At 42.2% G+C, this 120,483-nt stretch overlaps 4 protein-coding genes and 1 long non-coding RNA gene across 8 annotated transcripts; 3 read left to right on the top strand and 2 right to left on the bottom strand.

The window, feature by feature from the left end:
• Positions 1-31,895: 31,895 nt before the first annotated feature.
• Positions 31,896-60,408, top strand: zfr (zinc finger RNA binding protein). 2 transcript variants are annotated; one of them, XM_063896950.1, is made up of 20 exons: positions 31,896-32,017; positions 32,201-32,282; positions 33,752-34,031; positions 37,145-37,283; positions 37,752-37,970; positions 38,354-38,619; positions 39,139-39,342; positions 40,036-40,345; positions 48,299-48,474; positions 48,567-48,686; positions 49,605-49,750; positions 50,721-50,883; positions 51,950-52,158; positions 53,411-53,561; positions 54,057-54,198; positions 56,891-56,988; positions 57,834-57,929; positions 59,032-59,143; positions 59,264-59,361; positions 59,447-60,408. In XM_063896950.1, the coding sequence occupies exons 1-20, from the start codon at positions 31,981-31,983 to the stop codon at positions 59,627-59,629; spliced, it is 3,231 nt and encodes a 1,076-aa protein (XP_063753020.1). In that variant the 5' UTR covers positions 31,896-31,980; the 3' UTR covers positions 59,630-60,408. The 2 variants fall into 2 exon arrangements, 1 of the variants encoding a protein (XP_063753020.1); XR_010166955.1 differs by lacking the exons at positions 56,891-56,988; positions 59,264-59,361; positions 59,447-60,408 and having other exon boundaries at positions 59,032-59,145.
• Positions 43,276-45,726, top strand: LOC134873394 (uncharacterized). The gene is made up of 3 exons (XM_063896951.1): positions 43,276-43,479; positions 44,164-44,745; positions 44,968-45,726. Exons 1-3 carry the CDS (start codon positions 43,330-43,332, stop codon positions 45,124-45,126), a joined length of 891 nt encoding a protein of 296 aa, XP_063753021.1. The 5' UTR covers positions 43,276-43,329; the 3' UTR covers positions 45,127-45,726.
• A 1,294-nt stretch (positions 60,409-61,702) lies between the features above and the next one.
• On the bottom strand, positions 61,703-84,313 carry LOC134873892 (retinitis pigmentosa 1-like 1 protein). Its single transcript, XM_063897794.1, is given in 12 exon segments — positions 61,703-67,080; positions 67,082-70,126; positions 70,210-70,273; positions 70,520-70,625; positions 70,978-71,008; positions 71,104-71,237; positions 71,775-71,897; positions 72,013-72,192; positions 73,344-73,515; positions 75,114-75,299; positions 78,758-78,894; positions 84,214-84,313. Coding segments are annotated over 11 exon segments (5,970 nt in total). The 5' UTR covers positions 78,893-78,894; positions 84,214-84,313; the 3' UTR covers positions 61,703-65,286.
• Positions 84,314-104,575: 20,262 nt separating this feature from the next.
• On the bottom strand, positions 104,576-110,644 carry gcnt4a (glucosaminyl (N-acetyl) transferase 4a). Of its 3 annotated transcripts, none has more exons than XM_063896391.1 (3): positions 110,593-110,644; positions 107,799-107,869; positions 104,576-107,467 (listed from the first exon to the last, which is right to left on the bottom strand). In XM_063896391.1, exon 3 carries the CDS (start codon positions 107,464-107,466, stop codon positions 106,189-106,191), a length of 1,278 nt encoding a protein of 425 aa, XP_063752461.1. In that variant the 5' UTR covers position 107,467; positions 107,799-107,869; positions 110,593-110,644; the 3' UTR covers positions 104,576-106,188. The 3 variants fall into 3 exon arrangements, with proteins under 3 accessions (XP_063752461.1, XP_063752459.1, XP_063752460.1); XM_063896389.1 differs by having other exon boundaries at positions 110,359-110,619; XM_063896390.1 differs by lacking the exon at positions 110,593-110,644 and adding an exon at positions 110,245-110,370 and having other exon boundaries at positions 104,576-107,869.
• A 5,578-nt stretch (positions 110,645-116,222) lies between these two features.
• Positions 116,223-118,473, top strand: LOC134874246 (uncharacterized). The gene is made up of 3 exons (XR_010167038.1): positions 116,223-116,548; positions 117,796-117,869; positions 117,981-118,473. It is a non-coding gene; the product is annotated as an uncharacterized LOC134874246 (long non-coding RNA).
• The last annotated feature ends 2,010 nt before the right edge of the window (positions 118,474-120,483 follow it).

Genomic DNA, 120,483 nt, shown 5'->3' with positions numbered 1-120,483 from the left:
TGGTCCCTTTGCAGAAAAACAGCCCCAAAGCATGATGTTTCCACCCCCATGCTTCACAGTAGGTATGGTGTTCTTTGGATGCAACCCTGCATTCTTTCTCCTCCAAACACGACGAGTTGAGTTTTTACCAAAAAGTTCTATTTTGGTTTCATCTGACCATATGACATTCTCCCAATCCTCTTCTGGATCATCCAAATGCCCTCTAGCAAACTTCAGAAGGCCTGGACATGTACTGGCTTAAGCAGCGGGACACGTCTGGAACTGCAGGATTTAAGTCCCTGGCGGCGTAGTGTGTTACTGATGGTAGCCTCTGTTACTTTGGTCCCAGCTCTCTGCAGGTCATTCACTAGGTCCCCCCGTGTGGTTCTGGGATTTTTGCTCACCGTTCTTGTGATCATTTTGACCCCACGGGGTGAGATCTTGCGTGGAGCCCCAGATGGAGGGAGATTAGCAGTGGTCTTGTATGTCTTCCATTTTCTAATAATTGCTCCCACAGTTGATTTCTTCACACCAAGCTGCTTACCTATTGCAGATTCAGTTTTCCCAGCCTGGTGCAGGTCTACAATGTTGTCTCTGGTCTCCTTTGACAGCTCTTTGGTCTTGGCCATAGTGGAGTTTGGAGTATGACTGTTTGAGGTTGTGGACAGGTGTCTTTTATACTGATAACGAGTTCAAAAAGGTGCCATTAATACAGGTAACGAGTGGAGGACAGAGGAGCCTCTTAAAGAAGAAGTTACAGGTCTGTGAGAGCCAGAAATCTTGCTTGTTTGTAGGTGACCAAATACTTATTTTACCGAGGAATTTACCAATTAATTCATTAAAAATCCTACAATGTGATTTCCTGGATTTTTTTTTCTCATTCTGTCTCTCATAGTTGAGGTATACCTATGATAAAAATTACAGGCCTCTCTCATCTTTTTAAATGGGAGAACTTGCACAATTGGTGGCTGACTAAATACTTTTTTGCCCCACTGTATATGGTTTCTCTCCAGTGTGAGTGCGTTCGTGGACTTTGAGGTTATTACTCTGAGAAACCTTTTTTCCACAGTACTCACACCAGTAGGCCTACGGGTTCTCTCCAGTGTGAGTGCGTTGATGACTCTGCAGTTGAGCTAATGTAGCAAAACGTTTTCCCACATTGGTCACAGCTGGAGGGTTTCTCTCTAGTGTGAATGCTTTGATGAATCTTTAAATAATTCAAGCTTGAGACGGGTTTTTCACACTGATCACAGCTGACACGATTGGGTTCCTTGCTTCTTCCTTGTTTCTAAAACAGATAGACAGAGAGATAAAGAGTCAGTGACATGCCGTGGTACAGAGATATCTCTAATATATCATTTAAAACAAGTCTGTTGAACCAGACACATATTCAAGTTTCACTAATCCAATACCATCTGCAGAGCCTCATCAATCACCAGGATTACCTCTTGAAATGTCTTACTGTCAACTAGGGCAGGGCGATATATCGAGCACACTTGACTAAATATAAAAAATATATATAACATGTCTCGTACTTTTTTTAAGCTGCCGCTTTGACGTTTTTCTCCTCCCGCCGCTACCTCTTACAGAAAAAGCCCCTCCTGTAAGGGCAGTGTTGGAAAGTAACGAAGTGCTTTTACTCTTGCGCAGGACTGAAGTACACATTTGAGCAGGCTGACCAAAAAATATACATTGTATTTTTTTTAAATATATATTTTTTGGTCAGCTTGCGGGGGGGGGGGGGGGGGGGGGGGTTGGGGCATGTTCATTTAATTCAATGAGGGTTTTACATCCCATGCTTTAAAAAAAAAAAAAATGTGTTAATCAATGTTGTTAAAACAAAGATGTGTGCTTAAGGGCGCCACTAGGGGACTCTCTGCAAGCATTTCGCTGGTACATTAAGTCTTTTTCCAGACACATGGCAGAAACAATGGGCGAGATCATCGTGTCAAACAGAAAACAACACAGCGACATTACCTAGAGCCTCTCCATTACAGAAATATAGTGTGAAACTTAGATGCCAAACTTTTGCTGTGGATCCGATATCTCAGGACATTAGAGCATAACACACAAAACACACAGCTGTGGATGAATGTAAATATTATATTGCTGTACAGCAATATAAGAGAAAATCTACCTTGCATCAAGTTAGCAAAGAGCATGTGTCCTGAGAACGAAACCAAATTGTGGTGGCAATTTATGTATCAAATGTGGATAAACAATCAAACCATTCAGCTGTGTTTTAGGTATTTTATTTCTTGCAAGAAAGTTCAGTCAGTCATACAGAGAGCAGACTGTCTGCAGAGTGAAAGACGAAGAATAGGGTTTGGGTTGCATATTTAAACACAGAGAGGAGAACGGGGGGTCAAGCTTGGTGATAATGAAAGGAGCATTCAGTAAGTTTTAGGGAGGCAGGGAGGCCGTATCAGGATGTCCTCAACAGAAGTAGAAGGTCAAACTGTTGGTGCACACAGAGTGTAAATAACAACATTGCAAAAAATATTCTTAATAACGAATTTCCCCAAGCTTAGCAAAGAAGTGAAAGCCAATAAATAGAAATAAACATTACAAAAAATAAGAATCACACAATGATATTAATAAAGTAAGTAAGTGAGTATAATATGTTTCCATTACAATTCCACTCTTTTGATCATCTACTGATCACATAAGTAAAAATCTAAATATTTCACCAGATCATGAATACATTTCATCTGAGTTATCATTATGTAAAATATGAGAAAGCATTTAGCTGTTTTTGTAGAACATAGAAATTGTTGTTGTTTCAGCAAGCTGAAAGAATAAAGTGATTATTTACACAGGAAACTCCTCATCAGAGGAGCCATCAGGGGGGGTTACAGTCAGGAGTCAGCTGAGTTGAACAGGATATTTTGGAATCAGAATAGGTGTGTCTGGATTAAAACAACAACACCACGGATCACAGTTCGTTACCAGAGGTTATCAATTGCATCAGTAAGGGTGATGTTAGCGAGTGGGTCATGGTTATCTCTTGATTGGGAAAGGCAACATTTGTGTGTCATGTGTGAGGGGAAAACATTACTGGTAGTAGAAAACATATGATTGGTGGAGTGATTATGCAGCCTTTCTTTAGTGGGCTGCTTTTGGTGGATTGTGGGGCAGGTCGTTCTCCGGCTCTTCCATCCCTCGTGGGTGACACAGAGAAATGCCCTGTGTCACTTAGTTGGAGCTTGGCATGCTACTGGTGGAGAGGAGTGCTTATTTCACTTCATTCTCTTTGGGGTGTTGTCTGCCATAGCCTCCGCAGACAGTTTCAGCGTCTCTGGTTTTGATGATGGAATCATTGTTTGAGTAGTCATTTCTTGTTCATCTGTTGGTACATACATAAACCCTAAGAATAAAAAGGTAATAGATGAATGCTGCTAGAGCTATGACACACATAGTGTCTGTGAGACCACATTAACCTGGCTATTTGAAAGGATTATATGGTTTTGGTCCATGTCTTTACGTTGGCGTCATCCTGCCGGACTAACGCAGTGTTTTCCACCAAAACCACCTCCTTCACACCCTTTCAGTTGTTAGGTTCCAAGGCTTGGAGGGCGCTCCCTCCGACCCAATTCCCTGGGTGTTTAGGGTTAGGTTATGATTCAAACACTGGTAGCTTACAGATGCATTCTTTTGGAGCCTGGTGTGCTGCTGCTGGTGCGGAGTGATGCCTTCACCTCGCGCTCTTTGGTCCTCCAGTCTTGGAACTGTTTGGATCTCCAGCTCTTTCTCCCTCGGTCCTTCACCACTCCCCAGGTCTGAGGACATGGACCTCTAAGCTGGTTTGGTAAGGCCTCATTGACCTGCTTGTCGACATCAGAGAGAGCAGAAGACAACAACGTAACACCAACAACAACAAAGCATTCATCTTTTGGCAGGAACAATGCCAGTAGTTTACCAAAAAGGATTTTAAATGGACTAAGATTGAGAGCTTGATTCATTAATTAATTATTTAATTATGTATTTTTCAATGTGTAATTTTATCCTTAAGTGGGTGATAAGTTAGTATTTATTATGAAGAAATAATGTCTTTGCTCAGTGCATTAAATGTGGGTAGAACTTTGATCCAATTAGTAAACCTACCAACAATGACTACGCAATATTTTTTTATTTCGTTGAGCATTAGTTCAATGAAATCCATTTTCAGGTGATCAAATTATTTCTCTTGGCCTAAATTATTAGTTTTACAACCCTAATATTCCCCTTTTTGATGAATTGTCTAATCCATGAGTCACTTTTTCATATTGTAGAAACTTGTAATTTAGAATGGCAAAACAAGTCAGCAGGACCAAACATCAAATCATAAGGTCCTTGCAGGAGGGCACTTCCTGTAATTAGCTTCAATTTACAAATACATATACAAACATACACATATGAACATACACACCTAAATACTATTAGTCAAAAGAAACTCTTAATTGTGTTGGTCATATTACTATTTTGTGATTTAGGATCAACTAATGATATTGAGACTATGGATCAATATCTGCTCCAAAAAACAATTCCCATATTTCCACTTTTCCGATTTAAAAGTTTCCATCTAAAGTGTGTGTGTGTGTGTGTGTGTGTGTGTGTGTGTGTGTGTGTGTGTGTGTGTGTGTGTGTGTGTGTGTGTGTGTGTGTGTGTGTATTATTTCTACAGATGTGGCTCCACCGATTACTGAGGAAAATTCTGTCCTATAGGCCTTTATAGAAACGCTGTATTGTCTTAACAAATTATCCTAAGCCTCACCACTGACATATGTCTGTTTTTGCCAAAGAGATGTAAGTAACTGAATTATCTGCGTCAATAAATAAAGAGACTGAACTGTTTTGTAGTTCAGGATCGCGAGTCTCTGATGGTCCCTCTGTGGTGGACGAAATCACTCAGAGGATCCCACTTCTGACACCAATTGGTGGCAATTTATGTATCTAACATGGATAAACAATCAAACCATTCAGCTGTCTTTTAGGTATGTTATTTCTTGCAAGAAAGTTCATTCAGTCATACAGAGAGCAGACTGTCTGCAGAGTAAAAGACGAAGAATAGGGTTTGGGTTGCATATTTAAACACAGAGAGGAAAACGGGGGGTCAAGCTTGGTGATAATGAAAGGAGCATTCAGTAAGTTTTAGGGAGGCAGGGAGGCCGTATCAGGATGTCCTCAACAGAAGTAGAAGGTCAAACTGTTGGTGCACATTGTAACTAACATTGCAACAAATGTTCTTAATAAAGGAGCAGCAAAGAAATGAAAGCCAGTAAATAGAGATAAACATTAGAAAATAAGAATCACACAATGATATTAATAAGGTAAGTAAGTGAGTATAATGTGTTTCCATTACAAGGGGCAATGCACCTTTGGCCTTCTATAACCGTTGTAACTTGTTTAATTTAATGCAGGGAAATGATTAGTTTATTTGCTTACTGACATAAGCAGGAGAAATGTTGAAGCATATTGTTACCTGATTTAGGCTCAATTTACCTTTCGCTAAGCCCAAGCCAAAAAGTGAGTTGCCACATCTCTGACGATCCAGACGGAGGCTGGCACAAATGATGTCAACGAGCAACACTGTTCCTGTAAAGCTGGGTAGGTATTCATTATTATCGTTGTTATTATAAAGCAAAAGCACAAAGCACGTATAACATTGTATAGCCTTATATGCTAGCGTATCATAACCATAATAGGCAACTCTAGCAGGCTAGCTGTAATAAACGAGGTGATCGTTCGTTAGCTCCGCAGGGTTCTGCGCCCACATCATCGGGCTTATCCATACCCTGGACCTCTGTAAGACACAAAACGCCAACATGTCTGTAGGCCTAGAACTACAGTCCTCCACAAGCTTAGATAGATAGAATCGGAGGATGAAAGCCTCTTTATTAGTCACATACATGCACACAGTGAAATTGGTCCTCTGCATTTAACCCATCCTAGTACTACTGTGCAGCGCCCGGGGAGCAATGGGGAGGGGGGATTGGAAGTGTCCGGTGCATTGCTCAAGGGCACCACAGCAGGGCCTAGGAGGTGAACTGGGACCTCTCCAAGTAGCAGTCCACTTTCCATATTTTTTCAAGTCGGCGACCCTACGATTCCCAGTCCAAGCCCCTACTGACTGAGCCACTGCAGTGGCATAAACCCAAAGGTGTCAAAGTAACACCACAGCCCGAGACAGCAATCGTTGTGGCCAGGGCCAAGGCAGACAGAAAAAGCCGACCCATCTTCTGCCAATACAACAACCAGATTGAAATCACAGAATACCGAATAGTTTAACTTAACTGTAGGGTTAAAGACAAAAGTCTCACATTAGAACACACCAAAGTGTGCCGGTCGATCCTTGAAGGTTTCAGCTGAGAGTGAGGACGTCCACTAAATGTAATCCAAAGGCGACACTTGTCAGGCTTTGATTTTGGTTTGAGGAAGGTGAAAAAACGCACACCCCCCTCCAACCTCTCTGGGTAACGACTGTCAGTCTTACAAGTGCCCCAGGCATAACGTTTGACCATATCTTTCGTATAGTCCACAAACGACAGTGTTAAAAGTACGAAAATCTGAGACACAGTCAATACAGCGCTGTCATTAAAGTGTCGGAGCTTTGTCGGAGTCCGTTGTACACACGAGCCCTACACACTACCAGACGAGTGCGAAAACCAAGCAACTTATATAAACATCATATTTTAAAAATATAAGAGTTCTGCAAAAAAAGAAATGCCATTAAAGATTGTTGGAGTTTTATACAAGTTATTATTCTATTTTTTGACCAACAGATGCTGAAACCGTTGTTGCGAGAAACTACGACATTTCCTGTTTGGACCGAAGGGAGGGTAGTTTGTTCCAAAGCTTGCCGCTGTATTTTCATCCTCCACATGGATGAAGGGAGCTTCGTTCAGCTGCAAGTGAGACTAATGAGTTCACCCCATCACGGAGTGGGAGTTGGTCGGGTACGGTTTGGAATTGAGCCTCCACCACGGAGTGGGAGTCGGTAGGGTGTGGTTTGGAATTGAGCCTTAATTTTGAATTGCTTGACAGGAAATGTGTTTAACGGTGGTTGAAAAAGAATACGAGATGTCGAGCGCAGGTTTCCACTACATCCACCGTTACTTTTGTAAACTGCTGTATTCCTACAAAGTAAATGTTCAATTTGGACTAGACCTGCTTTGTTTATTATTCCATTTGCTGTGTTCTTGAATTTCTCTACGAAGCAAGGAGTCCAAACGAAGTAGTAAGGTTATAATAAAGCTGATTTATTTTCAGTTGTGATAAGGAATACAAATACTCAATTAAGGTTTCTGAAATTGGTGATCCACAGACTGAATGCAAGCTGTTTTTATGATCCAAAGGCTGCAAACAGGTAGGCTACTGTCTCTCACTTCCTTCCAGAGCCTCGAATAGCATATAGTATGATAATTTCCATTCCCTCCTTTCACACCTCTTACTGGTGAATAATACTTCTCATACTATACTCCCAGTGTAGTGACTATTTTGAGTTCTGAGGACTTAAGACTGGCTCTAACCTGCAGGGTTTCAGTAGTACATTTTATTGTCCGTCCCTTTTATTCCCTTGAACCTAACTTTAAGGGTAGTCGTCTACGTACTCCAAGTGATAGTCGGGGAGGGTTTGGAGACAGGCCAAAGCCCATGGAAGAAAGTCGGTGGAGGGGATCACTCCAATGGGTACCTGGTGTGGGTTCAAGGATTCCTCTGGCTCACTATCATTGTCCTCTACCAACAGGGGCATTTGATAAGGGGGTGGGTCACCTTGATCAGTTTGTTTGGCTATAGGTCTGTGGTTATTCATCTCTCGGTCAGGGTGCGGATGCAGGGGATGCAGCAACATCCACACATCACTAATATGACTATCGCTAGGGTCAGTGAGACACAAACTGATATTACCAGTGTTTTCCATTTTCCAAAGTATCTTGCCCACATATCTCCAAACATTTCGCCTACTCCTGCATTCTCGGCCAGTTCTATACTATGGGGAAGTCAACCCAGCTAAGGCTCTGGTTACGGACCCATCTGGGGGCGGTCAATTGAGCGGCTGTAATAGGGACAATCACAAAGACCATTACTAGCTGAGTGGGGGCGCACACTCCTGTCAGGGTCCCCGCGGGTCCTTAAAAAGTCTTAAAAGGCTTACATTTAGTTTTTGATATTCAAGGTCTAAAAATGTCTTAAAAGGTCAGGAATTTTAGGGGGGGAGGTATTACATTTTACCTGAGGCAGAATGAATGAGTGTGTCTATTTTTAGTTAGATGTGTATGTTTTATTTTACCGGTAATGTTATTTTATATCAACGTGCAATACCTATTTGTTTTGTGCGGGAAATAGGTAGGCTAGCGCACACTCGGTAGAACGCCTTGCATGACTGTGATCTGCATTTTAACGTAGCAGAAGAACGTAGTTATCCAGCTTCAGATTTGAAAGCTGCCGCGGACTAAAAGGAACACGAACAATGGGTAAATGCAAATTTAATGAGAAGTGGTTGGAGAAAGACAAGTATCGTGGCTGGCTGAAACCGTCCAGCTGCTCCTATGAGGCGCGATGCAAACTGTGTCGGAAAACTTTCAAACTTGGCACAATGGGGTGCAAAGCATTAGATTTTTACATGAGATCTGAAAAACACAAGCGCTATGCTGGTATTCAGAGGAGTACAATGCCTATAGAGTCGTTCGCTGGCGCTACTTCTAGGTTGGCTGTTACAACTAATATATCCACCCTGGCAAAATCTTCAGGGCCCACTTCCAGTCAGACACCATTCTACTCGTTTTCACCCACAGCCACGTTGAAGGCAGAAGTGCTGTGGGTTTTTCACACAGTTAGTCGTCACCGGTCATACACCTCAAACGACAACATTCACGCAGTCTTCCGTGAAATGTTTCCCAATTTCAAAAGTGCTAAAACTTTCAATTGTGGAAGGGACAAAACCGCGTACCTTGCGCAGTTTGGAAAAGCTCCTTACATAAAAAAAAGGAGCTCATCTCAAGAGTAAAAGAAGATTTGTTTGTCATTATGTTCGACGAGAGCATGAACAGGACCAGCAAGAATAAACAACTAGTCCTGCGGCAACCGATGAGACTGGCACCCACGTTTCATCCCGTTTCTTTGGGCCATTCAAATGCAATACAAAAAATGTTTGTATTGGTATTATTTTTTCCTTTTAGAGGTCTTAAAAAGGTCTTAAAAGTCATTACATTTGTACTTTAAAAATTTGCAAATACCCTGTCCTTTCCAATTGAGGGGAAGTGTGGGATATACAGTGGCTTGCAAAAGTATTCACCCCCCTTGGCATTTTTCATGTTTTGTTGCCTCACAACCTGGAAGTAAAATGGATTGCTTGAGGGTTTGCATCAAAATAACAGAAAACTTCAGCGTGCATAACTATTCATCCCCTAATGTCAGTACTTTGTAGAGCCACCTTTTGCGGCAATTACAGCTGTAAGTCACTTTTGATAAGTCTCTATGAGCTTGCCACATCTTGCCACAAGGATTTTTGCCCATTCCTAATGGCAAAACTTCTCCAGCTCCTTGATGTTGGATGATTTCTGCTTGTGAACAGCAGTCTTCAAGACAAACCAGAGATTCTCAATTGGATTGAGGTCTGGGCTTTGACAAGGCCAATCCAACACATTTAAATTCTTGCGGTTAAACCATTCGAGGGTTGCTTTAGCAGTATGCTTCGGGTCATTGTCCTGCCGGAAGGTGAACCTCCGTTCCAGTCTCAAGTCACAGGCTTGAAACGGAGGTTTTGCTCTAGAATATCCCTGTATTTAGCACCATCCATGTTTCCCTCGACTCGGACCAGTTTCCCAGTCCCTGCTGGTGAAAAACATCCCCACAGCATGATGCTGCCACCACCATGTTTCAGTGTGGGGATGGTGTTCTTGGGGTGATGGGATGTGTTTGGTTTCCGCCAGACATAGCATTTCCCTTGGTGGCCGAAAAGTTCAATTTTAGTCTCATCTGACCAGAGCACCTTCCGCCATACATTTATGGAGTCAGCCACATGACTTTTGGCAAAATCAAATCCTGCCTTCTTATTTTTAACACTAAGTAATGTTTTTTTCTGGCCACTCTTCTATAAAGCCCAGCTCTATGGCGTGTATGGCTTATTGTGGTCCTATGCACAGACACTCCAGCCTCTGCTGTGGAACTCTGCAGCTCCTTCAGGGTGACCTTTGGTCTCTCTGTTGCCTCTCTGATTAATGCCCTCCTTGCCCGGTCTGTGAGTTTTAGTGGGCGGCCCGGTCTTGCAGGCTTGTTGTGGTCCCATGCTCTTTCCATTTGAAGATTATGGATTTGATGGTGCTCCGGGGGATCATCAAAGATGTGGATATTTTTTTATAACCCAACCCTGATTTGTATGTCTCAAAAACTTTGTCCCTGACTTGTTTGGAGAGCTCCTTGATCTTCTTGGTGTGATGCCTCTTGCTTAGTGGTGTTGCAGCCTATGGGGCCTTCAGAAAAGGTGTGTTTATACTGACAGATCATGTGACACTTAGATAGCACACAGGTGGACTTCATTTCGCTAATTAAGTGGCTTCTGAAGGTAGTTGGTTGCAGCAGAACTTTTTAGGGGCTTCACAGCAAAGGGATTGAATACATATGCACATGTTTCATTCAGTTTTTTATTTAAAAAAAATATTTTTTTATATATATTTTTCTCATTTCACTTCACCAACTTAAACTATTTTGTGCAGATCCATCACATACAATTCAGTCAAAAAACATTTCAATTACATTGCCTTTGCATTTCATGACTGCTACTTCAGTGGGGAGCCTCACTGCATGCAGCAGTCTTTCCAACATGTCTCTATGTTTGACTGGGGTGTTGGCGGATGTAATGAATCCTAGTCCCATCCATTGAGGTCCGTCTACATGCACTGCTCCATGTGCATAGGCTGAGACAGTGTAGATGTTTGCTGATTTTCCTTCTGCATGTTCCAGCGCTTTGCTGAGTGCGAACACTTCTGCTAGCTGTGCCGACACTGGTTGTGGGATGACTCGTCCTTCCACTGTGATCCTTTCCTTGTAGTTCCACAACAGCATCGGAGGCAACGTTCCTGTTTCCTCCTTTGTAGCAGCATCCATCCGTGAAGATGATAATTTCTAGGTAGGTGATTGCTGTTGTTCCCAGATCTGGTCTCAGTTTTAGGTCTTCTTGTGCCATTTCTTCACAGTTGTGTGGATTGTCACTGTAGACCTTCAGGTCTTTTGCAATGTTGTTTGTCCCCGATCCGAAGGATATGTTTGGTTGTTGCAGCGTGCTTGCAATTTTTTATGTCTCCCTGCTTTCAGTGTGAATGCTGAAGTCTCGTTCAGTTTCAACAGTCCATTGCAGGTAAGCGGTTAGGTTTCTGTTACCCCCCTTCAAGAGCATGTCTCTCAATGGTTGTGTCAAACCGGTCAGGGATGAAGTTCCTGCTGTTGCCGGTTAGTCAGAGGAAAGACACCATTTCTTTAACTTTCTGTGGCTTGGCGTCAGCGAGAATGGAAATCTTCTGGTCTGGTGAGAGGGAGGATGAGTCGACTGACAACATTCTGCCCAGGAAAGAGACACTTCGTCTGGCGATTTGAGTGTTGATTCTCTTCACTTTGTAGCCCGCTTTTGATAGGCACAAGAGCAGGTGTCGGGTGGCCGTGAGGCATGACTCTGCTGTTGTCGCTGCCAGGAGGAGATCGTCTACGTACTGGATTATGACAACGTCAGTTCCCAGGGAGAGTGACGCTAGATCTTTCTTCAAACCTTTGTTGAACAAGCCTGGGCTGTCTTTGTAGCCCTGGGGCATTCTGGTGTAGGTGTACTGGTGGCCCTCGACGGTGAATGAGAACATTGAGTGTCCTGATTTTTCGGAGGGCGAGTGGAAGAAAAGAACGACACTTGTTGCGTTATATTTTCCGTTTATTTTTGTTTATGGGTGTTAATTTAATATAGTTTATCGGTGATAGTTTAATTTGCTTTACTTTTTGTGTCTTTTGGTGGTGGTTTTGGGGTGTTTTGCGGGCTTCTCCTGCCGGTGTCTTGCCGGCCGGCGTCTGACGTCATGGTAAATGGAGACTTTGCCAAACTCACGCGGAAGCACGGCATCAAAATATCGGCCGGCTTCCCATGCACTGTGGAGGACATCGGGCTGGCTGTGGGAGAGAAGGTCGGACACAGCAGCATTAAGTCCCTGGCACGGATGAACAGTGCAGTCGTGATCTTCCTGGACCAGGTGGAGAAGGTGAACCGCGTTATCGAGACAGGCATCACGGTGAGTGAAATGTTTGTGCGGGTGCAGCTGCTGACGCTCCCCGCCACCAAAGTGGTTCTGTCCAACGTCCCTCCCTTCATAACTGATGAGTTCATCAGTAGAGAGCTATCCAGACACGGGAAACTTGTTTCTCGGTGAAGAAGATGCTGTCTTGGTGTAAGTCTCAGTTACTGAAGCACGTGGTGTCTCATCGCAGACGGTCTATATGATACTTAACAATCGGAAGGCGGAGCTCAAGCTCCGTTTTTACGTTAAAGTAGATGATTATGACTACGTGATTTTTGCAACCTCGTTAGTTATGAAGTGTTTTGGTTGCGGGGAAGAGGGGCACACCGTGAGTGCCTGTCCGGGGCGCGGGGACTCAACTCGGCCTGGTCCGGATGTCACTTCTGCCTCCGCGCCAGGGCCGGCTGCGGCCGTGCCGGTTGTAGTGGAGCAGCGGGCGGCTGCTGCTGCTGAGGGAGGGGTGTCTCCAGCGGCGGTGTCCTCTAATGCGGCGGCTGTGGCGGTGGGGGGCTCCCCTCCGGAGGCGGCGGCTACTGCTGAGGGAGGGGTGACTCCAGCGGCGGTGGCCGTTAATGCGGCCGCTGTGGTGGTGGGGGGCTCCCCTCTGTTTCCGACGGGGCATGCGGGGGTGTTGCACAGGGTGTGGGTGATGGTAAAGATGTTCACGAAAGGGAGGTTGTGGTTTTGTGTAGAGGTGAAGAAAATCAGGTGGGGGGAGAAAAAGAAAAAAAAATAATAAAAATGGTGAAAAAAACACAAAAAAAAGCTGAGATAATCGAAAAAATGGTAGAGACGGGTGAAGTCTGCGAAACACAGGAGGAAAATATGGAAAACGAAACGCATATGATGAAAACAGGAGAGGAGAGGAAAACATGGGGTGAGCAGGTGGAGATTGCTGAGATGGAGGATGAAGAGGTGGCAACAGCAATAGCAACAAAAAAAAAGACCGCTAATAAACGCAGAAGCACGAGGAACAACGCACCTACTGTTAGAAAGAGCAGCAAAGTGGTGAGCGAGGGAAAGAAAGGAAGAGAGCAAGGGCAGACAGATGAGAGTGGGGATGAGTGTGTGTCGGACGGCAGTGACGTGATAGGGTTCAGTGACAGTCAAAAGGAAAAATGTACACAGCGGAAATGATTAAAAACTATCTACTCCAGACAAAGAACCAGCATGGGGTAGTTGTAGAAGAGTATTTCCCTGACTTGGTCGTTTTTTGTTCTTCGGCCAAATTCCATCTTAGTCGAAAGAGGAGTCTGTCTTCACAGAACAAGAAGCTTGGAGACTAAAAAAACTGGTGCACAAAGTACGAAAACAAATAAGCAGCAATGAAGTTAAAACCCCTTATGTGTGTTTTAGTTAACTTATTTGTTTTTATTGTTGTATGCACTACCTCACTCACAATGGACACTTTTAGAGTGGGAAGCCTGAATGTCAATGGAGCCAGAGAGCTAAGAAAGAGGGCGTTAATTTATCAAACAGCAAGTATAAAACATGTCGACGTGCTTTTTTTACAGGAGACGCACAGCGACGTTGGTAACGAGAATGACTGGAAAAAAGAGTGGGAGGGGGAAGTCATTTTAAGCCACAGCACCTCTCTCAGTGGAGGGGTGGGCTTCCTTCTCTCCTAGTCTTTTAATCCTGTCTCACTGGAGGTCGAGCAGTTTATCAAGGGGAGGTTGCTTTTAATAAAAGCAAGGTTTGACCTTTTTACGGCTGTTTTTATGAATGTGTATGCTCCAACAAACGGTGCAGAGAGGAAGCTGTTTTTACAAAAAGTTAATGATGTTTTAAACGGCTGTGCCACGGAGGACTTTTTATTCTTGGGTGGGGATTTTAATTGTACGGAGAATGCATCTTTAGATCGCAACCATGCAGAGCCGCATCCAGCATCCCAGCATGCTCTGAGGCAGCTGGTCCACTCCCACGGCCTGGTGGATGTATGGAGAAGGATGCACACAGACGAAAGGCAGTACACCTGGTCCCACATCCGAGAGAATAGGATTTCATCAGCCAGACTAGATCGCATTTATTGCTTTAAGCATCATTTTAATACTTTTAAAATGTGCAGTATACTCCCTGCTGGTTTTACAGATCACTCTTTGCTTCTATGTAATGTTTTTATTAGAAATGTTTTACCGAGAAGTGCTTATTGGCATTTTAATTCGGTTTTAACATTTGATAAACATTTTAAAGAGGCCCTCACTTATTTCTGGAGTGTTTTTAGACAGAGGAAGGGAGAGTTTAGCAGTCTTAGGCAGTGGTGGGACCATGGTAAGACTGAGATAAGAATGCTCTGTCAACAGCACACCCTCAATGTCACACAGGACAACATCAGATCTATGAAAGACCTGGAGAGTGATACAGTGGAACTAGAAACAATAAGCGAGTCCACAGGAGATCGAGGATATATTGAAATCCTCAAAGAGAAAAAGATGGCTCTAGTCAGCCTGCTGGACGTTAAAGTTCAGGGTGCACTGGTCAGGTCCCGGTTTTTAAACATAAACGAGATGGATGCTCCCACTAGTTTCTTCTTCGGCCTGGAGAAAAAGAATGGACAGAGGCGGGTAATCCACTCGCTGCTGTCAGACACAGGGCAGGAATTAACAGAGCCAAGCCAGATCAGGAGGCGAGCTGTGAGTTTTTATTCCACCCTCTACACGAGTGAATACAACGAGGACGAAACGCTCTCAGAGGAGTTTTGTGCAGAACTACCTCAGGTCTCTGAGAGGCCAACTCACAGCTCGCAGGGCCGTTGACAACGCAGGAGTTGCAGGCCGCACTGCAAGGTATGCAGGGACGGCGGGCTCCTGGTATCGACGGCCTCTCGGTTGAGTTTTTTAAAGCGTATTGGGACATCTTGTCTCATGACCTGTTAGACGTTTTTAATGAGAGTCTGGCCTCTGGCTCTATGCCAATGTCCTGCAGCAGAGCGGTGATCACGCTGCTGCCAAAAAAAGGGAACTTGCAGGACATCAAAAACTGGCGCCCTGTGTCTTTGCTGTGTGTGGATTACAAGCTTCTGTCCAAGGCTTTGGCCACCAGGTTGGGGAGAGCTATTGAGCAGGTCATCCATCGGGACCAGACCTACTGTGTGCCCGGCAGGTCCATGGTGGACAATGTTCACCTGATTCGAGATGTTTTGGAGGTCTCCAGCTCATTGGGCATTGATACTGGTCTGATTTCTCTAGATCAGGAAAAGGCTTTTGACCGCGTTGAGCACAGCTTCCTCTGGAAAGTAATGGAGAAGTTTGGGTTCAGCGCTGGTTTCATAGCTAAGATCAAAGTCTTGTACAATAAGATTGAGAGTGTGCTGAAGTTCAACGGTGGGCTGTGTGCTCCTTTTAGAGTGTGTAGAGGGGTCCGGCAGGGCTGTGCTCTGTCTGGATGCTCTATGCACTCTCCCTAGAACCCCTCCTCTGCAAAATACGCTCTAAATTGCAAGGGCTGTTTTTACCTGGTTTTAATGGAAGCACGGTTTTATCTGCGTATGCGGACGACATCGTTGTTTTTATTAGTGACCAGAGGGATGCAGACATTTTAACCAATATTGTGACAGATTTTGGTTCAGCATCGGCAGCGAGGGTCAATTGGAAGAAGAGTGAGGCCCTCGCTGTCGGTGAGTGGCGTGGCGGTCTCCCAGTTCTTCCCCAGGGAATGACATGGAAAAGAGATGGCATAAAGTACCTGGGGGTGTTTGTAGGGAACACAAATATAGTCCAGAAGAACTGGGAGAACGTCACAGAGAAGATTGAGGAAAAACTGTCCAAATGGAAGTGGCTGCTACCGCAGATGTCTTATAAAGGTAGAGTGTTGGTTTTAAACAACCTTGTGGCATCTGTGCCCGCCTACCTGTGTAGACCCTCCCTCAGGCCTACTGGCCCAAATACAAAAGAGATTGGTAGATTTCTTTTGGGATGGGCTACACTGGGTGCCACAGGGGGTGCTGTTTTTATCTAGAGAGGAGGGGGGACAGGGCCTTGTCCACCTGGCCAGCCGAACAGCCACTTTTAGAGTGCAGTTTCTGCAAAGGTATCTTACCGGCCCGGCTGATTTGGTGTGGAGAGATGTGAGCAGCTGCATTCTAAGACGCGTGAGTAACCTGGGGCTGGATGCTGCTCTGTTTTTAACTGATTTAACCATTTTAAAGTTAAGTGGGTTACCTCCCTTTTATCAAGGTGTTTTTAAGTCTTGGGCCCTTTTTAACCATAAAAGGTGTCCAAAGACTGACTCTCTGCACTGGTTGTTAAAAGAGCCTCTGATTCATGGAGCCAGGCTGGACGTTAGCTGCAGCGAGACACCAGGACTGGCGGTGGTGCTGTGCAGATCTGGGACCCTGAGCCTTCAGCAGGTGGTGGAAGCAGCGGGGCCGGAGCTGAGCGATGCCCGGGCCTTGGGCTCTCTGCTGGGTCTACACTCTGTCCGGGTGGCCCAGAGGATCCTGCAACTCTGGAGCCGGAGCCTCTGCGCTGAGGAACAGAGACTGTTAAGGAGCTACGGACAGGGCAGAGCCAAACCAGACCCAACAGACCCTTTCCCGGAGATATACCTGAGCCCAGGGCTCGGAGAGCTGACGGGCCCCCTGCTCAAGGTTGCAAACCCAGAGAAAATGACCATACACAAAGCTGACAAAAAGACTATATACATGAACATTGTCAAAAGCATAAACAAAAATGGACTGAAGGACAGGGCCTCCACTGTGTGGAGCACTAGACTGGGTGCCGGAAACGGACCAGGCCCACAGTGGAGGATTCTGTACAAACCCCCCTTAAAGAAACGTACTGCCGACCTCCAGTGGAGAATTTTACACGGCGCTATCGCCTCCAATTCTTTTATCTCCGTCATCAATCCTGCTGTCAGTAACAACTGTCCATTTTGTGGTTTTAGAGAGACTGTTTTCCATGTTTTTACAGAGTGCCAGAGACTCACGGGTTTCTTCTCTCTTTTAACATTGGTTTTTAGTCTTTTTAGTATAGCTTTTACCGAGAGAGTGTTTATCATGGGGGCTCCATACAGAAAGACAAGCAAGGAAAAGTGGCAGCTCCTAAACTACCTATCTGGTGAAGCAAAAATGGCTATCTATCTAAGTAGGAAGAACAGAGTGGAAAACAGGAAGGGACAAGAAGCAAAAGCGATCTGGCTGTGCAACATCAGAGCCAGACTCTGGCTAGAGCATCGTTTTTATAAACACATCGGGGACTTGGAAGTTTTCAAACAACGTTGGTGTTATAAAGACATTGTATGTTCTGTGGTTAACGAGGACTTGCACTTTACACAAGTTTTTAAGGCCTAGCTTTTTTATTTATTTATTCTAGGTAAATAGATTTTTATTGCACAATAAAGCACTTTATTTGATGTAAATGTACATTTGTTAAACCTGTAATAAAGTGTTTTTGTAAAAGTCAAAAAGTCTTCTTCTTCTTCGGTGGTGGTGCTGTGTTGGAAGAGGGAAGAGGGGTTTTTGAAACTTTGTTTTTGGAACGTTATTTCGTTCTTTTTCCACTGTGTTTAATTGTATGATCATTTGTTGGGTTACTTGTAGTTTTGTAAAGTAGGTTAGTTTGTTTTCACGGGTGGTTTTCCCGTGCCTCGTGGCGGGGATGACGCCCTCTGGGACGCCATCGGTGTCTCTGAGACACGGAGTGCGGTTGGTGGCTCAGGCCTCCGGCACCGTGGAGCAGGTGCTGCTGGCTGTGGGGGATCAGGTCGGTCATGAAAACATTTGTTATGCTTCCCGCATGAATAAAGCGGTCGTGGTCTTTCTAAAAGACCAGAAATACGTCACGTAACTCATCGAGAGGGATTAACCCTAGATGAGGAATTTATTTAGGTTTCACCGCTGACGACACCGTCCACGCGGATCACTGTTTCCGGCGTTCCTCCGTTTATCCCGAATGAAGCGCTGGAACGGGAGTTGAAGCAGTTTGGTAAGTTTGCCAGTAATCTCCGCACTGTTGCTCTGGGGTGTAAATACGAAAAACTGAAACATGTTCAATCTCTGCGGAGACAAGTGTTCATGTTTCTGAATTGTCCCACTCAGACACTCGATGTGTCTTTCCGTGTGAGACACGAAGATGGTTTCTACATGGTGTATGCCAGCTCTGGGAACGTTAAGTGTTTTGAGTGTGGGGAGTTGGGTCACAAACGCATTGCATGTCCACATAGACGGCACACCGCTCCACCTGGTGCGTCTGGGGCAGCTGATCCCGGGGCGGCTGAGCCCGACACGGGCCATGGTGCGGGAACCAGTGCCGCGGGTGCTGCGGCTGCACCTGCCGGGACTTAGTACAGACGAGTGTTGTGAGAGAAGAAACCTGGGACGGTGGAGAGTGTGGTGAGTGGAGCTAAAAATGTGGGTACAGGTAAAAGGGTGGAGGATACTGTAGCAGGACAGGTGAGGACTGGTGCTGTGAGACAGGTGGAGGCTGTTGACACACAGCAGGAGCTGCCGGCTGGCTCTGATCAGCAAGAAGAGCTGATACAGGCTCCAGAAAACAGTGAGGGAGCAGATATGGACACAGACGGTGAGGGGGATTCTGACAGTGTTTCTGTTGCAGATAGTGTCTCTCAGAATACGGATTTATATTCTTTGGAAGAGATTAATGTCTTTCTGAATGAGTCTTTTGGCAAGTCAGTGGAAGTGAGGGATTTTTTTCCTGACACTAATAAGTTTCTTCAGACAGTGAGCACTCTCCAGAAAATTGTAGGGATGGATCTGTTGGATGAAAAGAAACGATATCGTCTCAGAAAACATGTCACTGCCATGAAAAAAGGGGGAAGAAACTGAAAATTCCAAATAATTTCAACATGATCATGCAACACTGGGTGTCTCCTCTCTGCTGTGTGTACCGGTCGGTTCTCTTTCTCTGTGTCTTTCCTCTAATGCAGGCTTTGAGGGTTGCTTCTTTAAACATTAACGGGGGTAGAAGTGCACAGAAAAGGACTTTAGTGTCAGAGGTTTTCGATCAGAAAAAATTAGATGTGATCTTACTGCAGGAAACTCACAGTGATAGCCTGAATGAGACAGACTGGGGAATGTGGTGGGGGGGTCAGTATGTACTCAGTCATGGCTCTAACCTTAGTGCTGGGGTAGCTGTTTTATTCTCCCCCTCTTTAAATGTTAAGCTTGTTTCCAGCACGGAGATAGTGGCAGGTAGAGTCTTGATGGTGAAAGTGGAACTTCTACAGTTTATTTTCACTTTTATTAATATTTACGCACCCAATCAAGGCCCTGAACGCTTATCTTTGTTTCAGGTTCTAAAAGACAAGCTAGACACAAGTGCACAGGGGGAGTGTGTTATACTGGGGGGGGGACGGACGCTTGCACCAATGTCACTTTAGACAGAATAGGACAAGAGCCTCATCCTCAGTCTTCCCTTTTATTGTCACAGGTGATCAGAGAGGCTGACTTAGTGGATGTGTGGAGGATGAAACATCCCTCAGTTAAACAATACACCTGGGTGAGAATGCTAGATGGAGGCGTTAGTGCAGCCAGGTTAGATAGATTTTACATGTCTGCTTCTTTTATCGCTCGAGCAGTGAACTGTCACATCCAACCTGTTGGTTTCACAGATCATCATCTAATTTCCTTAGATTTGGTTTTATCCACTGCAGAAAAACCAGATCGTTCTGGCACTTTAATGTTAAAATTTTACAAGATTTCAATTTCTGTGACAATTTTTAATTGTTCTGGATTAACTGGAAATCAGAGAGAAACTCTTTTCCTTCCCTGAGTCAGTGGTGGGAGGTAGGAAAGGCTCAGATTAGACTTTTCTGCCAACAGTATACATCCTACTCCACTGCAAACATTAGAAGGGCTATAGAGCAGTTAGAGAGGGAGATCAGTGAGTTAGAGAGGGTGTCTGTTGAAAACATAGAACAGTCCCTCCTAAAAAAACAACAGCTTAACTGTTTTCTTCAGGAGAAAGCCAAAGGAGCTCTGATCAGAGCCCGTTTTACTTCCATGAGAGACATTGATGCACCAACCACCTTTTTCTTCAACCTGGAGAGGTCTGTGGGCCAAAGGAAGCAGATGGTATGTTTACGTCTTCCAGATGGACAAGTAACCTCTGAACCTGCTGAGATGAGGAGACACGCAGTGTCCTTCTACACAGACCTGTTCAAAGCCGAAGGTTGCGATGTGGAAGCTGCTGATGAACTTCTTCAGGGTCTTCCACAGTTGAGTTCAGCAGAAAGTGACACCCTGGGTTCTGACATTACTCTGGAGGAACTGACCTCTGCAGTGACACAGATGGCCTCCGGCAAAGGCTGCAGGCATAGACGGCTTACCTGCAGACTTTTTCAAACACTTCTGGAGTATTTTAGGACATGACTTGTTGGACGTGGTTAAGGAGTCCTTTGGAAAAGGGGCTCTTCCAGCTTCCTGTAGGCGTGCGGTGATTTCACTGTTACCTAAGAAAGGAGATTTAACCCTGCTGAAGAACTGGAGACCTGTGGCCCTGTTATGTACAGACTATAAGATACTGTCAAAGGTTTTAGCCAACAGGCTGAAGTGTTTTATTGAACTTCTTATTGGAACTGATCAGACATATTGCATTCCTGGCAGATCAATTGTGGACAATTTGTTTTTGATGAGAGACACTTTTGACGTCTGTGAGCTGTATAACATAAATGTTGGTATCATTTCTATTGACCAGGAGAAGGCGTTTGATCGTGTTGATCACTCCTTTCTGTTTGCCACATTGCAGGCTTTTGGTGTTGGGGAGAATTTTTTGTCCTGGGTGAAGTTGCTGTGCAGTGATGCATGTTGTATTGTGAAGGTGGGGGGAGGGCTGAGCAGACCTGTACCAGTTAAAAGGGGGATCAGGCAGGGCTGCCCTATCTCAGGCCTATTATACAGTATTGCCATCGAGCCCCTTTTGAACAGGCTTAGGAACCGGCTGAGGGGCCTGTGTATGCCAGAGTCAGCTCAGGGCCCCCCTGTGGTTGTATCAGCTTATGCTGATGATGTCAGTGTCTTTATCCAGGGTCAGCAAGACATCCAGGAGCTACAACACAATCTAGTTCTGTATGGTAAGGCTGCTTCAGCCAAAGTTACTGGGAGAAGAGCGAGGCTTGTTTGGTAGGTCAGTGGAGTGTAGAGAATAGGCCCAGTCTTCCTGGTAACCTCAGGTTGGGAAACAAGGGTTTAAAGGTCCTGGGAGTTTGGTTGGGGACTGGGGACATGGTGGCACAGAACTGGGAGGGAGTGCTGGGAAAATGCGAGCTAAATTATCCAAATGGAAATGGCTGCTACCCCAGCTGTCCTACAGGGGAAGAGTTCTCATAGCCAACAATCTGGTCGCCTCATCTCTGTGGCACAGACTCCAGGTAATAACCCCACCGCCGGACCTCATGAAACAACTGCAGCGGCTCCTTGTGGATTTCTTCTGGTCGGGACATCACTGGGTGCCAGCATCGGTCCTGTACCTACCTGTGGCAGAGGGGGGGCAGGGCCTTGTGGACATCACGGCCAGGACTGCTGCTTTTCGACTACAGGCAGCTCAGCGGCTGCTGTATGGGTCATCTCCCTGCTGGCTGGCTATGGCCCGACTGTTGCTTTGGAAGGCAGGGGTTTTTGGTTTTGATAAACACCTGTTTCTGCTCAAGGCCCCTGAGTACAAGATAACTGGACTTGCACCTTTTTACAGTTCAGTCATCAGTGCCTGGAAGATCCTGAGTTTTTCCAGACCACCTGACGCCCGTCCTGGGATGTGGCTGTTTGAGGAGCCACTGTTTGATAGGGGTTTTCTTTCTGGAACCCCCTTCTCTTCAGCCACCCTAAGGAGCGATTTCATCAAAGCAGGAGTGGTAAAACTGGGCCATTTGACAGGGATCTCTACAGAAAGACTGGCTGAAGTGACAGGTGTTCGGTCAACCCGAGTTTTACAAAACTTGGTAGATGAGGTGTGGCAGTCGCTGTCGCCATCCCACGGACTTTCGCTCGGAATACAGATCTAGCTGACCAGTGGAGAAAGGGATACGAATACATCTTCCCTCCCTTGAGTGTGGGTCCTGCGGTGGGGGAATGGAGAGAGGAGGAAGGTCTCCTGCTGTCCCTGAGGACTTTGACACTTGGAACTTTCAGCTCCTGCAGTGGGAAGCAGCTATACTCTTGCTGTGTAAAGGTGCTCAACATCAGTTCACTTGCAGGCGTCAAGGAGTCGAGGTGGACAGATGTGTTTGGCTTGGGTTTTTCCCCTCAGGGCAGCTGGCGTATCCTGTATAAGTCTCCAGTCGAGAAACGGATGGCTGACATCCAATGGAGAATTATACATGGAGCAATTGCCACAAATAAATATAGAGCACATTTTGACCCAGGCACAAGGAAGGGCTGCCCATTCTGTTTCATGGCAGAAACATTGGAACATTTGGTAGTGTCCTGTCCCCGATTGGCTGGTGTAAAACAAATGGTACAGGAGTGGGTGGAGGGGTTAGGGGAGGTTTTCTCATCAAATCTTCTCCTTCTCCTTCTCCTTCTTCCTCCTCCTCCTCCTCCTCCTCCTCCTCCTCCTCCTCCTCCTCCTCCTCCTCCTCCTCCTCCTCCAGGGTAGTTTCCACGGTATCCAGTGGAGCCCTTCCAGTTTCCTCTTTGGGATTGACTTTGCTGGTTGTTGGAAAAAGTGCCGACTATGGGGGCGGAGCAGCAATTCCTCATGACATGCCCTTGTTTCCCACAGTTACAGCAGCAGTAACTCAGAGGTGGTCCTAACCCTCGCCAAGGTGTTTGTCCCAGCCAGACAGTAGGGGCCATACCATCCATGGTTGGTGGTACTCCTGGGATGTTGCCTTTCAAGGCCTTTGCTATGGTTTCCTCAATGTAGACCAATAGGTTACCCATGGCCGCCTTAGCTGCTACTGCTGCTGACTCTTTCTCTGCCAGTTGCATTTTCAGCAAACGAAGTTCCATGGCCGCCTTCCCTTCTTCTTTTTTCTCCTGTTTCTTGTTATGGGCCTTCATGGTGAGGTTTTCTGTCCATAGATCGTGAGACATTGCTGTCAGTCCCACAACGTCTTTCAGTTTGCTTACCACTGGCTGAGGCAGTCCTTTCTGGACTGAGAACCTCCATATTGCTTGAGTAGCGGTAGTGGAGTCATGTCGTTGCCCTGTCCCTGCTTCCCAGGCTTCTGTGGCCCTCTTGAAATACGCATGTATCTCTTCACCTGGCTTTTGTTTGATATCACTCAGGCTGGACAGGTTGGGTTTGTGAGGCCATTTAGCTCTGATGGCTTGGAATACTGACTTATGCACTGTAGACATCTGCGGTTGAAAACACTCCTGGTGCTCTCTCCACTTCGGCGCATTCTATCGTTGAAGACCCCTGAGTGAGGAGCTCCCTTATATCTTCTAATGACAGGGTCTCTCCAGATGTCATTGCTGCCAGAGCCCGCAGCCACCCTGCTCCGCCTTCCTCGAGAGGGGGCAGTTTCTTTGCTAGCATGATGGTGTCTCTCAGCCCGTACGGGTGGTACATGGTTCATCCTCCTGTGGTAAGAATTGTTGCCTGTGTCTGGGGGAGCTGGTAGTTTCGGGGCGCACTACCACTTGGTCCATACCTTTCTGTGGCCTGTAAGTAGTGTTCAAGCCTCTGCTCTCTGGTTAAACACTGTCAAAACACAAATGTACACACAATTGGTTTATGCCAGGTAGGCCCTTTTTCTGAAACTATAATGAATAAAACATTATATGAAAGATAACTTAACACCAGTATAGATAAGGCTGTCATGGATTTATTCACTCACAACATGTGAGAATAAAACAGAAAGAAATCAATAAAACAAAAACACAGATATGGTTGATTAATTATTATATTTGTTGCACAACAAACACAATAATGAGAAAACTACCTTGCTCTTAAGCAGTCAATCGCGTAGTTCCCTCCAAAGACAGAAAAATGTGTACATGTTTATATCGGTTTAAACACCGCCTACAAATGGCAACAACACATTCCAATCTTAACAGTCATGTCACATCTCATACATCTGTCCTGTTGCAGCCAAACTATTACAGATGTGCAAGTCACTTTCTCATGACCCCTTAGGAGTCTTCCTAACTTAAGAGTATAAACACAAAACACAAATCTATACACACATGGTTTGGATCAGGTAGGCCCCTTACTGAACGATTTTGGAAAATAATGTAATTGCGATTGTTTTCCTCAATATTGCAATTGCGATTTAATATGCGATTATTTTTTCAAGGTCCTCTTCTCATGTATTTTTCAACAAACACAAGCAATAAATCAATCGTGATTTCAATCGTGAACCTCCTGAGGTAGCAACAGTAGCGAGGCACGTTCTGCACAATACCTGACGTTGCGCAGCATCTTCCTTTTTAAAGCCAAAATAATTCCACACAACTGACGTGCCGCCCCTCTTTGGTACCAAACTTCCAGCCGTGCACTCTTCTGACGAGCCTGAGGCCATTGTGCAACAGGTTCAAGCGCAGCCTTGACTTCTTTCCCTGCCTGCTCCGCTTCGCTCGGCTCGCTCGCAAGTCACGTGACCAGTCAAATCGCAGCCTTTGCGGTTGGAAAATCTCGTTTTGTCATATCGCGATATTATCGCAAATGCAATTAATCGTTCAGCCCTACCCCTTACCCTGCAAACTATAATGAATAAACACATTATATGAAAGATTATATTAACAGCATGCTTTTCTGTTTTTGAATTTCAAAGTTTGTTTTCTTTAAACAAAAGATAGTATATTTGCAGCTGATCTAGAAAAGCATGTACCTCCTCTATCTATTAAAAATTATATATATTTTCAATCTTTCCAATAGAGTACTTACCTATAAATTTAGGAATTGACTCTCTCTAGCATAATGATCAAGCTTTCCAAATACTCTGCATACATCTGTCCCTCTCTCTTCTCTGACTGTTCTTTGCAGCTGCTTCTGTTCACGAGCTCCTCCCATCCAATCACACGGCATGACCGCTTGTGTTTGCCACACAATGTGAGAGGGTTGAGCGAGCGTAGTCAAAGTCAAAGTCAAAGTCCACTTTATTGTCAAAGTTTCCACATGTGTTATACATACAGAAAATTGAAATACCGTTTCTGGCAGTCCCACAGTGCGAATATAAAGAAGAACATATAACATAAAAAGATAAAAGCATAGAAAAAAAGGGGGGGGGGGTAAAAAGGGGTATACAGAAAAAAAAAAAACTAAGTAATATATACAGTGGGGCAAAAAAGTATTTAGTCAGCCACCAATTGTGCAAGTTCTCCCATTTAAAAAGATGAGAGAGGTCTGTCATTTTGATCATAGGTACACTTCAACTATGAGAGACAAAATGGGGGAAACAATCCAGGAAATCACATTGAAGGATTTTTAATGAATTAATTGGTAAATTCCTCGGTAAAATAAGTATTTGGTCACCTACAAACAAGCAAGATTTCTGGCTCTCACAGACCTGTAACGTCTTCTTTAAGAGGCTCCTCTGTCCTCCACTCGTTACCTGTATTAATGGCACCTTTTTGAACTCGTTATCAGTATAAAAGACACCTGTCCACAACCTCAAACAGTCATACTTCAAATTCCACTATGTGGGGTCAAAATGATCACAAGAACGGTGAGCAAAAATCCCAGAACCACACGGGGGGACCTAGTGAATGACCTGCAGAGAGCTGGGACCAAAGTAACAGAGGCTACCATCAGTAACACACTACGCCGCCAGGGACTTAAATCCTGCAGTTCCAGACGTGTCCCCCTGCTTAAGCCAGTACATGTCCAGCCCCGTCTGAAGTTTGCTAGAGGGCATTTGGATGATCCAGAAGAGGATTGGGAAAATGTCATATGGTCAGATGAAACCAAAATAGAACTTTTTGGTAAAAACTCAACTCGTCGTGTTTGGAGGAGAAATAATGCAGAGTTGCATCCAAAGAACACCATACCTACTGTGAAGCATGGGGGTGGAAACATCAGGCTTTGGGGCTGTTTTTCTGCAAAGGGACCAGGACGACTGATCCGTGTAAAGGAAAGAATGAATGGGGCCATGTATCGTGAGATTTTGAGTGAAAACCTCCTTCCATCAGCAAAGGCACTGAAGATGAAGCGTGGCTGGGTCTTTCAGCATGACAATGATCCCAAACACACCGCCAGGGCAACGAAGGAGTGGCTTCGTAAGAAGCATTTCAAGGTCCTGGAGTGGCCTAGCCAGTCTCCAGATCTCAACCCCATAGAAAATCTTTGGAGGGAGTTGAAAGTCCGTGTTGCCCAGCGACAGCCCCGAAACATCACTGCTTTAGAGGAGATCTGCATGGAGGAATGGGCCAAAATACCAGCAACAGTGTGTGAAAGCCTTGTGAAGACTTACAGAAAACGTTTGACCTCTGTCATTGCCAACAAAGGGTATATCACAAAGTATTGAGATGAACTTTTGTTATTGACCAAATACTTATTTTCCTCAATAATTTGAAAATAAATTCTTTAAAAATCCTACAATGTGATTTCCTGGATTTCTTTTTCTCATTCTGTCTCTCATAGTTGAGGTATACCTATGATAGAAATTACAGGCCTCTCTCATCTTTTTAATGGGAGAACTTGCACAATTGGTGGCTGACTAAACTTTTTTGCCCCACTGTACATATGTTTGACACAATCAACACAGTTTGACGGTAGTGCAAGTAGTTCTTTAGTGCAAAAAAATACTTTGTGCATAGTACGTTGTCAGTAGCAGCGGAGAATTGCTCGCTTGAGCTTCCTGATGAAGTAAGCAACTCTCAGTCATACTTAAACATTACCAGCTTTCCTCCAACTGACACATTTACAAAAACATTCTTACCTTCTACTGAATCCATTTTTCCTAATAAAATAATAATAATAATACATTTGTGGTGAATGATATTAGGAAGATGTTTGGAAATTATCATGACAAAATGTTTTACATTTTAAGATTCCTATCTATTCTTCTCTCTCTTTTTACATCCATTAGGTGGAAATAAATTATAAGTTTAGCCTCTTCTAAAAAATCCACTATTATATCTATTGCACTCTATTGTACTATATATATTATCTATGTACTTCATATACTCAGTAAACCTCTTTTTCCTTTACTGTTATTGTAGTGGAGAGTTAAAAGTAACTCAGTGTTGGCACTACTTCTCTAGTTTATCCTCCACTTAAGGCCAAAGGTCCAGTGTCCAGAAATGAGGAGCTGAGATGATGCTTGACCTTCTTTATTATGTCTCTTAATGGTTGGGTGTTTGTATATGTGTGGTCTTCCTACAAAAGAAATGAACACAATATATGAATATAAAGTTAACTATACATACTTAAACAATAAACATAGAGGCAGCCGATGCTCTTTTTCTGACACCCACAGACATGCTACTTCCGGTAATCGGATTAGCAAAACAATAGGTCTAAAACTTAGCGGTAAACACTAAATATCTCACACGTAACCTCTCAAACATTCATCTACATGAGCTACATCTTAACACCTTAATAATAATTATTAAGGAACAACATAAACAGTACTGTGGACAACACTCACCGTCATTTACGCACACTAACACCACAAAACCTTCCCGCAACTACTTGTAATGGCCACCGTCTGACCTAGTGCCATGTCACACAAAACATGTGAGCTAGCCCCTCCTCTCCTCATCATCTACACCCAACAACTGAAAGTACTGAACATCAACACAACTTTGGAGCCTTTTCTACAGTTATGTATATGTGTTGCCCCTTATTAACTGTGGAATCCTCTCAAATTGAATTGACCAAATGACCTTGTTAACAAATACCATGAAATTCACAATGCAGCAATGGTAAAAATTAGTTCTCAAAACTTTTTATTACAAACCACAATGTGAAGACAAAAAATGTCTTATCTACTCCCATTTTAGAACAATCATTCATCTATTAATTTCAATGTATTCACTACGACTTCGGATCACTCATCTGATCTTTACTACTTATTTTAAACATAGAAACACAAAACAGAGAAACAGAACCATACATAGAAATACAAACCCCTTCAGACATACAGAAGGAAAGGGGTGTGAAATAGCACTTTTTCATAGACAAAGACAGACAACTTTGAGCTGTAAATCTCCCAGCTCTTTGGTCAAAAATAATGACTACCAAAATCATTCAGCGCCTTATACTGAGACTTAAACTCAGAAAAGATCCTACAAAGCATGGAACCAGCCCATCTTTGTTTGTGCATAATGAGAGCTTTGAGCCAAGCTTTTAAATGTTAACTCACCTCAGCTCCATAACACTTCAACTGAACAGACCCGGACAGGCATGGGCACAATCTCCACCCTGTATTCGTGCACTTATCAATATTACCTCTGCCAAAAATCTCTAAAGCATCAAAACAAGTCATTGGGACCTTCTCAGCCACAAACTCAAGACTATGAGGCGAACAGACATGATTCCTCCAGCAAAAACATTTAACAGACAAACCGTTACAATCAATAAACAAAAAAGAAAAGTTAAACCAGAACTGTGCATATCTTAAATTCTCCCTCTTGTTTTTAGAATCTTGAAAAGTAACTTATACAACTTCAAACGTCAATTAATTCATTATAATTAGTGTTTCTCGCTTACTGTAGTGATGTTTTCAATGGTAGCTCAAATCCTGGTTCATCAAAAATGGTTTGAGTTTACCACAGCTTGTTTTGGAGCTGCCTGGCCAGGAGGATATGACTCCCAAAAAAAACAGCATTGGCGATCTTGGTAGGACTTCCAAAATGTTGTGGATTTATTCGCTCACAACATGTGAGAATAAAACAGAAATAAATCAATAAAACAGAAACACAGATATTGTTGATTAATTAATATATTTGTTGTACAACAAACTAGGGCTGGTCATATCGCCCGATATGGACCAAAAGTCATATCCCGATATATTTAGGTTGAATATCGATATACGATATATATCCCGATATTTTTTCCGTAAAGTGAGAGCTGTGAAATGAAATGCTCTGTCAAAGTCAAAGCCAAATACGAGTTGTTTCATTGAAAACTCACTATAAAATGTAAACATAACCACTGTATAACAAAGCTCCGTAAGGTGCACATTTAAATAAATAAAACATCTTAAATAAAATGAGCCTTGTTTGGAGACAAGCTGTTTTCATCTCCCAGTCTTGTATGAAGTGAACTGTCACGCTCATATAAGGCTCACACGTCCTGCTTGACCACATATCGCTGGTCAACGCAAAATGGGTGACGTTAGCACATTTTTAACTATATCGATATATGCGATATGGTCTAATTCCATATCTTATTAAAAAATATATCGATATATCTTAAATATCGATATATCGCCCAGCCCTACAACAAACACAATAATGAGAAAACACTACCTTGCTCTTAAGGAGTCAATTGCGTAGTGCCCCCCAAGGTAGACAGATTCGTATACGTTTATAGGTTTATCCAACGCCTACAGATGGCAACAACACTCCAATCTTAACAGTCATTTCACATCTCATATGTCTTCCTGTTGCAGTCAACCTATTATGGAGGTATAGGTCACTCATGAGAGCCCCTTTTCTGTAAACCTAAATGATAAACACATTATAAAAGATTATCTTAACACCAGTGGCGGCTGGTGAAAAAAAATCTTGGTGGGGCTAGTGTGCCAACAGATTTCCCTGCCTAATCTAGCATAAGCATTCAAATGAACAGTCGGAAAATGACTACAGTTCCACAATAATAATTTAATTTCACAGTTTCCAGCTTCACAGAAAAAGTAACAATTTACAGCTATATTAGACTTTATGCTATCAAATACTATACAATACAATCAAGGGATAAATTAACAACAAGGGTATGATTTCAGCTGAATCTATACAAATCAACAGTGAGTGAGTGAATGAGTGAGTGTGGGTTGAGAAGAGAGAATGAAACAGAACTTTCCTATTAAAATGTAACATATACAAAGAATTTAGAACCAAGTTATTTTCAAAAAATTTAAAATATTGCGGTTTTTATCTACCTCTTCATTGTGCCTTCTTACAGCGATGCGGTGCCCATCATCGAGCTGCGTTGCTATGCTAATCTTTCCGAACACAGCTAGCTTTACGCAGTTTTCCATGTGAACTTTGGATCGATCGTGCTTCTTGATCCGTTCAGAGAGGTGTTTTAAGTCAGTTAGTCCAGTCTTTGTCCAAGTCGAATCACATTTGTCACTTCTGAAGAGGATACAGGGGAAACAGAAAAGTGCATTGGCTGCTCCACAACCTGCCAGCCACGTCTTACGGTTGAACCAGCTCCGACAAAAACTCTGTTTGTAAGATTTATCTTTCAGCTTGATTTGCTGGGAAATGCTGATTTCAGGCTTGTCGGGTCCCAGCTCCTTAACGAGAAGTTTTTCCTCCGTCGTCCGTCTCGCAAAAGGGTATATTATTAACGATTTCACAGAATTTGGTGGAAGCTGCTCTTGAACTCCAGTTGTCACCGCCATCGCCATCATCTCTCTTCGTCGTCGCGCGTATTTTTTCCCCACGTAGCGTAGGACAGAGTCTGGGAGTCGCACTACGAAAAAAAACTATCGCTGGCTCCTTATGTAGCTACAGCAATCCTAAACCTTCACGCATTTTACGTAGCAGTTGGGGCTAAATTTCCAGCGCCCCACCGGCGTTAAATTTGGCGACGTTGATAGGCCAATTATTCATAATTTCCCCCTAGCAACCATAACCGGATTGGCTGTTTAGCTGCCGGTCAGGGGCACTTTGCCGATCGCCCCATGAGAGAATGATACACTGTCTGTCAGTGGAAATTCACTGTTTAATGAGTGTTAGTTGGTGGAAATGTTGTTTAAATGATTTAAATTGCATGTAGGCACACACACTATTAAGTAAAACTGACATTGATTAAAAAAAAAATATGCAAAACATATTTTTTCCCCTCAACAGCTGGTGGGGCAGAGCCCCAGCGCCCCCTGGGCCAGCCGCCTCTGCTTAACACCAGAGTGTAGAATACTCTGATACAGTAAAAGTCCTGCAGTCAAAATGTTACTTAAGTAGAAGTACAAAAGTGTCAGCATCAAAATGTACTTAAAGTAGCGACAGTAAAAGTAGTCATTGTTTGATTGGTCCATTTCAGAATAATATATATGATATGGAAAAAGTTTGTTATTGAGAGATACGTGATTCTCACAGGACAGAGACCAAGCTACAAACATATGATGATTGTATAGAATATGATGCATTGCTGGAGATTAAACTACCCAACAGGATATAAAGGAGGTAAAAACATCTACAGCAGTAACATGCACCATAACTATTAATGCAACAGCAATATTAATAGAGAAACATCAGATATAACGATACAACACTGAAAGGGAACATTTTATTGCACCAGGAGTACTTTTTCATAGTCTATTTTGGGACTTTTACTGCAACAACGTTGCCTGTGAATAAAAAATAAACCATAGTGATCTACAGTGTTGTTATTCTTCTTTCAACAGCAAGATCGCTAACATCTTTTTTTAACAATCACACTCCCTGAGTTTATTTGTTAGACAATTATTTGACGTAATTAATAGATTTGAGCTACTTACCGTAATTGCCGTTCCCCACTGACGTTAACAATCGTAACTGAAAGGCTGCCTGCCAAACCACTTGACTTACAAGCTCTCGCGAGAACTTTACACAAGAAAGGTCCTTTCGAGCCATAACCCTGCACAATAGCTCCTTTCCTCTGCGCACGCGCAAAGACGACATTTCCGGGTACGACATGTAATATAAATACGCTGCTGTCCTGCACGGTCGTCGGTAGAATAATCAAATCCAATGATTCCTATATGTCCAGTAGTGTCCTTCACCTATGGTGAGTATTGTTAAAGCTGGTGTTTTTGTTTGCAAGCTAGATATGTGTAGTGTCAAGTATGTTCATAAACGAATAAGCATGTGTATGAGTTTTAGTGACGATAATGGACAGTCCTTGGGCCGCTCGGTCGAGCCCGCTGCTAACTGTTAGCTTAGCATAATACTGTATGTCTATTCTCCGCAGTGCCGGGCCGGCTTGGTGAAGATGCCAAAATGGCTACCGGCAATTACTTTGGATTCACCCATGGTGCTGCCGCCCAGTACAGGTAAGGGAACCTAAGCGTATGCTCTTCTTTCGGTAAGCACATGCTTTATCCCTCAAAGGTGAGCTGCGGTAGTGTGTAGTGCAGCTGTATGGTGCCTACTACCACCATTGTTCAGGCTGGGGGAGGGGGCGGTTATCTCTGCTGCAGCCGCATCAGACTGCGGTGATGGAGAAGATAAATATTATAGAGGAAGCCCAGTGTCTGTAATACATCTATTAGTTTATGAGATGCCCAATAAAACAAAAGACGTCTATAGTTTTATTAAGAATACAGTTATTTAGTAATTTATAATCCCCCACCTTGAATATGCGCAATGACATTTGTTTTGCTGGATAACCTTACATTGCGGCAAAAGGTGAGCCAGCAGAACTCATCTGTCAGTAGACCATTCTAGTGGAAAAGAACAAGGAAGGTGTGTCTGTTGCTCCAGTGTTATTGCAGGTCCAAACCCGCGGCTATGGTCTTAACGCTGGCTAAAAAAAGAGGTGTATATGACGTGTGTTCTGCCTACAGTATATTTACCCTTTAATGATCAAGCCAGCCGTTATGAACAAGCATGCAGGCACCTGGGACTACATCACTGTACACCACATATTCTTTTAATGCAAACTGTAATCCTTTGCACCGCTTTTTGGCACCCTTCTAAAATCAAATAGCTCCCCCACTTTTAATGCTTATTTAATTGTTTTGCAATACTTTTATTAAGTAGTTTTTTTTATATTACTATTTTTAAGATCTGCGCAAAACGGCAACACAAATGCCTTGTATGATAGTAACCAACAATAAACCAAACTCCGATTCTGCCCAAGAGTGAGGTAATGCTAGAAAAATACCTAGTTTTGGCAACGACGCATCCAACCAAAATAGTTGGTTACCAAAATTGTGATCATGAGTCCTAACGCAAATCCACAACAGCTATAACAATAACGTTAAGAGAAATGAAAACAGTCCATGTTGAAGTTAAAAGGACGGTGCAGAAGCAACAACATTCACCAACAAATGGACAGGAAACAGTGCTGCTTAAACAGATTTCCTACTAGGCTCCTTTTTGTTTCTCTTGCTATACCTGCCTCCTTTTTCTTTTTGAAATTCCTCCTCTTCTTCTTTTGGCTTAATGGCTGGCTGCAAGTAAGTTAGTTGCTAAGAGCTACCTACTTTAACAGAGTTTGGATTATGAGATAACTGGGTTATTTTATATGGTAAGGTAAACTCATTTATCTTTCGTCTTTATCCTCTGTCTCTTTCAAACACTTTTTACAATGTGTGATTTAATGGCGCCGCTATACTGTGCAATGTTGTCAAAATGTGGTGTTCGCAGATTATTTTACCAAAGGTTCTAACGCAGCTCATCCAGTCACTATTAAGGACCAGAACGGTCAATTCTATAACTCTAATTTTACAAACCCCACCACAATAGGAGTGAATGGCCAGCTAACCTTTGACATTTCTCTCCTCTGTTGCCGTACCAGTCAGCAGCCAGCTGGCGGGGTAGCATACACACACCCCACCACAGTGGCCAGTTACACCGTCCATCAAGCTCCGGTGGCTGCCCACACTGTGGCGGCGGCCTATGCTCCGACTGCAGCCACAGTGGCTGTAGCTCGGCCCGCGCCTGTCTCCGTGGCAGCGGCTACTGCTGCAGCTTATGGAGGATACCAGCCAGCCCACGCTGCCACAGACTACGGATACCCACAGCGCCAGCAGGAAGTCCCCCCCCCACCACCGCCCGTCACCTCACAAAACTACCAGGTACCTCACTAGTTCTTATTTTATTTCAAGGCTGCTACACGGCTCACACATTTATTCCTGAGGCACGGCAGGAATTCAATCAACAAAAGTACGTCTTAATGTCAATGTAGATTTTTAAAATTTCTTTTACAGAATTCATAACAATGAATGAATGGATATTCACATAATAAAAAATACATTTGTAATTTAATTACATGCATTGTATTTAAAGTCAGGTCCGTAAATATTTGGACATTGACACAATTTTCATTATTTTGGCTTTGAACCCCACAGCAATGGATTTGAAATTAAACAATAAATATGTACTTTAAGTGCAGACGTTCAGCTTTATTTTGAGGGTGTTTACATCCAGATCAGGTGAATTCTGTAGGAATTGCAATACATTTTATCCAGGGTATCCCTTTTTTAAGGGACCAAAAGTAATTGGACCATTGGCTGCTCGGCTGTTGCATGGCCTGGTGTGTTATTTCCTCATTAGTTCATTTACAAGGAGCAGAAAAAAGGTCTAGAATTAATTTCAAGTGTGTTATTTTAATTTGGAATGTGTTGCTGTCAACTATCAATGAAGTCCAAAGAGCTGTCACTGTCAGTGAAGCAAGCCATCATTAGGCTGAAACATTAAAAAACAAACATCAGAGACATACCAAACATATTAGGTGTGGCCAAATCTACTATTGGGTACATTCTTGAAAAGAAAGAATGCACTGTTGAGCTCAGCAACACCAAAAGACCATAGAAGACCTCTGTGGTGGATGACAGAATAAAAGAAAAAGCCCTACACAGCAGTTTGCCAGATCAAGAACAATCTCCAGGAGGTGGGTGTATCTGTGTCAAAGTCAAAAATCAAGAGAAGTCCTCACCAGAGTAAATACAGAGGGTTCTCCACATGATGTAAACGTTAGTGATCCTCAAAAACAGGAAGGCCAGATTAGAGCTTGCTAAATCCCATCTAAAAGAGCCTGTACAGATCTGGAAAACATCCTATGGACAGATGAGACAAAGATCAACTTGTACCAGAATGATAGGAAGAGAAGAGCATAGAGAAGGGAAGGAACTGCTCATGATCCAAAGCGTACTCCTCATCAGTGAAGCATGGTGGTGGTGGTGTTATGGCGTGGGCATGTTTGGCTGCCAATGGAACTGCCTCCCTTATATTTAATGATGATGTGACTCGTGACAAAAGCAGCAAGATGAACGCTGAAGGGTTTCAGGCAATATTATCTGCTCATATTCATCGAATGCTTCAGAACTCATTGTGCGGCACTTCAGTGCAGATGGACAATGACCTGAAACATACTGCAAAAGCAACCAAAGAGGAATTTCTGCAATGGCCAAGTCAATCACCTGACCTGAATCCAATTGAGCATGCACTTCACTTGCTGAAAACAAAACCGAAGGGAAACTGCCAAAAGAACAAGCAGGAACTGAAGACAGCCGCAGTAGAGGCCTGGCAGAGCATCAGCTGGGACGAAACCCGGTGTCTATGGGTTCAACACTTCAGGCTGTCATTGACTGGAAAAGATTTGCAACCAAATATTAAAAGTGACAATTTTATTTATGATTATGTTACTTTGTCCAATTACTTTTGGTCCCTTTTTAAAAAGGGGATACCACGTATACAATGTTTTGTTATTCCTACACCATTCATCTGATTTGGATGTAAATACCCTCAAAACAAAGCTGAAAGTCTGCACTTAAAGCACACATGGAGTTTTTGATTTCAAGTCCATTGTAGAGGTGTACAGAGCCAAAATAATGAAAATTGTGTCAATGTCCAAATATTTGTGGACCTGACTGTATTTATGCAGTTTATTATGAAAACTCAAATGCAAAAAAATAATGATTTCAAAGGCAATTTATAAAATGCAATCCTTTTCCTTAAGTCACTAGTTTAAACATTTTTATCATTGATTAAACTGAAGACCCCTGACTATTGTCAAGTGACACATGTTATGAATATGTGTGTTTGTGGGTGTCAATGTGATTTTGAATGTAGTTTTGGGTTGTTTTTCCCTTTGCTTTCACATTTCTGTAAAGGTGACATTTTGGGGCTTTGGCTGTTGAAACAATGCCCCCATGAGAGCTGTTTGTGGTTGACACAAAGCTCTGTTGTGCCCTTCAAATTTAATCATCAATTATTTGACAATTATTTATACATGTAGAGCTTTCGATAAGGGCCAGCCAAGCAGCTAAATACTTAGTCCAGCCAGATACTTTATTTTACATTTGTTATAGTTAATTAAAAGGTACAGATTGACACGTTGTTCTTTGCTACGAGAAGTTCCTGTTCTCCTACGACACGCTTTCGGTCATGCTCGTGTTTGCTGTGCAACTTTTTTTTTTTGGTCAACAGGATGAAATGCTACCATTGTGATGCTATGATTCTTTTTTTCTAATCATTAGACATTATGCTGTGTTATTGTGGACTATATGATGCACGTCTAACTTTAACCAAATCTTAAATCGCTAGAAAAGATGAATGGTGTTTGCAGAGGGGTTTACATTGCATGCCATACAACTGCAACGTCCCGGGTTTGGTTCCAGTCTTGGGATCTTTGTTGCATGTCAAACCTCTTTAAAAAATCTCTAAAAACAAGTAAATTAAAATAGGCTTGGGTCTAAAGATTTCAGTGTTTTGTATATACATTTGCAAAAAGTTCAGCTATTCCTTTTCAATATTGTGGTACTGAGTGTAGATTTATCAGAGGAATTTTATTAAAAAATAGGACTGCAACATGAGAACAAAAGTGACTGTCACTGTATTTGATCTGGGTAATTATTACATGTTAGTGTGCAAATATGAAATTGCACACTACTTCAATTTGTGTACATTTCTGTTTGAGCATCTGTACAAAGTGTTTGTTGCCCCACCTAAAAATCTGCCTGCACCTGTTTACCAAGCTTACCCTGTATATCACTTAATTCAACTACCCTGCAAACAAATACAAGTTGGGTACAACATGTTTGGTTGGTATGGAAATACCTGTTAATTTACCCTCTATGAATACGAATGCCTCAGGGGCCATTTGGCGGTTGCTGTTTTCTATGTGGAAAGAAGAGCCCAGAATGGAACCAACATCACTGTAACTCTGCTTTACTCTTTTCCTTTGCAGGAGACATATTCCTATGTCCGGTCAACAGCTCCTGCTGTAGCTTATGACAGCAAGCAGTACTACCAGCAGGCCACTGCTACAGCGGCGGTCGCTGCTGCGCAGGCCCAACCCGGCGTGGCAGAGTCCTACTACCAGACAGGTTTGCTTAATACACAATCTACAAAGTGTAGTATTCGCCACATATTTCCACTTATTAAATTGAATAGATAGCTATCTTCCTGTGCTCTCTAGGATGGACGATAATCAACTCAATGTTTACTCAGATTAACTTCCAGTCGTTGTGTTTTAAAATCACTTTTGAGCTACCCCCTCTGCAGTTCTGTATTGAAAATAATGGATTTGAGGGTGGAAAAACCCAGCACGTGGCTCTTAAATATCCATTCCTGTTGGTAAATAGAAAGAATTATGTCACTGAAACATTGAAAGCCTCCCCAGTTCTTGTATTTGCGCTTGCCATATAAGCTATTCAGCTCACCAGACTAGCATGATTAGGCTAACAGAGGACAACATTCAGCTAGAACTGTGTGCAAATCTCGTTCTCTGGGATTTCTGCTCCCAGTGTGTGAAGATTTACATTTTTTAGAATATTCCATTGTGTGTTTTCTAGCCCCCAAAGCAGGATATAGCCAGGGGGTCACGTCATACACCCAGAGCCAGCAGTCTCGACAGGTGACTGTGATAAAGCCAGCTGCTCCCAGTCCAGCCTCCTCCACCTTCTCCATCTACCCTGTGACCTCCACTGTCCAGCCTGTGGCTGGTGCCGCCTCCGTGGTCCCTTCCTACTCCCAGAGCCCGACCTACAGCACGAACGCTGTCACCTACTCTGGTAAGCTTTCAATGTTGTTCTAAAGAGCTTTCTATTGATTTTTCAACAATTCTCAAGTAGTAAAATAATTTGGATTACAACTGGCATTAACTACGTATTACTGCAACAAATTATGCCGTGCAGCATGGGATGTGTTTTTACTGCTAGTACAGGTATCAGCGTAATATGATTGCTTGTATTAAAAAACACTGATGAACACTAATCTTAACCGTTGAAAGCTGACACAATGGTAGGGAACAACTCCTATAATCTCCCGATGCTTCACAAGGCCATCTTAAATGCAAGCAAGTCGCTGATGTTGAGGAATAACCCATGCTCTTTTTTTTGTGAGCGCATGTTGTCAAAGCAGTACATCGTTTTTAAGTTATCTATCTCTGTTCCAGGAACATCGTACTCGGGCTATGAGGCAGCAGTTTACTCCGCAGCCTCCAGCTACTACCAGCAGCAGCAGCAACAGCAGCAGCAACAGCAGCAGCAGCAGCAACAGAAGCAGGCGGTAGCAGCTGTAGCAGCAACGGCAGCATGGCAAGGGAACACTTTCACCAAGAAACCCCCCTTTCAGAGCAAGCAGCTTCGACCCAAGCAGCCACCCAAACCCCCTCAGATCCACTACTGTGATGTCTGTAAGATCAGCTGTGCCGGCCCTCAGGTGAGCTCAACAACAGTTAATATTGCATTTAAAATGTGTGTATTTTGGGATGCAGTTTTGAGTGTCCATTTACCTCGTGTCCATCATGATTCACTTGTACTAATATATAAAATGCTTAAAAAGTGGACTTTCAACATGTCCAGGCAAAAGGTCTGTCCTACAAACCCCACCTTGCTGTGACTCCAGTACAAGGATTTGCACTCAATGTGATGTCTATCTCCTCATAATTACTGTGAAAGCAAAGGGGGCCAGAGCCAATCGGCATGGGGGGGGAAGCTATTTCTGTGAAAGCAGAGTTGTATACACCCTGATCTACTAAGTCAGGTGTCCGAAATGCCCCATTGTGCAGATTAGAAACACTGTTAACACATCAGTGAGTAAACCGTGTGAATGGCAGAGTCCCTTTGATACAAGGCAACATGTTAACCCTTACAATAGTTGGTTAGAGTTATAAATTAACATTTATGTCCCAAGCAAGTACTTGTCCAGCAGTGGGACTAATCTTTTTTCCAATCAAAGACCTACAAGGAACATCTTGAAGGCCAGAAGCACAAGAAGAAGGAAGCGGCGCTGAAGGTTTCCCAGAGCAGCAACAGCAGCAGTAGCGGAGGAGGATTATTGGCCCGCAACGCTCAGAACCAGCTCCGCTGCGAACTATGTGACGTTTCCTGCACAGGCGCAGACGCCTACGCTGCCCATATCCGTGGAGCCAAACACCAGAAGGTAAGGGAGATTGTTGGGCATAATATACACATTTCTTAAATCTGTATCTCTACATGTACGGCAGCCATTCCAGTGTCAAAGTCCAACACATGGAAATGTTGTCAGTAGTTAATAGAATACAATAAAAATAATGTCACTTTACTCAAACACATAGTTATAACTAGTGAAACCAGAGACTCTGATAATGCTGCAGTGGTCTCTTAATTTTTTACAGAGCTGTATGTACCTTGATCCGTCGAGTGGCGGGATGATAGATAGAAGTAACAGACAACACTGGTGCCGCCTCGTCTCTTTTGTAAATTGGGATTGAAAAGATAATTGTGGAAGACTTAATGTTTAGTACTTGATGTTCTGTGACATCCATCTGTTATCTATACCTTCTCATTCTGTGCAGTGACCGAGACAGACAGACCACCATTGCTAACTTACTTAGCCTCTTTTTGTTTTTAGACTTGTTGAGATTGAGTAATTCCACAGAGCAGATACACCTGAAGTTATTAAGGTTAACTGATATACATTTTCAGTAAAAAAGGCAAAACTTTAGGTACTTCTGTTGGTGAAGTATAGAAAAAAACTCTTCCCATGCTGAGTTCTTTCCTGCCGAGTGAAATACTCCCGTACTGAACTTCAAAACTCAGTTGAAACCTCATTACCGTCTGTATTTCCAATTGTATTCTGAATTGTTTTCTCCAGGTGGTGAAGCTTCATACCAAACTCGGTAAGCCCATTCCATCCACTGAGCCCAGCATGGTTACTCAGACATCGTCCTCCACCACAGCTGCTACCAGCAAGACCAGCACAGCCACCCTGAGCTCCTCGTCCAGCAGCAGCAACTCTCTGTGTGCCGCCTCCTCCCCCGCTTCCAGCTCCACCTACCTGAAACCTGTGAACATCGTCAGCAGCGGGATGGGGGGAGCGAAAAACACACTGAACAGCAACCTTTCCTCTGCCAACGCCACCTCAGCTGGAAAGAAAGTCAACACCCCCAAGATCAACTTTGTTGGTTAGTAGCTCACACGCAGCACTACTTTTCTGTCTCGCCTGATCATTTCATGACATTCTCCATCCATTTGAACCAATGGTTTTTGCTAGACCGTAGCAAGGCCTGATTATATAATCTCGGTTGCTCCCCAGGGAAGTTTCCCCAGCAATTGTAGTAACATCTCCATTATATTCATGCCTGTATGGAGTGGTGCAGAGATGACGTATTTTTGTAGGCCGACCCGGAAGTAAGCGGTGCATGGGTTCCCTCGAAAAATAGCAATGCGATTTCTCCATAGTGTTTTGGAATATTGTAGAAAATAAGATCTGTGGAAAACGAACCTGTTTGATAAATGCACGTTATGTTCAGCCGGATAATCTCCACATGTCTACCCTACTTTTAGATCCTTAGCATCTTAAATGTAATCGCCAGACGTTATGCTATAAACAAACTACAGACGAGTACAGCAGGGTCGCACAACTTCAACGTCACGCCAACTTATGATCCTTTCACCTGACTTTCGCTTGCATATTTTAACAAAGCTTTTCCTTTTAGCCACACTGGGTTTAACTAGAAGTCATTGCTATTTCAATTACCTGTCGGATATTGTTTTACAGGAGTGTTAACGTCAGGGGTCTCAGAGACCACTTACCTGGGGGCCGCTGAAGGTAGAGTCTGGGCAAGTCTGGGCCGCTTCAAGTATTCCACAAAAAATGTATTAAAAAATACAACATTAGCAGTCCTTTAACATCTTAACATGAACGGTTTTTCAAAACATAACTTTACAGTTGCTCTTGCCTACTCCTTGCTGGTACAGCTACCGAGTATGCACAGAAAAGTTTGGCTTTGTCACACAGCTGATCATAATTGTCACTTGATAAGTCAGAAATGTGTTAGCTGACAGCCTGATGTTGCTAAACTGATCCTTCTTTTCCGGACAGACTATGCTTGCAGCCTGCAACATGCACTTTTTGAGAAACTCGCCACCCTTAAACGGCTTTCCCACCTTGGCAATCATCTCACTCGCCAAATAGCTAGCTTCGATTGCTATATCAGCCTCATTGCTTCTTTTCTTGAAGAGATTATGTCACTTACAAAGACCTTTGTTTATTTCTGTGACCCTTCTCTCTCTCGTCTCCCATGTATTTTGCATACTCTGCATGTGTAGTTGAGCAGTGACGTTTTACGTTATACTCCTTGTATACAGCGATTTTCTCTATGCATATAAGGCACGTTGCGTTTCCCCTTTACACTCTGTGATGTATTCCACTGCGCGCATTTAATGACATGTGGCGGAGTTCCCTCGGAGGGGGAGGAAACTGCTGTGCGCGCAGCGGAATCCCTCAGAAAAAAAAATCTAAAAGCACAAATGCAAACTCGCGGGCCAGATTAACACTATGACATGATATCCATTACGGGGCCATGAGAAACTGTCGCGGGCCAGTCTGAGACACCTGGTTTACGTGTTCAGCGTATTGACGTACAACATCCTCGACAACTTCTGTTGCTATTCAGTCACTTGAATGGGACTACAGAAGTAGTAGAAGTAGGCTGTAAACTCTTGAAAAGTCTCCAGTGGGGGGGGGGGGGTCCCCTGCTAATGTCGTAGAACAAAATGTGATCCGTCTCTTAAACTTATCAACCACAGACCTTATTTCGAGCTATTTTCCAAAATCCTACAGAGAAATCCCTTTGACTCTGAGACGAGGGAACCGGAAAGGGTCAACTACTAACTGACTTCTGGGTTTTAGGACTTATTCCTGCACCACTCTATTGTTTGTCTTTCACTGCAACTCAACACATATTTAGCTCAGATCGTCCTGATTTTGGTCACTAGATTCCTATGTGATGCCTCTTGGAAGGGCATGGTGTCCAATAGGTACATTCATTTGTTGGACAGTTTCAGTTTTATTTTGTTTATTTGGAATGGACCATGTACAGATGGAACTATAAAGAGCAACATGTGATGCTCTGTACTAGATTATAGCTTTTAAGCTGATCAGTTCATTTGCAGCACAATAACACTCAGTACAGAATAAAAAGTACTCTGTGATTTAATGCTCTTCTATGCAGGGTACCCGCGAGGTCTTAAAAACGTGAAAAAGTCTTAAATTTAGTATTCGTAAATTAAGGCCTTGAAAAGGTATTGAATTTTGTTCACAGGTCTTAAATTTTGTTCAAAAAGTCTTAATTTTCATCCACCTCCTTATTTGATACGGCGCCACAACATGTATTTTTTTGTTCGTTGTTACAGCGAATCTTAGAACACCCAAACGTTGCATTTTAGTAGGTTACATCCTAAATATCAGGCAACCTGTACCGATTCATTGTAAACTGATTGAGACGCTGACACCCCCCTCTGCATTGCATTGTGTTCTCTTTGGTACAGTCTTTGAGTTCGCGCGAAGTGAAATCCGAAAAAAATGTGTTGACATTAAAGTAGGCTACTCTATTTGCTAGAGATGGGCAAATGTCGGTTCAATCCGTCGTGGGTACACGACCCTAAGTATAACTGGGTTCAGCCTGTGCCAGGGAATGTGTGGGAGGCACAGTGTACTTTATGCAGAAAAACCTTCAAACTTGGGACCATGGGGCATATAGCCTTGAACTCCCATATGAAGAGTGCTAAGCACACAAAATTGGTTGAAGTGCGTTCGAGCCAGGCACCGATAGCAACTTTCTGTGTGCCACCTTCAGTGCAGTCTACCTCCGTGGCTAGCGCTACACCACTGCAGCAGGTACCACTGTCAGGGTTACTGTGCGGGTCAACACCAACTCTGCAGGCAGAGGTAATATGGACTCTTAGGACAGTATACGAACACCACTCCTACTCCTCCAATGAGGGCATCACCGATGTATTCAAATGCATGTTCCCTGACTCTCAAATCGCGGCAACATTTTCATGCGGGAGAAACAAGACAGCGTATCTTACGAAGTTCGGTCTCGTCCCTTTTATCAGTAAGGAGCTCACCGAGCAGGTAAACCAGGCTGTTGGTTTTGTGCCAATGTTGGACGAAAGCCTCAACAAAAGCACAAAAACCAAACAGCTTGACATCCATCTCTGCTACTGGGACGGTGACCGTGTTCGATCACGATATTTTGGCTCGCAGTTCATGGGCCATGCAAAGGCGGTGGACCTTCTCAGTAATTTCAAGGTAAGTTGCTACAGATAACATTTCTGAAGAATACTTAATAAAAGATAATTCAATATGTAACCTAAAGGTAAAACAGGGATGTTTTGAAATTAAAGTCCATATAGGCAGAGCATATCCGTGCTACAGTGAGGCTCTGCACAAGAGATAAGCTAGGCTACTTTATGAAATGGTAAACAGGGCTGTACAATTATTCCCATGCTAACTTCAGAGCCCGCGCTAATGCGCTACTGCCATCTAGAGGAAATCGTTTTTGTCAATATTGAGTCATCACGTTTTCTTAGTTGCTTACCGTGCATTACCTAGATAAGAATTGCGATTCTTAAAACAACTGAGCTGAACAAGTTATTAGCAATTTGTCTAGTATAGTTTTGTTAGTAACTTTTCACACAGTCTGGCAACAAACTGCAGGAATAGCAGTACTGTGGAATAATGAATAGGCCTTCTATAATCTTATACAGTAATATGTAGTCTATTACTGTTAAGACTGACAAAATGTAAAACAAATAAAAAAATCTGTTGCCCTTTCATATGAAAATGTATATAGTGTAAACTGCTATATCAGCAACTTGTTCAATCCAATATTCCCCTACCCAAAGCATGATACAAATGGTTATAGAGCACTTTTATATTGTATGACAGAATACTGCAAAGGTGTTTGAATTTTGTTTCTGATATTTCTTGTAGGAGTGTTTACGTGACCTTGATTTGAGGAGGATGGTCTCTTTGTCCATGGACGGACCCAACGTCAATTGGCGTTTTCTTGAGATGCTGCAGACGGAGCATGCTGAGCATTTTGGGGGTGCCCAGTTGGTTGTAGTGGGAAGTTGTGGGCTACACACTCTACATAATGCTGTCAAATGTGGATTCACTGAGTGGCATATGGAGGAGTTCTTAAGAGCTCTTCATACTATTTTTCACAATGTGCCAGCAAGAAGGGAGGATTTTTGCAATCTTACAAAGTCCAAAACCTTTGCTTTGCCTTTCTGTGGTCACCGCTGGATCGAGAACCTCCCAGTAGTGCAGAGAGCCATTGAGGTCTGGCCTGACATGAAGAAATATGTTGATGCTGTTACAACCAAGAAGCTCCCAAACCCTGGAACGTCTTCTTATGACACCATCGAGGTGGCAACCAAAGACCCTCTTATTTTGGCAAAGCTGCATTTTTTCATGGCAGTTTCACGAAGTGTGACACCCTTCTTGACAAAGTATCAAACGGATGAACCTGTGCTTCCATTCTTTGCCAATGACTTGGCTGAATTACTGAAGGTAAGCTGAATCTTTTAAGTGAATCTGTGTGAATATATGTCTTTTTATTTAACATCATCTCTTTTCATTACAATAAGACTACTGCTGGTTGATTTGGGCCAATATGTGACCACAGACTACATCTATATAATCAATTTCAAATAGCTCAAGTGTATTGTGACAATGATGCTACTGTGTCCCAAAGACATTTTCATTCTCGGATATGTTTTCCCTGTTTTGTAGAATTTGCTGAGGCGATTCATCAAGCGAGAGCTACTGACTGATGTCACACCTCAGCACTTGGTACGGCTTGATGTCACTGACAAGCAGTCGAGGGTGCATCCAAAGGCAGTGGACATCGGCATTGGTGCAGAGACTGCCATAAAGGTATTCTGGAAATAATCATGGCCGACAAGTAGGCGTTTCACAAAATTGCAATTTGGTGGTTAAAGGGAAAGAGCAAGGAGAGTTGTGTTGTAAACAGTTGTGTTGTAATCAGGGACAGTTCACTTCAGCTAGTCCTTATTCATCCTTAGGAACTCCAACAGCGGAGTAAATCCTCAGAGGAACTTTCCATCCTACATTTTCAAAACCAATGCATGGAGTGTCTATCCAAAATGGTCCAGAAGATTCAGGAGAGGAGCCCTTTGAAGTTTCCGATTGTTAGACAATTAACTTGTCTGAACCCAGCCTTTATGTACAGCAACCCTGAACTGTGTCAGAAACAGATGAAGAGCATAGTCAGGAAGTTTCTACAAGACAGACAGTTGGATGGAGGAGTTGCTGCTGGTACATATTCATACATTATTTTATTGATGAGGTCTAAACATAAGCATACAATTTACTAATGTAATACCTGTACGTAAGGGATAAAGAACATCATGGTATTCTTGTATCAAAAAATACTGCATGTTCAAAGTGGTAGCACAGGCGTTACACCTCAAAGTGCATTATTTGTTTTATCTACGAATGCAGTTCGTTATCCTGATTATGCCATTGTTGTCATGCCATTATAAGTTAGAATAATGCTGTGGCAGTGCATAGCACTAAGTGTATTGTAACACTCTTTAATGTGACAGTTCATTGAAGCTTCCCAATGCGGCCGATGGTCAAAAAATAGGAACTACGTAATAAGAATCATAACATAATGCATATGCTAACACAGCACAATAGGACATTATCACAAGCAGTCCTATGAATAATAATATATTACAGATATTGTACTTCACATTTATGGACCTTTCAACCACCTCTTAGGTGATCTACTCGAGTAGCTTCACAGCAGCACGTCCTTGGTCCGCTGAAAATTTCATACCTTCCATCCATTCAGAACAAGATTGCGAGCGTTCAAGGCAAATCATCGTGTCAGGAACTTATCCCCACAACTGTAGTAACATCCTTTATTCCATGATGAGCTGTCGTGACGTTTCTTGTGGCACTACGGGCATGGTCCTTGAAATGCATGGCGATTTCTATGGTTTGGTATGTAACAAATAAGATTGTGAAAACGAACTGTTTGATAATCACGTTATGTTCACCGGTATCTCACATGTCCCACATTAGAATCTCTAGCTTAATGATCCCATCTCTCTAACCATACAGACGGTTACAGCAGGGTCCCACCTTCACGCCAGCCAACTTATGATCCTTTCACCTGACTTCGCTGCATTTAACAATGCTTTCCTTAGAGCCATGGTTAACTAGAAGTCTTCTATTCATTACTGTCGGAATGTTAAAAGAGAGTCTAAGTCAGGGTCTCAGAGACATACCTGGGGCCGCTTGAGGTAGAGTCTGGGCAAGTCTGAGAGCACGTAAGATTCCACAAGAGTTTACCAAAATACATCTTCAGGGATCTTTAAATCTGACAGAAGGTAAACATACTTTACAGTGCTCTGCTACATCGTGCGGTAAGCTACGAGTATGCACAAAAAGTTGGCTTTGTCACACAGCTGATCATAATTGTCACTTGAAAAGTCTGAACTTGTTAGCTGACGAGCCTGATTTGCTAAAGAGCCTATCTTCCGAAAAGCTATGCTTGAGCTGCATCATGCACTTTTATGAAACCGCACACCCAAACGTTCCACTGGCATCACACACAACACCAACATACACTTCGTTGCATATCAGCCTCATTGCTTTTTTTTGAAGATTATGTAATTACAAAGACTTCGTTTATTGTGACCTCTCATCTCTCGCTCATGTATTTTGCATACCTGCATGTTATTGACATGAGTTTTACGTATACTCCTTGAACAGCGATTTCTAGCAATAGGCACGATTGCGTCACCACTTAACACTCGTATGATCCACGCGCATTTAAGACATGTGCGGATTCCCTCGGAGGGAGGTAAATGGTGTCGCCAGCGAATCTCAGAAAAAAATTAATAGCGCAATCAACTCGCGGGCACAGGCATAACCACTATACATGACGATACGGCATGGCAAATGTCGCGACCATCTAAACATGTTACGAGTTCAGACGATTGACTACACATCCTCACAATTCGTTGTTTATTATATGATGGCTTAAGAAGTTAATGACTGTAAACTGAAATCTCCAGTGGTAGACGGGGCTGGGGGTGTCCTGTATGTGTAGAAAAAATTATCCTACTTAAACAGCTCAACCACAGACCTTGATTCGGCTATTTTCAAACCTACGAGCAATCCTTCTGAACAGGACCGAAGGGTCAACTATATGATTTTGGGTTTTAGGATTATTCCTGCACACACTTTTTATAAGTGTACTGCTACCTCAACAATATTAGCTATCCGATTTAAGTTCATTTGATGCTTGGAGGGCATGGTGCAATGGATTATGTTGACGTTTTCAGTTTTATTTTGTTATTGAATGACCATTACAATGGAATTAAAGAGCAACATGTGATCTCTGTATATTAATAGCTTTTAAAGCTGATAAGTTCATTTGCAGCACAATAAACCGTACAGAAAAAAATCTCTGGATTATGCCTTCTATGAAATATATAATCTATGGCATTCACTTTTCCTAAACATACATGAGAGGACACTTGTAGAAGATATGAGTGCATGCCAGTACATGAACCTGGAGACCAACTGAACCAGAAGTGTTGGTTTTTATCTAGAGTCAAGAGCACTTTCATCAGAAGTTTACTTGCCTTTGTGATAAGATGTTGAGGGGTGAACCCATGTGTCAAAAGATCAGCTGTATGACGTGACTCTGCTCTTGTAATGCGGCTTTATTTGTCAGAAGTCTAAATGTGTTAGTAGCAGAGTTAATTTCAGAAAATGAGCAACAAGCAAATTCTATGAATGTTTGAGATGAATCAGAAGAGACACTTAAGTGTAAATATGTGCTCATGAATCTAAATGTCAGCTTGATGATGAGTGTCAGTGCTATGCTGTATATTCCTGTTTTGCACTGTGCTGGAATGGGATTATTTCAAAGTGTCTTCTTGCTTATTTGTTTAATTGCATTCATTTAAGGCCCTTTAGCCAAACCAACCCTCTCTCATTGTTTCTTTATGTGGAATTATTTAGACCCAGGCTAAGCAGTGGAACTTTAGGTGGTTAACAACACTGATTTCCTCAAATGCAGGTGGAAATAAATTACAGACCACAGCGAAGATGGACGAGGCTAAAGCGGAGGCTTCTAAGCCTGCAACGCCCTCTCAAGCGGACTCCAAAAGCGACGCTTCAGATTCTCTGTCAGCGTCGGCCTTGGCTGCCCTACAGAGTGACGTCCAGCCGGTCGGTCATGACTATGTGGAGGAAGTAAGTTCTGACAAACCAAATATGAACTCGTACAACTTGAGTGAGCAGAGAAGCTTAAAATCTTGAGATAATACGTTGAATTCCTTTTTTAGGTCCGGAACGATGAAGGAAAAGTCATCCGATTCCACTGCAAGCTCTGTGAATGTAGTTTCAACGACCCAAATGCAAAGGAAATGCATCTTAAAGGTCGTCGGCATCGCCTGCAATACAAGGTTTGTGGCTGACACGTCTTCACACACTTGTAAAACACACTGGTGTATTCATTGAGTGTCTCAAGGGGTAATTAAGTTATATGGGTGCGCAAGATCTTCAGATCATTGTGAAAAGTAACTAAGTACATTTACTCAATGACCACTACATTTATTGAATACCTTTACTTTACAGATCTGGATTAATGATGGTAAATATAACCAGCCCTTAAATCAGACTGTAGTTCACCTGCAGTAAATCCAGCAGCTACCCTGCAGTATACAAAGCCATTCAAACTAGCTGCACCTTTACCAGCTCTGAGAACACTTTAATGATCAATCATTATAAAACATATCAGAGATATTATTCTGAAATGGACCAATCAAACAATGACTACTTTTACTGTCGCTACTTTAAGTACATTTAGATGAGAGTACTTTCTACTTTCACTGGAGGAACATTTAGAATACTTTTACTGTGACAGAGTATTCCTACACTCTGGTACTTCTACTTTACTCACATACAAGATCTGAGTACTTCTACTTTTACTCAAGTACAAGATCTGAGTACTTCTACTTGTACTCAAGTACAAGGTCTGAGTACTTCTACTTGTACTCAAGTACAAGGTCTGAGTACTTCTACTTTTACTCAAGTACAAGGTCTGAGTACTTCTACTTTTACTCAAGTACAAGGTCTGAGTACTTCTACTTGTACTCAAGTACAAGACCTACGAACCTTTTCCCCCTCTGGTTCTGATGTTGAGCAGATATTTTGTCAAATACAGACATGAATTACTTCTCTTGGAACAATGTTCAACAATCATAGAGGATGCTTGTTGAACATTGTTCCAAGATGATTAATTCATAGCCTAAGTACTCTTAATTGAGTATTGTATATTTGAATGAAGAAATGGCTTTTTACACATGTTTTTTTCTTTGTAGAAAAAGGTAAACCCTGATCTGCAGGTGGAGGTCAAGCCCAGCATCCGAGCCAGAAAGATTCAGGAGGAGAAGATGAGGAAGCAGATGCAGAAAGAGGAGTACTGGAGACGGAGGGAGGAGGAGGAGCGCTGGAGAATGGAGATGCGGTACGGTTATTTCTTATTCATGGTGGCCTCCTCTGTTAATGGGGCTCTAGCTTTTCCACAGTTTCCACTACCTATGGATAGATGACTTGTGTAGCTGTTTGGTTTAGATATCTGTAATAATAATAAGAAAGCAGCTTTATTTATATTGCACTTTTCATACATCACGTGCAGCTCAAAGTGCTTTACAAAAATGGCACACATCAAGAAATTCTGCTCGGGTCGGATGTTGAGACATTTTCAGACATGCAACAAAATATAACATTTTAACAGGAATGGTTCCCCGTGGAAAAACAAGATACAAAACTAAGTAAATCAATGCAATGATATAAAACTCTATCAAATAAAAGCAAACGTGTACAATAAAATGTAATAGGATGATAGTAATGAAACCTTCATAATTATAATAAAGGGTGAACATATTTAAACTTAAAATGCAATTTGCTCTTAAAACTTTTAAATAAATTGGGGCGGCAGTCAGTAGGGACTTGGTCTTGGGACCGAAGGGTCGCCGGTTCACGTCCCGATCGGACCAAAAAAAAAATATGGAGTGAGCTGGTAGCTGGAGAGGTGCCAGTTCTCCTCCTAGGCCACTGCCGAGGTGCCCTTGAGCAAGGCACCTAACCTCTATCTGCTCCCTTGGCGCCGGGTACCTGGCTGCCTCTCTGCTCTGCCACCTCTCCTCTGCATGTGGTTGTGTGTGCATGTATTTCCTCTGTGTGTGTGCATGTATATCCTCTGTGTGTTTAATGTGTGTCGACACAACAGAGTAGAGAAAGCAATTTCCCTGTAAGGGATTAATAAAAGTATGTCTTCTTCTTCTTCTTCTTCTTCAAATCATATTTATAGGAATGCACTGTGGTTTGATCTGATGCGATCTGTCGAGGGCTTTTATTGTGAAAGGGACCGGGGTTTTAAAGCAGTGGGCTTTAAACTTTAATAGAGACGATTTGTGCTTTTTTTTTATTTCCAGGCATTATGAAGAAGACATGTATTGGAGACGTATGGAGGAGGAGCACCACTGGGATGACCGCCGCCGTATGCCAGACGGGGGGTACCCTCAGGGGCCTCCGGGCCCTCCTGGTCTGCTCGGAGTTCGGCCTGGCATGCCTGGCCTGCAGCCTCAGGGGCCTGTGGTGAGCATCTACGTATATTTTTATGCAACGTAATTAGGGGGGTTGAAATGTATCGCTTCTACGATGCATCCCGATGCGGACGTGAACGTTTCTGCGTCGATGCAGTGACGGAACATAATCGACTATAGCGTAGTAACTTTGCTCCTTGATTTTCCAGTCGCCGGACAATAACGTTTCTTTTTTTTCTTTCTTTTACTTTATTGAACAATTACATCAATACATTATAACAAGGCACATTAACATCAGGGTCCATTCCCAAGCGGACGTCTGGGCAGCGTTTTCTCAAGCTGCTTCACAATGTTATGGGGAGAAAGAAACAAACTTAAATGAAATAAAAGCTACCTAAGGATCATATTTAATAAAATACATAAACAAAATTAAAAAATCAATGGAACAGAAGTTCCAGCGACACCAAACACGGAGCAGTCTGCTTTATCCACCAACAGAAGCAACACAGTCCCAGAATCAACAGGCAGAATGACCCGCTCTGAATCAGTCGGTGTCGCTGCGGCTCAGAGACACGCATGGACTTTATTAATTTTTTTAAACTCGCGTTACATCATGTCAGGTTTTTGGTGGATTTAACCGACTCTTGGATTGCAGAGTATGAACGTCTTCTCGCGATCTTCAGACGATAAATACTTGCGTAAAGTTTGTGAAGGCAGGAGGAAAACTTCCGCGATTACGGTCTCCTCTACCCCCCGTATATGTAAGGAAGTGACATTAGCTAAACATATTAGACCCACCAGAAAGCCATTTATTTAGTTTATGAAATCATTTGTAACTCATTGATTAATAGAGAATTGTGAAACTGAATTACTAATAGGCACAGAGAAAATGATGAATTGTGGGACAAAATACATATAACGTTCAGTTATCCAATATTTTAAAATAATAATTAGCATGATATTGTCAGGCATTATTGTGTTCATCCCTTTTTCGTTGTTCCGTGAATACAATAGTTTTTATTATTTAAGGAGTGTCAGTGATGGCTGTTTCTTTGAGCGGTTTCCTAATGATAACATTGTGAACTCTTTCTGATTTGATACTCTTTGGACTCTTCCAGCCCCCGCGCCGGCCTGACTCTTCAGACGACCGCTACGTCATGACCAAGCATGCAGCCATCTACCCCTCAGAGGACGAGCTCCAGTCCATCCAGAAGATTGTCTCCATCACAGAGCGTGCCCTCAAACTGGTGTCAGACATAATCACAGACCAGGACAAGGAAAAGGAGGAGGACAAGGAAAAGGAGGAGAAGGAACCCTCTAAAGACAGGTGCGATATCTGACCTACCTCTACATTTTACATTGTCTACAGACATGTCGTAGGTGTTTCATAGCGAGCTCCTTTAAGGAATAACTCGGTGAGAAGGCGTATGACGGTGGGAAAGAAGGGAAGAAGTACTTTATTGATCCCAAATTGGGAGTTTATTTTGTTGCAGCAGCATAAAACAAAACAAGGCATTGCACATAATTAGAAATAAACAAGTCTAGAAATATAAACATCTCAAAATAGAAATAAACCAGCAGTAGAGAGTAAAAAAAATATAGAGAGTTGACTGTGAATATAAGGAATCTATAACTGTCAGACAAATGAAACACTATTGAAAGGCCAATGTTCAGTCAACACAATATAAAGCAGGATATTAGTTACTTTAAGTGGACAAGGAATGGAATATTAAGGTAAATATGAATGTCAAATGTACAGTTAGAATGTTATAAGTCCAGTTAGCAATGCTGAGACCCACCTGCTGATTTAATTTGAGGGGGTGTTGGCCCAAAGCTATCAGAAGGTATGCCTAAATGTGCTCGTCTCGTGAGCTTTTCTGAGAGATTCAAGACGTTTACAGAAAGATAATTAGGATAAAAGTAGCTGACTCTTCTAGCAGTATTTGCTCTGTGTTTTGGGTTTCTTTACAGTATTTATGGAGCTGGTGCTCTCGTAGAGCACGCGTTTCAGATCTGTCTTAAACTGCCTGGGCTACACAGTCTCAGTTTCAAAGCAAAAGGTGGAAAGTTGTATTAGCAATTACAAAGTCATGATGGTAAAGATGAAAATCCCTCTCCTCCATTTCACATACACTCCAGTCGTTGGGAGTTAATTTTGACAACAGTAAGAGATAAAAAATGAATATGTTTGTACTCGTGCAGGACTCTATGCTGAATATACAGCTCCGGAAAAAATGAGGACACCACTCCACATGGTTGTTAAATCTCAGTCTCTACATGTATGGCAGCCTTACCAGTGTCTGATGCATTCCAACACAGAGAAATGTAGTCAGTAGTTTATAGAATACAAGAATAAAAATCCTTTAACTCAAAGACATAGCTATAAATAGTAAAACCAGAGAAAATGGTAATGCTGCAGTGGTCTCTTCATTTTTTCCACGGCTGTGTGTGTTGAGACTTGACCAATGTACCTAGCTATAGTTGAAGTATACATTGTTAATGTAACATGTATGTATTTGGATGTTTGGTTCTCAGAATGACATTTTAGCTGTCTGTTTTGCTTCTTTGCTTGTGTGCAGAGCCCTGAAGGGAGTGATGCGGGTGGGAGTCCTGGCCAAAGGCTTGCTGCTTCGTGGGGACAAGACCGTCAACCTGGTCCTGCTCTGCTCTGAGAAGCCCACCAAGAGCCTCCTTGCCCGCATCGTGGAGCACCTCCCCAAACAATTAACAGTACTGTCTTTACAGATATCACTCCTCAGTCAGTTTCTAGTGGCCTCTTACCTGTGTTTTGCTTAAAACAAATTCGTAGCAAGTTTGCTTTGTCACGTTGCCTGTATGATGCCCCACAGTCTCTATTAAAGGGACCCCATCATGCTTTTTCCCCCCTCCTGTAGTTTGTTAATTTTAAGTTTTTGTGCATGTGAATGGTCTGCAAAGGCTAAATGTTCCCTACAGAGGGAGCTTTTATTTATGCTCATTTTCAAATGTCAATGTATCAACAGGACTTTAGATCAGAAACGTAGAGCACATGATAACCCATTGGTATCTACCACATGACTGCACGGTTGCATAACTCGCACATCATGTTCCATCAGTATCTGAGTCCCATGATTCCAGCGAGCAGTCCACCTCTACCAACAGGCGTTGCTCCCAATCTGTTTTTGTTAACTAGTTGTACAGAGGACTTCTGAAATAATCTATTTGCCTTTAATCTATTTCTTTCAGATCGTAACACCTGAAAAATACGAGGTCAGCGCATCCAACCAGGAAGCGGCGATCATCCTGACGTCCGGTACCGAGCCAAAGATGACGGTGACAATCACACTGACGTCCCCCGTGATCCGAGAGGACCCTGGTCGGGATGGAGGTTGGGATACCCATCACAGCCTTTCCCATTGCACCTCCTTTCTTGTCTTTCTGCTATCTTTCTATGAAATCAGTTTCAACATGTTTGTCAACACCCTGAAGAGCGCTGTCCTGCTGGCACTCCACATTTCTGTTGGGCTTTGAATCAGATCCTCCTGGCAACTTGCTCTTCATACACGATTCATTTTGCATTCCAGAAATGAATGACAGGGCAGCCAACCAAGGAAGCACAACTTCATCACACTAGCTTTAGATGAGGTCTCGTTCCTTCAGGGTTTGCTGTGCAGTCTACAGCCTTCACACTCTTCATTTCTAATACCACTAAATGACTGAAACCATCACAATGGATTTAGAAGATCTGCTTTTACTGGCAGCCCATAAGAGACCCCAGACGGTAGTTATCTTTTTAAATCAATGCTCTTTCTCATCACGTGGGGCCGATAGTATAAAATGAAAACAAGATGGAGGCAAGTGCCAGCAGTGTTGCTCTTAGGCTTTTTGCTCTTACCTCTCAAAGGCTATCTTTATCCTTTAAACAAAGCATGACCAGTGTTTGCATTGTGTTAAGTCTAGTTAATCCCAGGTGAGATTCTATTTTGTTTCCTGTGTTCCAGGGGATTCTGTTTCTATCTTATCGTTGCTATATTCAATGGGAGACATACATTGCAGTATCTTTTTTCCAAATTTCCTTTGAGATGAGGAGATGAAAACAAATCCTGCTGAAGATTAGACAACAGAGGAACTTCTGTCCCTCCAAGTTTAATTTGAAATGAATATTACAACCCTTTTCTCAAATCAAGATTTGGCAGAGGAAATTGGATGTTATTTCCCACAGGAAACAAATCCTCCCTTTGTGTACTGGTGAACAGCAGCTCACCATGCTGAGGTCCCCTGTTCTGAAGTGCTCCCCTGAGTTGATCTTCCTCATAGGACTCCAAAATGAAATCCTTTGACAAGTTTTTAATTTAGCCGACAATGGAAAGATTAGGACAAATCATTTGAAGACGGCCCACATTTCCTTCTGGAATGAATTGACACAATGAAGATTTTTGTTTTTGAATTGAATTTGAAATAATTCTTAGGGGAGTATTGTTAAAAGTTCAGGTACAGAAGGCTATGACAGAGGAATCTTTGCTACACGATGATTGTTGGGGTCTTATTCCAACCTCCTGATGTTAGGTATGCATGCAGTGATATCCTAACCCCTTTTGTTTGCTGGTAGTTCTCATGTTTTTTTCTCTTCTTCAGCACCCATTGCTTCCTCCTTTCTGTATTCATAGAACTATTTACCAGCCAGTCCAGCACAAAGACCTCTTTACTCTTCCTTGAACAAAAAAAAAACAAATTTTCCAGAACATGTCTCCCATCTGAGGATACGTAGTGCCCAAGAGCTTCGGAAGGATTTTTGACCAAGGTTTTCTCACATCCCAAAAACGTTGCCACACCTACTTTTGCCTTGCCACTTTTGATCAGGTCCCCGTCTTTTAGCCCTTTCTCCTGTCCGTTCATACTAACCACCATGAGCCATGGAGCCCCTCCGTCCCAGTGCTTGAAGACATTAAAAGGATTTATTGACTTATAAAGCAAGGTAATTATTTTAGATACAATTACCGTATTTTCCGGACTATAAGTCGCACCTGCTGCTCTCATCAGAAAATGTGTCGTGAAGAAAAAAAACACATAAGGCGCTTCGCTGTAGTCACATTTCTGTTAGATTTTTGTATGTTTATTTAACTAGAAAAGCGCCACTCCCTGACAGTTTTTCACTCACTCCAAACTTTCTTTCTGCTGGTCTTTTACCGTTTTTAGCTGCATACTCTCAGTTGAGTTGGGGGGGCAAGAACAGCGTGGACATTTTTAGGCTTCTTGTACCTTAATACATGGAGTAAAGAGCGCTATCACAAAGCAAAAGTTAACAATAACAACAACCGTGATGCCTCAGCATGAAAACATCAGACTGTAGGAAAACACAGACACTCGTCACCGTGGTTACAATAGCAATCGATCTGCAGATGGATAGCCTAAAGGCTAACACAGACATCAACATAAACTATACTTCCGCTCACCAAAGCTGCAGTAGAGGGTCAACTTCTTTCATGTTCTGTTTGTATTATTTACCGCTGGTGATGTAGTCTAAGCCCTCTCGTCTCCTCTTCATAACTACACTTTTCGCACACACACTTACAGCCAATCAGCTCTGACTTATGAGGTGAGGTTTCAGTGGGGCTGCGAGCGCTTTGCTCCACTTGTGATTATTTTTTTCGCACACGCTGAATAGAAAAAGACTGAGCATGTGCAGTGTAGTTCTCACAGTGAGAGAGGGGCAGCCGGAGCTCGCCCCACATCGCACAGCCCCGCTCGATAGAAAAATTCACTATATAAGTCTTAGCATGACTTACACTCCGGAAAATACGGTATATGATAAAATGGGATCGGCTTTGAGCCACCTAGTTAAGCCAGATTGATGCTAACCAAACAGTCAGTAAATGAATCCCCCCCCTGACTTACCAATCTGTCACGTTTTCATGTCGCTAACCTTTTTTTTAAATGAAAGGAACTAAGCAACCGATTGCAGGTTGTCACGGAAACAGACATTGGTATGTGTGGCAATGTGTTTGCTCTCTGCCAGCCTCGCTGACCTGGTCAAACACCCATTCCTCATCACCATTTTGACACTTCAAATCCATTTTTAGATGTAACCTCGGGTATGGTGAAAGACCCAGCGGACGTCTTGGACAGGCAAAAATGCCTTGACGCTCTGGCTGCTCTGCGCCACGCTAAGTGGTTCCAGGTTCGGAACATCATTTTACTTTCTTATTGTAGCCTTATGAGATGCATTATTTCTTTGTTTATTCATTATTTGTGTTTACTCATTTGGTTTTCATTTTATAGTAATGACAACAACAAAAAAAGACTACTATTTTGAAGCAAAAAAATATTCAAGGATGCCACATATCATAACAACAAACATTTGGTTAATGTCCATAAGTGTTGATTATCAATCCAAGTTGAATTGAATCAAAAAACACCTGGCATCCTTGTATGCCCTTTTCAATTTCCCAAATACTGCATTAGAGCTACATGTGACTCCATAAGGCTGCACAATAACTAGCACAGAGTTGTGCCATCAAAAAGTGCTTTCATGTTCAACGTTTGTATTGTTTTTTTATTCTATATATATATACATATATATTTTGGTAGAATAGGGATTGAGAGAAAAAGGAACATCTGAGTAGTTTCCTGTGATTCTGCTACCTCAGCAAAATCACGGGCAAAGTAAAGCAGATTTCCTCTGCTCTGTCAGTCCCTATCCTCTCCTTCAGGTCAACTCTTGTACTTTGAAGTACCTGTTTGTGAGACACCTGGATAAACCTGGGGTCAGGGTTTAGAAGATGACAAGTTCTCATTTCTTGTGCATCTTGCAAACTTTGAACTCCCTTACTAACTGTGAGGTACAAGACTACTGGGAATGGCAGCTGATTGCTAGCTCTTATGGCTCATACTCACTTCAAACCATACTCCAGCTTCCATTATGCACAGTAGTGTTTGGACCTCTGAGACAGAACTGATTCAGCTGTGTGCTCCAGCTCTTGTCACTGTTGTCACTGCGTAAACCTGACTGTATTGCATCAAAAGGCTAGAGCAAACGGACTTCAGTCCTGTGTGATCGTCATCCGGATCCTGCGAGACCTCTGTCAGCGAGTCCCCACCTGGTCGCCCTTCCCTGGATGGGTGAGTGAATCCTGCGAGCCTGCCTCAGAACACTCATGAAATATTTAAAGGCTAAGCACTGTGACTTAGGAGTTGAGTTGAAAGTATTTGGGTTTAATGTAAAGGTCTCCTATTATGCTATTTTTGAACAATATATTGTAGGGCCATATCTATACAAAACATGAAACAGTGTTTTGTTCAAAATACCAAACAGATCCCCCATTGTAGCATGCCTAGAGTAGGTAGAGAGTTTTCTACCTGGAGAAACTCAGCTAAACGCTGCCGTGATTAAACCCCATATTATGTTCCAAACCACATCCAGCATTATTTCTGAAACAGTATGGAGCTCAAACGTTTCTCTCTCGGTTTACCACAAGGACAGGACCTTTATATTACACACAGTCTCTCCAGTACAGCGTTAGCGATGCTTGCTAATGTAAACACAGACCATATTACTTCCAGAACAGAGTGGATTCAGCTCGCTGTTTGTATATGGGGGACGATAGTTTGGGACGTGGGAGGGACATTGCCAGGAGTTTAATGTAAAGCCAGCTCACATTTTCCTAATTACATCACAAGAACAGCAAATCTGGATCAGCTCGTTTGTACCCCCGTTTTTAGAGATGTGGGTAAGGAGGAAGAGAGAGGGTTGTATTCTCTGACACTGTGAGTCTCCTTACACACCGGGGACACGTATGTATGAAAGACATCCTTTTGCATAATAGGTTTACATTAAATGTTATTTAGCAGAAAATGCTATTCAAAGAAACTTCCACACACTTTTAAACTACGGAGCAATTTTGTGTTTTAAGTATCTTGCCCAAGGACACTTAGACTGCTATGATTGATCCACTGACCCACCAATTGATGGATCAGCACATTAACCCCCTCCATCAAAGCTCATCCCATATTTCAGTTTGATATAAATGGCTAGCTTCACGATTAATGGATTACAAGTCAAGGTATTAGCGGGAAACACCTTTCTCCACATCAGTTTGTCAGAACCTTTCCAATGCTGCCCTGTGAGCATGATGCTAATGGAGTCAATGCCTTTTCATCATATGGATATTTAGAGCTTGTGTGTATACAGTCATCTAAGCCATGGTTTCTGTTCACTGTTCAGGCCATGGAGCTGCTGGTGGAGAAGGCCATCAGCAGCGCCTCTGCCCCCCTCAGCCCGGGCGACGCACTGAGACGCGTCTTTGAATGTATTTCCTCTGGGATTTTACTCCCCGGTAAGATTCTTTATATTTAAGCATTCAGAATCTCTAAATGGACTCAGATTCATTTATTTTTGTCCGCTATGTTGATCCAGAAATGAAACGCCACTAAATGTAGTTTAATGACTTGAACAGGTGGACCAGGACTGGTGGATCCGTGTGAAAAGAGGACTGTGGACACCCTGGCAACTATGGGCGAGCAACAGAGGGAGGACATCACCTCCAGTGCCCAGGTACAAATGCTACAGCTGATTAACAGCTAGCTTTAGCACTTCGTATGACCAGAGAGGAATATAATCTGCTTCCTCTTCCCCACAGTTTGCTCTGAGGCTCCTGGCTTTCCGTCAGATCTATAAAGTACTGGGCATGGACCCTCTGCCGCAAGTGAACCCCCGCTTCAACGTCCGCAACAGCCGCAAGCGTCGCCGCGACAACAGTGAGGGCACAGACAGCTTCGAGGGTGAAGGCAAAAAGGACAAGAAGGATTACGATAGTCTCTAAGCTTCTGTATTGTTTATTTAAAAAGTACTAACATGTGGTATGTACCGGCTGAAGCCCAGTGTTGCTGTTTTCCTTTGTAAGCTACAGACGTGTACCACACAAACACACATGTAACCTGTGTGTTGTTTTTAGTTTAGATCCTTCCAGTCCTGAGTTTTTACCTGATGACATGTGTCCGTTTGAAGTGGAGGAACCAAGCATCAGCTGAGCGTTTCTCAATGCTAAATGTACGCCTTCATTCATCTGTAAAGCTGCATTCAGAGCTGGACCGTGTTGTTGTTACGTTGTGAAACTTTCTTTTGGCCAACGAGTTTCTGTGCAGGTGACGTGATGCTGTGCTCGTGTTCTGTCTCCATGCTAAGCTACACCGAAGATAAAAGCCGGGGAGCGGCACTCAGATCCAGAAGAACGGTCGAGAGATCTTTGTTCGCCCTTAACGTGGTTTTATGTTGTTTTTTTCTTTTCTTTCCTTGGAAGTATTTGTATAATCTTTAAATAGATATAAAGGCTTCTGTTTGTGGAAATCATGACCATGTTCACATCGCGCACTGTTTGGCTTTTTAAATGTTTTCCTTGATAAAGAGGAACTTTATTGGCTTGCTTGCCTTTTAACTTGGTTAGGTCTACAATGAGTTCAATACTGGAAAATGAGAATATAACTCCTGTCTGGGAAGTGGGGGGGTGGTAATGTAAGTGTAGGTCCTGCTGTGAATGCTTGCCTGTGCTTCGCAATCTGCTTTAGAAACCCAGCAGCAGAATAAATACATTTCCAGATTGAAGGGCTGCGCCTTGGTTTATCTGCTCCTGACCTCTGACAGTGTATCACACTCCGGTTAGCAACACCTCTCCTGCAGTGTGTTCTATAGGGTTTTTCTGCATGTAAATGGTCTGCAAAGACAAATCCCTGTGTTCCCCGCCTGAAACGCCTCCATTGGACTCCTTTCATTACTTCTGAAACATCAATATGTAACATTTGCACTTCTATTGGCTAGCGCTCCAATACATTGTACGTGATTGGCTAAAGGGCGGGACATCTCAGTGGATGACCCATCACAACAGAGCCGGCCAGCTAACCAATCACAGCAGACTGGGCTCTGGTTTCAGACAGAGGGTGAAAAGAGGTCCTTGAAATATAATATAGGTAGTACAACTATGAGCAGAATAAGTCCTCTAACAGTGGCAGCCAGCCTGTATTGAGTGCACCCAAAACAGTATGGAATCTCTACCTGTACCTCAGCCGGATTGAGAACCCACCACCTGGTTCAGTTTTTACACCGCACCTACAAACAGAAGAACCAAACTGTGTTCAGGTGTCTCCCGCTCAGCCTCTGGGAGGAGTTTGAGTTTCCTCGTTTTTTTTGTTTTTTGACAATCTATCAAAGATGATTTACAGATTATTGGAAGCTGTTATAATTATTTGGAGTTCCAAAGGTAATGAACCGCACAGCAGATGGGACTGACTGAAATAGGCACCCACTGCCGGTTATAGTTGTGCCCAATCCAGCATGTACTAACAAAAACATTAAAGTTATAATTAAATAAACAATCTGACACTGCTGCTCCCGGGACCACGCCCCCACCTCTCAATGATTTTGATTCTCCACACTGCTACAGCTCTTAATGGTGACCTCATTCAGGTCGAGTAAAATAAAATGTACTAAATGATTTCAAAATCACAAACTGAAATCAACTTGCTGTACTAGAGCCAGCAGCCCTGCTTATATGAAGTGTGTGTGTGTGTGTGATCTGAAATTGAAAGCACCTGCTCAACTGATTTTATAGTATTTAAAATCCTTCACTCCTGTTTACTGACTTGCAGTCTTCCAAAGCTGCTGGCACGACACCCCCATTCAGTTTGCCAGACTGAGTTTGGAAAATGATTTTTATCTCGACTTTATTTCCAAGTTCAAGAAGAATAAAAGATATACTAGGAAACATTGTAAAAATAACACAACTAGAATATCATTTGTGAAGCAGCTCAAGTCCAAACACATCCATTACAGAGTTCCCTCCTGAACGCCATGAGAAAATTGTGTGTCGTTTCATGCTCAATAAGTACACAGCAGTTGAAAATAACCTTTAGCAACTTTTATTCAGCTCACGGAAAAATAAGTTCACAAATCATTTTAGTCCACAGGTAAATAAAAGGAGTTAATGACCTAAAATCTGCATATAAGCACACAGAGATCAGCTAAAAAAACACTATCTTCCAAATAATACAAACAACAAAAGCAACTTTTAAACTGACACGATGAATAATGATGACTAAATATTACATCAATAAAACAACATGAAGAGGACATCGATACATGTTGTCCTCGTGGTGGATAACATGTATCTCTACTTGTGAGACGTAAAGAAAAAGAAGCTCATATTAAGACCTGAGTTCTGCTGATAGCTGCAAAGCAAGAACATGTTTTGGTAATATTTTTTTTAAATCAAAATATAAACAACCTGTACAACATGGCTGCTTCCTTCGCAGAGTACTAATCCGTCTTAAAAAAGACCCGATTCCTTTTCTTTAAACATGGTGTCAGCGGTGTAAAAAATTACCAAAACATATAGTTGAGAAATTTGTTGCACAATGCAAACATTTTTACAATATAAAAATATCATTTCTCCAACTTATAAGAATTATCTTTTACAAAACAAACAAAGAAATACATTGTGTGTCTTGGAGTGTGTTCATGTCTAAGTGTGAACAGATGAAGTCTCTTTTTTTCCCATCTCGAAAATATAATCTAGGTTCCCATAATAACTGCAGAAAGGTTTGTTAAGTCTGGAAATGCAGTAACAACAGACTTCACATTCAGAGTTAACGTGGAACACACTGGTTTAGTTTGGGATGTGATGGGTAGGGTTGTCGTTTTACAGTTCTTCAAATGATGGTGGTAGACACATTACATATGATTGAGAAGATTGCAATTAGAAAATTACAACAGTTTTTGAGTTATAGACACAGTAACTTTGAAGCAAAGGTACTTTTGGCAAAGCGGCCACTGTGGTCCCACATAACAGCAGTGATGCCATACTATCTGCGTACAGGAGCAGGCTAAATGCTACAACATACTGGAACAGAGACAGTGAAAGAGTGGTGCAATGAATTTGGAATATAACAGAAAAGAAGCTCTGTGGCAAACCCTCGGTAATGATTTTTACACGTTTTGTTGAGCAGGAGAACCTCCACTGAGATATTATGATGTTTGAAGCATAAGTGAGTCAGAAGTAAAAAGCTAATGGAAGCTAAGGCCCTGTTTTACACGACAACGCTCGTTGTATCAAATCTTTACAGATGGTATTAATGAACAGAGAAGCGCATTAATAATCTCCATCAAATTGTTGATGCGCCGACTCGTCGGAGGCGAACCAGACGGCTTTGGACGAGAACTGGTAGAACCGCGTGGACTTGGTGGTGTTGTGTGACAGTGTTTCACACTACCACCTAGCGGCCTGGCTCGCATACAACATGGAATTCCACGCAGATTTCACCCCCAAAACGCTCGTCTAAACACGGAATAACAATTGAGAACGCAAACGCCACTTTTGCATTTTCCGTTCAGATCATTTCCGCGTAAACATGGCCTAAATGTGAACCCTTTTGCACCTTAATTACGTTTGTTTGTTTTCTACAACAGAAAAGCTTCAGACATTCACTACTGGTGTATTAACTGACATATTATGTCATAGAACAAGTATAAAAATCTCTTTAACTCGTGTCAACCACTGACCTTATTTCAGGCATAATAAAAGGGGAAAGGCAGAAGTAAACAGCTAACGTAATGCTATAAACAAACTTCATCATGCTAAGCTAATAGCGGCTAATCTTTAGCGTGAGAGCGCATATTTGTGTCATTAAAGGACTTATGAAACGAATTTTAATTGTTGGAATTTCACAGTTTTGGGTGCTGATTCTAAAGGTTCTAAGCCTTGCGATTAAAATGAGATATTGTCTGGATAATAATTTATCCGGGAAGTCATGTTAAAACGGGCTCAAAAGGAGCCACATTTTGTCTTTTTGTGCGAATTCATTTTTTTATGCGTGACGTCATAGGGTTGACACAGAAGTTCTAGTAGTCTAACTGTAATGGCGGCGTCTATGGCTAAGACATCAAAGCACAGTGGAAAATATTGTGTTGCTGGAGGGCCAAATGGTGTTAGTTGCAAAAATAGCAGCTTCACTGAAGGCATCTCTCTGCACATGTTTCCGAAACAAAAAAATACTGGAACTGTTTTCCGTTTTCGCCCGGTAGGGCTAACGGCTCATCCTGGTAGGCACCAACATAGTCCGACTCCACAGACTCACCATCTGTATCTGTAGGCCTACTAGAACTATCTGTCTCGCTCCTTTCACTTATTTCGGAAATTTCCAGATCTGACATTACTGGACTTGTTTTTTTAATATACATATAATAGTGTTCGCTTACTGTTCGCTTCTGAGAAAATACCCTTGAGCCTGCGTCAAAGCAAAGCATCTTCCTTGTCAACCGTTGCCATAAACAAAATGAACTAAGGTAGATGTAGCTGGTTGATCGATACATTTCGGCATAATAATGGGGATAACGCCATTGTTTATTAAGCTTACATTTATTATCACACAAGTTTTTTTTAAGTGGCTGGATTTCAAAGTGCCACTTCGTTAGGTTTCAACGTGTCAAAGACAGCGCAGCAGAATGCCATACCTGCGAAACCGGCATGTTCAAATCTTTTCCAGTTTACCACAGCAAACATACACTATTGTGTCATTTGATTGATAACATCTTAATAATAATAAGCGTGTAGTAGAAGCGATGGCTGTTTTGTGCCCGCCGATCCTGTGCCGAAAATGGTAACTTTCTTTCATTTCCATTAGCCTACCCATAGCCTACGGGAGGTGCAGAGAGCCTCTACAATATAGATATTAAATCGATTTGTGTGGCTTAAATTCAACGAAAGTTTTTCCACATAATGTTAGAGGTGTGTTCTTTCGACCTGCTGATGTTTGTATCAGAATTTTGGTTCCTTGATGAGATATAGGTCCATCAAATGTATGTTGTTTTCGCAGCCAGCCATACCAGCAAATAAGGGAGTCAACCCTATGACGTCACGGTCACATGGCCAATTTCGCACCCAAGGCCACATAATTCACACTTTTAAATGGCCGTTTTAACAAGTTATGCCCGGAAAATTTAGTTCAAGTTGGATTGATGGTTTAAGAAAAAGTCAAAATTTCATTTGAATGATAGATGAAAATTCATTTCAGTTGCACTTTAAGACAATTCTTAGCATTTGGACTTTCAGCAGTGCGGCGTTTACTGACGTATTTTATGTTGTACAACACATGAAGTTGTTGTAAGCTTGTAATAACCACGGAACTTATTTCAGGCCTCTAACCACAAACTGTAGTTGTATTAAGAGTTGACTGAACTCACGGAGCTGCTAAAATGCTATGTAATTTCCACTTTTGCACCACTCTATAACACCATGGCTTTAAATCAAGATGAAAACATACAGTGTCAGCCTGCGCACTGCAGACGCTTCAGTACAGTATGAGAGTGTGTTTTATTTATTTACCCTGTTCTGTGTGTGTGTGTGTGTGTGTGTGTGTGTGTGTGTGTGTGTGTGTGTGTGTGTGTGTGTGTGTGTGTGTGTGTGTGTGTGTGTCACACTGGGAATCCTCCTTAAATTCTGCTGAGTCGCTTGGATTTGCGAGACGGTGTAGCTTCAGTGTTCCTTCTCTTCTGAGCCGAGCGTGTCAGATGCACCTCTGCCCTCTCCACTTTAGCACTGCAGGGTCTGGATCGATACGGGGATGTGATGACGACTGAAGGGACAGACCTCCCTCTCAGAACTCTCTTTCCAGTCTCTACAGGCTCCTTCTCTTCCTCCTCACTTTCCTCTTCTTCTGAATCCAATACCAGATGGATCTTGTCTCTGCCCTCCTCTGGTTCGGTCTGATCCTTCCGCTCTGGGTTGTTCTCCCCTAGCTCTCCCCCCTCATCGTTCTCACTGTAGTCCACTCTTGGCTTCTTCCGAACGGATCTCCGCGGGGTGTCTTCTAGCTCTTGGTCTTTCTGTCTTTTGGATTTAGGAGAGGCTGAGGGAGGGGTTTTCACTTTGCTCCTGAGGGCTCTTTCTGCAGCTGGAGTTTCTTTCTCTTCCTCCACAGAATCCTCCTCCTCCTCTGCAGCAGCAGCGGATCCTTCGATGACTGTGCTCTCCTCTTCCTCAGCTGTGTTTGTCTCCTCTTCCGCAGCCTCCACACTGTCCTCTTCAAGCAATGCTGCTTCCTCCTTAGCCTGCTCTGCCTCTTCTTCCTCTTCCACATCTTTCTTTTTCTCTGTTTCAACACTCCCTCCTTTTTCCTTTACTTCCTCTGGGGCCTCCTGCTTTGCCTCTTCTTCCTCTCCTTCGGTGTCTTCAGGGGCAGAAGCTTCTTCGTCTTTCTGTTTCCGGGCTCTATTGAATGTACGGCTAAGTGCTGCAGCAGCAGACTTCCTTCCCTTTCTCAGAACACTTGTTTTTGTGACTGGTTCTTCTTCTTCTTCTGCGATTCCTCCTCCAGCTACCTCTTCCTCTCCATCTTGTTCTTCAGCATTAGGTGTGTCCTCAGCTGTTTCTTCAACAGGAGCACACTCCTCTCCCACAGTCTCTTGCTCTGCCACAGGTTCTTCTTTTTCCTTCTCAGCCTCTGCAGGTTCTTCCTGAGCTGCAGCTTCCCCTTCCTTGGTCTTCTCTTCTGTGCTAACCTCTGTGTCTCCAGCTTCCGTTTCCTCTGCTTCTGCCTCTTCAGGGGCTTCTCCCTCTGTCTGACCCTGCGTGCGTGCTTTCTTGGAGGAACGTCTCGCTGCAGCAGACTTCCGCCCACTTCTCAGAACTCTTATTGCTACTGGGGGTCCTTCTGCAATTTCGCCTCCAGCTACCTCTTCTTCTTCCTTGTCATCCTGCTTTTCTGCAGCAGGTGTGTCTTCAGCTGTCTCCTCTCCCCCCGTCTCTTGCTCTGTCAGGGATTCTTCTGCCACAGCTTCTTTCTCCATATCAGCTCCTGCCTCTGTAGGTTCTTCTTCCCGAGCTGCAGCTTCCTCTGCTTCAGTTTCGTCAGGTGGGGAGTTTTCTTCCTTTGCTCCTTCAGGTGTGGAGGTTGGCTGATCCTCCCCCACAGTCTCTGGTGTTGGGACTGCTCCCTCTGCAGCCTGTGGTCCAGCCAAAGCCTCTGTGTCCTCGCCTGCCTGTTCTTCCTCTGCAGCTACGACATCTTCCTCTGGGCCATGTTTTGCTTCTCCATCCTCTTGTTCAGTTTTTTCTCCTCCCTCCCCCTGCTCCTGATCAACCACCTGTGCCTCTCCATCTTCTGCTGCAGAAACCTCTTCCCCCTTTTCTTCTTCCTCTCCTTCTACATCTCCCACCTCCTTCTCTGTGTCTACCTCTGCAACCTCTTCCTCTCCTACCTTTTCCTCTGCCCCTTTCGCCTCTTCCTCTTCTCCTCACATCTACCGCTTTGTGTTCCTCTCCCCCCTCTTCCTTTTCTTCACCCTGAGGTTGCTTGTGGCTTGTTTTGGTTGTCTGTGCATCAGGGATACTCTTCCTTCCTCTCCTCAGATCCCTGACCTGAATGGCCGGTTCCTCCTCCTGGATTTCTGAAGCTGCCTCCTTTTCTCCATCGCCCTTTTTCTGTCTGCTTCTCGCTGCACGGGTTCTTGGCGTGGCTTCAACTGCTTGCTTCCTACTACTTCTCCTTGTTCTGGTTTCCATGACTGTGGCTTCCTGCTCATTAGTATTTTCAGCCTCTTCTACACCCTCTGTCTCCTTCTCATCTGCAGCTCGTGCTGTCGCTGCTTCCTGTTTCTCCTCTTCCACCTTCACCACCTCTGGCTGTGGAACATTCTCCTGAGCCGTTGCTTCTTCCCTGGACTCCTCTTCTGCCTCAGAAGCAGTGTCTTGGACAAGAAGTCCATCCTCTGCTGCTGATTTTGCTTCCTGGGCGTCATTTTCCAGCGTGTCTTTGAGATCAGGAAGCTGGGGGGCAGTTTCCTCACTTTGTTGCTCCTCCACTGAAGGTGTTGCCTCTTCTTCTCTAGCTAGGAGTACAGCCCTGTCAGCAACAAGGTCAGGCTCTACTGAATGATCCTCAGCAGCAGCTTCTGGGGCTTCTTTGGCCACTTCTAAGGTCCCAAGTTCTTTGTTCTCCAGCTCGATCTTATCCTCCTCTGGGGCTTTCTCCTTGACCTCTTCAGTTGGTGGCTCCTCGGTTGACCCCAGCCCTGCTTCTTCTTCTTTATTTCCATCAGTGCTCTTTTCTGCAGCTGCCTCCTCGACACCTTCCTTTGGCTCCAAACATTCCTCTCTTTCAGAGGGAGCTTTGTCCTCAACCTCTTCTTCAGCCTCTTCTTCCTCTATTCCTGTTTCCTCCACACTCTCCTCTTCTTCCTGGACTTGCTTACGGCTTCTTTTAGACTTGCCCTTCGGCGTGTAAGAGACGGCTTTCCTCCCATGTCTCAGTGTTCGTGTGGTCACTTCTTCTTCTTCGTCTTCTTCTTCTTCACTGTTTTCTGCATCCACTTCCTTCCCGCGTCTGGTTTTGCGTGTTGGTGTAGCTGCGCTTGTTTTAGTTTTGTTTCTCAGAGCTCTGGTTTCTACAACTGGTCCTTCTTCCTCTCCCAGGCTCATTGCCTCTCTTTCCTCCGCTGGTGGAATACTCTCTTCAGCATGGTGTCCTGCTGGGATGTCTGTATCTGCAGACTCCACTGGAGCTGCGACTGCTTCCTTTGCCTCAGATTCCGCCTCACCCTGCTCCTCCTCAGCGGGGTCTTTCTCTGCTTTCTCTGCCCTCTGCTCGCCAATATCCTCACCCATGGTGTCTTCCTCCTCCTGCTGGTTGCCTTCCTCTGCTGACTTTTCTTCTCCTGTTTCAATAACCATTTCTTCCTCTGCTGACTTTTCTTCTCCTGTTTCAATAACCATTTCTTCCTCTGCCACAATGGCAGATTCCTTTTCTTTTGCTTTTTCAGAATTTTCTTCTTCAATCTTGTGCTTCTCCTCAGTCTTCGCAGATTCGTCTGAAATGTTTTCATGCTTCCCTCCACCCACCTCTTTGTGTTGATCTTCTGGAGCAGCAGTCTCTCCATCCACTGCTTCATCCACCTCCCTGGCACTAAGATGATGGCATGCTGTTTTGATGTCCACCAGGATCACAGTGGCTTTCTGGAGCTTGGGGATTTCAGAGCTGATGTCCTTCTCCTGAGGCTCTCCTGTCTCACTAGGAACCTCATCAGGTGTCTCTGGAGCAGCAGCTGTGTCAGGCTCTTGAGTCACGTCCTCTGCCACACCAGTGTCACAGACCGCCTGTTCCTCTGGTTCTGTAGTCTCTTCCTCTACCTGAGCTTCTTTGCCCTCCTCCAGGTTCACCTCAGTAGAAGGAGCGACTTCCTCTGCCTTTGGAACAGCTTCTTCTTCTACAATTTGTTCCTCGGATGATATCCCTCCTTCTGATTTGTCTGCTTTCTCCTCTTCTTCTACCTGCTGGTGTTCCTCCATGGGTTGGTCTGCTGCTAGTTCTTCTACTTTCTGTTCCCCTTCCTCCTGCTTTGGAAGATCTTGGCTTGGTTTGGTAGCAACTTTATTTCTGCCTCTTAGAGCTCTTTTCTGTACAACAGGAGGCTCCTCTGCCTCGTCCTCAGAGACATTTGGTTTATCTTGAGTCATCTCCTCACCCTTTTGTTGTTTCTCACAGTCATCTGTCACTTTTTCATCCTCATGATCCTGTGTTGGTGTGGTCTCTGCTGTAGGCTCAGTGGAGCTTGCCTCCACTGCTGGTTCTTCCTGCTGTTTCTCTCTCTCCTCTTCATTTTCTTCCAGCTTGTCTTCGGCCAGTTCTTCCACCTCAACCACATCCTCTTTTACAGAGATCTTTTCCTCCTGTTCTTCTCCCTCAGTAACAGCTTCAGGTGTAGAAACTCCCTCAACCTCCTCACGTACTCTCTGACTGCGTCGTGTATATTTCCGTGTAGTTTTGGGTGTGCTCACTACAGTTCTCCCTCTCAGAGTGATCCGTCCATCCTGGGCTGTAGGTCCCTTCTTCGCCTCCTCCTGCTGCTTGTTGTGCCGTGTAGATTTGCGTCTGGGGGTTTTAGTCTGTGCAGTTTTGTTGACCTTTACAACGGTTCCTCTTGTTTCTTCAGCTTCACCGTTGTCTGCTGCTGCTTGTGTTGATAGACGGACCTCCTGCTGCTCAACTAGTTCTGCCTGTTCCACGCTGTGCAGAGTTTCTGCTTCCTTGGGAACCTCCATAATGTCTTCAGAGACCGGCAGCACTGCAGAGTCTTCCTCGTTTCCCGACGCCACATTCTCAACAGCTATCTGTGAGTCACAAGAGCGGCTATTCAGATCCTGGGGGGCATCGTCTCCGTCTTGTGGCTCATCAGAGCCCGGGGCTGATGTCACATCGTCTTCTTCTGGTTGGTCCAATATAGTTGCTTCAGTACCAACTACATCCTGTCCTTCAGGAGCAACAATGATCACGCCCTAAAAAATAAACGTAGTAAATGAAACCATGAACGAGTTTCTGTCCTGGTCAAGTAGAGTGATGAGAGTTTGCATATACACACCTCAGTCTGCAGCGACTCAGCAACGTGCTCCTCTCTGGGGGTTTCTGCTTCAATATCTTCAATTCTAAAAGATGTTAGATAGCATTTGTTAATTTCAACATTTAACAATAACATGGTAAAAGAAACACAGAGACCAGTGTTATAACCACTCCAAATGTGACTCTGACAAGATGCCACAAAGCTGTCATGACAGATCTTTAGATTCAAAACACTCACCACAAAATACAGTTCACACAAGCATTTCAAATAGAATTTCCTTATATTGCATTCATGCCTTTTCCAGGAGTGTCATGGTTTAATTCACACACACCTGATTCTTTTGTCTATCTTGTCCTCTGCATTCTTTTCAGCCATCTTCCTTCGCTTTGAACCACTGCTTCTTCCCCGGGCTGTAAGGGGCACCTCCGCCTCTGAAACTGAAACAATGAGTACAATGTTCATGAATGTATTGAAACATACATGCATTAAAGACTTTCTATGTATATGGAAATCTGAGCTTATCTATGAACAAGGGATTGCCTCCAAATGGCTTTCAACATGGAGGGTGGCTAGCAGCTAATGTAGCTAACAATGCTAACAAACCTAACAGCAAAAGTGGGAACCTGATCATTGGTAGCTATATGAGCACTGTGCAGAGACAAATACAATGTGTCTATAACAAATAGTTGTCTACGGCTATATTGATGCTCTGAATGTCTTATTAAGAACCTTAAATATGCAATCTAAGGAAACGTTTTTAACATAGATGTAAAATGCTAACGTTCTCACCTTTGGTAGCGCTCAGCACGGTCACTTCCTCCTACAAACAGAAATCACAGGGATTATTTCTACTTTAATTACTTTGTTTCTCAAACACACTTTTGTTTCAATTTGGAAGGAACAATTATTGTGTACCACAATTTCAACCGTGCATTCCATAGATTCAGCTTCTTTTATCTGAGTGCTGATTGCCTCCATCACCACATCCTTTTCAGTCACTTCAGTGAACACCAGGGATTCCTCTGTGAACGTCAGACTCTTGGATACTGCTGAGAAATACAGGTAGACAGGCTGTGTCAATGCTCAGACATCAATGGTGAAAATCATTTTGCAGTGGATTCTTTGGCGATGTAAAATAAATCATTTGAGTATACAGTGTATTTTTGTAGGAGTCACATGGGTTCCCTCAACAAAAAGCTTAGGGATTTCCCTGTGGGATTCCGGTATTTTGAAGAAAATAAGCTCTTAGGCCGCAGGATAATCTTTATGATCACTTAGTGATTTTTGAAGCGTAAATGCAATTGGCAGAAATAAAATGCTAACGTAATGCTATAACAAAACTACATCACAGTATCATGGCTGCGCTCCACCAACGCTAAGCTAAAGGCAGACTCGTGTCGGCGCGACAACGTTTTTTTTGTCGATTATTAGCAACCAGCGTCAAAAAAACAACTAAGCTTTGGACATTCACCAGTGGAGTATTTACCAGAAGTGTTAAAAGTCTGGGTTTAAGGACCCATTACTTAACCACTGTATTTCAGGATGATACAATTGTTTGAAACATACCGATTTAAGGTCTTTCTTACCAATTTGACCCATGGCCTGGATCTTGCTCGAGATGTTGGTCCTCTGGTTGGGGGCCCCGATGCTCTCCACCTCCCACAGCAGATGTGTGTCTCCTGGGTACTGGCACAGGTACTTCTCACACACTACAAACAGAGAGCAGTGTATTGAAGGGGTTTGTGCTGGTGTATGAAACACCAGCACAAACACAGCTGTCTGTAAGAAGTCACATTGTCCTTATCCATAATGTGCATCATGTACCTTTATACATGGGTTTGGTGAGCGGGTATCGCAAACCCAGACAGTCCTCTTTGGAATTGAGCACGAAGTCTTCCAGCATCTGGAGGCCAAAGCCTTGCCCACGCTGACTCTTTCTAACAAATATGGAGTCCATGACCGAGAGCTGATAGCCTCTGGTTGAATAGGGACTAGAATAGGTACCTACACAGGAAACAAAAAGGTATAATTATGTTTTTAATAAACAAGACCCATGCATAGAACTACATAAAGAGAAGAGATGATCTAGGCCAGATTTAGCTATTAGATCAGATGCATCTGCAGGTACACATACAACAATCAAAAACATTATGCAGGCTCTTGACTCTAAAACAGATAATAGTCTACACTGACAAAACTGAAACGATGACTTTGATTAAATGTATTATGTCAACAAATTTCACATAATTGTATTAGGTTAGTTCAAAGCAATGATATTAAGTTGAATCTAAAATGTCTATTTAAACTTATTATTATTATTGCTTTCAACTAACATTTAATTAAAGTCAACGTCTCAGTTGTTTCGGTGCAGATTTGTCAGAACAATTCATGAATATAACAATTTGTTTCAAATAAAATCCCAACCTACGGTAATGTTGGTAAGACTGGTTGCTCAATTTCAATATTTTGTGTAAAACGAGTGAAAGTCTGTGCAGGTTTTACGCTCAGCTGGAGGCATATTCCATGTCTTGATGGCAGCAAATGAAAAAGTGGACTGTGCTTGAATCACTAGTGAAACAGCATTGAAAAATATCTTTAATCCATCTTGAGGTTCAAAACCTAGGAGGTTTTATTTAGACAATATGTAACGATGAAAGTGATTCAAGGGAGGGATAGATACCTTCTGAAAATATTCACTTTAGCAATTACTCGTATTTGGTTACAAGCCGATCCTCCTATATTAGACCAATGGATCAAAATCAGTAAACAAATTCATGAGATGGAGAGACATTTATCTGGAAATTAGTATGATTTTATATACAACCTACTCAACTACTATTAGAAACGCCTGTTCTACTAACCTTAATTATTTGTGAACAAAATACACTATGCATTAATAAGTCACTGTCTGTTTATTTCTTGAAAGTCTAAATAACATGTCTGGCAACACTATTGTTGTATTGTACTGTGATGGTGTCGCTTGTTTATTCTGTTGTTTGACATATACTGCTTATTGTCGGAAAAGTGAAAAAATATATGTTTTTAATGGAGAACACATGAACTGGAGCTCTCAAACCTTGAGAGACATCTTCATAGATACTACATAACGGTTTGGGGTATTTCTGTGGAGATGCATTTAGCATGCAAGACAGTACCTTGTGGTTTGACTGAGTAGAAGCCGACAGCCTCTCCATTTCTCCAGAGGATCTTTGCATGATCTTTCTCTCCATGGCAGAGAAAGGGGAGCTCTTCAGAGCTCATCTCCTTGGCTCTGTATACGACACGATTGAGGATGTATAAAACTATCCTCTCTCCTACCGTCTCCACCTGAGGGACACACACATGGAGACAATGTTACTCTCAATATAACAGCATCCTGTAACATGTTGGGTGTTGTATCACAAAAAACTAAAATAAGGACAATTAATTTTGTCACTGGATCACCATTAAAATAATGTTTTTGAGGAGTACCTGCTGTGAGAAAAACAGGCATGCTGGAGGCAATACTCATCATGAGTATAAGGATAGATTAAGTTAAATAATGTTCATAAACATATTTCTTTCATAATATCTCCCACCCGTCAGAGCCAACACTTGTTCATCTCTTCACCCTCCCCACACCTGCCCATGTTCAGCTTAATATCAGTATGTAGTGTCTCTCCTGGGACATGTCTCCATGCTTTAATGTTCAGAAAGCTCTTTATTTTTCTCATACTGCCTGTGCTGCAGCACCTCTTTTCACCCTCTGTCTGAAACCAGAGCCCAGTCTGCTCTGATTGGATAGCTGGGCGGCTCTGTTATGATTGATCAACCGCTTAGAAATGATCCCCCCCTTAGCCTATCACGTATAATGTGTTGGAGCGCTAGCCAATAGAAGCGCAAGTGTGACATAGTGATGTCACTATGTAAAACTTGCCCTTGAAACACTATGCATTATTTATTTTTTAAATGTCGGCACATCTTTTTGCGTCATCGTCACATACAATATCTGAACACAACTCAACAGTGCACTTTAAAGCATTTGTTTTTGATATTTATAACAATGATAGCTTGGATTTATGTAGAGCCTTTCAGGAAACCCAAGGACGCTTTTCAATAGGAGGAGGGGGGGGGGGACAAAAAGAGAACAGTAACACATACAGGGACGAGAAAATCTGAAGATAAATGAACATAGGGATGGGGCGCAAAAATGTAGATTGAGAGAGTTAACTGAGGAAGAAGGCCTGGAGAAACAGATGATTCTCGAGAGCAATTTTGGAGCTGCTCTCTCCTTTGCAAAGTACAGCATCCTTCCATAAGTAATGTCACATTAGGTCAAAGTGACACATAAATCAACCTGCAACCTGGAGGGGTAATGCATTTATGTAGGGCAACACAAAATGTAGCATCACAAGGGCTCCTTTGAACAAAAAGCTCTGGGACTTTTCATTTGAGTCTGGATATGGCAGAATAGGCACACATTTATGATACTCACAGGTTTTGTTCAGCAGGATAATCTCCACATAGTAACACCACTTTTATGACATTTCAAGCCTAAATGCAATCTCCAGAAGTAAAAAGTCAACGGAAGCTTAAAGTGAACTTGTGTTCGGTGTGATAAGTAGTCTCGGTTAGTCACTTTGTTTTGTAAAACATAAAAACTTGGGACATTTACTAGTTTTAGAAAAGCCTAAACATCTGGCTTCTTCAGGCTTCTAATCAAAAACATGTTAAACGAGGGGACAGAAAGAGTTACACAGAGTTAACAAAGTGCAGTGGCCAGGAAACAGCCTCACACTGTGGAAGTTCTACACTCACCCTGCACTGGACACTGAACATGTGGGAGAAGGACTATGGACTGGTAGCAGATCTCTCTGATCAGATTGAATGGATATGAATAGAGAGAGAGATTGATGTTTCCTAACAGGAGAAATATGTGGTCATACCTTCATAGCTCCATCTCGATCAGGGTCTGCTGTCTTGAGGAGGTCGTCCACCGTCCACCACCTGTCCAGCAGGAACAGAGCCACAGCAGTGATGGGGTCAGAGGGAGAGAAGAGAGCCAGGACACGCTCCTTATCACTGGACCCATACAGAGGGGCGAAGCCCACACTGGAAACGTCTATGGTGACCTGAGGAGAGACACAACATCACAAATCAGATATTTGGTGGGGGGCTTTACTGACTGACAGCCAGGGTTGGGGACAACACGGATTTCATGTAACGGGAAGTCAGTCAAAGTCAAAGTCAACCTTCAGTTTGTGTGTACCGACAGAGAGATCGAAATACTGTTTCCCACAATCCAGAGGAATAAAAAATACAAATATATATATACAGTGGTATGCAAAAGTTTGGGCACCCCTTAGGAAAACCACTGCATCAGTTTGTCACTTGCTGAGCTTTTGAAGCAGCAACTTCATTTTAACATATGTTATACCTTATGGTAACAGAAACATCTCAGTAGTGAAATAACTTTTATTGGTCAAACAGAAACATGTTTATGTGCATTCAAACAAAAATAGGCATGTGCATAAATTTGGGCACCCCTAAGAAATAATTCCATTAATATTTAGTATTGCCTCCTTTTGCTGCAATAACGGCCTGTAGACGCCTCCTGTAGCCACAGACAAGTCCCTTAAGCCTGGCAGGTGGTATTTTGGCCCATTCTTCCACACAAAACGTCTCCAGTTCAGTCAGGTTTCTTGGCCTCCGTGCATGGACAGCCTTCTTCAAATAAATCCATACATTTTCAATGATGTTAAGGTCTGGGGACTGGGATGGCCATTCCAGAACATTGTACCTGTGCTTCTGCATGAATTCCTTGGTGGATTTTGATCGGTGCTTAGGATCATTGTCCTGCTGAAAAATCCAACCCCGGCGTAGCTTCAACTTTGTGACTGACTCTAGAACATTCTTGTCAAGAATCTCCTGGTACTGTAAGGAATTCATGTGGCCCTCAACTTTAACAAGTTTTCCAGTACCTGTGCTAGCCACACAGCCCCATAACATGATAGATCCTCCACCAAATTTTACAGTGGGCAACAAGTTCTTTTCATTGAATGCAGTGTGTTTTTTTCGCCATGCATACCTGTTCATGTTATGACCAAATAACTCAATCTTGGTCTCATCTGACCACAGTATTTTGTTCCAAAATGCTTCTGGCTTGTCCAGATGTGCTTTTGCATACCTCATGCGACTCTTCTTGTGATTAACACTCAGGAAAGGCTTTTTGCACATCACCCTTCCAATGAGCTCTTCCTGGTGCAAAGTACGCTGGATTGTGGAACGGTGAACAACTACACCATCAGCAGCCAGATGTTGTTGTAGTTCTCTGGAGGTGGTCTGTGGCTTCTCTGTGACCATTTTCACCATCCTTCGCCTGTGCCTTTCCCCTATTTTTGTCGGCCTACCACATCTTTCCTTCACACGGACTGTTCCTGTGGCCTTCCATTTCACAACTACGTTTCTGACTGTGGAGACAGACAGTTTAAACCTGTCAGATAATTTTTTGTACCCTTCTCCTAATTTATAATGTTGGATTATCTTAGCTTTCAGGTCAGTGGAGAGTTGTTTTGAGGTCCCCATCTTGCCACTCCCTAAGAAAGAACCTAGGCCAGGCACAGCCAGCTATTACCTATGTTAAATAGCCTTTTTCATGATTGGTTCCACCTGTCTTTGTAATTGAAGGTCTAATGAGCTAATCAAAGCAATTTTGTGCAGCAACCTGTCAGCTATAAATCCGTACAGGTGTTGAAATGAATGCTATTTATAAGGGTGCCCAAACTTTTGCACATCCCATTTTTTGCATTTTATTTTATTATAATAAAACTATGTAATGCTACCCTAAGAATTTTGGTCTGGAAAACACTAAAACGTCTACATCTTTGTAGGAAAACAAATGTTGTTGCTGTGATCTTCTATTATAAAGGAAAAGCAAATTGTCATGAAATCTCAGAGGGGTGCCCAAACTTTTGCATACCACTGTATTAAAAAAAAGATATACATATATGTACAGCTCCAGAAAAAATGAAGAGACCACTCCAAAGGTTCCTTAAATCTTTATCTCTACCTTAATGGCAGCCATTCCAACACAGAGAAATGTTGTCTGTAGTTTATAGAATACTATAAAATAATAATAATAATAATTTAACTCAAAAGACAAACCTATAAATAATAAAAAAAGAACAAATGATAATGCTGAAGTGGTTTCTTAATTGGTAACATAATCAACATAGACACATATATACATATGCACACATTAAGAGGCATAAATAAAAGCACACAGTCAACATATACAAACTAACAGTCACTGGAATGATGGATGTAAAATGTACATTAGTGCAAAAGACTGTCCATAGCAGCGTAGAAAGTGTCTGGTGCTGGATAGGACAAGGTAGAGTAGGAGGTATGGAGGCAAAGGAGATTCATGAGGAAAAAAATGTAGAGAAGAACAGAATGCGGTACAGGAGGGAGGAGGAGGTACAGAATAAATCAAGGAGGTAAGGGAGAAAAGGAGGTAAACAGAAATTAAGTAAGGGGGTGAAGGAGGATGTAATGAAAGAAAAAGGGAGTTAGAGGAGAAAAGTCATAGTGATTAGTAATGATAATATTTCTCCATCAGACATTTCCGGTGTAGCAACATGTGTAAGGATGGAGTCTTATTATGTGTAATAAAGTAGTGCATGTTATAACTCATGACTGATTAGTTCATTTACATTTCACTTTTCTAGATCATCTCCAGCCCTTTATTAGAAAAGATCGATCTAACTAAATCATCTATTAAGCATGAATAAAGCCACGACTGATAATTGTTGGTTTGTGTTGTGATAACTAAATTCACACTCTGCTATTGAAGGCTTATAATGTAGATATGAACCCTATTTTTATTTTTAACATTACAATTACATAAAATAATAATAATAATAACTGCATTTCCCTAGTCACATTAAAAAAGGAAGTAATCAGATTACTGTTACATTTCTAAAAATGGGGATTACTAGCAGGATTAAAATGTCACAACAATCAAAAAGTACCAAAAGTAAAAGAAGTATTTTCTGCAGAACGATATCTATTGCAATATTATGTATTATTATTATCAATGTATAAATATTCATCATGTAATGCTGCAGCTGGTAAAAGCCGAGCTCATTTGAATGACTTTAAATACTGCTTGGTAGTTTCATCTACAATATATGAATACATCATCATTTATTACTGACTATAATTTGTATTTACAATCTAAATATGTAAAGCAACTAGTAACTTGTGTAGTGGACTAGTAAGTATACAGTAGCCTAAAATAACAATACTAAAGTACAAGTGGCTCTAATACACCCTTCAGATAGTGTTCGATGTTAAATCAATAGCTGAGCTGCACATTTTGACTGTCTGCTCTGTATTTTTCTATTATGGGGTTAGGTGGGTATTTAGTATTTTGTATGTTGTTTAGGCTGGTTGTGGTGTGCCGTTCTTCAGCAACTTGTTTTGCATGGGCTCTCTGTAACTTTGAGTTTAAAAATAAGTTCTTTGTCCCTGTCCATCTGTGTGTTTGACCGACAGCACTCTGGTCCAGTTAGGAGGCAGTGTCTACCTGGGAGGAGTCGGAGACTCGGAGCTGATCAGCACAGTCGGGGTCGCTGAAGAGGAGGCTGTTCATGTAGGCGTTGGCCAACCGCTCCATCTCTGATTGGCTGACACCAGCCAGGAGATCCACAGGGAACTTCATCCCTACAACACACAACACAACAGCTGCTTAAAAGGATTCAAACCTAGAACAGGAAGTTGTTAAACATATCTCATTATGATTATAAAGGGAAAATGGTAATCCTTCAATTTTTATATTGCCTAAAATCCGATAGGGATTGAAGGAAGCCTTTGAATGAAGCAGGAAAACACTCGCATGATCTCCTTTTTGTTACTTTTCCATTACCTTGATATTAATGCAATGCAAACAAATGAAAGGCAACAATATGATGTTTCAACTTAAGTGTATTCTGTAAGACAATAGAACAATTTGACCATAAAAGATAAGAAACCAAGATATTTAGCATGAAAGATTATTTTATCTATAGGAGAAGCTGCCTCTCATGAAGCATTTTCAGGCAGCAGCATACACACTGACACTGGAACACATGAGCACATACTAGAGTGTAAAAAAGAGAAATAAAATCTGAGCTGACAGAAAATGCTCCGTTTTAGTTTAACACACACAGCTAAGCTCCCACACACAGAATTAAAAACAGAACAAATGAACCAAAGAAAGTGAAAACCAGGCAGTAGGCGTTATGGTTTGAGTGACATTGTTATCCTGCTCGTAATCAACAGTTTTTTTATAAAAGTTACAGTAATCTGATTACATCCTTTTTTATGTAACTGAAGGGTAATAGTTACCTTTTTTGTATCGTAATAACGTAATCCTGTTAAAGGTGATCAATTACTCCCCAAGCCTGCTCTGTTAAGTAGACCTAAGTATCCTGGTATGTGTCGTGCCTGCGCTGCGTTTGATGCATCTGCACTGTCTGATCATTTGCCAATCAGCGTGCTCTAACAAGTCATTAAATAGTTCTTGAGCAAACTGTACATTTACAGTTTGATGTGACATAAGGCCTAAAACATGTTGGATGCACTGGGTTGACATGCGCAAACCGGTGCATGTCCCACAGCAATGACCATGTGTTCAACATGGAGGGAACGTTTGAATGAGACCCTGTGTTCATGTATGTGGTTTATGTGAGCGGACAGCTGTTGGAGCCTGTATGTGTGTGTGTGTGTGTGTGTGTGTGTGTGTGTGTGTGTGTGTGTGTGTGTTCCCCAGCTCCACCCTGCAGCCCCTGGAGCTATCAGTTGTTTACCCTGTTTGCTTTTGACTACAGCATGCTAGTATTGCATAACTCCAAACTACCCTGCAGTAATGGATGCAAAGTGTATGTGTGTGTGTGTGTGTGTGTGTGTGTGTGTGTGTGTGTGTGTGTGTGTGTGTGTGTGTGTGTGTGTGTGTGTGTGTGTGTGTGTGTGTGTGTGTGTGTGGAAACTAGTCAGGCTGGATTATTGTTTGCCTTTTACACATCATTCAACCATTGTAGTACGAGTGGATTAGTAGTGTGACATTTATAGCTGTCTGTCTAAGTCTGAGGGTCAAACAGTTTTTACTCTGAAATATGTTTGCTGTATTTATTAAGCCCCCTTGAAATACTTGCAAAATCCAGATTCATGTAAAATGATCAACAATACAATCAAGCAATTTCAGTTATTCATGTAGGCGAAAGATCTCCAAGGTGTGATTTTATTTTACACATCTAGATAATTAAACACTTTGAAGGTGGTTTAATTATCTAGATGTGTAAACCATCAAACTGTAAATTTACAGTTTGATGGTTTCAGGTTTCAAGGTTTTATTGGTCATATGCACAGCATATACAACGCATATGTTGGCAATGAAAATCTTATATCCCATGCTCCTCCAACAACTCAACATACATGGTGCAAATAAGATAAATAAAATTGTGCAAAAAGAGATGTGACAATTATGAAGTTATTGTGTTGTATAGGTGCCTACACATGTCTATCGACACCATCTAAACAACCGAAAGGCAACGCCTCATCGATCCCATTCAGAGAGCTTGCACAAATGAACCCATTGTTCAACCCCTAGGCACAGATATGAAATTAGCAAAAGTAACACATTCCTTTCCACAAACAAATCGGGAGCTTCACTAAAAGCAGCATCCCTCCCGACACATTAACCTCCCACCGGACCGTTACCCTCACACACTGTCATCTTTAGCATGACCAGTCGAGCAGAAGGTCTAGTGTGTGTGGGAGTGTTTGAAATTCGAATACCACTGAATCATCCATAAGCCACAGTTCTGATCCGTCCTGATCTCCATATAGAGAACAGGGTTAGGCTATGAGCTTTTAAACGCACACTGATGTGTGAATATGTGATTCTTATTGATAAATCATTTCATGTTCATCTGTTGTACAGCAGGTAGTGTTAAACCTGCTGACAGCAGTTTGTTTACAAGACTGTGCTACTCAATTATACAGGCTTCAGATATTGACGGTACCTTAAAGAGGACATATTGTCTCCATGCTTTAATGTTCAGAAAGCTCTTTATCTTTCTCATACTGCCGCAGCACCTCTTTTCACCCTCTGTCTGAAACCAGAGCCCAGTCTGCTCTGATTGGTTAGCTGGCTGGCTCTGTTGTTGATGGTCAACCGCTTAGAGCTCCTTAGCCTATCGCCTTCAATTTGTTAGGTCGCTAGCCAATAGAGTGGTGCAGGAACAAGTCCTAAAACCCGGGAGCGATTTAGCATTTGACCCTTTCCGGTTCCCTCGTCTCAGAGATTTCTCCGTAGGATTTTGGAAAATAGCTCGAAATAAGGTCTGTGGTTGACACAAGTTTAAGACACGGATCACGTTTTGTTCTGCGACATTAAATACATCAGCAGTGACCACCCCCCCCCCTCACCGGTGATTTTTGACGAGTTTACGTGTCTGAAAACAATGGTTGTTAACAAGTGGCTGAATAGGACTACAGAAGTTGTCGAGGTCATTGTACGTCATTATGCCAAACACGTAAACACTCCCGCTAAGTTTGTAATGGTGATTGATACAGCCATGACTTCTAGTTAAAATCAGTGTGGCTAAAAAAAAATGCAGATTGACGTTTCCCCTCTGTAGGACCATTAACAAAAAAATAATTTTATCAGACCACTGCTACGTTCTCAAACTGATCTGGGAAATTAAGATAAAAGGCACCAAGGATGGATATATGAAACGTTAACCACAAGGTTTATGTAATTTAACTTGATTCACAAACATAACTTAACTCTTACACACTTACTGGCAGATTGTAAATTGAACAGCTAACAATATGGTGATAGTTTTAAGTCGACCACATTGGGAGATTGTGGGACAGAAATGCAGGCTGTTTTAAAATGATTCATTTTTGATTTGTGAAAGAGAGTAGGCAAATAATAAAAATCCACCACAGGCCTCATGTACACACCCACATCTATGATGTATCCTTTCTTGCTGTGCCCTACTGACACACACACACACACAAAAACACAGTCACTGAGCATCCCTGGCCAAGCAGAATGTCCAGTCTGTGTTTTGTGTGTGTGTGTGTGTGTGTGGGCTTATTTGTGCACCTTTCCTAATTTATCCCCTTCTTTTCAGGTCAATGTGTCTGTACAGGGCACGTGTGAGTGGCAGTGAGTAATCTTTAGATTTTACCTGCTTGTTTCCCCACTCAACAGTAATTGTCTGCGCTCGTTTAGTCAGTTTTTCTCGGCTGGATACCATTTTACATAATATTCTTGTTGTTGATGAATTCCTCATAAATTGTTGCTTTTACTGGTTGATGTACTGTTTGTAATGTATTATATTTGTCTGATATTTATAAATAAATATCATACTCTTGGGAGTAAATCCTTGTCTTGATCCTTTTTGTTGACTGCCAACTGTGTCGTGTTTCTAATTGAATCTGAGTTCTGCTGTTTGATAGATTTGAGAAATAGGGCAAATTTGATCAGTAGAACAGCTAACTTGAGGCCATGTGCACAGCCGCGGTTACATTTATATTACATGTATTCCAGTTTCTGTAAAGGTAATATTTGATTATCAAATACTGAAAGTATCACATATTGCTGATGATTGATCGCGGATGCAATGGTTCTTTTTCCGCTCGTCTCTTTTTGTCATCTGCCCATGTCGGGTATACACATACTGTAAAAAAGGTGGACATCAATTTGAAAAAACAAGACATTATACCTAGTGAAAGAACAGAGTGCTGTTTCTAAGACACATAACGTGATTTAAGGTGGGGGGACCACTCATTAGATGGAATTCCCAAACACTTTACTGCCTTTATACAGATTATGAATCCACACCAACAAAACGTGACTCTTCACTAACATTTGAAATGCTAAGGTTTCACCCTGACTACAGTTAAAGGGGAGGGTATTATCATCAGAAAGGGTAGGCGATGTTGACACATTTCAGTGACTAACTGTTTTAGTTTGCAGAGGGGATTCCTAACTGAGCAGTTTGGCCTTTAACCTGTGCGGCATCAACATCCTGGCTACTTAGGATACAACTGTAAAAATAGAAGGTGCACATTGAAGGTTCTGAGGCTTCAACAGACACACATACTCCAAACACATTGTCTACATCTTCTTTCAGTTAATATGCACAACGCAGACTTATACGTTACAGGTCGGAACATATTAGCTCTCAGAACCTTTACAGTGTATTTATAGAACTTAACACACAAGTGCTGAGTGTGCACTTTTTTTTATCTCATTAACGGATCAGCCCGTCGAGCATCTAAAACCGCGCGAAAGTAAAAACGGTACAAAGCGTTCCAGAGGACCGTGTGTGTGTGTGTGTGTGGGGGGGGTTCTCTCAGCGGGTGATGAAGACTCAAACAAACAAACAAACAAACAAACAAACAAACAAACAAAAAGCCTTCATCACATTCAAACATACGTGCAGACTCAACACTCAGCCTCCTGAATAACACTGCAAGTCTGTTTTTATTAGTGAACACTTTTTGTCAACACAACAAATAATCAACTTGAGTTGTTACTAGTGTCCACAATTTAAATTAAAAAGCAACAAAAGTTGTCAAATCCTGAATGAAGAAGAAATAATTAATACAAATGTTAAAATATAAATTTTTGACGCCATTGGAGTTGAGGGGCTGCGCGCAGGTATTAAAGCAGAAGCTTCATGTTCGGATAGAAGAACATTTTGTTCCCGATAAAAAGGCCGGGATAGTGTTCAGTTTTTGGCCGGCAGCTGGGTGCGTGCGGCCGGAGAAACTTCCAGAGCGGCGGCCTCAAGCACTACCATGCACCGAGAGCTGCTTTAACACTAACTGCTGCTGAATACACCATGATGCAGCGTCCTCCTTTCTCTTAATTCCATTTACAGCGCACGGAGAATAAACCCAGCACACACACCCCTCTCTCAGTCTCACACACACACACAGAAACGGGCCGAACCGAGCCGAACCGCGGGAAAAACACAAACTCACCTGGACTCTTCACAGGTTGCTTTCTTTTCCTTTAAAACTCTCACTGTTCACTTTAAACTCCGTAAATACGTTTGTGGTTTCTTGTGTTGTTAAATGCGAGGCGACACTCTGCGCATGCTCGGCTCCAGCCACCAATCCCGTGCAGCCGCTTTATATAACTACACAATAATCCAATGTAACCCAAATAATCCTGAAGTGACTTTATCACGACTGCACGTTCACTGTTTCTTTGCATTTATCGGTGTAATAATTCAATATTATGTGCTGATAATAACATCTATACAAACTCAGTTTAGATCAACATTTTAAAATGTAGCAAATAAGACCAGTTACTATTAATGAATTGTTTATAACACATGTAGAATATTTAAATGTTCATGTGTTTATATTATTTTAGGTCATGCCAATGAAGCAAACACTGTGACTCAAAAATATTTAAGGGCCAAATCAGGAATTAAAGGGTGTAAAACAGTTCACCACACTCATAGGGCATTAATATTTTATGTTAGTGGCTTTACTTTGTCTTTGCAGTATTCTTTTCTAAGTGTAAAACACGATCTTGCAATGGTTTTTGTTCTTTAAAGGTTTCATTATTTCAAACATCAGTATAGTGTGACATCACGCTGCATAGATAAGAAAAAAAGTAAGAAATTACTGTGAAGGAATCACTGTCACACTAAGAAAGAAGAACTCATATAAATGTTGGTAAAACCAAAACAAAAACTCAATCAAAAGTATTAATCACACAAAACATTATAAGCTGACCAAAAGTAAAAGCAGTATGAATAATGTATAAACAAGTCTTCATCATGCAGCTGTAGAGGGTCAGGATGCTCTCTGTGGTGCACCTGTAGAAGGTCAGGATGCTCTCTATGGTGCACCTGTAGAGGGTCAGGATGCTCTCTGTGGTGCACCTGTAGAAGGTCATGATGCTCTCTATGGTGCACCTGTAGAGGGTCAGGATGCTCTCTGTGGTGCACCTGTAGAGGGTCAGGATGCTCTCTGTGGTGCACCTGTAGAGGGTCAGGATGCTCTCTGTGGTGCACCTGTAGAGGGTCAGGATGCTCTCTATGGTGCACCTGTAGCGGGTCAGGATGCTCTCTGTGGTGCACCTGTAGAGGGTCAGGATGCTCTCTGTGGTGCACCTGTAGAGGGTCAGGATGCTCTCTGTGGTGCACCTGTAGAGTGTCAGGATGCTCTCTGTGGTGCACCTGTAGAGGGTCAGGATGCTCTCTATGGTGCACCTGTAGAGGGTCAGGATGCTCTCTATGGTGCACCTGTAGAGGGTCAGGATGCTCTCTATGGTGCACCTGTAGAGGGTCAGGATGCTCTCTATGGTGCACCTGTAGAGGGTGAGGATACTCTCGATGATGCAGCTGTAGAAGGTGAGGATACTCTCTATGATGCACCTGTAGAAGGTGAGGATACCTCTATGATGCACCTGTAGAAGGTGAGGATACCTCTATGATACAGCTGTAGAAGTTGTATCCTGATATCTATGTTGAAAAGCTGCAGCCTGCAGACAAAAATGAGGAATAATGCATTTTCTATTTTGACTTAATCTATCCCTGTTTGTGACAAACATTGTATGTTATGATGTACTTCTTTCTGTGTTATGGGATGTTGTCTCTGGTTTGGCCCTAGCAGCTTTCTTTTATTCAGAAACAATGATATTTAACTGAAAATAGTTTGTGTTGGTCCCATTCCTATGTCCTTCACGTGTATTCCCATTGTAAATCTCTGTAAATGAAATGACTCATCTGTGCCACAACGTACCTCAACATAGCATCCACAGCTCCATGGTAGATGGGCTGGAACTCCTCGACTGAACGGTTGCGGATCCTTGGAGGGTCTTCGAGGTACAGTGGAGGTCTGGGGGCAACGTTAGAGACAGGTGGCAGGTTTAGAAGGACCAGCCAGAAAGTCTGAAGAAGAGCAGGGTAAACAATATACTTTTATAATCTCACAAGAGGAAACATCTAGATCAGGTGCATTGAGAGGACTACTTGAAATGTGAGTTATCATTAGTCCTGTACAACGGACCATGTCTAGTCCCAAAACATTTAGTAGTATCGATATTTTATTCTATAAACTATTCATACTGGAAATCCAAATGATAGTTTTAGGTAACAATTGCTTTTTCAATCCACTAGATGGTGCTGAGCTTTTTCTTGTGCGGTCATGGCCATGGCTAAAGTCAGTGGGATTGACAGGAAGTTAAAACAAAGATGGAGTCAGCGGAGAAAGAAATCAGAAATGCGCCATATCGTAATATATCGTATCGCAATACTTAGCATCTCGCAGAATCGCAATACTATCGTATCGTGGCTTAAGTATCGCCATAGTGTCGTATCGTGGCGATCCTGGTGATTCCTGTCCCTATGTGTTTGCCTTCTTGTTAAACTGTCAAATACTTCAGCTCTTGAGGATTAAACTGTGTACAATTTCAAGGAACATGGTGGAGGATCAGATGTCTGGTCGTTCCTGCAGCATGGACACTGTCTGCAGACTGCAGGCCTCCTCGCCAGTAGCGGTGCGTGGCCAATTTTACAGAGGAGGCCAGAGAGATCGTAAGCTACTGAATGACGTCATACCCATGTCAACAATGTGACTAAAAGTAGCATAAATAAATCAGGACAAATGATTGCAGCTGCTGCTATTTATTGACACCATATCGCAACAAGCTTAAACAAACACAACACAACACAAAACCTTACACCCATATTTGTAATCTCAATAATACACTGAACTGTAGCCTACAGGTGGCCTCACATTCTAAAAGTCTCTGACGGGTTCACACCGCTGTCCGCAGGATGCTAAAGTGAAAGCCTCGGCTGTCACACTGCGTAAAGAAATAAAGTAAGCTTACTCACTATTTGTAGAGAAATGCCATTCTCCTATCCTTAATGGTGGCGAAATGATCTGTGACCCGGTCATACAGATCCCCACAAGAGGCATGGCCAGCAGAAAAGACAATTTAGCATTACACTCCCTGTTAGCCAGTCTGTTCTCGTATAGTTCCCTTCACAAAACGTCCGGGTATTTCCTTTAGCTCTTCCCTGAGTAAGGTCGAGATTCGGAGTGGACCTACCCTTCTGTTTTATTTTTAACTGAATTTCAAACGGTAGTTTAGTGAAATCGTTTCTCAGAAAAAACTCTGGGTCTCCGTCGCCATCCATTCTTACTTTCTAACCTTCCTTCACGGTTAGCAACAGCATGGTTGTGTGTGGTTACGTAATTACGTATTAGTGTAGGAGGCACGTACAAGCTAGCCTCCTCATTTTTTTTAATTTTTACAGTTTGATTGACCTTGATGAGCGTTCGGTGACAAGCCGAGCTTCAATCTGATTGGCTAAAACTCTTATTAGTAGTGGAGGCCAAGTTAAACGGGCCTCCTTAGATGGCAGTATTTCACCTATAGGGGCGCTGTTTTGCTCGCTCAAAGAAAAACATGACATCAGGGAATTAAACACGGCATATTTGGAACCTAAAATGTGCGTCATGAATCCCAACTCATGGATATTTTTTTATCGAATATAAATGAGGAGGCCACGCCTCCCTTGGCCTCCGGGAGAAAACGCCACTGCTCCTCGCAAGCTCTGACTGGCGTGCAGAGACTCTCCTTCCTGTCTGGCTGTCCTGGAGGAGGATGGGTGCTCGACCCTGCAACAGCACACTAGCATGAGGACCTTTTTCAATATTTTGTCATGTTGTAGTCTGAAAATCAAATGTGGTACTGCTAGTTTTATGTGCTGGAAGATTACCTGGCCAAAGATGGATGTGTAGAGGCAAGAAAGCAAGAAAGCGTTTGTCCAGGTGGGGGCGCCAGTGGAAAGGCAGAGCCAAAGGCAAAATGGTTTATCCTGTGTGAAGTTTGCAAACATTTCAGAAATGCAATTATCCATCTTCTAATTCACACATTTTAAACTTATGTATAAAAGGGATCTCAACTGGTGAGTGTGGTACTATTGGTGCCATACTGCTGATTTATTAACTATCACTCCCATGGACAGTCGATTCAAAATCATGTTCTGTTTATAGCAAGGGATTATATTCTGGGCATTTTGTTCTAATCGTCCTTCCAGATAGACCCAGTAAATAAAGTAAAGAATGAAACATATATATTTTTTTACAGAGCATACATTTATTTTTCACAGCTAACTCCTGAAACAGCTGATGATACAAACAGCTAACATGAAGAATGAATGCAAATCAATGATCGGATAGTTTCCCCAGAAATCTTAGAAATAATAGTGGACAGCTGCCACTGAATTGCAATGTATTACTGCCGCATGTCTTTGATACTATTAATAGCAGGTAAACATGTTCAAAAGTCTGCTAAAGAAATAAAAACAGTATGGGAGTGTCAGAAAGAGGATTGTATACACTGCCAGACTGAAAGGTTGTGCCACCAGCAAACTGACCATTACCCTACTCCCCTTTTCAACACCCTGGTTGCTCATCCTTTGGGGTTCAGCCCTGTGCATCAAATAGTTAGGCCAAACTGTTTGCATGCTTAAAAATAATTAATATTCCAGAATCAGAATCAGAAGTACTTTATTTATCCCAAACTGGGAAATGTTTGCGTTGCAGCAGCGAAATACAAAGAGAAGCTAAACAAATACAAATTAATCAGAACAAAAAAATAAAGTAAAAATAAAAAAGAATAAAAATGAAAATGAAATATACAAATATACAAAAAGGCAATAATAATATAATGTAAATGTACAATGTTAAGTGTGAAGGAGTGCATGTTAAGTCCGGTTTACTGAGAAGCTATGAAGCAGTGAGTTGTCTGCCAGCCAGAGGGGAATTATTGTACAGGGTTATTGCAGTAGGCAGGAATGTTCTCCTGAAAAAAAAAAAGCATGTTGACTCATTGACTGGCCTGAGAAAGAGGCTAGTCCCGCCTGGTTTGATTATCTTCACCTCAACCTGGCGCACTTTCCCATCTTTGCTAGGAAAGGCCTGTGTAATCAGTCGAAGAGGCCATTCATTCCTAGGTTCTTGGCTGTTCTTAAGGAGCAAGAAACAATGCTTCCTGGCTGAATGTTTGGCTGAGCGGACTGCCATTTCTTGCGGGCCTGCAGTGTTGGGAGGAATTGCTTCCTCCCACGGTCCCAGAAGGTGTTGGACAGATGCTGAACCTGTCGCCACTGGGACTTGTAGAGGTCACTTGCGTGGTCACTGGATGGAACGGCGTCCATGACCTCTTTGTTGTTCTCCGCAAACTTGTGCAGTCTTAGATTCGACTTGGAGAGCACATCCTGTGTCCTCTTTAGCAGGCTGACAGCAGCTTGAACTGTGGGCAGGGACTTCAGCCCAATATCGACATAGAAGTCACGCATCACGAAGTGCTGCACATCTGGGTCTACGTGGAAGTTGCTGTCTTGAACAGACTTGTGTAAACCGTGAATAGCCACTGCAGGTGAAGGGCTGTTACCAAAGACATGGACGTTCAGGTGGTAAACCACGATGGCTTTGGAGAGGTCATTGTTCTGGAACCAGAGGAAACATAAGAAGTTACGGTCTTTTTCTCTTACCAGGAAGCAATAGAACATCTGTTCTATGTTTGCTGTGAAGGCGATGGCCTCTCTTCTGAACAGGATCAGCACTCCGAGTAGTGTGTTATTCAGGACAGGTCCTGTTAACAGCACATCGTTGAGTGATACGCCATTGTATTGGGCACTGGAATCAAACACCACACGGATTTTCTTAGGTTTCTTCGGATGATATACCCCGAACGTTGGTAAGTACCACCTTTCTTCATCAGGGCTGAGAGGGGGGGCTAACTCAGCATGACCATTCTGAAACATGTTGTACATGAAGGCGAGAAAGTGGTCTCTCATCTCAGGCTTTTTCTCAAAGTTCCGCTTGAGAGACATGAGACGCCTCAGCGCCTGTTGCCTTTTGTCTGGGAGCCGTGGCTGCGGACTCTTGAACGGTAATGGCGCCACCCAGCTGTTGTTTGAGTCTTTTTGTACTCCTTCATCCATTATCTCCATAAATGTGGCATCCTGGATGGAGGGGGCCACCTGGTTGTTGTCCGTGGTCCGCCTGAACACCGTGCATCCAAGGTGGTCGGCTTCACAGACAGGCTGGTCTTCAGGATACGCTGGGGGCTCACTGGTGGCCTGGGTGCCGCTGAACCTCTCCTTTACATGGAACACGTTAGGACATGCTTCAAAGAGAGTGGGCCGTTGCAGCTCTGTTGTGTTTGTGTGGAATGTGCTAATTGTCAGTGGTCTGTGAACATTACCTAGGCACACATTTCCAACAATGACCCACCTCAGGTCTAACTTCTGTTCTATTACTTCAGCTGAGCCATACGTTAGGTCAAGCCTTTCCCATGCCATGGCCAGTCCTGCTGATGGGCGGTGGATGTGTATTGCTCTTATCTGCTCAACGTGCTCCGCTGACTCCTTGCCGAGCCACTTGAGCAGGAGATCCATCTTCACGCTCTGTGTCAGGTTTAGGCCGCTGATGTCATTTAGAAAGGAACGTTTCCATGCTTTGTAGTTTTGGGGCTTGTCATTGAATTGAAGCAAGCCAGTAGCCACAAGCTCTCGGTGGGCTAGATATCTGACATTTATTTTTGAGTAGCCGTTGTTGGAGTCTGGTGGTATGGCATGTCGTGCAGGAGATGGCAGGGTGTTGTGATGTGGTCTGAAGTGGGGCACAGGCATGCTCACCGCTGGACTCGATGTGTTCATGCGACCCGTTGAATGGCTCTTGGATGTCCTTTGTGTGCGCTGATGTAAGGCTGTTGTGAGTCGAGACGATGTGAAGCAGTATTGTTCTGATGCCGATAGAAGGGACTGGCTTCAGGCTTCAGTGGTGGAGGTGGCACGTTGTGGCTTAAGGACCGGCGCTGTCTTTGCTTGTGTGTCACCGTTATCACATGACTGGAATACTGAATCCCTTTCTTTATGTTGATTAAGCACATACTGCTTTGTGAGGCTTCTTAAGGAACACAGTCTATGTTCAGGTCACAACTATGTCTCTCACTCTTTACATCAGCAGCAGCTTCAAGTGTCTCTGCTTCAGCAATGGCTGCTGCAGCCTCTCTTTTATTTTTAAGCTTTTCAATTTACACTTCCAATTTAGCTTGTTGTAGCCTCAGATTAGCTTCCTCAGCATAGCATAGATGTGCCTTGGCTGCTTCCCTCTCGCTCTTGCTCTGACTGCTGCCGACCCCGCTGATGACGAACTGGATCTCATTGAACACCAAACTTGCGAACGTGTCCTTAACGATGCGCTTTGTGGGTTCTCCTCTGTAGCCTGTAGCTTGCTGGCGCAAGCTGATCCAGTGGCACGTGCTGTAGGGAATGCTCCGTTGCTCGTCCACTGGATGCGTGTGACCAGTGGCGTCTCTGGCACGAAAAGACTGGTGGGGCCCGGTCGCCCGCGTGCTGTTGAAGTAGTACAGATATATTCGCTGTAAGTGAGTCGTGTACCTACCTGCTAACCTACTAACTAAGAGAGATCACATAAGCCAGGTGTAGTAGCTTATATTACAATAATAGCTAGTCTGTGAGCGTTATCAATTTGAGCTGTTACATTAACCCTTCCAAGCAAGCCTAACCTAACAGCATTTCAACATGCGAACCACTACTTTCATGTTTGTTCAGACGTTCCGAAAGATGTTTCAAGTAGGGATGGGCATTCGATTAAATTGTCTTAATCGATCGTAGGGAGAAATAACGATCGATTTTCGATTAATCATTCATATTTTTATATTAAAATTCACTATTTATAAGCTATATTAAAAATGAAGTGAACACACCAAAAACACAGCGAGCCCCGGACTTTGAACCTGTGTTTGATTCTGGATGGCAGTGCTGGAAAAGTGACCCTCTGGTGTTACATTAACTTTTACTACCCTGAGTAATCATTCCTTGGGTTGTTCTCCCTGTCTCTGATTGTCTACAGGTGTGCTAGAATCAGAGCAGCCCCCCACGAGCTGAGACCCTATCATCAATCAGGACCCCTGCCCCTCCACATCCAGACTGTCAGATATTAGATCCTGCTCGTCAGTCGATACATCGAGCCAGGTAATATCAGTCTTACTGACTTATTGCACCTTTTCCCCTCCCCAGCTTAGCTCTGATAAACAAAGCCTTAATCTCTTTTCAAAACTACTCCTGCGTCTGTCTGCACCTCCACCTGTTCTGCCACCCTGCCTCACACCCGGACCGGGTCAGTGGTTGGATATTGTAGAAGAAATATACATCATGGATTGACCTACTGTGCAGCACTGAAGAAGAGATGTGTGAAAAAATGGACTGTATATAACAACAATTAGGATGTACATGTGGAGATGTGTCGTGCCTGTTTGTTGTTTGTTCTTCCGTTTTTATGTAATTGTGTGTGTTATTTATTTGTTTAAAAGTTAACGCTGAGGAGGTCCTTAACTATCCTAACACAATTGTTCCTAAGGACAAAAATGTTGTGTCTCGTCCAAAATGTTAGTCTTGTCAGGTTTCTTGTTTGTCTCATCATGCCCCAGGTCTATGGTTGGTCTTGTTTTATGTTTTGTAAGTCATTTTTGTCTTGTCGTCCAATTCCTGTTTTATTTTGATACTCACGTTCTGTGTCTCGTTCCAGGTCTCTTGGCTCCCTGTGTCAATACCCTCGTCAGCGTCAGCCCAGCCCCACTTTTTGAGAACCCTTTTTGTTGTACCTTTTTTGGTAGGACATTTTGATCCTCTGACTGAGAGAGTTTTTGTTTATTTATCCTCTTGTGAGCGTCTTGAGTTATTTTTGTATTTTTGAAATAAAGTATTCTTTTATACTTTAACTGTCTCCTGGGGCCATGCATTTGAGTCCTACTGCCTTGTGTCTAAAGATTGTGACAAAAGCATGCCACCTTCCTAAAAACTGCTGTAAAAATATCATATACAGTATTCATATTTGTTTTCACTTTAAACAACTTATCTGGTGTGTTAATCAAAAGCCTGATTCTCTGCATTGTCAATATGAAATTTCAATCATATTGATGGAATTTAGTTAAATTAGATTGAAGAGGAACCGCATTGTTCCTCTTCAATCTGAGGTTCGACAATCGGTCGGACCCTCCTTTCCAGCACCTTAGAGTAAACTCTCCCGGGGAGGCTGAGTAATGTGATGACAAATACAAAAAAAAGAAATTGAAAGCTAGTAGTACAAAATGAAATCTTAACATAAAGGAATTCATTAGTTTATGTAAAGATAAATGTGGGATTAAAAAAAAAGCATTTTCAATGGTTTTCAATGGGGCATTTTTTGTAGCTAGGAACAAATGTGTCAGTTTTTGCCTAGCTTAGCCATTTTAGGCTAATTTAACAAAACTGAGATGACGATTCAAAAGAGAAGTAAAAATGAATATCCTTTGGCAAATTTGAGTTATATTCGTTCAACACAGCCAGAATGGCTTGAAAATAAAATGTTGTGCCCAGAATGGCACAAAATGTCCCTAGGATCTCCTAAGGGTTAAAAGAGCACAAAGAGTTCCACAGCATTGTAGCTGAGCGTGTGTGTGCTGAGCTCCTACACCATGGTCATCCTGGTGAGGGTGTGTTCGGTCATGTTCCACTTCATCACCACAAGTTCTTTACCCAGTAATTCCAGATGTTCCATGATAGCAAAGATCATTAGCTGCTTTTGTCTTTGTTTGCTTTAAAGTCAAGGACGGCACTGCCCTATGCAAGCAGGAGTTTCTATTTGGCCTTCCCTTAATGAATAAGATTAGATAAGATTTACTTTATTAATACCAGACTGCGAAATATTTGCATTGCAGCAGCACAATACAATACACATCACTCCACATATAAATAAAATAAAATAAGAAATAAACAATTCAAAAGTATGAACATCTTAGAAAAGAAATATAAATAAAAATAAACCTGCATTATATACACAGTATATGTATATATACAGTTGAATATGAACACTGTGTGGGAGAAAAACTTCGTCTGGAGGGATTTTCAATACAACACTTCAGGCAAAAAGCATAATAGGGTCTCTTTAAATAAAGAAATGTATGAAGTCAGTAAAGCTTAACATTTTTTAAAAATCTTGACTCTTCATCAAAGCGATCAGTGTTTTCAAGGAAAGCTTGCCGTTTGTATCCTAAGAGTGTCTTACTGCTCAGCAGCGGGTGAGGAGTGTGTGAGAAAATCTACTCTCTGTTATTCCAGGCATTAGCTCATGCAGTGAGGTGTTACTTGGAGCCGGTGACTGTCCACTCAGACAGGGCAGCCATTGTGCTGAGAGAACTGCGCTACAGTTTCTTCACCGGCCATCAGTAATAAAGCTGACTTTTCAAGCACATGAGGGGCATATCTGTGAGGACGATTGAGCAAGAAGTGACTAGCTCGCAAAGAGTCAAGGAAAAGTAATGATAGCGTTTACTCAGTGTCAGCACTCGGGGTTTCTGCGGCTGTCTGATATGAAATGGATTATGAAGAGAGAGGCAGATGTAAAGGATACAACTAAATGTGCTTTATAATAATAATAATAATAATAATAATAATAATAATAATAATACTTGACACTTATATAGCACTTTTGTAGAAACTGAAACACGCTTTGACAGAGAGTAACACAAAAATGAAGAACAAAAAAATACATAAAGAGACAAACAAAAACAGAAAAGGGGGAGGGGTGGTCAGTGGTTGAAGCGACGTTGAACAGGTGGGTTTTGAGTGAGTTTTTGAATGCGGTGAGGGGGGAAGAGTCTCTGTTGGGTTGGGGTAGTGAATTCCATATAGGGTGGGAGCAGCAACGGAGAATGCCCTGTTGCCCCAGGACCTGAGGTTGGTCCAGTGTGTCTGTGGAGGAGGTCAGTCAGGTAGTATGGGGGCCAGGTTATGGAGGGCTTTGTATGTCATGAAAAGGTGTTTGCTTAGGTTGTGTGCTCAGGCAGATATTTGGATTGAGGGGAATGGGCAACTGAAAGTGAAGGTGGAAAAGTGAAAGCAACCTGAGGCGGAATGAGAGAAAAATTCAATGAAGAAAAATGGAATTAATAGTGGCTAGGGACGTGAGAATGAAAAACACATTAAGTTCATCTGTGCATAACGCTGGACTAAATGAACAGAGAGAGAGAGAGAGAGAGAGAGAGAGAGAGAGAGAGAGAGAGAGAGAGAGAGAGAGAGTCATTAAGTTATGCAGAAACATTTATCTCTCTTCTCCTTTCTGAGATACACCTAATCCAGAATAAACACTTCTTACCTTTGAGCATACATTCACAGTGAGATAGGGCTCAAAAGGATTTAGTTACCACCACCCCATCCCCCTCACATCCCGGACTCTTAATCCTGCAGGTAGAGCCGGCTCTGCTCCACAGGAACAAAGGGTGGCTGTTCGCCCAGAGGTCCTCTTGCTCCAGCGGGGTACCAGGCATCGTCCCCACAGGAACTGGGCAGGGCCGATGACAGTCTGTATTTGGATACATGCTGAGAGGCCCTTCATTGGGTCTGACCACTGTGAAGGTAGCACTTTGTGCACTGCAAGAACACACTCTTTATACCACCAAATATAATGCCATCCCCATTGAAATATATACAGCAGCTATGTATACATTAGGGAAGGAACAACGAGCCTTTTCATTGGCTGTTGCTGTTAGGAGGCTCGTACTATAGTTGAATGACTGTGGTAGAGATATCAGTACATATCATTTATTTTTATCAGCTGGATGTATATTGTGTATTATTCAAGTGGATGCTTCCTAGCTGTTGTGATAAATGATTCATAGGTCTTAGGAAACTTCTGAAGCCACACATGAAGCTTGTCATGATTATAGGTTTTTTTTCCTATTTTATTTTGAAATGTTTTCATTCCTGTCTGTCATATCTGCAAATTGCTTCCTGTCTCTAGTTTCCCTTCTGTCTGATTGCCTCATTGTGGTCACCTGTTGTCCCTGTGTTTCACCTCCCCTCCCCAGCTGTGTCTTGTCTTGTGATTTGTCCCTGTGTGTTTAGTCTTGTCTGCCCTTTGTGTTCCTGGTCGTTTCTTTACTTTTGTTATCTTGTTTGTCCCTGCGGTTTTGTATTTTTGTATTCAGCTTTTTAATAAAGCTCCCTGTTTGTTTGAACTGCCTCCCCTTGTTTTTGCTACTGCTCTTGGGTCATGTTTTCAACCCCATGACAGAACCGTGACAAAGCTCTCCTGTTCTGAGACCTGTCTTACAATCTTTAGTCTGACTAAAGCTCCTCCACTCATCTCAACCTGAAAGTTATCTTTTTTTAAAGAGGCCGTTTTATGCTTCTTCTGGTGTTTTATATGTTTTTGTGCATGTAAATGGTCTGCAAAGGCTAAAATCCTAAAGTCCCCCTGCCTGAAACGCCTCCATTGGACTCCTTTATTTACTTCTGTAACATAATGACATCCATATGTAACACTCACGCTTCTATTGGCTAGCGCTCCACCAAACTTTAAGGGCCGGTACATCTCTAAGTGTTTTACCAATCACAACAGAGCTTGCCAGCTAACCAGTCAGAGCAGACTGGGCTCTGGTTTCAGACATAGGGGAAAAAAAATGTGCTGCAGCACAGGCAGTATGAGAAAAATAAAGAGCTTTCTGAACATTAAAGCATGGAAAGATACATTTGCACAATACATCCTCTTTAAATTGCCTTTACTTATAACTCATTCTAAATGTATTATTTCAACTAAACTATTTTGACTCAACTTTCATTTTACAATTAATTCAAACTGTGCAATAAACTAAGAGATATTATGCAACCTTATCCTAGTTTTGTTCATTCAGATCAATTTAATAGTGGCGGTGGTGGCGAAATCTATAGGGACTTGGCTTGGGATCGGGAAGGTCACCGGTTCAAGTCCCCGAAAGACCAAGTGCTACCGAGGAGTACAAGGCACCATTCCCAACATTGCTCCCCGGGTGCCCTACACATGGCAGCCCACTGCTCTTAACACTAGGATGTGTCAACTGCAGAATGTGCATTCCCCTCGGTGGGACCATTAAGGGTATTCTGCTTCTTAAATTTCTGCATACTTAAATTACATTTTATTAAACATTATTTGCAATTTCTATATATTTTAAATTGAAATATATATCCAAATAAAGGAAAGCAAATAGTTTCCTAAAACGTTAACAACAGCAGGCTTATTAAATCATGACATTAAACAGGATAACATAATCAGGATACAGAAGAGTAACTATGATCCCTTACAGCTACATTTAATAAAGATGCTATCCGATTACTGTTGCATTTTAAAAAAAATCACATTACAGAATTAGCAGCATTACAGTGTTAGTAAAACCTAAAAAGAGCATACAGTGTGAGTTGTAAAGGATCAGATGTTCTCTTTCCTCTGTCAGCGGTTCTGTTCTGTAGGCTAATACTTTAAGGGTAATTATATACACCTACTGCCTGAATCTGCTTTATGGTTTCACTTTCTATTGGTTCATTTGTTCTGTTTTTAATGCAGCAGGTGAACCTATATGTTCATTAAATAGTGTGTGTGAGCTTAATGGGGTGTTAATGTCACAGTCATTTTACAGAGCACCATCCAGACCCAAGGCAAAGAAAGATATTATACATGAAGAACAGGAGACGTTAAGGAGGAAGCCATTCTTTAAAGACATGCATGGGAACCAATCGGTCAAATAGCATCAATGAGCCAGAGTTGAATGTCAGATTGGACGACATCCTGTTGAATATCTCCCGCCCGTACAGTCCAGAGGAGTCAGTCAGCTCGCCTTAGCTGCACCGGGCTTTTGGCCAATGGTTTTCTCTTTGCATAATAAACAATGTTGGGAACAGTGGGTCTAACGTAATTACCTTCAGCGGGGAAGGTTGCTCTTAATGTCTTGTATTTTTAAAGCCAAGAAACGCTACAAAACAAATCACAAATGAAATGAGAATGTGCAGCGGGTACGGAGGGGATAGCCAAAAGTTCTGCTGAAACTGAATCATAAATTCACAGACTTGGAGGATGACTCAGCAACTCTTTGGGAAAGAGGTCTTAATGAGCCAGGAAAAAAAAAAAGAAGCATGGATCCGGTCCAAAATACCAGAGCACAGAGAAAGAATGTTGCTTATTGTTCATTGTATACCTGCAGATAGACACACACGTTAGAGGAGGGGGGGGGTTCTTATTCAGATTTCACCTGGCCTCTGCAACCCCTGTACTCCGTAGAGCAGCCATGAATTGAGTTTATTGTGAGGAGCCGAGCGGGAGGAGGGCAGATGACTATGACGGGGGGGAACTGCAGTGAAACATTTACAACTTCTGCGAACACGTCCATGCTAATGAAGCAAAGAAAAGACCCACTGTGGAGCATCGGCAGGGCTTCAGTGGTGACACTTCCATTAGTGAGAGGAAGAGGGGATGTCAAAAAACTAGTCCATTATCCTCGAGCAGCTCCTCTCATCAGATACTCTGATCATCACACACACTGGTGCTCACCAGAGGGACTGCCCAGCTTTTTATGGAGTTCCAGATTGATTTTATATCTTAAAGGCTTCTCATCCGTGAACAGAAAAGCTGTTTCCTAAAGAGGGAACACTTTGCGGATGAGTTAAAAGATAAAGGTACTTCCAACTTGGCAGCATGTTGTTATTAGACACGTCTCTGAACACATTTCCTTCTTTCCAACCACTCCGACTCCACAGACTTGCTGTTTCTTTAGGTGTGCCATCATGATGAGCAGAGCTGGGAAGTAGTGGAGTACTAATACTTTGTTACTGTACTAAACATTTTCTGGTATCACTACTTTTTTCCACAACTTTTTTTTCTGACGACTTTTTACTTTAACGTCTTACATTTTTAACACACATACCTGTATTTTCTACTTCTTTTCTACATTTTCAAAACATTGTCACTTTAGTTTGAACCTGCGTTTGGTGGCGTGATCATTATTATTTATGAGTCATTGTGTGCCGTGTATCCATCATTTCCTGGTCTTCTCTGAATAAGAGCGACCAATGAGAACTCCAGTCTATTTCCATCATCCTCTGAACCGGAAGCAACTGCAGCACCTTATTATCCAAAACCAGCCAGTTCCAGAACCGTAGCTAGCAGAATAATAAGTAAGTAAGTAACATTGTATTTTTATAGCACCCTTCTCAACACAAATGTACAAAGTGCTTTACAGACAGTACACAATAAAATACACAGTTACAGCTGTAAAATGTACAATAAAAACCAGTGTAGGGACAGCGAAAAACTCACCTCCCCCGACACCCCAAAAGCTTGTCGGAAAAGGTGAGTCTTCAGCTGCCCCTTAAACATTTCCACTGAGACAGCGGCTCCCAGGCCCTGGGGGAGATCATTCAAAAGCCTTGGAGTCACCGCCTCAAAGGCACGATCCCCCTTAGTTTTTAGCCTGGTCCATGGCACCCTTAAAAGGCCTTGCTTGGGGGACCTCAGGGCCCGGTTTGTCCTGTAAGGGTGGACCAGGTTGTGAATGTAGGCAAGGGCTTGGCCATGGACAGCTCTATATGTAAAAACAAGAACTCTGAACTGTATTCTGAGATGGACAGGGAGCCAGTGCAGGGCGGAAAGGATCGAGTTATGTGGCATGTTTTTTGGACCGAGTGAGTAATCTGGCTGCAGCATTTTGGACCTGTTGTAACCGGTGTGTAGATGTTTTGTTGAGGCAGGAGAACAGAGAGTTACAGTAATCAAGCAGGGACAAGATAAAGGCGTGGATAGCCATCTCGCCCATCTAGCCCCTGAGCTTGGTAATGTTCCTGAGGTGGAAAAAACATGTACGTGTCAGAAGTTTGATGTGTTTGTCCAGTAGCATAGTATGATCAAAATTTACACCAAGGTTTTTGATATTAGCCGTAACGTTGCCACTAAATGGTTCCAGATGGCTTGCTAACTTAGAGGCGATGTTATCAGCCGCTAAGATCAAGACTTCGGTTTTTAACGCATTGAGCTGTAAGAAGTTGCTAGACATCCACTCCTCAATGGAAGACAGACATGCAGTCAGGGTGTTTAAATGTTCAGGTTTTGCGGGTTTGAAAGAGAAATACATCTGAATATCATCCGCATAACAGTGATACGAGACACCCTTGAACTGGCTAATTAAGGGGCCTATGGGAAACATTGTAAAGGGGAAAAAGACTGGGGGCTAAAACAGAGCCCTGGGGCAGTCTGCATGATAGAGGAGTTCTGTGTGAAGAGAATGGGCCCACAGCCACGGAGAAACTTCTCCCACTGAGGTACGAGGCAAACCACTGCAGGGCAGACCCTGAGATGCATACCCACACCCTGAGTCTGTCTAGCATGATGGCGTGGTCCACCGTGTCAAATGCTGCAGTCAGGTCCAACAACACCAGAACTACACACCTGCATCTGATGCCGTCATTGGAAACCCTGAGGAGAGCTGATTCTGTAGAGTGATGTTTTGCGAAACCTGATTGGAATTTGTCAAGGAGGTTATCGTTATTCAGAAATGTGTTGAGTTGGTTAACAACAACTTTTCAAAAAATGTGGACACGAATGGGAGCTTTGAGATGGGCCTGTAATTCTTCAGGAGGGAGGGATCTAGATTGGGTTTTTTAAGGAGAGGCTGAACAACCGCCTGCTTAAAAATAGTTGGCAGACGTAAGGGTAGAAGAGGCAGAGAAGGGGGATGACTTAGTGAGAATACAGAGAGCAGGGGAGATATTCTAACCCATCTCCCTAACCCATGGCCACACATCAGAGAGATGTTCGCTATTATCGGCGCACAAAACCATTCATGGCGAATTCGATGCGAATTGTGTCGACCTAATACCCAGGAAGGTTTGGCTTTTGTCCTGTCCCCATTTTGGTTTTCTTTGCTTGTGTTCTAAATGGTGGTTTTTCACTGTTGAAACAGTCATGAGCTAACAATGACACAAGTTCTAATAGAAGATCTTTGATATTCATATAAAGTGAGGTCCATTTACCAGGTACTCTATAAAACAGTTGGTAGTTATCGTACAGTTATAGTACATTTCAAAGCCAATACTTCTTTACTTTTACTTGAGGAAAGACTTTTAGTCAGTACTTCTAGAGTATTTAAACACGAGCATCTGTACTTTTACTTGAGTAAAGGATGTGTGTACTTGATTGATACTTGATGATGAGTGTTTCTTTGGTAGAACTGCTCCTCCAGTTACATCATGACTAGCAGGCTGCTCTGTGGCCCTTTAAAGGTCACTGCTACCTGTGGCAACATTCGCAGGGCTTCTGGAGCCTGGGGGGAATACAGTCTGAAACCTGAGCGAGGCATTGTGTCATCACATTAGGCTGCCTAACATTGGTGCTTGGATAACTAACTAATAGTCTACAAACCCAGAAGAGGGAGGGTTATCCTGGGGAGATCATATCAGATTAATTGAAGCCAGATTTTACGGGGGGGCACGCTGGGGCCAGTTATTTTATGAGAGGGGCACATGTAATAAGCGACAACAGACATAAAGACTGTTTCACAATACAAAATGTCTTCAAGATTTTTTACATTTTTAATTCAGTATAAAGTCATAGCCCGCAAAAAATATAGAATACAATTACTGGTGTTTTAGTAACATACTTTTAGACAAGATACCATTTTATTTCATTATACTATTGAAAAAAAGGGTTAAATACTAAAATTCCTGGTATTTTCCTCAACACAGTCTTTGCTGTAACACTATCAGAAATTGTATTATCATATTTCTTTCTTACAAAAGCTGTTTTAGACATCGAAATTAGGCTAAACCCATGTTTTTACCTATTAAAGGACATGCCAAACTTTAAACTCAATCCCAAACATTACAGAATACTAATAACAATAGCATATTCTGCCAAGAAATGCATACTTTTATCCTGGAAGAATGAACGTCCCCGACCTTTAGACTGTTCCTAGATTAGATAACACATTTTTTACCTTTAGAGAAAATGACATTGGAAAACAATAAGCGTTGACATATTTTTCAAAATCTGTGGTTCCCATTGTTTCCTCACTAGGAAAATATATTCGAGATATGACCAGCAATGGAATGGTGCATGTGGTGGTTAATAGTCCTGACGTCGGATATACTAGTTGTGGTGTTGTCATTCTCTACTTTGTCGCCGTTAAATAATGATTTGTCTGTTTTACTTTGATGTTTTTCTTTTGTTTTCTATGTTTCTTTTCATGGCTCTGTTGTTCATTCTTTGCTTTGGTTTTGCCTATTTGTGCATTTGCGGATGGAGGGAGGGAGTGGGGAGTGTAGTGAGCGTACTGTGTGTATATGTCTAGCATACTGGAATGTAAATCAAATGGCATCGGTTATTGTACACTATAATGAAATAAAAAGACTCACAAAAAAAAAGAACAGCCGTTGACCTGTTGGAAAATTCAAACAGGAGACGTCTTAAGCCGCTTCTGATATCATGTTCTCCATTTCTGTAATTGTATTCAAGAGGAACAAAAGAACACCCTGCCCTCTTACATTATCTAACTTGAATTTCTTAAAACCTCCATTGCTTGTGAACAGTGGTGGAAAGTAACTCAGTTCATTTACACAAGTACTTAAGTAAAAGATTGAGGTATTTGTACTTAACTTGAGTATTTTTCGCATTATGCTCCTTTATATTTCTACTCCCCTCAGTTTATTTTACAGCTTTAGTTACTAGTGAATTACAGAATTACATTATCAATACAAAATATAAATCTACTCATACGTTATCACATATGATAATGGGTTAAGCTACCGAGTAATTACAATAAACCCCACTTTTACCAAGTGATGAACAAATTAATGCATCAATAATTATAATGTCATTTTAATATATACTGCTTAAATGGGCCATTCTGCAAAATGAGTATTTGTACTTTTGGTACTTAAAGTACACTGACAAAACTGAAATGTTGACTTTAATTAAATGTATGATGTCCACAGATTTCACATATCTGTATTAGGTTAGTTGAAAGCAATAATATTTAGTTTAAATACAAAATATTTGGTTCAACTCAATATTATTGCTTTCAACTAACCTAATACAGTGATGTGAAATCTGTTGACATCACACATTTAATTGAAGTCAGTGTTTCAGTTTTGTCTGTGTATATTTTGATGCCAATCTTTTGGTACTTTGACTTGAATACACTTTTAAATGCATTTGAGGGAAATAAACTGTTGGGATGGGGATGGGGGCGGGGCTCTTTGGAGGCCTCCCTGCTGTATCCTGACAGAGTTATCACACTCATTTCATCCACTTTATATCAGTCCTGTTAAGTCATCAGTATCTGGAGCCAAGTCTGGAGGCAGCCAGAGAGGGAATTAAAAGAGCACTTACTGTGGAGACGCTTTGGACAGACGGCAGGACCAAAGCGTCTTATACAGGCAGAGGAGCCTGTTGAAGCACAATACTGTAAGCAACAAACACATGACATCGTGTGCATCCTTAAAGGTCTCCTATTATGCCATATTTTAACAATATATTGTAGGGCCATATCTATACAAAACATGTCTGAAGTGTTTTGTAGCATGCCTCATCCCCCTCTATTACAGCCCTGTTCCTGAAGTGCTGATTCTGTGACTGTAGCTTTAAATGAACTAGCTGCTGCTGGCCGCGCCCCTTTGAAGCTGCTGGCCACGCCCCTTTGGAGCTGCTGCTGGCCACGCCCCTTTAGTGCGTCATGCTCTCTCTGAAGAGAGTTTTCTACCTGGAGAAACTCAGCTAAACGCTGTCGTGATTAAACCCCATATTATGTTCCAAACCACATCCAGCATTATTTCTGAAACAGTATGGAGCTCAAACGTTTCTCTCTCGGTTTACCACAAGGACAGGACCTTTATATTACACACAGTCTCTCCAGTACAGCGTTAGCTCTGAGTGTTAGCGCTGCTTGCTAATGTAAACACAGACCATAATACTTCCAGAAAAGAGTGGATTCAGCTCGCTGTCTGTATATGGGGGACGATAGGTTGGGACGTGTCACGTGGGCGGGACGTTGCCAGGAGTTTAATGTAAAGTCAGCTCACATTTTCCTCATTACGACATAAGAACAGCAAATCTGGATCAGCTCGTTTATACCCCCGTTTTTAGAGATGTGGGTAAGGAGGAAGAGAGAGGGTTGTATTTTCTGACACTGTGAGTCTCCTTACACACCGGGGACACATATGTATGTATGAAAGACATTAAAAAGTGCATTTTGCATAATAGGGGACCTTTAAGTCTGAACAACACAGTGAACACAAAGCCTTTTTGTATTTGTGGTTCAAAATCCATTTATATACAAGGGTTGGACACAATAACAGAAACACCTCTCTGTTTCTGACTCATCCAGTCAATTACATACCTGAAATTATTATTCTACTAAATGAATGCAGACACATTGGAGTGCAGTGTCTGACATTCTTTAAAACCTTTTATTATTGTAAAGAAAAAAAGAGCCTTTTCAATGATCTTCATGCCAAACCTCCCATAAGGAGCATCATAATTTTATTCAGCAATAAATACACCAGCAGAAATCTCAACCATCCAAACTCCACCGTTTCTATTTTCATGAGAAAAGAACCTTAAAAACAAGCTTGTGTGGAGTGTTTAATGAACAGAAACACGAGGAAAACACGAGTCTTTGGTATTTCAGTGAAAGAGTAGTCAGTGGACTCCACACTGTACTGGATCTGATATTGAGTGGCACTTGTTTTTAGGATGGCATTTCCTCCGATAGTACACATTATGTCAGCCAAAGGCACTTTATCTTTCTTCTGTTACTGATCAATGATTTATGTCATGGTTGTACAAACGTTTTTCATTGAGGGCCACATACAGAAACACATACGAAGGGCTGGGCCACTCGCTACAGTGAGGTCAATTATTCTTGATACTTGAATAAGCTTTAAGAAAACCGTCTACATCACAGCTCTCCATCAGGTGTCATTTATTGTGATACAAAAAGTGTTGGCAGCCCATTCCTTACAACAGAAGCCTCAGATTGCTGATAATAAGGGGAAATATGAAGGGTATATTTCAAACTGGATATGTAAATAAGTTATTTGGCTATTTTTAATAACTAAGATCAGTTAGAAAATGTTTTCAACTTCATGATTTTATGCATTTATTTCAAAAGTGGGCTTAAGTGCACATGATACTGTGAAATATCTGTTGACATATATATTTAAGAAGTACATATAAATTATATACATATATATTTAAGAAGTACAACATATAGGAAAAGTTCCAGATCTGGACCATGTTCCATTATACCTTTTGAATTGGCTGAGGGCCGATTCAAAATGGACAACGAGCCAGAGATGGCCCATTGGCCATAGTTTGGACACCCTTCTTTTATGTGGTAGTTGAAAGTTAAAAAATAATAAGAATGAATGAAATCATGTGGAGCGGGCGGCAGTAACCTGCTGCGACAGGATGGCAGCATGTAGGTGCAAAGACGATTAAAATACCTCAGGGAATAAAATCTGATAAAAGTAAACCTTTTAAATTAAGTAGAAGACCTCATTTTGAAGACTGATCCTCCCTTTGTTAAATCAAAGATTACTGATCAAATGTTTCAACATTACAGATGGATCACACACTGAAAAAACTGATACCTTGACTTTAATTAAATGTATTATGTCAACCGATTTCACATATCTGTATTAGGTTAGTTGAAAGCAATAATATTACATTTAAATACAAAATAATAGGTTCAACTTGATATTATTGCTTTCAACTGGCCTGATACAGTTATGTGAAATCTGTTGACATAATACATTTAATTAAAGTCAGTGTTTCATTTTTCTCAGTGTATGTACCTCCCCGTATTGTGTTAGGGGGTCCAAATTGTAGCAAGGCCCATTGTATGAACTCTGCAAAGTGATTATCAAATGTGGACCACCAACAGGATTAATGTTTCCAATGAAATAGGTAGTAGAAGCTAACAAAATGACATACTCTGGTAAAGTGCCTGCATCTCACAATTGTGCAACATGTACTCTGATGTCCATTTGCACCTTCCCCTATAAGGTAATAAATACTGGACCTACTCCCTCCTCTCATTTACTCTTCCTTTGGGTATCATGTTTGCACGTTTTGACGTTTTTCCATCAGTTTCTCCTCCAAACACTTAATCAGAATCGGGTCCACTTTGGGGTCGAATTTGTTAGCAAACCAGTGTCCAAAGTTCAGGAGCCAGCGCAGCTCCGCCGCTCCGTAAATGCAAACACTCCGCATGTGTATCCCCGTGCAGGCTGGGTAAAGATTTCCTTCTAAATAGTTCCACTTGACTAGTCGTGTCTTACTCCTCAGATCTGTAACGTCAGCCTCTGATCTGGGAATGTGTCCTGGCACCCCGGGGACCCTGACCAGGGTGGCCCAGAAGTGTTCATCTGGAGAGTATGTGTCAGCTGACCAGGCCAGAAAGTCCTTTGCCACTTGGCTGCTGCTAATGTAGTTCACAAAATCCTTTGAGAGGACAAAATATGCACTCCCGATGAACATCTCGATACCATGAGGAGGGACAGCTTTGAGCACTGTGGTTTTGACAGGAAGACGATGGTACTCGTAAGGCACATTTTTCAGCTCGTGCTTGAAGCTGAAGCGCTGTTTCTTGAGTTCACTGGGCCGGCTGGACTCTAGCATGTTGCTGCCGTTCAGCTGCTTCAGCTCCATCACCAGCTCATAGTTGGACTTGAGAGGAAAGTCCTGGCCACACAGGTTGATAACATACCTCCACTTGACCTCTGACTTCAGCAGATCAGAGAGGCAGTTGAGGTCGGCATTAAGCCTGCTGATGTGGGCATATTGCACAAATTCCAGTTTTGAGGCGATGAACACATTTGGAACACAATGAGCCAGGTTGGTGAGGGCCTTTATGAACGCCGGAGAGGACTTCTGATCATAGTGAATGCAGTAGATGTTATGAGGTGCATAGATGGCATGCAGAATCCGCTCCACCATGGGTGCATTCTTGTGCACCACCAGGGAGTAAGCCAATGGGAAGACGCGCTCTGCATCCTGCACCGGAGCCTCATTGTATCCTCTTGTTCTGATAAACGTGTGGCAGTCTGAGGTCAAAGTCACAGTGCTGTCATCGTCCACGTCAACTATGACTTTACGCTTTATCTCCAGAGCTTTGCCTATCTCCACAGGGTCCAGCTCGTAGATGGCAGTGCAGTTGATGTCGTGCCTTCTGGATAAGCTGACAGAGATTCCATAGGGCTCGATGTAGACGCTGTCCCTCACTGTCACTTTAATGTAGACCAGCTTGAGCAGACACACCGCCAGCAAAGACAGAGAGAACAGGAAGCACCTGTGTCTCAATCTATGTGTGTAGTAGGCACATCTTATTTTCATTCTGGGAACAAAGGGATAAAAAAAGACAAGAAAGGAAGACACTCATGGTGCACAACAGGACATTGTGAGAAGTGATTTAAGAGAGTCAAATATTTTAACCAATCAAAACAACTGAGTTAAGTTAATGTATCTTTACATTGTATTTAGGTGTATGTTAGATCTTTGAGGTATCCTAAGTAAATCATTAAAAGTCAGTCTTGGGACATACAGTTATACTGGATCTTACATTTTTTCAAATAATTGACTTTATGAGGCTTTATTTTAATCTGGTAATTGTGTTTTGGAAGAAGCTCAATTGTAGTAGTAGCTGTTTCTGGTCTTATTGAGCCTACCTTGCTCTCTAAAGTAGTCTCTGAGCGGCTCTCCTGCTATGCAAACTCCTCCTGCAGTTCCACATTAGAGCCTTAACACAAGGAAACATATGTGCATATTTAGTGTAAGGGGGAGAAAAGGCAGGAAAAGGACAATGGTGTGATAACAACAACAAACTGACTGAATTCAACACAAGTGTGCAGAGGGTGGGGCGTAAGTAATAGTTAAGTACTGTACTTAAGTGCAAGTTTGAGATACTTTACTTGAGTATTTCATGTTACTTTATACTTCTACTCCACTACAATTAAGATTAAAATGATGTAATATTATTCCACTTTTAATTTATTTAACAGCTTACGCTACTTTTAACAAAATGCATCTCCATAAATTAAACTAGTGGACTCACTTTTGAAGTCAAAAAAGAGTCAAATTATTTAAATATTTTACAAAAAGTCAATCAGAACTTGGTTTTCCACAACAGTAAAGTGCTACTTGATACAACATTATCTAGAAATGCCACAGATCCTAATAATAAATACATATATAAGTAAGGTATAATATACATATACGTATATCCCTTTTATTTTTCTAGAAAGTGATTTTAAGAAGTGCTTTGGGTGATTGGTATGAGGTAGATAAAATATGCATAACTGTGCATCAAACGAGCATAGGCTGAGTCAACAGTGTGAAAATACTGTTATTTGCACAGTTACCCAAATGCATCTTGAACCAAGTGACAACTGAAAACTTGTTAAACTCACTCTTCCGTGCATTTTTAGCTATTTAAGAATCAATAGAAGAATTATTTTTTTTAGACAATGCATTTTAGTTTCTTCTATACTCACATTGCATCACCTGCTGTCTTAAACAAATGTTTCCTGGAGCGTTTTCAATATTTCCTTTTTTAATTCAGATTCTTGATGCAAGCTCTTTAGCAGAGCCTTGTTAATAAATTATACTTTTAAAAAGTGATAATCAGCTGTTTCAAAAAGTGGTGGGGTTAAGTCCTCAGTGTGAAGGACACCTATAACGGGAGCAGAGGAGGGAGTACTCAGATCATTTACTTCAGCAAAAGTAGAAGTACTCAGATCATTTACTTCAGCAAAAGTAGAAGTACTCTGATCTTGTACTCGAGTAAAAGTAGAAGTACTCAGATCTTGTACTTGAGTAAAGTAGAAGTACTCAGATCTTGCACTTGAGTAAAAGTAGAAGTACTCAGATCTTGTACTTGAGTAAAAGTAGAAGTACTCAGATCTTGTACTTGAGTAAAAGTAGAAGTACTCAGATCATTTACTTCAGCAAAAGTAGAAGTACTCTGATCTTGTACTCGAGTAAAAGTAGAAGTACTCAGATCTTGTACTTGAGTAAAGTAGAAGTACTCAGATCTTGCACTTGAGTAAAAGTAGAAGTACTCAGATCTTGTACTTGAGTAAAAGTAGAAGTACTCAGATCATTTACTTCAGCAAAAGTAGAAGTACTCTGATCTTGTACTCGAGTAAAAGTAGAAGCACTCAGATCTTGTACTTGAGTAAAGTAGAAGTACTCAGATCTTGCACTTGAGTAAAAGTAGAAGTACTCAGATCTTGTACTTGAGTAAAAGTAGAAGTACTCAGATCTTGTACTTGAGTAAAAGTAGAAGTACTCAGATCATTTACTTCAGCAAAAGTAGAAGTACTCTGATCTTGTACTCGAGTAAAAGTAGAAGTACTCAGATCTTGTACTTGAGTAAAGTAGAAGTACTCAGATCTTGTTCTTGAGTAAAAGTAGAAGTACTCAGATCTTGTACTTGAGTAAAAGTAGAAGTACTCAGATCATGTACTTGAGTAAAAGTAGAAGTACTCAGATCTTGCACTTGAGTAAAAGTAGAAGTACTCAGATCTTGTTCTTGAGTAAAAGTAGAAGTACTCAGATCTTGTTCTTGAGTAAAAGTAGAAGTACTCAGATCTTGTACTTGAGTAAAAGTAGAAGTACTCAGATCTTGCTCTTGAGTAAAAGTAGAAGTACTCAGGTCTTATACTTTAGTAAAAGTAGAAGTACTCAGATCTTGTACTTGAGTAAAAGTAGAAGTACTCAGATCTTGTACTTGAGTAAAGTAGAAGTACCAGAGTGTAGGAATACTCTGTCACAGTAAAAGTCCTGCATTCTAAATGTTCCTCCAGTGAAAGTAGAAAGTACTCTCATCTAAATGTACTTAAAGTAGTGACAGTAAAAGTAGTCATTGTTTGATTGGTCCATTTCAGAATAATATCTCTGATATGTTTTATAATTATTGATCATTAAAGTGTTCTCAGAGCTGGTAAAGGTGCAGCTAGTTTGAATGGCTTTGTATACTGCAGGGTAGCTGCTGGATTTACTGCAGGTGAACTACAGTCTGATTTAAGGGCTGATTATATTTACCATCATTAATCCAGATCTGTAAAGTAAAGGTATTCAATAAATGTAGCGCAGTAAAAGTACATCATTTACCTCTGAATTGAAGTGGAGAAGAAGTAGCATAACATGGAAATACTCAAGTAAAGATACAAGTTTCTTAACATTACACTTAAATACAGTACTTGGGTAAATGTAGTTCCTTCCCACCTCTGGTGAGCAGTATTCCAGTCGGGAATCAGACTCCTTGTGGATAAGTTATGATTTCCTGCGCTAAGCACCGGACGGCTGTCTTTCACAGATTTGGAATCACACGATGAAGCACAATATTGTACCACTACTCTGTCCGGAAGCATATACCCCTGGCAACGGTACCGACTGATGATCAGTTAAAGATAGGCGAGGCAGCAGGCAATTTTCCACCCAACACGCGTAAAGAAGTACCAGAGTCCCGTGTGCTATGTCCGGGGATCCATCGCGGACTGGAGCTGCAGAGAGGAGTGGAGCCGAGAGGAGCGGCGGGGGTGGGGGGAGAGCCCGCCCACTGCCCCGCCACGTGCAGCACATCACCAGCACCTGATACATTCAGCACCCACTCACCAATGATTAACCCAAGGGGCAGTTTCTCATATCTGTAACACAGCTCCCCATCATCAGTGTGTCCATGTGTACGGTAAACAGTGCAGGGCCTCTCACAAGACTGACACACACACAGCTTCATCAAATATTTATTGTGTTTTTGCTTAAATGCAGTTGAACTCATTTAAAAGTACCTGAGCATGGTTTAAACATACTCAAAGAAAATGAGAAACACTGAAAAGGGTGTTTCTTCTACAATTCAAAACCTATAAATCAAACATTTGAAATGTGATTGGAAGTAACATTGGGCACAAGACATGGGTCATCAAACAGGTAAAACTCAACAAGTTAACTTCTCAGAAATAACAGCACTGGACAAAGTGTGGATCATTATTATAATTCCCCCCAGTCATCAGGGTCTTTCTCTAAGAGCTTCTCCCAGTAATAGTCCATTTGAGCACTTGGCAGCCATTCATCATCACCCACCAGATGGACGATCTTGATGTTCATTATCATTCTTCTCAGGTTGGCTGCCTCTGCAGAAACAGGAAAGGACATTTAAAACCTTGCTTTACATATCAAGTCCCTTTTATAAAGTAAATGTACAATTAATGTTGATGAGGCTGGTTGAAACAGTGCTGAGTGAAACTCCAGGTGGGAGATGTAGGAGGGGGCTGATTAATTATTGACACAGAAGAAGCCACGGTTCAGCGGCTGCCTGCCTGCCCTCTTCACTTATTGGAGTTGCTGTGAGTGAAATGTCACAGGCGGATGTATGTGTAAGGGAGGCTGGGTTAGGGTTAGGCAGCAGACAGGAACAACAGACCTGGGATAAGCCCCTCCTGGGGAGAAGCAGCGCTGCAGTGTTGATCACTGGGAGGAGCCTGCGCTGAGTCTCCTTCAGCCTCCATGTTCAATGAGTAATAAGACAAAGGTTTGCCTCTGAGCATCACCTGGAAGCACAGGGGAAGGAGTTCATCACAGATATATTTTAACACCATTGACACCTCAGATCATGAATGGTGATTTATTAATGAGAGTCAAAGTCTCCTGGGTTGGATATGTGATACCTGAGGGCGGATCCAATGCCTTTCAGCAGCAGCCATTACACAGGCCTGTTTAATTTTCTCAATGAGATGGAGGATACAGAGGACTGGTGTGCAGCTCTACAGCAAACACTCAATAATTTACAGCCTGATGCTGTGTCTGTCTCCACAGACCCTTACTGGCAGGAAGGAACCAGCAAACAAGTGAACCTTGTTCCACATAAACAGCTTAATCACCATGGATTCACTGTCCCAAATAAATTAAATACAAAGATTTAAATATCAATGCATTTGTGTAAGTACTGAGCTGATGCTACCTGCTCAGTTTGATTTCCTTAGTTATTCGTGTTGCCTTTGTGTTTGCCACTTTGTAATTGGTTTCCATGATTAAATGATTATTCACTCAGTGATTTAGAAAGTGTCCGCTGCAAAAGCCCATGTTTCCTTAAAGGCAAATATTCAAATCATGCATATATGCATAATGTTTTAAATGAGTGATGCACAATTCTTTTAGATTAAAACCATTCTTCTGTCCGTCGCTCGCAGCTCCAAGCCTCTGAAGACATTCATTTATTTAAAAGTTTCTGAACAACGGCTCACCGAGGTTAGGACCAACAGTTAGTGAGATAGAGCTTTTGTTAGGTTTGGGTGAAATAAAAGTACAGTGGGTATGTTGGTGCAAATGAAGGAACATGTCACCCAGTGCAACAGAGGCGCTCATTCATGTGTTTTCACTGACAGAGGGAGAAAGATTGATCAGGCTTTGGCAGCAGGGCCGCTGGTTGGCTGCAGCCTCTGCGTGAAGTTTGCATGTTCCCTTTGTGCCAGCTTGGTTTTTCTCCAGTTTCGTCATAGAGTCACAAAACAATACTGAGGTTTGTTAAGCGACCTGTGTGGTCCTAATTTATTGGGAGCTAAAACCCATTTTGTTCTGAGGGTTGGGATTCACTTTATAGTTTATCTTTGACTTCTAATTCAACAGTTAGAGTCCTACAAGAGTTAAATCAACTACTCCCATGGACACTTTGTAAAACATTAACACCGTGTCTTTCCTTGTAGACCGTGATGTAATCCTTTGCTCATTTCTGCACAATTTCTCCACTTAAAAACAGCACTTTGTTCATATTATTGTATCATATTCTTATCGTATTTCCTTGTTTTTGTAGATACAGTTTTTGATTTCTAAGAGTTTTTATAATATTTTGTTTTATAATAATTCAATATTTCATTTTGAATTATTTGACTGTGTTCATGCATGCACCATTATACACCAAAGCAATATACATTTAGCTGTAGATGAATATAAAACAATAAATAATCAGATTAATGTCACATTTAAATAAAGAAATGAGATTACTAGCAGGATTACAGTGACAATACATTTTGAAGACGTATTGAATTCATTTTCTTTAATGTAAATATTGAGGCTACTTTAATTCTTCTTTAATTTAAATACATCTATTTTTAATGTAGTAGGTAGACACATGATTTACTAAACACAAATACAGTCTATGCTTTTGATTAATGTATTAAGCTCAAACAGCATCTGTAAACCATGACTCCATTTTTCAGATCTTGTTTTTTTATTTTCTAAGGTTACAATGTTCCATAAATGTAAGTAAAAAACCTCTGATTGTTATTTATTTTCTCTTTATTTATTTGCATTGCATTTGATATTGAAATAAGTAATCAGGTTACAATACTTTTATATTTTGATACTGAGATCACATTTTTCACAGATCACATGTGACTGGTTAAAGTAACCCTTCCAACCCTAGTTAAAGGCATACCCAGGAAGGCCAGGCACTGTCATAGATCAATGAGTTCCAAGGGCTCTCAGATGCCAAAACACTGCACAGCTGTCAAGAATAATCTGATGCGATTCTTTACTTTTCCATCAGGACCCCCTGTTGTTGTCTCTTAGGAACGAATGAAGGGCGACACAGTCCGTCCGCACATGGCCAGAGGCTTCAGGCTGTTTGTTAGTAACAATAAACACAACATAGATGCTGCTATTCTCCTGTTCTGACTGCAGCGATGGTATGAAGGCAGTCTGGTGTCTAACCTTGTCCGATGCATACGCTGAGCTGACAGGGATGTTGTTACCGCGAATCAACTCCAGCCAGCTTTCTGGGGTCGGGTGAAGCTTGCCTTTGCTGTCCTTTATCGAGCCGTCATCCAGCAGGAGAGCAAGGTGCCAGCAACCCTGCAGAGGAAACAAACTCAGAATCAGAAATCCTTTGTTTGTCCTGCAAGAGAAATGTACATGATTACAGGGTTACAATACATTTTGAAATACAACTCGATATATTATAGGTAGACGTAATGACTGAATTTTCTTGGTGTTTTTTTTCTATGGTTTATATTTAGGCTACTTCTAGTTCTACTAGCTCTTCTTTATTTTAAATAAATCATTTTTTATGATACAATGATACACGTCATTATTAACACAATACGCAGACAATGGTAATAAATGTGAAATTGCAGGAGGGTATATTGCACTTTCATGTAAATTGCACAAAGTTTTATATTTTCAAACAGAGTTATTGCACATTAGGGGTATTCCAGTGTATGGGTGTGGGGGTCTACCAGGAAGGGAACCTTGTGCTGTAGCATTGTGGGATGATGGTAGGCATTCATGTTTTGTATATTCAAACTAATTGCAGCAAGTTAATGTCAAGGGTCCTGATAATAAGTCACAAGTCGCCAAAATCAAACATTTGTGCAAACATGTAATGTAATCAGAAATGTTCCCATAGTTACATCATTTGAGGCGGCAGTAGCTCAGTCTGTAGGGACCTGCTTAGGAACTGAAAAATACATGGCATGGACGGGTAGCTGGAGAGGTGCCAGTTCACCTCCAGGTGCATGTGTGTATTTGTAGTGTGTGTGTACACAATAACAGAGTGGAAAACTGAATTTCAGCTTCTTATCTTATCCTCTTACCTTTCATGTCATAAGGAAAGTTATTGTGTCTATTTTTTCAGATTGTTGGAAAATAAGTGTGTCAGGTGCAAAGCTGGGAGGAGTACTTACTAAAAGTATTTTAAGTAAAAGTAGAAGTACCAGAGTGTATGAATACTCTGTCACAGTAAAAGTCCTGCATTCTAAATGTTCCTCCAGTGAAAGTACAAAGTATTCTCATCAAATGTACTTAAAGTAGCGACAGTAAAAGCAGTCATTCTTCAGATTGGTGCTGAAGACAGATCTGCTGTTGATGTGGCCGTGGCAGACCTCACCTAAAATCCTGCCACTAAAGATACCCACCACTGTATATTAAATCCTGTCTATATGACATCTACCATTGTTAATCATATATGATTTGCATAAGTTTGTATTAGGGAAATAAGTGTTCCTCAGAATATGCGTACGTGAGACACACAAAGCGGACAGGTTCTTGAGGCTTCTTTGAGCCTTTGGGGCTTGGCTTGGGCTCTGGCTTCTTGGGAGAACTTTGGGCCTTAAGCTCTTGGTTTTAGGCCTTTACCCTTTTTTCACCTGATCCTTCGTACTTTACATTTTCCAATTTGCATTACTAAAGTTTCCAAAAGGGGGTTAGGGATTTTGGGATCTGAACATGGAGACTCCCAACCGACACAGGGTTTCTCCTCCAGGTGCAGTTTAGCAGACTGCACTGGAGTTCTACCAGCCCACCAACACCTACTGCACCCCACATTTCCGTTGATATCCTGGCAGTCGGACATGCAACGTTTTGGTGCCCGAAATAAGTGATACAACGGCAGCTGGTGATTTAAGCTATGCTGTGAGTTGCCATCCTAAGGAGACTACGGTGGTCTTACGTGTACTCGAAACCGAGGTTGGAGGCTTTAGGACAGCTGTTTTTACGGTGCCTTATCAGCATCGAAGATTTGGTATCAGACAAGACCTAGATATATAGTGTTATATCGAAGTCAGGTCCATTTCAGAATAATATCTCTGATATGTTTTATAATGATTGATCATTAAAGTGTTCTCAGAGCTGGTAAAGGTGCAGCTAGTTTGAATGGCTTTGTATACTGCAGGGTAGCTGCTGGATTTACTCCAGGTGAACTACAGTCTGATTTAATCCAGATATGTAGAGTAACTAAAGGGACTAAATACATGTAGTGGAGAAAAGTACACCATTTACCAAAATATTGAAATACAAGTAAAGTACAAGTATCTCAAAATTGTACTTTATACAGTACTTGAGTAAATGTGCTTAGTTACTTTACACCACTGGTCAGGAGTCAACTGTAGAGAGAACATGGTTAATAAATGGTTTAATGAGAACAGCATTGCCTAACCTTCAACACCAGCTCTAGAGCACTTCCGGAGGGAATGACTCCCCTCTGAATGAGGTCAGAGAGTTTTAATCGGTCTGGTTGAGGGGCGTTGCTTCGACGGCGACGGGCTCTCTTATTCAGCACATCAGTGGGTGTGGCAGTTAGCAAAGACTCTGTAGGGTTCCTGGCATTGTTCGAGGCTGCTGATCTGAATGAAGTGGACCGTGTAACGGGTCGATGGCTCTCCTGTCTTTGGCCGTTGTGATCTGAGCTGTGAGCTTCTCCAACTTCAGGGTCAGGAATGGAGAAGTGATTCAGCTGCTGTGTCTCTCCTGTACTGCTCTGATTGTTGGACAGTCTGGCCATGGCGGTTACATACGCCTCTTCCATATGTTTTTGCTTCTGGAGGACCTCCACCAAGGTACTCTGACCTGAAGATAGGGAGACAAGGCGAAGCCTCAGAATGCGGTCCTGGAAGGGGTCAAGCCGAGTCCTGCAGAGAATCAAACGGTACTGCTGGTCATTTCAAAAGTGTTGTGCTGAGTAAAAGATAATGGAGAAAGGCTTTAGATTACTGTTGTGTCTTTCAAAAAAGAGAGGTGGAGGTGAATAGAGACTGTTAAAGCATCTCTCTATTCACCCCAGATGGCAATACATGCATCTCAAAATACAATAAAAACATCTTGATATAAGTTTGAACCGACCACTGCCAAACCCGTGTTTTGTTTGTATTTTGGCTATACTTCCATCTGGTTTTAGCTTTTCCTGCCTTTATTAAATACAGCTTGAGATAGACAGGAAATGGAAAGAGGGGATGATATGCAGTAAAGACCACTATGATATTTCCACACTCTGTAAAGATGGCTTTTGTTTAGACTCAGCATGTCCTCAGATCACAGTAAAGCATTTGAGAGTGAAATTGGTTTATGCAAAAGCAAATAATTCAATATTATTGATCCTCAAATATTACTTTAGCTCGTTGTCATTTTCTTTATCAAAAGTGAAGAAATTCAGTTTTCTGTTAAAACAAATCAATTTTCTCACAAAAAGCTTCCCCGTGGCTTGTTCTAACAAATATAATACAAATATATATAATCTATGCAGTCATTGAAAACTGCTCTGTCTGCACGGCTGATCAAGTTTATTTACTTGAGAGATGAATTATTCCTTTGAGAAGACATTTGAAAGGAATTCCATTTAAAGACCTTATGCCGTGCACTATAAGAACGTCATGTCCTTTTGCCATTTTACACAATATGTTTTGCTCTGGTTTGCAATGCTTCACTTAAATCCTGGATGTAAGAAATCCTAAACTGACCGTAATTTCTGTTCAAGGTCATCCTTCTCCAACTGCTTTTTGGCAAGCACCTCCCGCAGCGTATTCTGGATTTGTATCAGAGCAGCATGATATCTGCCTAAAAAACAGCACAAGTCAACATTCTCCATACTTCCATTTGAAACCAAGCCCACAGTAATTTGCCTCTCCTATCATTTGCATTAGTATTGGTAGCTTGATATGCTGTGACTGTATACTTCTATTTGTGTGTACTTCTAATATAACACTGTGTGCAGAATATTAGGGATGTGAGTATTTTGACCCTATCATCATTTTTATTCATATTTTCCAACTCCAAGCTGTATAAACTTGAATAAGTATTGGATTTAATTACATCAGGTGATGTGTATTTGTGTAATGAAAGAGGGATCAACACCCTATATCAAGTGTGCATAATTATGAGGCAGCTTCTTTCCCTCAGGGAAAACTTGACAGACCAGATGGATGGGCCTGTGGCTGGATCAGGGACAGGCACAAAGCTCCACTTCGACTCAGGTATGGGCTGGTATTATGAAAGATGCGCTGGACCTTTCGGGTTGAAGTTGGACTCAAAATCAATTCCCAAACCTAAAGTCAGATTTTAGAAAAAACCCTTTCTTCCATCAGTGGTACAGGAGGAAGTCTGCATCTTCCACAAAGACCAGGATTTTCTGCAGGACAATGCTCCACCGCATGCATCGAAGTACTCCCCTGCGTGGCTAGCCAGTAAAGGCTTTAAAGATGAAAGAATATTGACATGGCCCCCTTCCTCATCTGACCTTAACCCTATTGAAAAAATGTGGGCCCGTCTTAAACAGGAGATTTACTGTGAAGGAAGTCAGCACACCGCTCTGAGCGGTGTCTGGGAGGCTCTGGTTGCTGCGGCACAAAAAGTTGATGGTCAACAGATCAAGAAACTGACTGAATGAATGGAAGGCTTGTGACTGTCATTGAAAAGAAGGGTATTAGTCACAGATTTTTTGGGGTGGAATGCCTGAAATGTTTATTTGTACAGTTTGAGTTGTTTGTTTACTATTCTCACTTCACCAGGTAAAAATAATCCAGTGAGGTGGGGAAACATTTAGTTGCATATATTAATTGTGCACACTAATAGTTGCCTAATAATTGTGCACACATAAAAATTCTCCTAAGAAAGCCAAAACCTCACTTTTACTTTCTTGTATATTCAGGTTTGAGGCTTATTGACCCAGAGTGCTGTAGTTGTCCAATAATAAAATGAATCCTCAAAAATACAACTTGCCTAATAACTGTGTAGCGTGTAAATGGTGTTTGTGACCAGTTACTTCTACCTGCATCCTCCAGATCAATCAGAGGCGAGGTCGAAAGTTCTGTGTGTTTCCTGCTCACCTCCTCCAAAATCACTCTAATGGCCACTGCCTGACTCAGCAATGAAAAGATAATAAATGAGAAACTCACATCAAAGCGGAAAAAACAGTGAAGCTTTCAGTACAACAAATCTGCATGTCCCTGAAGGACAAACGGCAAATAATTGGTGCCATAAATAAAATACATTTAATACAGAATTGGTTTCTACAGAAGCCCATTTGAGTCTAAAGGGAATGGAAGTGTAAAGAGCTCTCACATTTCCAAGGGGGGTTTCTTTCTTCTTCCGCTGAATGTCACCAGGCTCTCTGACTCCATCTCTGTCACCCAAGTCTCCGGGTCGAACACTTAATGTGTTACTGCGGCTGGCAGAGACGCTGCTGTGGCACGGAGCCTCTGAAGACATATCACCTGAAAGAACCCTGCACTCAGACCTCAGCTTTACACCACAACTGAAACAAATCACACGTCTGAAGCCTCTGTTAACTTGTACCATGCAATAAATTCAATTTGCACATTGATCGCGGAAAAAATGTCAAATGGTTGTAAAAATGTTATTTGGTACTTTGTGTAAACATCTTTAAGTATAGTAAACATAGTTCCAACATTTTTGACTCGGTTTAAAATGTGTTCCCTGATCAGAATTAAGGACACACTTTAATCCGACTGCAGTGACATCAGCTCATGCTAGAAACAAGTTTGTTGGTTCAACTTTTGATACTTTTCAACTCTGCAAGTTATCACAATAATATATTAGCAACATGATGAACCTAATTTACACTTCCATTTAGATTTAAATATATGCAATTTCTGCTCCTCAGATATTCGAACACTAGAATATCTTTCTTTTTCCTGTACAATAATTGAACAACTTTTTGGGGTATTCCCACTGTTAACTTCATTTCAAAAGAAAAAAACATTCTGGTTTGAACATATGATAATATACAATTTGGACTTTTATAGAATTTGGAAATAATAATTGAACTATATTAGCCAAATATTTTATTCACAAGTGTCACTTCTCCAGTATTTATTGTTTTTCTTAATGAGACAAAACTATTTTAAATCAATTAAATGTTGCAAAATAAAAAAGCCCAACAATTTAACGGACTTCTACGCACCTTAGTTACTGATTGACCACTTCAGTTTTTTTTGAAAGGTGCCCTTTTCTGATTTCTTTGGATATGTTCAACTAAGATTGATTCAGGATTTCAGAACTGCTCAAATTAAAATAAATGATTATCCCTCTGTACATTATTGTCATGTAGATGACACATCTGACACTTCAAATGATTTCAGCTAGAGAGATCCACGACTTGAAAGAATCATATCATGACGATGATGTCAGTAAGAACACATGAAGGCACAGTGTTTGGTTTGTGCTTCCTAAAACCTGGGTACCATGTCTCAAACTGGTTTCAGAGTGACCCGGCTACATTTGCATCTGGCCTTGGCTTACTGTCGTAGTGTGTGGGAGAACAGGCACATCCTGTCAAAGCAACAATGGGCATCACGTTGTGGAGTACACAGTGGATGTGTGAGAGAATGGAAATGTAATGTTAAATGTAAAGGTTGCTCACCTGCTTGTCTGCACCGTGCAGGGCCCTCACAAGGCTGCTCTCGTATCATGGAAGACACTCCGAGAGAGAGCAGCTTTTTCATTTTTTCCCCCTGCGCCAAATTCATTGCACTCTGGCCCCCCCGATGCATGTCATTGACATTTGACCCATGCTTTAGGAGAAGCTTCACCACCTACACACACACACACACACACACACCCACACAC

This window comes from Eleginops maclovinus, chromosome 12 (genome assembly GCF_036324505.1).
Source record: "Eleginops maclovinus isolate JMC-PN-2008 ecotype Puerto Natales chromosome 12, JC_Emac_rtc_rv5, whole genome shotgun sequence".
NCBI lineage: Eukaryota > Metazoa > Chordata > Actinopteri > Perciformes > Eleginopidae > Eleginops > Eleginops maclovinus.
Note: the sequence above shows the minus strand (reverse complement) of the source record. Positions and strands in the feature narration are given on the sequence as shown.

Excerpts from the sequence above, each read along its gene's own strand:
- zfr (XM_063896950.1), top strand. The coding sequence starts at position 31,981 with ATGATTCCTATATGTCCAGTAGTGTCCTTCACCTATG. Across the intron at positions 32,018-32,200 it reads AGTAGTGTCCTTCACCTATG|TGCCGGGCCGGCTTGGTGAA; the intron begins GTGAGTATTGTT and ends TATTCTCCGCAG. Across the intron at positions 40,346-48,298 it reads CCCCAAGATCAACTTTGTTG|GTGGAAATAAATTACAGACC; the intron begins GTTAGTAGCTCA and ends CCTCAAATGCAG.
- LOC134873394 (XM_063896951.1), top strand. The coding sequence starts at position 43,330 with ATGTTGGACGAAAGCCTCAACAAAAGCACAAAAACCAAACAGCTTGAC. Across the intron at positions 43,480-44,163 it reads ACCTTCTCAGTAATTTCAAG|GAGTGTTTACGTGACCTTGA; the intron begins GTAAGTTGCTAC and ends TATTTCTTGTAG. Across the intron at positions 44,746-44,967 it reads ACTTGGCTGAATTACTGAAG|AATTTGCTGAGGCGATTCAT; the intron begins GTAAGCTGAATC and ends CCTGTTTTGTAG.
- gcnt4a (XM_063896391.1), bottom strand. The coding sequence starts at position 107,466 with ATGAAAATAAGATGTGCCTACTACACACATAGATTGAGACACAGGTGC.